This window comes from Orbicella franksi, chromosome 1 (assembly GCF_964199315.1).
Source record: "Orbicella franksi chromosome 1, jaOrbFran1.1, whole genome shotgun sequence".
NCBI classification, from domain to species: Eukaryota; Metazoa; Cnidaria; class Anthozoa; order Scleractinia; family Merulinidae; genus Orbicella; species Orbicella franksi.
In genome coordinates this window covers 31,322,934-31,465,993 of record NC_138145.1, presented here as the reverse complement: position 1 = coordinate 31,465,993, position 143,060 = coordinate 31,322,934, and the positions used below count along the sequence as shown (strand labels likewise).

Below are 143,060 nucleotides of genomic sequence, written 5' to 3'. Positions count from 1 at the left end.
TGAGACAGAGTATCATTGATGAGTCAACCCTACAAAAAAATATTTCAAAGAATATGTAACTTATTTCTGACAATCTCCTAAACAACAAACAAGAAATATAAAAAGTTATCGGCCTTATTGTAAACATTTTCTGAACCACAACAGGCACATCTTACCTTTCAGCAGCTGAAGCTGATAAATCTTTCAACTGATTCTAAAAGAGAATCAACAATGTCACGAGACAAATACTGCTTGAAGAGGTTCACAAGACTAAGGTCCTGCCAAAACTATTTTAAAGTTTTAAAACAGCTTGTTCACTCTGAAAACTCATCAAATGTTTTCTGTCCACACTTCGTTGGAAAAATTTAAAAACACAACAATATCTGACAGCACAAACGCTTGAGTACAAGGGTTAATCACATGATTGTTGTATCATCATCGTTTTAAAAAAGCTGTGTTCTCATAATGTTTTCTGTTCACACTAAAATGCAAAGCCAACGTTTCCAAATTCTTCCAGTTAGAAGAGTGTTTTCGAAAAGCTCTGTTTTCAGTGGACAATTTCTCCAGATTGGTGTAGACGGTGGGCCTAACCGTAGAAATAAAGCTGCATTTTCAAATTCTCCAGCATAGTGTGGTCAGGGCCTGAATGACAAATCAGCAAATATATAGCTGTACAAAAGCATTTCCCAACAGTATATCTCTCTTTAATGACAAACAAAATGGGTTCAAATTTGGTTTGGTTTCTGCTCATTGCAGGTAGCACGCACTTTTTCTTTGTTACAAGATGCACTTGCCATGAGATCTTCCTACAAATACTAGCAAGTAGTTACCTTAAGCAGCTCCATTTCTTCTTTTCGATGCTCCAGCTGTTTCTGAAGTTCCTCATTCTTTTTACTGCATAACAAATCAAAGTCACATAACTATCTGGATATACCATATACAGCAATGTTATATGTACTTAGTTGACTGGGAGTAATCAAGAATGAAATCTCTCTCAGCATCATGTCTTGATTCTGTCTTCAATCTAATTGGTAATAATCTTCTCTGTTTTGCAATTAATCAAATTCTTGTATATAATAGTCTTGTGTTACAATGATGCCAGCCAACAGCTATTACTTTATAACAGGCAGTCATTTTACACTTCTTTAATGTCTTTTTGGGACTACTTGTTGCCATGTTTCTCTGACTAATAACCTCAGACAATTTACATTGACATTTTTCGCCACAAGCAATGCACATAATTATACTCTTTCTTGGACTAAAACTTCAAGGAGTTTTCAAAGACATTCCAGGACACAATTCCAATTTTCCAAGTACTCCAAGCACTAAAAACAAATTAGAATGTGACTCTAGATGCTCAGGTTTAAGGGATAACTGCAGGATTAGCTCAAGTTGACATCTTTTGTAGTTCTTTCACCATGTGGAAACAGTCAAACAACTAGCTTCAAGGTTTTAAGGACTCAGCGTACTTTAAATCATGGACTTTCATGGCCTTGAATTTTGATTGTAAAATTCAAGGACTTTCAAGGTATGTGGGAAACCTGTACGTACATACTATATGTAGAGCAAAACATGAAATACCTGATCATGGTTAAACTGTGTTTCAAGGTTTCATTTTCTGTTTTTAGCTCTTTACACTTGGACACTTGCTAGAGAATGCCAAAAATCAAAGTTAGCTATATTTCTATCTGCAGCGGCAAAATCTAAAATAATCTTTGTTATGCTCATAAGAATCAAAAGATACTGTCTGGAATCTTAATAATATTTGCCATAGTCTCAATACGTTGTTTTCAACTGTCATCCATTATAAAACTTTATTCCTTCAAAGTACTTAGACATATTTCATTGTTGTTGACATGCAGAGCTAAAGACATCAAGGCAAAGATTGATGGACTGGTGACGACTGTCAGACAGACTGTTGGTTAACCTATGTAGAATGACAACCCAGATTTCTATCACGAAGTAAAACATGAAGAAACTGTGTTGTAAGATCAATATGTGCTGAAAGGCTCCAAGACCCAGTCTCTAACCAGTTTAGTTAAAGTCTCTTCTCGCATCCTCATCAACTGTAGTTGTTTCTCTTTTTCTTCTGTTTCCTTGTTCAATATTCTGTTGGTTTCTTGGAGAGATGCAACTTGGCTGCGAGTATTAATAAAAATTGAAAAAGATTCTCAAAAGTGCTAAAGTAGTGTTAAGGAAAAACTGAACTGAGAGTTAGTGGAATCTGAATCTCATTTACCTGTATGTACATTATGCCCCGTTATTTGCAATCATGTTATATGCAATGAACAAAAGAAAGACATTACAGACAACTGACCAACAATTGACCTGCTATTAATTTTTAAGGTTTCAAGTAGCTTACATGCAGTTTCCTTCTTTAGAGTCTCTTCAAATTGGCAACGTGACAGTTGTACCATCATCCTCAGCTTGTAATCTTGGCGTTATTTTTGATAAGTGTTTTAACTTTGAGGAACACATAAAATCAATTTGCAAGTCTTCTCATTATCACATAAGAAATATCACCAAAATCAGAAAGTACATTGACAAGGAGAATGCTAAAATTGTTGTTCATGCCTTTGTTACAGCGAAATTAGATAGCTGGAATTCACTGTTATATGGTCTTCCAAAACATCTACTTTCAAGATTACAATCTATTCAAAATACAGCAGCTCGAGTTGTTACATGTACTAGGAAATTTGATCATATCACCCCTGTCCTAAAACAGCTCCACTGGTTACCTGTTTGCTACTGTATAATTTTAAAATTCTCCTACTGGTCTACAAAGCTCTCAATGGAACAGCGCCTTACTACATCAGTGAATTACTCAAGTACAACACCTTTCAATGGAAATTAAGATCGTCCTCTCAACACCTTCTGGCGACCCCAAAAGCTAGACTGAAAACATATCGAGAAAGAGCATTTGCTGTGGCGGCACCGAGACTATGGAACTCGATCCCACTTGAACTAAGATCCAGTAGTTCGATTGACATTTTTAAATGGCGTTTAAAAACATATCTTTTTAAACAAGCTTTTTAACTCTTTTAATTTTTAGATGATTTTTTTTTTCCCCCTCCCCTTTTTTAGCTTTTTAAATATTTTTTTATTTAATGTAAAGCGCCATGGACAAATAGTGGATTGGCGCTATATAAATATTTTATTATTATATAAATATTTTATTATTATTATTATTATTATTATTATAATTAGTTCAGCAATACCCAGCAATAGAGGAACCTGGTTTGAATCCTACTGCAGTCTTGAATTTTTTTGGCTAAAAAGTAATTTCCCAGTAAATTGTTCACCACATGTGACGACCATTAATTTTCATTGTTTCATACTTACAACATTTCTACCGGTATTTAGTTTAATGTTAAAAATACCTTTTTAAGTTTTCACAATGGCTTTTAGCACTTTCAATCTTCAACAGAAGCCTTCCATTCTGACTTTTCTCATTTACCACCTACAAGGAAATTCAAAATTGTCAATCATTTCAGCTCCAGCCAGGGCTGAAAATAACGGCCGGCTATTTGCCAATGCTGGCCTGAATGAGGATGGACTGGTCAAACTTCCATGTCATCAGTCATGTGGACCAATCACATTTGTGGATGGAAAAAATGTCCCATGACTTAACTAAGATACATATGTAAAATCACATCATTCTATTTTAAATGTTTTATGACTTACATTCTGACAATAAAATATTTCAAACCACTAGGAAATTTGATTAACAATAAATCATTTTACAACCATTAACTTTTGATCCATACTTAATAATGATCTTAGTTTGGGACTGGAAAAGAAAGAGGAGGAGATGAAAACTAAATCTAGTAAACTAGTACACAGTAATGCCACCTCTTCAATGTTGCCTGTTGGGTTTTCATGTCTACACTGATCCAGTTCCAGGCTCATATCTTTTGATCTTTGCTCCACAGAATTAGTGAACTCTTCAAGCTTCTGAAATGCTTCCTTAACATTTGATGACTCTTCTCTAAGGAGATCGTTAACCTAGAAGGAATAAAATACATTTGTGTTACAGATGGACAGATTGACAAATGGATGAATGGACACAAACAGAAGACCTAATGACTGGTGGGTTGGCTGGTTTGAAGGGTAGATATACTCATAAAACAGCCTCTGCAAACTTTCTCAAGAAACAGGTGGTTATGGGAAAAAGGCAACTCTTTACAAGAGTACAGGATGACATAAGATGGCACTAATCTCACTCAGCTGGAATAGTCATAGCAGTTACTGTGTGTTAATGACTGAAGTTGGTTAGGACTTATTTGTGAGCACATAATTGTCAACTTTGACTGACCAAACATTACGAGTTGCAGGAGAAATGTATGGGGCCAAAATAATTACTGCTGGTGACATAGAGTTAAAATATAATACTATGCGGTCAATAACTTTGTTTTTGTTAGTGTGCTAGTTAGGGAGTCAAAGAAAGCTGTAAATGTCTCCTCTATACTGTATGCATCAACTTCATTCAATGATTTTTATTTGTCTTCTTGTATGTAAGGTGTGATTAATAAAATCGAGAAGGATAATTTTTAAATTAATTTTGGAACAGGTTCTGGCTCCAAAAACTTACCAATTTCTTCGAAGGCCAATTGTTTGAAAAGCTATTTTTATTCCTAAAATATAAATGGACCATTTCCGAGTTGCCTTTTGCCTCTGTGTCAAAACAAGTCTTCGTGCAAGTCCATTCAATATGAAAATGAGTTCCCCCTAAAGGTTCTTTTTCAAGCAAATCAAACTCAGTTTAATATGAAAGGTTTTGCATGAGGACTCGTTTTGAAACAGAGGCACAAGGTAACTCAGAAATGGCCTGTTAAACAAAACAGTAAATCTTAACCATTTTCAGGCAAAGTCTATCCTGAATTTCCCTTTGTAGCCTATGGTCCTGCTCTGCTTTTTCTTTCAGTAACCTTTCCTGTTCTTTTACAAGGTTGTTGTAGTTCCGCTGTCGATGAAGGATTTCCTCTTCCAGAACACTCACTTTCCCATACTGGATGTCTCGCTCCTGCAAAATTCATAAAAATTAGTATAATTATAGTTGATTGGGTCGAGCAGTCACTGTGAATGGACGTGCTTTGCTGAGCTCCGCGATACAGGAGGTTTTTTCAAGATGAAAATAACCCAGTATGGGTAAACCAACAAGGAGAAAGAAGAGAAAAGCCAGCAGTGGTTCAAATAGCAATACTTCGCCAAAGCAAGAGACGAAACACAACAATTCAGGCGAGGTCAGCTTCCTGACCAAGTCATTCATGGCGGCACAAATTGAACAAGACAAAACGAGTCTGTCTTCTTCTGACACGTGGAGGGTACTCATGCGAATAGAGGACAACACCAACAACCTGATTAATGATTTTAAGGCTTTGCAACGTAATTACAATGAACTTCGGGCGTCCCTTGAATTTTTGCAAGCCAAGATTGATGATCTTTCCACAAGCAATTCAGCTCTGCAAACTAAAATGGACGCAATGGAAAAGAATAACTTTGTACTGCAAGAAAAAATGAGTAACATGGAAACAAAACTTCAAGAAGGCCTAATGAAGAATGTACAACTGGAAGAAAAAAATCCACGAATTGAACACAAAACACGACGATCTTGAACAATACACCAGAAAATACAATCTGGAAATCGGTGGAATCCAAGTGGTGCATGGTGAGGATCTTGAGGACATTGTCATCAAATTGGCATGAAGCATTGATACAGACGTAGGACCTGAAGACATTGACATTGTCCACCGCTTTAAAAAAGGTAATCTTCAACTAAATCCAATAATCGTTCGCTTTAATAACTATTACAGTAAGGTCGTCAGAAATTATGCAAGTTAAATGTTGACACATTTCAGGTGCTGAAAGTCGAATTTACATAAATGAAAATCTAACTGCCCAAAGAGCTGCTTTATTCAAGAAAGTTCGCGACAAAAAACAGTTACGTCAAGGATGGAAAGTATGGACCACTGACGGAAATATTTTTGTTAAACCCGATTTATCTTTAGACTATATAATCAGGATCAACAATGTCGAAGATCTGGAAAAACCGTAGGTGTTTCCTCTCTTCTCTTCCCAATGGAACTACTTTAGCAAATCTCTTTTATTCAACAGAACTGTCCCATATAATTACAATTTACTATTGTAATTTACCTCTCATTATGCAGACCTCTTTGTTTGATTGCTGTTCCCAGGAGAGGCTTTTTTTTGAAAATAGCTTTTGTTTATTTGTTTATACTGTTCTTATAAATTATCTGTGTATGTGAATTATCTGTGTACGTGTTGTGTTGTTCTTTGTCTTTTTTTCTTTTTTACCTTTTTTTGCTGCTACAATTGTGTCGATACTAAGTTGAACAATCCGATAATACCCAACCTTTGTCACTTACTTGTTTTAGATTATGGCTAACCGTGTTAAGATAATATCTTTGAATGGAAGGGGGTTATGAAATCAAGTCAAGAGAAGATCAATCTTTTCATATGTTAAGAATCAAAAAGCAACTTTGTACTGTCTTCAGGAAACTTTTCCAGGGAAGACGACGAGAAGATACAGTCTGCTGAATGGGGAGGACAAATTATATTTCCATATGGCTCTGAACACTCTAGAGGTTTATGTATGCTTCTAAGCATAAACTCTGGATTTTCTCTTGGTACTGTGCACGCTGACCGAGATGGAAGATATATAATTGCAAAAGTCAACATAGGTGACAAACAGCTTTTTGTTACCATTATTTATTCTCCAAATAAAGGTACGGAACAAGAGCTATTTATCAGAAGTCTAGGTGCCAATCTGATCTTGAAAACTGATATTATGAAGATAATTATAACAGGCAATTGGAATGGTTCTCTGTTCCCAAATTTGGCAGCCTTTGGTGGAAAGAAACAAACTACAGAAACTCCATTATCGATCTTATGGGAGAATTAGACCTAGTTGACATATATCGTAAGCTTCATCCAAACACCAAAGCCTTTACTTACAAGTCGAAAAGTTTAAAGCTTAATTCTAGGATTGACTACTTTCTTGTCTCCAATACAATAGCCGTAAACGCAAAAAGAGCAGAGATCCAACCATCCATCGCACCTGACCTCAAAGCAATTTTCTTGTCTTTTGAAATCCAAGGGGAATTTAAAAGGGGCCCGGGATCGTGGAAATTCAATAATCAATTATTAGAAGACCAAGACTACATAAATCTTATCAACACACTTTACCCCAAAATTCTGGATAAATACAAAGATGTTAGAAGCGAAAAGCTTCTTTGGGAAATGATTAAAATGGAAATTCGCTCTAAAACCATTCAATACTCCAAAAATAAAAGATTAATTTTAAAAAGACAGGAAATTGAACTGCAGGAAGAAATCCAAAAGTTAGACCAGCAAATATGTGACAATCAATATTTCAATCAAAACTTATTGAATAACTACGAATTAGCTAAGAAAGAATTAAAAGATATGTACGATTCAAAAGGAAAAGAGGCTATGTTTAGATCCAAAGCACGATGGTTTGAGCAAGGAGAGAAGCCAGCAAAATATTTCTTCAACTTGGAGAAACAGAATTACGATAGAGAGATAGTTAAGGAGCTTAAGGATGAGAACAATTAAATACTTACCAATTTCAAGGAGGTAAACAAGAAAACTGAAGACCACTTCTCTAAAATACTAAGCTCTAAAATTGTCCAAAGTGGTAATGTTCAAAGAGTCACCTTTAACCAGTTTGCAAAAGACGTAGAGATTCCAAGGTTAACTAACGAAGAACAAATTGAGATGGAAAATGATCTTACAATGGAGGAAATTAAGAGACTTATAACACTCTTTCAGAGAAACAAAACACCGAGCGACAACGGTTTTTCAGTCGAATTTTATGAAGTCTTTTTAGACCTGCTTGGAGGAAATCTTCTGGATTGCTACAACGAAGCCTTCCATGAAAACCAACTCTCAATCTCGCAAAGAAGAGGAGTCATTTCCCTCTTACCAAAAAGTGAGGAAAACTTGAATGAAATAGCAAGCTGGCACCCAATAACCCTTCTTAATGTAGACTATAAAATTCTCGCTAGGATGATAGCGACGTGCATCGAACCCTCACTTCTGTCTTTAATTCATTCCGATCAAACTGGCTTTATAAAAGAAAGGTACATTGGACAGAACATCTGCCTCTTAGATGACCTAATAAATTTTACCGGTGCTAACAAAACCCCTGGAATTCTTCTTTTTATAGACTTTGAAAAAACCTTTGATACTGTTGGAAATCACCAGTTCACCCAACACTAGTCTCGTCTCAAATCTTTTATTCGTCACAAAGCTCACCAAAAATCTCAACCGTCACCGAACAGGTTGGTTTTCTACTCTGAATTACAGATCATTCCTTATTGTAAATGTATTCTATGTTCACGTGATCAACTTGTCACTCAAGCTTAGTTACATTAATGTTTGGTTGTTGATTACTGTCAAGGTCCTTGTCACGATATGAATTTCCATTTTTGTCATGCACCTATGAGTAGTGCAGCCTGATGAATCTTTAACAGATACTTAAGAATGGAGTTTTCTCCATCAAGCCTTAGAAATTCTCAAGATCAGAAAGTGGGTCTCGATTCTCTACAACAATATCGAAAGTGAAGTGATGAACGGCGGGTACATGACAAATTATTTTACAGTCCCTAGAGGTTTACGGCAAGGATGTCCGTTAAGTCCCTTTTTATTTGTACTTGCAGTGGAAATTCTGGCACTAAAACTCCGCCATGATCTGGACTGTAAGGGTATCATACTACCTAACTCACGTGAAGCAAGATTGATGCAATTTGCAGACGATACAACTCTGATTTGGAGAAACAAGGACATAACAATTAATCAAAAAACACTGTTTTGGAAAACTTGGTTCAAGAGTGGAATTTATTTTGTGCAAGACCTCTTAAATAAAGACAGAAAATTCTTATCTCTTGGTGAATTCAATGAAAAATTTGGTTTGAAAGTCAATTACCTGCAATACTTTCAAATTATTGCTGCTATACCAAGTTCACTGAAGCAAACTGCAAAGCAAACCCCAATCTCCAGTGAATGCCTTTTTTTAACTCCCGATCTGCTCTACTTATCCGAAGATAATACTCTACCCTTGTCTAAAATGCACTGTTAACACTATTACAAACTATTAATTTTTTTAATGAGGGTTCTGTGTCGGAACCTACTGGAATAAAAAAATGGAAAGAAAATTTTCCAAACAGTTTTCTTGACTGGAGAAGCAATTTTACCAAGATATATCACATTACTAAAGATAACAAGCTTAGGCAACTTTTATTTAAAATATTACACAGGATAATCATTACCAATATTGCAACCGATGACCACTGCAATTTCTGTTCTAGGAGAGATTCTAAAATGCATACATTTATAGAGTGTGATTTCTCTATTTCAGTATTTTCAAGTACCATAAAGTGGTTTAACGACATACACAAATTAAATGTGAGTCCTTCTGCTGAACAGATTTTATTCAACTTGACTGATGAAATAGCTTCGTTGACCTTCATCCAAAAGCGCAGTCTGGATCTTCTCTTGCTTCTCATGAAACACAATGTCTATTCCTGTAAAATGTTTTCTAAGAACCCCAATATTTCTGAACTTCAAACCAAACTCCAAATGCAGTGGAAAATCGAGCATTGCTCACTGACTTGATTTTGCAATTTTCCCCCTCAATATAGCTTGGCCTGTAAAATGCAATAATGGAAATATGCTTTTTGTCAAGGTGTAAAAGTTTTAAGTAGCATTAGTAATTGATTTTTATTCCAAGTGACGTTAGTAATCATAGTGTAAGTAATGTTAATTAGTATTGTTAAGCAACTTGAGTTATCGTATTGTACTGTAAGTAGTGTAAGCATTTGTATTTTTAGTAGCGTAAGTGATCGTATTGTATTTTAAGTAATGTATGTACTGCATTGTAAGTAATATAAGTAGTGTAAGCCTTTGTATTGTAAGTGACGGAATTAATCACATTGAATACAAAGTGTTATAAATAATGTAAGTATATCTATTAGTCTTGTAAGTAGTGTAGCTCTATAAGTATTGTAAGCAGTGCATGTAACAATGCATAATAAAAAATAATAGTTAAAGGCATAGTAGTTTAGGGTTTAGGGTTAAACACCTAAACAAGATCCTGCCTCCCAAGGTTGTCCATTCATGGAAGGTTTGAATGTTACCAAAACTAGTTACCTTGAGAAGTGATTATGTTCAGAAATAATTAACTTACCATTCTCAGTTGTATAATTTCTTGACCCATTTCATCCTGTTTCCTCTTTAACTCTTCAGTGGCTTTAACACCTTCTGACAACTGATGTTTAATAACTGCATTTTCTTGAAGAATTTTCTTATAGTCCTGAGGAAATCATTATTAACTCATTTAGAAACATTACACTGAACTTCATGTATCCTATGATATTTTGTTTCTAAAACAAGTTTTTATTCTACCGAATTGTACCTTTTTCATACACTTAGGCAGCATATCAGATTAGCTTGATTGACTGGTTTGTACTTTGATGAGCAGCCGCTGAACCAAAATTAGCATACATTAATGCATGGCAAGACCAAACAGACCTAAAATTACTCCAATTCAAAAGCTTACCAAAAAGGTACCATAAGGCTATAATAAGTCTTTTTAACAAGTGACTCAAACTGAGCCATACATCCCACAATATCAGGTTACAGACTTCATATCAACTTGAAGGGAAATCAGATTAAAGTTGACAGGGTTCTCATTGACTAATTGGGAATCTGGTTACAGTTTAAAAATGATATCAGTTCACCTTATTTAGTAACTCTGTCTTCGTATTGGACTTGCTATGTTGGTATACAATGTCCCTTAGAGAAGATAACTCTTTCTCAAGACCATTGTTAACCTGTAACAAAAGATACAAACTAGTCAGGCAATTTCAAAACAGCACCTACCACAACTGGAGACAGACAGACCTGACATAAATACTTGTACCTCCTGAAGTTTGTCATTGTCCTGTTTAAGAGTAGTCAGATAAAACGTTGTTTCCTCTAATGTAGCTCCCTTCTTTGATGCCTCAAGTTTCAAGGCATTGTGTGTTGCAGTTAGAACTTTTAACTCCTTATCCAAATCATCCACCCTGTTACAAAACAAAACAACAAACAAATGAACAAAATGCTATTTTTTTCAACCATTGCCCTTTGTTCAAGAAAAACCCAAAACCATTTCTGGTATTCACTTTTTTCCAGCAAGAAAACATTTGAACCATAACATATACATGAAGGTTTGTTAAAGTGCCACTAACCCCCAAATTTTTTTTCCTTTAATAAAATATACTAGTTTCCCTGATTATTCAGCGAAAAAATTTTCTTGATTGATAAAATCCCTGCGTTTCTACAGGTGTTTAAACATGTAATTTCTATGTTCACAACTGCGCAAAGTGGGATCTGGGTCGGGCTACTAGTGATGTCACTTCGGGAACCAGGCTAAAACACTCAAGAGACTTTTGACTGAGCTTCAAGGGCAGTCAAAACAGTTTTGGGTTATTTATGATTCCTATTTTATCAAAACTGGACAATATTTTTAAGTGAAAGAACTGTATCATCTACGATTTGGACAGCTGCAATGTATATATTTTTTTCCATTTCAAAGAGCGGGTCGACAGTCGAGATCACTGCTTTGTATAATTATTTTTAGGCCAGGTTCGACAATTTGCCGGTCCATTAGGGTTATAAACTAGGTACAAATAATGACTGAAGAGTTAGCTTACAGCTCTTAAGGAGTTATAAAGATGTCAATGAACATGAAGAGTTGGATATTTGACTTTACGCAACATGCAGATTTCGGAGTGTCAAAAATTTTTAGATCAAACATTAATTTCCCCCGAAATACAAGTTAAAATGTGATTCAGTCGTAGTCCACTCCTGCCTACTCCTCTACATCAATGATTGAAAAAATTTATAATTTTAACATAAGAGATAAGCAGAGATGTCGACAAACAATATTCGAAAGTGGGGTAATTCTTCGCTTTGTTATTGTCGACTGACTGTAGTGTTATGCATAGTCAATTGCTGTGTACGAACAAAAGCTACACAAATTTACATATTTCGTACTAGTAACTCATGGAAAATCCTTCGACAAGATCTTGAAGAGGTTCAGTATAGTATCAGTTAAATGAATACATTTCTACTTAACTTTTATTTGGAATGAAATGTCCATTTTACGTTCGCTAATAACCTGGGAGTTCTCGACTTATTAGTTTGTATTTTGGTTCACTGACAAGCGCATTCTTCATTCAGCACGACAATCTCTGTCGGTAGCTATAGAGTTGAATCTTTATCATTTGTTTCACTTTCCTCATACATTTATAAATGCTTGATCCATTCTAAGTTTGTAATTTAGACACTTTTGTTCCTCAAAGAGGAAGCTCAAAGAACAAAACAATTCTGTATTCAGAATGGCCATTGAGAAACATGGCTGGATTATGACCTCCGGCATTATGTGCGTGTGTTTTTATTACATGTAAAATCCACAAATACATAGCTAGTTCACCAGTTCGAAGCCTCAACAATCGTATTCGCCCCATTGTAGAACGTAGGTTTCGTTTACTATTCGTTTAGAAAAGTCTCTATTTCGCATACAAAAAAACGAGATGCATTTAATTTACCGTGTAATTTCCTCACCTATAGTTTCGTCTGGGACTCGGGGGATTGTTTGCACTCGAAAAAGTCAGATGGCTTCCAGCTTATCCGAAATTTGTGTCTTATGCAGTCCCTTGAAAATTTCAAGCCTTCCACAAGAGATAGTGAAGAATATACAGACCATGAAAATCTCTAGGTGTTTACAGTAGCGGCAAACCCGCAATCAAAGAAATCCTCGATGGCTCCTCGGCTTTAGCTTTGCACAGATCAGCCCACTTCTTTGGTCTTTTTCTCGTTTCTGGTCAAATTTCATCGAGAAAGAGGTGTCAAATGAAGAGGAATACTCTATTCTACGCATCCTGTATTGCTACAGCCTCTAACAACATTTCTTCCTTGCATTCTGCAACGATTTTGACCCACTACACTATCACATGTTCGCATATATTCTTCTCAGAAACAAAATACTGTTATTCCTGAAATGACGTCAGAAGCCAACTCGTCCCCTTCTCTGCTATTCCTTGGTTGTGAACATGGAAAAGGGCAAATTTACAAACTTTGAAAATTCATACAAAATTAACAAAAATAGCTACAACAATATTTTTTTCGCAGTGGTGATCAGCAGAAAAAGGAAATTTATATTAGTGGAAAAAAAAATTGGGGGGTTAGTGGCCTTTTTACCATGTTTAAAGAAAGCAAAAAAAAATCTGATCTGGAGAAGATAGTTTCGATGGGAAGGTTATAAAGATAGGAAACAATCAGTAACATCATTACTGCTCATACTTTAAGTCTGTTTATCTCGTTTCTTGGACAAACCTTATTAGGATTGCTTCACGATTCTTTAAATTTTCTGATTTAAAAACTTCAAGTCGCTTCTTTTCCACTGTCAAACTATCGAGCTCTTGCTGCAGTCCCTAGATTGAAAACAGGCAAGAGAATTATATGCATTAGACAAGTGATGTAAACATCTGTAAGTACTCACAGTAACTACACAATAATATTGATGCTAAACCTCTGTCAATGTGTTGTTCCAGAAAATAACCATACCTCTCCCATGAAAAAGCTTTTTAGTTTGAAATTCTGGCTAAGCTTTATATATATGGGTTATTGACTAAGTGTGAGGCCAAGATGGCTGGATATTGGCCAAGTTCTTTTTTTTGCTTGTTTATGGACCGAGAGGGAGTCAAAGTCCATTAACTCACAAAAAAAGAACTTGGCCAATATCAAGCCATCTTGACTGAACAAGCTTGGTTAATAAGGGATTTATTATATGGCTTTAGGAGAAATTTTTCTTGCGGGACACGATGGGTAGTCCTGAGTGGGCAAGATAGCTCCATCTTGCCTGCTTGGGTAGCCAATCACAGTGCAGGATTTGATTCATCTTGCCCTTTAAAAATTTAGGCTTTTGAACCCCTTCCCCCTCCCCCTTAGGATTACTTTCCTTCCGCCCTTGGGGTGGACCATATGGATATTTTTTGGAACTGCACAATGTCACAGAAGGCTGAAATACAGTTAAAGTTCTTCTTGCAATCCCTTCTATTAGCAACCCATACCCATTAGTGATCACAACCTAAGACAAGGTAACAGTCTGTTGAACACTATCTACTTTTTGCTCTACCTCCAGTTCTATACCCATGCTCTTCAGCTGTCCCCGCAAGAAGCAGATCTCACTCTCAGTTGCTGCCAGTTTTTCTGCTTGGTTCTGAATAATAACGTTACAAATAGTAAGCACATCATTAAGTGTTTACAGGTCATAAGTCACTTACACCTGCTTTCAGTGTTATGTGCATGGGCAACACCTTTTGGCCATCTTTTGACATGCTATGTAAATGGCTGAAAGACTGTTTAACTATGAGACTGGTAATTTTCCTGTTTACATGTATTAGCAGAAATGACAAAAAATTATACTTACTGACCTCAAATGGCTGAAGAAGATTGTGGACTTTGCGTATTTCCCGATTTACACCTGATAATTCAAATGATTTGAGTGTAGAGTCGTGTGGCTCTCAATAGCGACTTCTGGTAGAAATGGGCCGTTACCTCTTTCAATATTCGCAAGGTGTAAACATTCATCTGTCACAGAATGACCTCTTGATACTCCTAGCATTAGTTTGATGTAAAAAAAAATCTGTCTTTCATCACTAAAAGTCGAGTTTGACTGCAAAGAAGTCCGTTGTACTTACATTTTTAACATAGGCAGGTTACATCGCATGTCGAGAGAAGGCATATTGAAAGATGTCACCTATGCACGTAACACTGAAAGTGGATGGTGTAAAAACTGTAGTAAAACTACTTGGTGTTCTATAATTGCTACAAGAAATCAAAGCTATCTGGCCAACCTTACGTTTGCTCTAAAATAATAAAGTTTTCTTTAAAATTACCTTCTCTTCTTAATAATTTTGTTCCTTAATTTTCCCTGTAGATATTTAAAATGCTTTATTCCTTAGAATGTTAATGTTCACAACCTCCCTCTTCCCTTCTAAGTTTTTTTTTAAAGTACATGAACACTGTACCCTTAAAAAGCACCAGGCATCTTAAACCTTTATAACACTCACAGTTGAACCTCCCATAAGTCACTTACAGGAGGTGGTTGCTTACCAGGGCTTAGACCATATTGGGTGAAAAGTTTGCCTCACTAGCATATGGTAACTGCAGAGACATACCCCATGCATCAATAACGCAAATGGAACAAGTCTCATGATGATTACAATTTGAATCTTTAATGTCTAAACGTTAGGGGGAACTGACATGAACTAATAAAGATTGGATTGCTAGCCTTGAATTTGACAATACCTTATTATCCCATTTCTGCTATATTATCTGTCAAGGTCATTTACAGGGGGGTAAAAACAAAAGAAAATTTCAAAATTTTAGCTCTAAAAGTGGTTGTGGTCACTTATGAGAGGTGGTCACTTACAAGCGTTTCCAAATATAGTGATTTGACTTGGTTGCTTACGAGAGGTGGTCACAACCAGAGGTTCAACTGTATTACAGTTGTTATTGACAGAGTCTTGTAGTGACCTCTGATCTGTAGTTTGGACCCCCTGTAAGCAAACACCAGTTTGGCATAATAATAATTATTATATAAAATGTGAAAACTGCAAAAGTACAAGAACAATATTTAGAATAGATAAAAAACATATTGATAACAGCTTACCTGTATTGCCAGGTGAGCTTCTCTGAGTTTTTCCAACAGCAACATTCGTTTAGTTTCACTCTCATCAAGGGAACTTTTTAGACTCCTTTCATACATCTTTGAAGAATTCTGGTGATGTTCCTTGGAGTTTAACTCCATACTCACAGGGCTAGATTTTACATCAAAAGGACTTTCTAATCCCAAGGCAGCTGAATAATTGGCAGCATTACCATTTCTTGATGCTGTAACACTTTGCACTGCCTCATCACTTTGAGGATTCGTTTTTGATGAGTACCCACTATCAGTAAGGAACATCTGGCTTGTCCTGCTTGCATGCTCATTTGGCCAATGGTTTGATGTCAGACCACAAGTCTTTGGTAAGGTATCTACTGGTAAATTGAGAGTCTTCCTCAGAGTCCTCACTTCTAGGCCTATGCTACTATAGGATTGGCCAAATTCATCCTGCAAAAAAAGGCAGGGTAAACAGTAATGAATTATGCATTACCAACTTACTCAAATGCAGTGCTGCTTTGTATCTATGGCATCGGCAAAACTCACAACCTGACAGAGTGTCGGACAGTAACCTGCCATGGACTAACATCCCATCCAGGTGGGAATAACAAAACCCCTAGCCACTTATTACAGAAACCAGAATTAAGTGCAGAGAACTATGAGCTAGTTGGGCTCAAAAGGCTTTCAGTCTTCTCCTTTTCAGGCGATAACCGGTAAAATTTACCGCCTGTAGCACCACTCATTACTGCCTAAAATCCCTTGGAATTCTTAAAAATTTGACAGGTAAAAGAACAAAAATATAGTTGTTTCATCGACGTAATCGGTAGTTTATCCTTGTAAGAGAATAAATAATCAGATTTAATAGATAAACTGTGCAGGCTATGGTTTGTAAGTACTACAGTGTATCTGTGGCTTTCGAAATTCGAGGCAAGATCTGCAAATTTTTGGCAGGCTTTCCGCCACAATTCCATCATGGCAGACATCATTTCTTTGCACGTGCATCAGTAGTTGTTTATGTTCAGTTTCACAATGAAGCGACAACGAACATTGTTATCATTTCTCTCCGTCAGCAATGGCAAGAAGTCACAAATGGAAACAGTTACATGTAAAGTAATTTTAGATGTTACAAGTACTTTGTTTTGCAAGCAATGTGGGGAAATCAGTTCCATGAACTTCCCACCTAACTATCGGCTTTAGAAAACTGGTGTTGCTAAATTGACCAACATTAACGTGTGCAGATCGAAAACTTCATCTTTGTCACAAAATGCTCCACATTCTGGTCAAAAGTGTTTAAAATCTATTTTCAGACAACGTTTTGAGAGAATCCTTGACAATAAAATCCTTCCAGAATGTGAATGAAAACAATATGCAGCGATTTCGTTTGGCTTTGAGAGACGACTGCTGATTTTGTAGTGACACTTCATGTACATGTAAGCATTGCAAGGATATCCCGGAAGTGGCTTTTGCCTATTTTTCTGTGACTTAATACTCACACAAACTACGTAGCAATGAGGGTAAAACTTGTATCTGTAAAGGTTTAATTTAAGGTCGGCGCTGAAGTTGACAAGAATGTGGGGCAAATTTCAATTCCATGTAATGTACAGAGCAGACCTAGTAAACAAGGCTGCGATTCACCTGATTGCTTTACCGGTTTAAAATGCTCTTTTACCTGTACTGAAAACAAGGGAGAACCCTGGGCTTCACTTTTTTATGTGATTAATTAAGAATACACGTACACTTTAACTCTTCACTGGCACTTAAAATGCAGTGCTTTTGTATTCAGAGAACTATTTTCTGTCAGTTCCAGATTATTTACTTGTAGAATTCTGCTGGATTTAGAATTATTCATTTGCTACTTGCAAAGTAGCCTGTAAGAGCAGATAGGTTTTCCTGCAAATTCAACAGTTTATAAAATTAAACTGTATCTGGTGAGATATATCAGGCTAATCCTACATGCAGTAGTATACAGAATGCAGTATGCAGAATGGGTTTCAATAAGTTTTTTAGCAGGTGGGCATCAGGGCATGACAACCGGACAGAAAAAATGCCAAGCTAAGGGGGTGCAGGGGCATACCCCCCCTCTCCCCAACAAGAAAATTTGGAGCACAAAATCAGTACCATTTAATTGCCTACTGGAGATCATTGTCTAGTTAACTAAAATTTAGTCATATTTTGACACCATTGATCAACTGATAAATCAGTTTTCATAATGTCCTTCTGATCATATAAAAAGACGGTATCACAAAAAATTTATCTTCAGTATTCCATAAATACAGGCTTTGATAGGTTTCTAGCAAAATCAAACTCCCAAGATTTTTTTAATTCTCTTCTTTAGGAGAATGATGAAACCAAGTATGGTATTATTTTCAGTACGAACAGATTATATATTTTTGTTTGCTGTCTATAGCAAAATGAAACTTGAAACTCGAATCAGCGGGGATGAAATTGGTCATGTGCTAGGCAACCAGTAAAAAGCAAACTGATTGAGATCACTACAGATCTAAAATCTTGTCACTTTCCAGGGCCAGTTGGGCCAGGCTGAGAAATAGTTGTATTCTTCCTTCACACTTTATAGACGAAGAGCTGGAAACAGAAAAAAAAGAACATTCCCAAGTATACTGTGTTTTTGAAACTATTTTGCTATTTTCGCTGAACAATTATAGCAACAAACCTCTGCAGTAATTGGATTTCATGGTCAATTTCAGATCATTTACTCTTACGGGGAAATGCGGAAGTTCATATATACAAATGTAATATAATAAATTATGTGAAAAATGGAATCAATTTGTATGTGTTTGCAACTGGTGTGATGTAGAGTAGATGACTCATTCACTCACCACTATGACAGCTACATGTACAGTGTATGAGGCTTTTTGTTCTTTGAGAAGAAACAAACTTAAAATGTAGCCACCCCTTAGAGACTTTCGCACTTGCTATATAAAAAGAATGCAGCATTTTAAAATTTATCCATTATGACACTTTGCTGGCACTTGTCATGGTCTGCGGCTACCAGGAGTTTCATTAACATTTTCAGCAGGATGGCAACTAGTTTAACTTTTCACAGCCAGGCAAAACTTTTGAATTGAAATTCTTTTTAAGAGAAACTTTCCCTTAAATGGTCAAGTCTAAGCAGACAAAATCATCCTCATAGCCAGTTAATTTGCCTGGTGCCCAACCCTTAATGAAAACTCTGGGTTACTCAACGACCTACAAGTTAGGCTGGATCAATTCTAGAGGTCACTTTAAAATTTCTTGACGAAGGATTCAGTGTTAATTTCACCTTTCTTTGACGACCGCTTTGCACTTTTATTAAAATTTTAGCACATGACATGTCTCAAAAAGGTTCAAGAGGGCTTTCACTCAGATCCTTGATATTGTAGCATTTGATCAATTATGTTAGCGAAAAAAACATGAATTATTGATTTGCATAAGATTCCCATCACCGTATATCGTCTTACTCAAGCATTAGATAAACAAATCATCAACAGCTGCCCTTAGCAAACACTGGAAAAAAAAAAAGACGTACATGTAACTTAACCAAAATATCCAGGCGGTTTCTACAGTTTTAGTTAATTAAAGGGAAATTTAAGCTAAGCTTATCCCCGGGCTTATCGAGCGCTGATTAAAATTTAACGTCCAATCTCAAAACAATCAAGCAAAAGGTAGGCTTAGAAGCTTAAATTATAAATGAGCGACTGGTAAATATAAACTTAAGTTAATTGGATCGATTTCTATACACGAGAATACGATGGTCTGTTTTGAAATTATACTAAATAACTAGCATAAACATCAGAGGTTTCAAGGCTGTTTAAAAATAAAGTTGTTTGACACCTGCGGACAAGTGCTTACCTCTAAGTTTGTATCTGTTAGACTTAAAAGATCGACGCCGTTGTTGACAAATGGCGCCTTAGAAGAGGAATACAAGTGATGCACTTTGGTGGGTATTGACGCCGAGAACCTACTGTCCAGTGCATTATTCCTGCTTGATTTAAACAGCTGATCAGGGTTCATTATTGATTCGTACCATTTCCCTTCAGTGTCCTCGTACATCCAAGTTTAGATGATTGCTGTCGTTGCTAAGAGTACAAGCGTCCTCCACAGCGCTATCTGCATCCCGCCGCATTATGCTCCAAGTTCACTGTCCCATAGCGTTTGATTCCTGCACTGCCAAGCAAAGACATAGCGAGGTACAAAGTTGACCCATGTCGCCAGGAAATAAAATCTTCTCCTTGGCTATGCAACGTTTCCAGATCTAGACAAAAGTAAGAGACAAAGGGAAGGCACTTTTTGCGACACTGTTTCCCGGTTAAAGCCGGGAATGGAGCCCCAGATTCTTTTGGTCAGCAAGAATAATAGAATTTGTCTATCTAGTGTATGTAAGCTAACATGGAATGTCTAGAGGGTTGGGGAATAGCTGGATGTTGAATGCTCTTATTCAGAGGCGGATCCAGGGGAGGGGTTGATGGGGTTGCAACCCCCCCTTTGAGCAGCATTTTTTTTTTGGTTATTTTGTTTTATTCTTCCTACAAATAATAGAATAAAATTGTTTTTTACAAAGTTGTTTCACTTCCACCATTAGACTGCTTTTCAAGTTTTGAAAAGATACTAGGCTGATTTAGCAAGAGAACGGGAACGTCACTTGACGACGGCGCGCGTAGTATAAATACCCAAATATGGTTAAATTAGAACAGAATCTAGGTTATTCCGCGCGCCCTGCAGTCGTCATCTGACCATATTTGGTTATTTGTACTGCGCGCGCCGTCGTCAAGTGACGTTCCCGTTCTCTTGCTAAATCAGCCTAATGTACATTTCGCGACTGCTGTGGAGGATATTACTTGCAAGAAGGTCGTATCAGGATCACGTCATCAGACAGGATCAGATATAACAGGCGACATGAACAGGTGAAATTCATTCAAACGTAAACGAGTGGGATTGGGACCAAGCGAATGTTTGAGTATTGTTGAAGTGTGTTCAACGTTGGACGGAAAATGAAGAAAATAACAGATTTTTATACAAAGAAATCAGGTAAGTTCGTGGTTCAGAACAAAGAAATATTAGACCTTGCTGAGAAACTGGGAATCGTTGAAGCTATTCTCAGAAAGACAAGCATACAGAGGAATCGCTCAAACATTCCCAGTTCTAGTCCAATTGATCATTACAAAAAATCTGTGGCTATTCCCATTCTTGATTCCCTAATTAGTCAAATGCAAGACCGATTTTCTGACGAGGATCGCCACGCCCGTCACTTGCTTTATCTAGTACCCTCAATCCTCGTTAAAAACACCCTGGAGCTATCTGAGGCAACAGAAGGCATGCTGTTCTGGGAGAATGACCATCCATTTCCCAAATCCCTTGGGAATGAGCTGCGAAGATGGCAAACGATGTGGCAGTCAGCAGAGAAGGAACTTCCAAGCAATCTTCTATTAGCACTTGGCGCGTGTGACGAGGATGCTTTTCCAAACATCCATCGTCTTCTGCTCATTGCGTGAACCCTACCAATCAGTAGTGCGGAAGCTGAGCGGTCCTTTTCGCTCATGAAACAGATCAAAACCTGCACCAGATCAACGATGTCTGAAGAGCGCTTTTCAGATCTCGCTGTTATTGCTATGCATTACCCTGAGAGATTCGGGGTAGACGAGATATGCGAGGCCTTTGTAAAAGCTCATCCTAGAAGACTATTTCAGGCTACGTTGTTTGATTAATGAGGTATGTAGAGAAACGACAAATAACTATTGATGATACTGCTGTCCCTTTCAATCATGCATTATTATTTTTGGGTTCCTGGCTGAGAAATAAGATAAATTCCAGATTCTATATCATGCCTTCACAACTCTTTTGAAGTCTCGGGAATGCTGCAAAAGGCGTTTTAGAGGGAAAAATAGGAAACATGATTTTTTGGGGGGGAGGGGCATGGCTCCGGACCCCTTAAGAGCTCGTGCCAGAGGTACGGGGCCGTAACTCGCCTTCCACACCATTGGCGTTAAAGGTTACTACAATAGTGTACAACCGCCCCCTTTCAGAAATTCCTGGATCCGCCCCTGTTATCTGTTATCATCATGGCATTCATCTATGAAGTACATGTTAAATTTAAGTTTTCTATCACAGTTAAGTTTTGATTTTGATTCTATGATGTTCGTTTTCCTCTGGTCAGTTAACTTTTGAGAACTTTTTTAAGTTTATCCAAGTCAATAAATTATTACCTTGACTAGGGATAAATTGAGAAAAAGGTAACTAACTCGAAGACAAGAAATCACATATACTTAAAATAATAATAAACAAAATAACTGAGATCAAACTACAACATAATCTGATCCCTGGCCCTAACCTCGACCCCGTTTGACTCAGAAGGCCGCGGGGATCTGAGGACAAAATGCTCTCCCTACCATACACAGTGACTTTTTTGTTGCCTTTCCAAAGGTGCGAGGCTCATCTATTTCTTACTTCATCGTGAGCAGCTTTTGCGAGAGAATAGCTGTCCTTCATTTTACTTTCTGAGACAAGAAACAGCCTAAAATGGTAGACATGCATCGTTGTGTGATGGAAAACTAACGATTCTTTCCTTGGAAGGATTAAAATATCAAGCTGACTTCTCATCCAACGAATGTCATCTTTGACCAGACTGCTGAAATCACCAAGAGAACTAGTTCACTTTTTGGTAAAAACACAGCCATGAACTGTATACTTGTTTGAGTTGGTTCAGTCACTATGCCCACTTCTGTACGAATTGGCGAGGAGCAACTCAACCATTTGGCTTCACTAGCAAGACTTGACTACTCAATGAGCGGTCGTGTGTTTATGAAAAACCACGAAAACGCTGGAAAATGGCTGCAGCGCTGGGTTGCTCTGTACCAAAATTTTCTATTTTACTTTGAGAGTGAGGATTCAGCAAAACTTTCTGGAGTTATTTATTTGGAGCATTGCATCTGTGAGCGATTGTGTCTGACCAATCTGAAGGAGAGTGAAAACCAGGTAAGCTTTGTGAGCCCAAGGCATATTTCGAGATTTTGCATTTTCTGCTTCACTTCCTCGACACAAAAGATATTTCATTTTTACTGTTCCCCCATTTGTGAACGGTCTTTTTTCTTGTTCTCGATTTGTTTTTATTACAGAACCCTTTCATAATATTTTTGGCCTTAAAATAAAAATAAAAAAACTCATAAATTAAAATAAAACCTCTTGAAAGAGTGCCGAAGTGGTTTTCACCTTGCTTCAAAGTTAGCTTTTGCATGATCAGCTGACACCTTAATCACGAGTTGAGGAAAGACTTATTTCAGCAATTTTTGTACGCTATCTAAATATTTCCCTTCAAACCCGTTTTTAATATTACAGGAAATACAGAATTCAAGTATTGTGTGGGCGATGCATGTGATATGATGCGCACTTTTAGCTCCTGGCTAAATTTGTCAACATAATACAGATCAGCACACGAAATCAATTTAATAACAACTCTGCCATGAATATATTTATCTTTTGTGTCGTTCAGCTTGGTCGATCTTCATTTTACATTGAGTACCTAAGTTTTTCCCATTACTGCTTGTTTTATTTTATCCAAAGTCTTTTTCGAAACATTTTGCACACAAGAACGGTTTGACTAATTCTTTATTGACATTCGCAAATGGCTTCAAAACAAGAAGAGAGATAATTGCAATCGATTATTTATTATTCATACATAAAATGAACAAATATGCTTTTCGTCTCACTGTGAGGCCTTTGAGGTTGAATATATTTTGTTTTGGTTGCAGTGTGGTCTAAAAATTTGAATAAGAATCTAATGTGATGAACAGAGTCGATGTTTTTGGGAAGGAAATTTATTTGCAGAACCAATCGGCGAATTTCATAGGTTAATTATATAATCTCGCATTACTTTTTAGTTGTTTTTCAAGTCATGACTATAAGTTTCTTTTACCTGCCATGAAGCACATGTAGCACAATTGTGTAACTTTTTGCCAAATTGTTGATCTTCTTTTTACTGCTTAATAAGGCTGGCCAAAAAGTAGTTACCTGCAAGCAATTTAATTTGGTTGAGAACTGATAATGTCAAACCGTATGAGACGTTTTAGAATTTAACAACCATTGGTATTTACGTCTTGATCAGAACTTTGTATTTCAGTCTATATCATAGCTTGAGTGGGGTGTTTAGGCAAGCCTATATTCATTCATTCATTTATTCTGTTTATTTGCCTTTTTACTTAATATACAGTATTTATAAATGTTTTAATGTGAGGCAAGGTGACCTCTAGAAACCATCAGGTACTGGATTATCCAATTTCAATTATTGTCAGTTCAAATGATTATCAAGAGGATATTGTTACATAATTTAACAAAATTATCCCAGCTTGCACTTCACAAAATCTACAGACACCAGTATGGATGACTCGTGTAATGGCATAAGAGCATGAGCATTAATTCAAATTTAAGATCGTAGTTAAATTAATTTGACAATGACTTAAGAGCAGCTTCGCCTAAATATCAACTAGACTTGGAAATAGCGAAAATATCGAATTTCTTCCAACTCGCCCAGAATGAAGCCCTACGGGCACTAGTTACAAAAATATTGTTTTAAGGTTACAGTATACCTTCGGGTCGGGAATTTTCTTCAAATTTGGATTTTTGGGTCAAAGTAGTGGTCGAAGAACGATCTCATATTTCCGAAAAAAATTTTTGAAAAAGGCTAAATATTGGCGGAGAAATGGCGATTTTACGTTTACGTCGGAAGTAAAAGTTTACCTCTTGATTGACAGCCCTATGGCGCGTATGCAATCAACCGAGACGATTTTCGCGGGAATTACCTGTATGGATGTCACGAATTGACTACTCAGTCGATCAGCATTGTTGTTCTGACTACCCAGCATTTTTGGTATTAGGTGTAACTCTACTAAGTTATAAGTAAACATAGACCACGTTAAAAACATGGACCAGTTCGAAAAAGCGAAAACAGCAAAGAACGAATGAAAATACATCAATGAGTGAAGAAGCGAAAGTTCGCCACGCGAATGAAGCTATAGCTATCGTATAAGGCGGGCAAAATATTCATGGTAAGAGAAAAGAAAGGTTCTGTAAAAATTTCGGAACTTGACAGCAATAACAGGGATGTTGACAGAGACTCTTCTGATGAGTCCGATATCGACGAATCGTCAGACTCATTGAGACCATTTGAAATATCATCCATGAACAGTTGACCACACACAGTTGCTTCCCGCGCTTTCCTTTGTTTGTTTTCTTCGTTCAGCCACTCTGGCATTTGTATCCTTTTTAGTCTTCCCCATTTTGCCAGACCAACTTCAAGAAAAACCGAGCTACAGAAAATCTCTCTGCCTTTGGCGCCTTGAGTGCATTGCGAAACACAAGGGTTTTTTAGAGATTCGCACGTAAATTCCACTAGGAGGTTAACGGTAGTAAACTTTCCCTACACTGATTGGCTCCGTTTTCGGAGAACCAGTTGAAGGCGTTTGTGGGTGGAGTTTGTTTGCGAAGCAGAAGATTTTTCTTAGCGCTGTTTTCTGGAATAAATTTTCTCACTTGAAGCAGACACTTTAAAGAGTTATAACTCAAAGAGAATTTGTTCAATAGCCCTCAAATTTGGACAGTAGCTAGTTTAACAAATAAAGTACAAAAGTGTGTCTGGGAATTGTTAATTTCGAAATGCTTTTTCTTCGAGAGCGATTTTTGTACGATCACCCCATATTTTTTTAATCCTATTTCAAAAATGTTCTGTAACTTTTTACTATGCCAAAATGCAGAAGGATGTCAGATGTCAGAAGGATGTTATTTTCATTGTGAAACCAGTCTAGAACATCATGGACCAAAATAAAGACTTACTGGAATGGTGGCACTTGGCAATAAATGTGTGAAAACCTATCAAATCACTCTGGTTTATATTGCTTTCAAATGCTATGTATTGTTCGCACTTATCAATGTTTGCATTCCCTGGTATTCTTACTAATACAAAAGCACCGTGCAAAGAAAGTCCTTTCCAATGAGGCTAGTGAATTTTGCACTTGGGCTTGTGGATAATTGTGTCTTGTGCTTTCCTGACAGGCACCTGAAGATTTTTGGGAAATAATTTTTTTGGGAAATTAAAGGCACTATAGGAGATTAAATTATTGTATCAGTGTAATTAAATTAGTTAAACATACTAATGAGGAATTTGGGGGGCAAGTAAGAACTCTTTCAGGCTAGTTAAGAGCCCATTAACTGATTCATGCGTACGCTTGCAGGGAAAATGTCGCTTCCAGTTACTTGTGTCAGCCCAAGCACAGAAAATTTAAACAATTCAACAACTTACAAATTTGGTACATTTTAAATGTTTTTTCTTTTCTTTTCTAAGAGAAAAACAGAAAAACAAGCACAAAATAAAAATAAAAATAAAAATCCTCTCTGTGTGGCTTTTGTGTGCTTTGTTTGATCCTATCGGCCTGGTAGTGTAAACTCTACAGCTCTGATAGGGTAACTACCAATAGATATCGCAGGCACTTCCGGTTTCCTTAAATACTATTTATAAGGAAATGTGGTTTTTAGTTAAATCCATCTTTTTTCAACGAGTTACAGTTAAGCCAACATTGGAAACAAAGCTATGCATTCCTTTTGTAAAAACACACTTTTTTTTTTTAGAAAATTATGAATTTTTCAATATTTTGAAATTCTCTCAAAATCTTACCTTTTAGAAATGAAACAAAATCTATGCATAGCATAATAAAGATTAAAGCTTGGGAGCCTTTACATTTTTTCAGAATTATTAGTCACATGACCATGGTTGTTGCCTGATGATGTCATCACTGGTGTTACGGACCATGAAAAAGTTGAGACACATGAAATAACTCTGAACTAACTGAAAATGACAAGGTTATATGAGAATGAATTTTCCTTAGCAACGGCTTAGAAAGATCAGTTAATGGGCCCTAAGATCATAGTTACAGCTTGTCTGAAGGGCAAGCCCATAAATTGTTTTTCTTTGTAACCTGTATGGAAGTTTCTTTTGTCAAACAGTGTTAAATATGAAGGTGAATTAATCAACATGACATGAGCGTGGGACAAAGAAAAATTCTGAGTCCCCGACAGGAATCGAATCCATGACCTCCTGAACACTGGGCAGGCGCTCTATCCACTGAGCTACGAGAACTCAGGGAGAGCATTTCATATATGACAGGTGTCCTGCATACTACTAGGATCAACGCTATCGAAGTCATCATGAGTAGTGATAAGTTAATAAAGATGGTGAATTTTAAGCTCGGTAATGAAATGTGAAGGTGAATTAATCAACATGACACGAGCGATTTGATTCCTGTCAGGGACTTTGAATTTTTCTTTGTCCCACACTCGTGTCATGTTGATTAATTTACCTTCACATTTCATTACCGAACTTAAAATTCACCATCTTTATTAACCGATCACTACTCACGATAACTTTCATAGCGTTGATCCTAGCAGTATGCAGGACACCTGTCATATATGAACTCAGTTAAATGACCTTGCTCTCCCTGAGTTATCTTAGCTCAGTGGATAAAGTGCCCGCCCAGTGTTCGGGAGGTCATGGGTTTGATTCCTGTCGGGGACTCAGAATTTTTCTTTGTTCCACACTCGTGTCATGTTGATTAATTCACCTTCATATTTCATTACCGAGCTTAAAATTCAGCGTTAAATACCTTCTACAAAGCTGTACAAAGCAATTAACTGATCAGAAGATCAGCTTGTGTTTAGAATGAAAGTTATCTCACTGGTCCTTGATATACTGCATTCATATCATGTTATTTTATTCAAATTTTTGCAAAAATATGCAGCTTGATTTTGGGTCACAATAGCAGTGATAAAACTGACAATTATTTTTCTTTTTAATTCAAGAATTGTTTTAGTATCAGTGTACCAACTGGGGATGGACATCAACAGTTCATACTAAGAGCAAACAGTAATCAGGAGTGCACAGCATGGATTGAAGCTATCATGAAATCCAGGTAACTTAACTAATATGTGTTATCAATCTAAATTATATGTATTCATGGAGGTGGTCTAAACAATTGCCCTCGCATGCTTTAGCAAGAATTTTATGCCTGATAGTGCCATTCTCCACATACAAATATATAGCTGAGAACTGTCAGAAAATTATACTTAACAATATTTTTTCCCTTTTCCACTCTTCTTCTTCAAATATTTTTTATTGTGTTGATCTTTCATTATTGTGGAGCTGCGACGATCCATGTGAATTGAATCTGACCCAGTGTTTGCACAATGTATATAGATAGCCTTCTTTTAGAAAGTAATTTGAAAGCGTATGTCAGGTACCTAGCTGGAGACCGAAATCATACATATTCTAAGTGATTTCCTGAGGTGCTCGAGTATCTAGGGGGTCCAGAGGCAGGCCCTTCTTCCAGAAAAAATGATTGAAAGTTTTATGCTGGGGTAGAGTACTATTCTATGTTGTCATTACCAATGCCACCTGTTCAGGTAAATGAGTCCATACTTCTTTAGGCAACTTAGGTATGGTTGGATGTTCTTGCTTGGAAGAATGAAAACTGCTGTACACATTTACTTTGACACATAATCATATAATATAGGTCAGCACAGGCTTTTTGCCAGAATTTGAAACCTGCCCATCCAAAATGTGCTAAAGGGCCTGCTCAAATGGGTAATTTATAAGGCAACATATGAAAAATTATAAAACTGTCAATTTTCTTCAGAAAGTGGCCGTCAACAGGACACCTGGACAACCATCTGGCTAAAAGCCTAGGTCTGCATAGTTTACAAACAAGTGAAACTTCCAAGTCTGCAGAGTAATTATGTCATTTGATACTTGTCCAAGTTGTCCATGGTAACAAAAGAAGAACAATAAAAAATATATTAGTTTGGGACCACATGAAGTGTCAGTAGTTCCGTAATAGTGGGAGTCCTTAATAGATGAGGGAGTTGTTCCCACACATGACTTTGTAGTTTCAGCCAGGGATGTACTGCTTCTGTCCATTATAGTGAGGTGTCCATTATAGTGAGGTGTCCATTATAGTGAGGTGTCCATTATAGTGAGGTGTCCATTATAGCAAAGTGTCTGCAAGGTGAGAGTTGACTGTACACTGAAGAGTGTAAAGGGGTACTCTGACACAACTGGGGAAGTATCTCTGAGATGCCATCAACACACACCCAATGCCCTGTTGCAGCTCAATGTAAAAGAAATTTTACTCAATGTATCATTTTACATATTAAGACAATATTTTACGGTAGCATTATTTTGTGGTTTTGGTATAGTTTTGCTGAGTTACAATCAGAGAAGGAAGAGCTGGAAAAGAAGTACATCCATGTGCTGCAGATTCTGGAGAGCGAGAAGACTGCTAAATGGCAGTTGCTTCAACAGTGTGAGGAGCAGGCAGCATTAGTGTCAAGCCTAAAAACTGAGGTACACCATTTGAACTTAATGTTTCTATAAACTGACCCATGTCAGGTAAGGGATGGTGACTCAAATACAGCTGCTTGTTGAAGAACTGGTGTGAAGCTAAGAAATCAACAGTGATAAGCTGTAGTACTAACAAAAGCCATCAGTGAAAAAAATAAGATTGTAACAATAACATTGCAGTGTACTGAATGGCCAAATGAATATCAATTATTTTGTTTGTGAATCACATGCTGAAACTTTTGTCCTTAAGTTCTTGTGAGCTTATGCACATGTCTTGTAAAGACATGTGCAGTCTGTTCTGTAGTGAACGATGGTGGTAAGCAGATAGATTATGGGGACACAGAACTTGGTGTTGTTTCGTAATTTGCAAATAATATTATTGTCACCACATTTGAAACACTACACTTTTCTATATCCAGTTGGCAGCATGTCAAGTACATGGTGATTCATCATCAGATTTTTTTATTGCATTGTGATGCTCAGTTTTAACCAGAACTGGCTGGAACTTGTTTAAGGTTACTTCCCACCTTCACGGGTGTCCTTTGGGAAAAAATTCATACGCCCGCCAGTTTCAATGAAACCCCCAACAAACTATATATCAGAAGAAAGCTTAGTACTTAAATGTACTTTACTATAAAAATAAAATTTAAGTGAGTTTTTCTTTTTAAAAGTGTCAGGAGCCAGTAAGGCGTGAAAGGACCTAAAGGTTCTTTCTAAGGAATTTATTGGGTATCGGATGCTGCCACACGAGCAAAATGGCTGCACAGTCTTATTTACAAGGCATCAGTCAACAAAAGTGTTTTGGACTTTTTTGATATTCTGATTGGTTGTCTAGATATTGGCATCTAAAGTTGGAGTAGCTAAAAATGTGCAAGACGTGTTGCATAAATGGACTCCACAGGATAAATATGTTTAATAAACATCCAAATTTCTCGACACCCTTTCATTTGTCATTATCCCTGGAATGTTCTGGCAAAATTTCATGGAAATCTGTCAAATCTGCATACCCTATAAATTCGCTCAAAGTGGATGTATTCCTCCAGAAATAGCATGCAAGATTTTAGCTCATAAAGGTTTGTGAACAACTCGTGCCATGCCAGGAGATTATCTCGCCTTATGAAACTGCAAACCAACGGAACGACAGGACCTCCTAGCATCAATGACAATGGATCAGGATTTCCTGGGAAAAGCATCACACTGCAACACGTTTTCTATCTCACTGTCACATTGAAGAGAAAGAGACTAAAACAGGCAAAGTAGCCAAAGACAAAAGAACAAATGCGTGATATAAACAATATCAAATAACATGATATACGAGCTCCAAGATAAGCGTTTGCTGCCAAAATTCCCCCCGGCAGAACCATCCGTTCAAGTGATTATGACACCTTTCTGGTTTATTAACATTATTTGAAAATATGTTTTTTTCTAATTAATGTAACTGTTCCTTTCAAAATAATCTAATCGTGACTTGTTGTTTGGTTATCACGCGAATTACTAATTAAAACAAACAATGCCCCAAGTTGGCGTTAATGGGGGAGCACTGCCTTGCGTTAGGTAAGCCTGTGCGACTTCCGGAGATTGCGTGAAACAAGAACCTCACTTATCTCCCCAGCACTACGAGCTGACTGCAAGACAGCACGTGCTGGATCGGACAAGAGTATTGGTAGCGGGCGATATTCATAGGCAACGTAGCCAAGACGCTTGGGGGAAGTCGCTGCGCAGACTTAACCGCCACCAATGCATGCGAGGCAATGCATCCCCCCAAGCAAATACGAAAAAACAAAACAAAAGAGTTAGATCGGTGAGAAATCCCCCGAAACATTAGCCATCCTGGGGGCGACCGACTCTAATGTAGATTGAGGAGTTCTAATATAAAGCTGGTAGCAATCCGAGGACCAGCGACCTAGAACTTTAATAAGCCAGTCCGGCAAGCCAGCGGCGGCTGCGACTGACGCCGCACCTATGCGAAAGCTATGGCCTTTAAGACACTGATAAGGGAGGCCGGCAACTCTAGAACTGTCCTTAAGGAGGTTCGACACCACACCCCGGGTAAGATAGCGACCTGACTGGAAGTAAAACAATGGCCCCTGTTTTGGCCTAGCTAGAAGAAAGTACTTTTGCATGGCCGCAACCGCGCAAAGGGGTGACGAGGTACCGGCTATGGTGAGGAACTGCCCTTGCCTAGATATGTCAGTTTTTGACGACTTGAGATGTACCGTCATACGCTGCGGGCTTGCCAGGTTGGGATGAAATGCTATGCAATCAGTACAAAGATCAAAGTGTTGGTTAAATTGACGAACCCCTGCGTATGTAAACTCGCTGCAACGGAGAAAGGCGAAAAACGCCAAATTAAAAGCGGCCCATATCATAGAAAAATCTCGCGGACTAAGCCATGACCGCAAGACTGGACAAATAGCTAAAAGCACCCGAGGAGTTACTGGTTGGCGACGGATGCGCTGGTCTCCCTGGTAGCGAAGAATGCCACGCAGGACTTTCTGGAGAAGGAGCTTACCCTTAAGGGGGTCGTTAAACCCTGCCGTAATGTGAAGATTACGAACGGCCGCTAGGTAGAGTTTAATAGTGCTATGACGCACTGTTCTAGCTAGATAGGATGCAAAATAAACCAGTGTCCCTTCGGAGGCAGGTAATACGTCCCCGTCTGGGCCTAGGAGGCGATTCATCAGGCAAAATTCTAGGAAGCGCTTTTCCCCACAGCTGTAAGCTCGATTTGTGTTCTTGGCAAGACCCCAGGTGGCATACGTTAGGACTTCCTCCCTCAAAGGGTCATTAGTGAAGGCGGGATGATACAAGGACTCTGGTCGGCGTCGGGAGCGAGGGCCCGGAAGCGCTGCATCTGAAAGCGGGAGAGTGCATCAGCGATCTCATTTGAAACCCCAGGGACATGGCGAGCCCGGACTACAAAGTTGTGCTGCATAGAAAGGAGCACGAGCCGCCTGACCAAGTCCATGATGCGTGGTACTTTGGAATGCCCAGAATTTATAATAGACACGACCGATATATTGTCACACCAGAATTGAAGGCGTTTCCCGGCAAGAGAGGGGTGCCACATGGCGCAAGCGACAACGATGGGAAAGAGTTCTTGCCATTCGATACTTATTCCCCGTTTTTGGTTCAAAAGCATGTGGGGAGGCCAGCGACCCTGAAACCACCTTCCCTGGAAATAGCCACCGAAGCCTATAGAGCCCGCGGCATCGGTGTAGAGCTCTAGATTCTGAACTGGGGTATGGGAAGACTCTAGAAAAAAGGAACGCCCGTTCCAGTTTAAGAGAAAAACTTTCCACATTTCCAGATCCTTAAAGAACTCCTTATTAAGCCGTATGTGGTGAAAGCGGCTTGGGACCCCCCTGGTCAAATTAATTGCCCGCTGAAGGAAGGTTCTCCCGGGCACCACCACCTTGCATGCAAACTGAAGAGTCCCAATGAGGGATTGTAACTCGACCAGGCGTACTGAGCGACGTATTTTGAAAGAATTCAACAGTTCATTAATCCTGGAGAGTTTATCCTGTGGTAAGCGGGCCTCCATGCGGATGCTGTCTAAAACAATTCCCATGAACTCAATCTCCTGAGAGGGGCCTATTGTCTTGGACGCTACGACAGGGGCCTTGAGGGACATGAACACCCGTAGCAGAGTGCTAAGGCTAGATAAACATGCCAATTTAGACCGTTCGGCAATGAAGAAGTCGTCCAGGATGTGAATAACATGCTGGAGGCCATAGTTACTTTTAAGGATCCATTCAAGCCCGTCCGACAGCTGATTGAAAAGGAACGGGGCGCTTCGAAGCCCAAAGGGTAAGTACATGTCTACATAGTATTGGGATTGCCAGTGGATACCCAGCAAGCTCCAGTCCTCCGGATGAATTGGTATCAGGCGGAAGGCTGATTTAAGATCAGTCTTGGCCATGAAGGCTCCCCTTCCCAGGGACTGGAGAATATGGATGGCATCGTCGACCCGGACATAACTAAGGGAATAGGGGTCCTTTGGAATGTAATCGTTAATGCTATCGCCCTGGGGGTAGGAGAGGTGGTAGATAGTGCGCCAGTCAGTTGAATGTTTTTTGGGAACCACGCCCACCGGGTGACACTGAAACTTGGGCAGGGGCGGGGAGTGGTAGGGACCCGCTACCCTCCCAAGAGCTACTTCCTTTTGCAGATTCAAGGAAACTACATCCGGGTGCTGTACTGCCGAAATAAGGTTAGGGGAGACCCGGTCTGAACGCGGCCCGGAGTAACCAATGCGAGCGCCCTCCTTAAGCGTACTTAGCAAATTAAAAACAAAATTACGATCAGGATGATTAGTTAACTCTAATTCTAAGCGAGAAATGACAATAGGGGAGGATACTAGTGGCTTCTGCTGGCTCCGTTGCTGCTCTACTTTACTTCTTGCTACGCTCGCTGGGCTTCGTGGTCTTGCTAGTGGGGCTGGACTGTTGCCTGGTGCAGTCTGGGGCGATGTGGTCACTGGAGTAGCAGCGGCGACACACGTGCGGGTAGCTGCAGTTGCGGCGCCGGCAACCGGAGGACTTGTTGAAGTCGAAGCACACGGTTTGGGAACGACGCGGTTTTCTGTTGAGTTCAGCAGAAGGACAGACATCCTCAGCGTGATAAGGGCTGGAGCAAACGTTGCAGTGGGGCTTAGCCAGGCCCGCGAAAGTCACCGTCCAGAGTTCGAGGTCGACCTTATCCCAGCTTAGGGATAAGTCGTACGCCGCACGGCGACGGAATTGCTGGTCGTACGATAGCCAGGCCAAGCCCTTAAATTTGGCAACCGCTCTGCTAATAATTTGCTGATATTTAATCAGCTCGAGTGCCCTACGCGGGTAGGCGGTGACGAGGACGATCATATACACCATGAACGCGTCGAGCCACTTTTGAAACGTATCGACAACTGGTTTTTTCCTTCTAACCATGGTGACAGGGGAACCCATAGGGCCTGGGGACGGGTCGTCCAAGCGGAGCTGGATTTCAGGGGTCTGGGATTGATATTGATTGTCTGGCAAAAGCAAGGCAAAGTCAATGTACTCACCCCTGAGTATCTTGTCCTCCAAGCTTTTATCTACTGGCCTCGAGAGACCCAGAGGAGAAGCCATGCCAGGAGTGAATGGGCTTGGAGTTGTTGCAGGGGGTGTACGGAACGCGGAGAATGCAGAGTGTACCGATTGTGTCACGATCGCTTCGATCGCTGAACGCTGGACGGGACTGAAGCCGGTGTCCTGTTGGGAACTTGGTACAATTGGGATGTCCGGCTCGGGATCGGACTCCAACATCTCCTCGATCGAGGACAAGGAGGCTCTGTCCGACAGGGCGCTGTCTTCCTGCTCGTGCTCGAGGCTTGATGGCACATTTCGCCTGCGTAGAAGGTTTACAGCTTCGTCAGATGGTTGCGACTCGATGGCGGTCCTTTTCGCTGAGCGCCCACGCCGAGCTTTGGGCTGAGACAGACGTTTTTGTGGCTTTCGCCGTGGTGCAGCCGCGTTACCCTGCGTAGCCCGCTTGAGACGGCTAAGTAGGTGTCCTTTAGAGCCCGTGATTGGAAGATTGAGGGCTTGTAAACGGAGTTTGAGGACTTCGCTGGAAAGCTTTGAGAGATCCTCTCCCGGGTTTGTGTTCAAAGCACGGCGTGAGCGGTGAGCCATGAAAAACAAATTTTTAACAATAGTATAGCAAGTGCTAACTGCGCTGTACAACAGAACACCAAAGTGAACTCTGAACAGTTTGTTTGAGCTTTTATAGCTAGACGCTTGTCTGCTGGGAAGGCCAGTAGAAAGAGCTGTACTACCGGACAGCTTAGCATTACACGTGTATACTCTTAGCCATGAATAGTGCTTTAATATTTTTGGCCAATGCTATCGATCGTTATAATATGCTAGAGGTAACAAAGCCATAATGTTTGAGCTAGAATACAATGTATCTCAGAGTCTGCTTGGCCTTGGGAGCTTGCCTACACAATAGCTTAATTGAAAACAACACCGCCATGAAAGGCTTACTGATTACGAGCGTCACGTTCCATTAACTATATTTTACTGACGTGACAGTAAAATTGCATATAATTTGGCCCCTTTTGAGATTTTCAATATTTTTGTTTTGTAAAGTTAAGATAAAATGACTGACTTAAATTTTGTCAAATAAAAGAAAAACAATTTTTCTGTGCCGTTGAAGGTGGGAAGTAACTTTCAACTTGCAACTGAAGATACATGTACTTTCACTCACTCTCAGTCTTTCTCTGACTCCATGTTGACATATTTGTGAAAACTAAACTGGTCAGTAAATTAGTAATTCACTGAACACTTCAAATTACATTGTAGATGTTTTCCCACTTTTCTTGCTCTCATTGGCCAATGGTACTTCACTTGAACCAGTTGAAACAGAAATAATAAATAGCTATCAAAACGTTTACAGAGATCAGAGCAAGCTTGCTTTCACTTGCCTCATTCAGCTCATGCCACTCACCCAGCCATTCTTGCTTCATTGTCCACTGTCTTCTTGTGGCATAACTTTTGTGTATAACCCAAACATGAACTTGTTTGCAGGCTATGTTGCACATTACAATAAAATATTGGCTTATGCTTTGCATATATGTTACTAACAAGGCACATGCAAATTACTTCAAATGTTATTTATATATACTAGTGGGTTTTCTTGTTTGTGATAATGTACTATTTATAGCAATAATGTCAGTGTGGGGGTCATTGTTTTATTTTCTTGCTTTGAATCTGACTTGTAGTGGACGAAGTGTCATTGTGCAAATACTTAATTGAAAACCTTTATCTGTACAGGTTGCAAGTCTTCGAAAGCAGAAGACAGTTGAGGCACAAGAGGAAGAAAGTGAGGAAATAAAACATATTAAAAAGGTAATCAATCTACTTACATGTACTCTATATGTGGTTTTAAATGCACTGTCCCTTAAACAAGTATAATTTTATGAACCTATAACATTTCAGCCCAGTAGCAAAAAGATTAGTTCTTAAATCCTAATCCAAGATTCAAGGGTGAAACATTCCATGTATCATTGCATGTAACACAATTACTGCTCCTGATTCGACATTGTACTTAGGACATCATGCTTCATGTACCTTGCAATAATTATTGTTACATGCAGCATTTTCAGGGTGGTTATAGAGCAACGTAGAAATTTGGTACAAATTCCATGCAATGATACACTCAACTGTATGTCCAGATCTTTTAACTCTACAGAATTTATTCATAAAACCTTTCTTTGCAACTATAAATTAAAACCTTTTTCAAGTTTGTTTGTGTTTGTTTTGTGGTACATTATAACTACAGGTGTTAAAGCTACTAAGTGAAGTCAAATCAAATTTTGGACTAGAATGAAATCACAAATTTGATAAAATCTAAATAAATATGAATAATCATAGTACCAACATTGTAGCAGCTATTTCTGCCGAGGCTAACAAAGTAACAAAGATCAACTTATTTGCCAGTAAAAAATAAAGCATGATAACTTGATAAACAATAATAGAAGTCACTTGTTAACAGGTTCAAAGTCTCATTCGAGGCTGGCTTTGTCGTCGCCGCTGGCACAGTATAGTGCAAAATTACATCCGGTCACCTCATGCAGAGAGCATGCGTCAGAGGAACTCAATTTGCTTTCAACTGGTGGAAACAGAGAATGAATATGTGCAAAACCTCTCTACACTTGTGTCATGTTTCTACAGGCCTTTTAAAATGGCTGCTAGCTCGAAGAGGCCTCCGTTAAGCCATGAAGAAGTCAATTGTATCTTTCTAAATAGGTATTGTACTAAACCTGAAATTAAATTTTTTCTCAATTTAACTAAATGTCAAACAAGACCAGCCTGAGGTCATAAGAATGTCAAGAAAATACTCTCACATAACTTTATAAATTATAACCCTGTTGAGTCAATACCTTAGATACCAACTGTTAGCTAGAATAACCATCTAAATCTCCTGTACACAAACTAATGGTGGCTGTTACAGCTTTTCCATAAATTAAAGTACAGGTACAATTCGTTAGTCAATAAACTTTTCTGCTGACATATTGTATTATATGCAAAAATTCTGCATTCAAGATCCTCCTTGAAATTAATGCCGTTAAAAGCATTTAGTGTTTAACCCAACACTCCACATTGAAATTCATTTGTGAACCACCTCTATCTTATTATTTAATGAACATAAAATTAATCTTTTGTCTTTGTGATAGTTTTAACAAAATACTGAAATTCTGATGAAATGAAATTCTGGAGATCAATGTTTAACAGTAAATTTATGTAAAAACTTTAAATGGATCCAGCACATATCTTAGTCACTAATTCTAAATCTAATCCTTAACTCCTTTAAAAGATAGCGTAAAATAAAAGCAATAATGTTTTACTAGACAAATTAGTGCTTGCATATGATCAAGTTTATATCTTTATGTATTTTGATTGCAGTGAAACAATTCTTTTCTTGCATCAAATCTTTCTCCAAGGACTTCAAAACCGAATGGAAAGTTGGCCAACCTTGATTTTAGGTGAGCAGTGATTAAATTGAATGAATGGTGCTAAATGTAGCAAGAGGTGTTGACCGTAAACCAAGACTTTTTTCAATGTTGCTGATTCTGATTTTTCTTTCAATCATGTTAGTTGTAGGATCTAAATGATGAGTTTTGTTTATTCTCATCACCTGAAAACGTTTGTTGATATGTTAAGGACGTTCACGCTTATATTGTTTCTGTGCATCCTTACTGCGCACGCAAATTCACACGCCACGTCATGCATGAGCGCGCGCGCTAAGTGATAAAATGAACAATGATAGGGCAGATGGCCATTGCTATAGCTTTTCCTGGATTTAACGATCTTGAACCTTCGGTGACCCCTATTTTTCTTTTGATGGATCCTTCTCTCTACCGATTTTCTACGTTTAGCGAAAAAATGAAGAAAATCTATCGACTAGAAGTTTCAATTTTTTGCAAAATGCGCCATCAAATTCCGTTATTTTTAGCTCTTCGTTTATCTGTGCGAGGGTATCAAATGCCTCTTGAAGGGTTAAGTTTTGTGAAAACGTTGGTAACGTTTGGAATTACTTACACAACAGACCCACTTCTACAAAAAATGACTAAGATCGTTTGTCTCCCCGGGTTGACTCACCTTCGATATTTCGTATACTAGAAACCCCTGTACACCATGCTGAATTACGTGCGCCAATTTTTCAAAATCAGGGTAGTTTTCCACACGCTTTATCTCTGAAACGAAGTCGGTGACCCCCAATTTTTTTTTTTTTCATTTCTGACGCAAGTAACTCATTATCTGACTGTAGTGAAAATTTAAAAAAATCTATCGACTGGAAAATTTTCGCGCGAACGTCCTTAAGGAGAAATTAGACTAGATCTGTGGTCTTAATTAAGAGAAGTGAAGTTTTTTCAACAGTACTTCATGAATGATTTGGCTACTCTACTCAATCCAAGTCGATTTAACAAATACATCTTGTGGAACCACTGAGCCATACGAAAACAGGTTTTGGAACCCATACCAACGAATCTGTCGCTACAACGAACTATTTTTTTGTGCTCCCAGTCACAAATTACTGTGTTGTAAGTTAACACGATACAGCGGAAATTGAATTGAGCCCTACCTGTTTGCAGACTCCCTAGTGGGGTATAGGGCGAAAAAAAGCGACCAACAGAACCAGCTGAGTGCGGTCTGGTGTCTGAAAAAAAAAACAAAAAAACAGTATGGCAACCAAGGCGACTCAAAAGCTGGCATATCATTGTTTTTATCACTCAAGGAGAGAATTAAATACCGGAGAAAAGTTAGGAATATCAAGGATAATAACCCAATGGAGCGAACTGGATACTCTTTTCAACCAGTTAAAGCGGGGTTTTTAAATGCGTCTAACCCAACTTATATGATTATTAATTTTCGTCAGATAGCTGTGGTTCCGCAGGCCCCACAGTGTTATGGCGAAAATTAAATATTAGGACAGATACAAGAAAAGCTTATTTAAAGAGTTTTTTTCACTGCCAAGTTGAGATGGACATTTGATACATAGCCTTGGTGAAGGGCCCTTCAGCAGTTTTTTGATGTCCTCGGCTAGGCTTGATAATACACACTCGCCAATGAGCGTGCCAAAAATTGGACATTTATCATAAAGTAAATGATGAGCGACTTGGCAAACGCATATTGGTTACAATTAGACAGAAGATACGGCGTGTGATGTGGCAATTATTTCCCCTTTGAACAGGTGACTTGTTTGATATGCTGCTGCCAATGTTGAACATTTACCAAGAGTACGTAAGGAATCATCACTATTCCCTACAGGTAAAGAATACAGTTTATTGCTATCTGTACTTATATTAACCGCCTTGGTGCCATCGTGCAGATGGACCATCGCAGAATATCCGCCACAGATGCTTGGCCATCATCTGTGTTATGATTTAATTTGATATTCCTTGGCTATTCTAATTTGTTGGCACTGCCAAACCACCGTTTTAATTTGCCCTCGTTTACTTCCATTACTACGCGAAAGAGAGGAAGAGTTCAAGAAAAGAAAATCCGAGTTCGTCGCTTTAAAGATTCGTTTTGCGTAATATTTTCCGTTCTTAGCTGCTTTGTTACTGTCTTCCGTCAGTCATTTGCATTAATTTCAATTTTCTCGCTGTATAGTCTTCTCTTCAAGGCAAAAAATCACTTTGTTTTTCGTTTCTTTTGTTGAATCACATTTGCACGTTGTGTTTTATCTTTGGATATCGCCTTCATTTTAAATTGATAAACTCTATTTAAAATCAGTTTCAGAGACTAGACAATGCAGCTGATTTACTCCGTCTGCTTTTGTAGTTTTATTATCGGTTAATAACGAGTTTCAAAAAGACATCATGACATGTCTTTTTACAAATAAATATAAAATGATAACAAGGAGCTCGGTAGTCTGCTCCAGGCTCCTGGAACTGACTTCAGCGTTCCACCGCTGATTCGATTTTTACGCCTGGCTGACGTTCACTGAATTGCGTGGAATAGCAGCAATTCTAGCAAACTGGCTCGACTAACTATAACGACGGCTGTAAGGCTTGTTTTTTTCACGGACGAGTTCACCTGAATCACGATCCTCAGAATTAACTGGTCACTCATCAAAATCAATAAATTATGGACAAGGGCCTGGTTTAAGTTGCTTTCAAGAGTCGTGGATTATGTTCCATGCATAGCCCTTTTATCGTATTGCTACCCCTCCTCGATGGGTTGTTATTCTATCGCAAATTGCCCCTCCAGATTTAGACCGATTTAGTTACTACGAGACTCGTATGAGGTTAAAGTGTCTTGCCCAAGACACTAGCTGGCTAGCTTCGAACCCCTCCAGTCCAACGCGATACTGTAACTATTAAGGTCGGTACACGCTAGGGAACATGTTGCGGGACATGAAGCAGCGTTAGTTTTCCTCGTGTGACATTTTCTCGTTGTCGCATCTTTCTACCTCTTCTTTTCTTTATTTTTCCTACAACCGATTTAAAGCGTAATAATTCTTGTAACTACTCGGCTCGTTTAGTTTTTACTATTTTGAGTAGTTTTTTTGCTTATTTAAGTTTAATGTATTCTTTTGCTGTATGATATTCTCTGTATTATGCAAAATAAAATGGTTGTTGTTGTTGTGTACTGCTCTTGCAAACATCCGCTTCGTGTCCACCAGCTTGCGTTCTGTCCCTGCAACATGTGGCAGCGTCCTATGTGTACACAAGAAGGGGCATAGTCACCAGTGTGTACCAACCTTCAACTGTGTCGCCGTCTTTCCCTACTGTGTTAGGACTGAAATACTGTTTTACAAGTGGTGGTTTTAAGTTTTTAATTTTCATTTTGCAGACTTTGGCGGAGTGCAAACAACGGCCAGCATTTAGCCGACTTCTTAAGTTGTATGAAGAAAAAGCAGTGTGTTGTGGACGGACAATAGAGAACTACCTGACGGCTCCAATGCATCGGGTTAGTAGCCAGCAAACCGTACAACACTTTCCAACACTATCGAACGCGTCCAATCCACTAATACCCGCTGCTAGGAACATACAGCATTCTTTGTAACAGAAATTCTTAACTTTATTGAGTTATTTTTTTGTAAAAAAACTACTTCTTAGTCGGCGCGTCGGGCATATTATGGACGGGTCAGTGGATGAGTGAGTGAGTGAGAGATGTATGTATGTCACACCAATCAGATTGGATCTACTATAAACAGCCAATCAAATTTCTTGTTGTAAAGGTAAATGGTATGCGAGAAGATTTTTTGATCCCGATAAAGTTCAGAACGGCCATATTTATTCTTCTATAGAAGAGGAGGAAGTATTCATATATTGGGTTTACTTCGACATTTTCTTTGGGTTAGGGTGAAGATTTTAGTTAAATGAACGAGATGAGCCTTGAGGTTTGAAACAGTTCGTGAGCTAGTAGTATGCAAATGCAACGAGATATTTTTATTTTTAGTTACAAAGGTAACTTGATACTTTTGTTTTTCACAAGGAGTAAATTCAATTGGAGGTCACGAATCGTCGCTTCTAGTTCCTAGGACATGTTTTAGAGGGGACGAGACTTTCGATTTGAAACAGTTCTAACGTTTACTGTAGTAAGTGCGGGTAACAATTGTTTTGTTCTTGTTGCATGCAAATATAACGAGATATTTTTGTTTTCAGTTACAAAGTGTAATTTGACACTCTTGTTTTTCACAAGGGAGTAAATTCAATTAGAGCGGACGAATCGTCACCACTCTTTCCCACGAGATGTTTGCTATCTTTAGTAACAAATGGTAATTTAACACTTTTGTTTTTTATATGGGAGTAAATTCAATTAGAGCTGACAAGTTATCGACTATTGTTTCCAGGATATTAAACAAAAAAGAAGCTTTCATTTCTGGACGGTTTTTACGTCTCTGCGGTAGCACTTTAATAGTTTTATTTAATGACATTCATTTCAGTCCGATATTTTTAAAGGTAAAAAGTATGAAAACTGTTCAAATGTTCTTTGAAGACTGCGCGGCACCAAGTTAAAGTGCAATTTAATTAAATCAGACTTTCAACGTGTCAGAGGTTTTTTTCTCTCTCTTACTATTTTCGGTGAAGTTGTGTTGTGTTGTGTTGTGTTGTGCAAAAAGGTAAACTTACGACTCGTATAAAATGCGAAAAAGTATCTAAATTAACTTGAGTATTTTTGAGGAAGAATTCCTCTTGGTAGTTGAAATGGTTATGTGATCGGTGAGTGAGGGAGTTAGGCACGTGCGCGTGTCACACCAATCACAGTGCGGGTTGTATCAAAGAACGAATCAAATTGCCTGTTAGAAAATAAGATGGTATCTACATTAATCTGGAGACGTGTCAGATTACTGTAGTTTGTTCAGTCAAACATTTTATGGCTTACTGTTTAGCTATCATACCATGACCGATGTAACATCGCAACCAAAAAAGCTTGTCAAATTAACCAAATCATTACTGTACCATGAATGCTCCTATCTCCGACACTTCACGCAAAAAAATAACTCTTGCACGCCTTGCGTGCCTATGTTTTTTATAAGTTATTTTATTGTGCCGTTTTTTATCATGACTTTATTTTCATGTTTACCTGTCGCAGACTGTATTTCGGACAGTCGAACGCTCGTGTTTTAAAACATTGTTCGCTAGAGAGCGTTTCTTTAAAGTTTTCACCATGCATGATTCATCCTGGATGCGATATCTTCAAGGAGACGTATGCTGTTTGGAACTTTTCCTGTTTGGTTTAATTTGCTGCTAAACCGGCTGTACTTTTTATTTTTAATTCGAAGCGCTGCAATCCTAAAACATATCTATCATGTTGTCTACACGTAATTCCTTTGGACATCTTGCCCCTAGAATTCTGCTAATGGCTGATAGTGTATGATAGCTCAGCAAGTAAGATTGCAGCATTTACATTAGTATACTAGTAGAACATTTGAGACGAGCTCTCTATAAAGGCTAACATTTTTTCGTTCCATTTTCTCTTATCAACCCCCCCCTCCCCCCCCCTCCCCCCCCACTCTCAAGGCAGAAAAACGGGACTCCCTCCAACCTTCCCCGATTGGCCGTTGTATCAACATCTGCAGGAATCAATTACTTGAAAACATTAGAAAATCAGAATCAGTTTTGAAGTGTAGTGAAGTTGGGCGTGATCGTATGCTAGCCTTGAGAATGTTACGGCTGCCACTTAACTTGCCAAGGTCTCCCTTCTTCCCGCTCCGCAGGAAGGAGACAAAGCCTGGGAACAAGGAAGAGAGACACAGTTTCACCTTATCAATGAACTGTCACTGAGAAATCGTTTTAATACCATCCACTTACATCCATGTTTTATCAGAAATACTGAATCCGCCGGATCTGAAGATGAATTAATTTTTTACCTCACTGGAATACATACAAGATTTATAACTAAGACAACTCTTCTTGTCAGCTCTAACTGTAGCCATAAGAGACTCTTTTATAGTCGTGCTTTATGGTGCGATTTTTTTCTAGTTTATTCTTAAACTATATTTTATTAGTTACAGTTAGCGTAGTGGCTAGCAATAAGGATCCAGTCCCTTATTTTGATAATGTTAATTAAATGTCCAGTGCAGAATGAATCCGCTAGATAATTAACTCTGATCATCTCAGGGAGCTCTGAAATACTATCCATTTTTTTAAATAAAAGCAAAGTGTGTCTTAGCCCAGTATTGCAAAAGACGTCAGGATGTGAATGCATTGCCTTCCTAACAGATGACGAGATTTACTTTCTTTTAGATGTAAGCTACAGTTGTAGAACCTGCGTTTCGGCTTTCACATTTGTTACATAACTTTTCACTCGTCCTGGTATTGTAAACATTCTGAACATTGTAACACCAAATTGAACGTTTGCGAGATCTGTGGAAAACGTTGACAATTTATACAGCAGTAGAATATTTATTTCAGTTTTACACTTCACCCTGTACTGATATGACTAGCTAACAAGTTCGCAACACGCCTGCGTTTTTCACATTGCTGTCGAAGCGCAATTTATTATGAATTCAGGCAAAGAATATTTTGTTTATTTTAAGTGTTCAAGTGGTGTCAATAGGAAAAGACAACTTGAATAATAAGTTGAACTCAAGCGCTGTCTGTTTTATTGCGCGGCGTGTCCCAAGTTCACGATTTTAGTCAACATTGCTGGTAATCTTTTCGAATTTTTGAATTTATGTGATAATTGCCCAATGGAAATTTCCAAGTCATTTAGAATTTATTAGTGTAAACTTTGCTTACTCTGGGTTTCAAGATGCGCCAGGCTATGAAATACAGGTGATAACAAGAATTTTAATAAAACAACAACAGTTTTGTGTACTCCAAATTTACCTTGCTACGCTTTTGTTCGGTCTTTAATGTTTTTCTCTCGCTGTGTTTAAGGATGTCTGGAACAACTCCGCTGGGAGCCCTATTTTAATATAAAAAGCTATTGGCAAAGGCTTTACAAACATAAAATTGATTTGTTATTCGACGGCGTTGATTCTTTGCACGAGTGTGAACAGTGTTGAGTGAGAGCAAGAGATTCTGAGGTAGGTTATTTCGTCTCTACGATATTGCATGTTATCTGCTAGGTATTAATTCCCACTTGCTATTCGTCTGTTATTGAAAAAGCTCTTGTAACTATCGTGGCCTGCTCAATTTCCCTAGAAACAACAGATGCTGTCTTTGTTAGCAACTCATTAATATTTTATTTCCCTGCTGTATTTAAAATATAACCAGGACAGGCTTAGCTGTCGTATAAAACTTGTACAAATGAAAATGGATATTTAATTTTCACTTTACCGCAGGTTGCAGATTTGGATTATTTGATGCAGTTTTTGTAGCTTGTCTGCTTGTTTATACGCCCCCGTAGTTTTCGTGCACTGGAGCATTCCTTCTTACTATTCAGCATCTAAACAAAGTACACTTTTATGCTCAGTCCATTTTCGCACGGCCATTAGTAATTCTTGTTTTCAGCTTTCTCGCCATTCTCTTTTTAAAAGCATGGTTTTAAAGGAATAAATTCTATTATAACGTCGGTGTGATTAACGAGCGAATTGACTTACTCCCAGATTTAGAGTTGATATTGAAGATCTTGTTGGCCTTTTCGCTTTTTTTCATTTGTGCATTGTTAATATCACGCTCTCCGAGGGTAAATATATTCAAATGTCCAAACCGGCGCTAAACCTGCACGGAAATTGAATTCTTGTCGATGAAATCTTAATTTAACCATTTATTATCACACCGAAATCTTTTTTTAATGGCCAGATTATACGCTTCAAGAAAATGTTGCGTGGTTGCCACGAAATTCAGTCTTCTCTCTCGTTTGGAAGCCGATCGTTGTTGTGTTATTCGATGTTAATTTGGAGCGTTTCGCCGGGTATTTCATTTCAAATTGGCTTCTGAAAACAAGGCGCGAACCCTAAGTGTTCAATTGCGACAATTAAGCATTTGAAGCTTGAGAGGTGTCAGCGGCAGCTTTTATTTTTGCGTTTCCGTGCGATCTTCACACGATAATCCGATGAGGCTTGTATGTACAAGACATCTTGGCTCCCACAGGCAGCGTTATTGCGTTTCTCATCTAGCCTAGCTCCTGTGTAAGTACAAGGGTGTACCAGCATTTTATAACTCAAACTGATTCTGTGTTTCTTAGTCAGCGTAGCATGTACGCCTCATTTGTACATTACATTTCCATTTCTATTCTAAAAATATAGCAAAATTTCATTTTAATTTTTAAAAGTTCACGATATTTACTTAACTTATACTGTTACTGTTGACATCTCAGGCACTTGTAATATTATTGTTTGATCTTGTTTTCGTAGATATTAACATAGTCCTATCGTCATTGCCAGCTACCTCTTGACCTTTTCCTTCGTCAAATATATACAAACGTATATTTACTTCGGTTACGACAGCTCTAAAACATCAATATTCCAACAGGGAGGTTGCATATTTATGAAAATTTGACTTGGTTTCTCTATTAGCGTTTGTGTGTTAGTGTAGGCGGTCACTGGACGGGAAGCAGTTACTGTTCTACTTTTCTATCTCCATTGCCTGCGGCTAAAATGCTTGTTCTGTGTCTTATCAGTAGTGGACAGTAACAAAGTTCGTGTTCCGCTCAACTTTGCTTGCGTGGTGTCCGTATAGTAATCTAATTCAACTAACAGTATGGCGACTTTCACTCGAGTATTTCCGCGAAATTTCCAACTATTCCTTACTATATGTTCTGGGCTAGTAAGTTTATAGTTCTGCTTCAAATATCAGTGTCAAATCATGTGAGGGTGGGTTAAGTTACTTATATGAGACTGTGAAAACTAAGTTATATCAAGAGTTGAACCTACACCCCCCCCCCCTCCCCCCGGGAAGATGCTCTTAAAAGCTCCCCTGAGTGTTAGGATCATCATCATAATTATCATCTGTCTTTTTCGCGCCCTGCCACGCATAAGGCCTCGGGTGTTAGAATGCACAGTAGTACTTCAGAGGAAAGATCTTTCAGGATGTAATTAAGTTTTCACGACATATTTATTGTTTGTATTTTTCACCGGCTCTTAGTCTATTAGGTTAAAATTCTTTTGGTACAAGTATGCTTCTCTGTCAGGATAAGTACACTTCATTTAAGTCGTTTTAGCGTTTGCGTAGTAGAGATTGTAGTAAACAGCCCTGTAAATCTACTGTTGTATTTTGCAAACAAAAATACAATCTTTGTGGTGTGATATTGTCTTTACTACATTCTGTACAATCACTTTATAGTAGCTTGTAGAGCAACAATAAAGTGGTTGTATAAAGTGGTTGTATTCCGCAGCATAGTCATCGATACGTAACGTAGGAAACGAAGAAAAATGCAGACGCTGCAACTATAGAATCGGACCACTCTAATTGAAAGATCTTTATGGACTGTAACTACTCACGTGAAATATTTCCTAACATGCGTTTGAGAGCGTTCAAACTAGATACCCAAGTTATTTTAAATTGAACAAAACCAAATATAAACATCTGTGTTTCGCCGTCAAAGTGGGACAACCTCTGATTCTAAAGAACACGGCAGAGCTAAGAATCGCTGCTGGTAAGAAGACAACCAGTTGTTTATTTTAAGTACATGGAGTAGAGAAATATTGCCTCGGCCATACCATTGTCTTCTATGTTTGGATTCGTCAGAATTGCAGGTAAATTATTTCAGGCTCTTTGTGGGGTAACTGGCACAAATTACATGCAAACAGTATAATGAGAATGCAAGAGGCTGGAAGGGTCGACACCCACACACGCGTTGACCGGATGGTTTTCATATCATTAAATCTGTAGGGTTATATCGTCATGTCTAATGCTCATGGAAATTACTGGCGCCAACTTCACCAATTGTCAAACGACTCCGCTCTCATTTCAATCGTCAGTCGAAGAAAAACTAGTACGTACTGCGTGAACATGATAGGTGTGAGTCACAGCACCCAGTCTTTAGACCCCTTTGATACTCTCGCATGTTTTTTTGGCATGCTTTCAATTAATTGGATTTGTTCAGTACCTAGTTATATTGGCCCATCCTCTAACTGAATTCGCGGTGTTTAACATTGTTGTATTTGGTTCCAGGTCCCAGCCTACATTATAACCTTGCATGACCTTCTGGCTCTCACTCCTCATGATCACGTGGAGAGAAATACGTTGGAGTATGCGCAGAGCGTTCTGGAAGATCTTTCCACGGTAAGCTTGATTGGTTAACACTTACTGAGTTAACGCCGAACGCTTCGACCCAGGGGCAGGTTCAGGTCGGTTCAGGAGGGTCAGAAGTTTGTAAAAGAATTCTTTAGAGTTGTAAATGTAGTTTATATATTTTAATTAAGGGGGCAGCTTTGTATGAGGATTGCGTTCTTCCCTCTTGGCACCCTACTTGCATGTAGATATTTATATATTTTTGATGCAAATAAAGTTGTTGTAAATAAATAAGTCCAGTGAACAAAATCGATTCTAACGTCTTGTAAACTCTTCCTTGCACCACTTTCGCCCGTTTGACTTATTCAGAACTGTCGATCTTCGTTTTCAGGCTAGTATTTGTTTTTGCTTCTGGATGCCAAATTTATCGGCATTCAGAAGAATTGTTTAGAACATAAAGTTTCCGAGGGCAGATATCAGCCAAAAGACCCACGACAGAAACGCCCTTTTGTTTATTAAGAAACGCGAGTGGAAGTTTCGGAGGAGAGGAAATAGCTATGGTGGCTGTTCTTTTAGGGATTTGACCAAGTGACAGTTTCTTGTACGTAATATGTCTTATGCTGAAGCCCGTTGCAGCTCATCACCATTGGTGTACAGTCTTTCCAGGATATACTATTCAAAGACAGTATCATCGTTTCCACATCACACATTTCAGAAAAAATAGCATTCTATTTTCTACTCGGGCTTCAGCTGGAAAGCCCGAGTCATAAAATGCAAGCCGTTCGTCGTCGTCGTCGTATTTGGTCACCAAATGGGGGGTCATGGTCCCAGGCGTTCCTAGCGTGGTGCGTGGAAACTGGGGATAAGAATGCGGAGGCGACAGCTCTCGCTCTTCATGAACAGCAATGTGATATACAAAATGCTGTGTTTTGTGAAGAAAGTTTGGGAAATACTCGAAGAAGATGTCGATCGTTTTCGGAACGGGATGGCCCACGAATTATATTAATTGAAAACCTGCCGGATAAGCAAATTTCATGTTCGTTCTCACGAGATCACAAATGAGCCATTTACGAGTTCAAACTACGAAAACACGGACAAAAAACAAATTATGATGCTGAGACGAACAACACGGATGTTGAGAAATCAAAGAATCATCGTAAGCAGAACTTGGTAGATGAGGCAAACAACATGCAATTGGATAAAGGGGATACTCAGCGAAGCAACTTGAATAGTAATTATCTAAGCGTAACTCTTTGTCTTAAAAAGTATCCTGATTCGTTTAGTTGGTTTTATCCGGCATCCGGGAAGTGTTTTCAAAAAGCTAGATACCTGGCAATCTGAAATTATCATAGAATTTCCACGGAATAATTCATTCCGAATTCTTCGAATAGTATATCCGCCATCACTCAGTAGGTCTTGGTATTAACAATGTCATGCAAACTGTAGCGGATTTTCGTCCAGTTATGGTCTGTTATGTGCTTTCATGCCGAGGCAATGTGAATTCAGTGCAGTTCGGAAATCCATTGGTATTTCTACACAGAGATCGAACATGCTCAGCAGGTTCGAATGGACATTTCGGTGGAAAAACGGAAAGACTGATTTCTGACTGCTGGGTATATATAGTGTTTTTTTGAAAAACCGTGCCCCTGAGGCCCCATTTATATGGTCTCGGGTACCCGAGGCAACTCTACCCCCGAGGCAACTTTAGCGAGCGTTTATAAGTGAAACGTAGTCCCTGTACGCCGAGTCAAAGTTGACCCTGCATGATTATTCATAACCGTTATTGAATAATCAAATGTGCAAATATCCCTCTTTCTTTGAGTTTCCCTCGGTCATTCGATCACAGTGAGTTTTGCTGAGTTAATTTTCACTTCTTTGATACGAATCTCTGCTTTAAATCCTAAATCTAGGCATTACGTGACACTCGCCAGGCCGAGAGGTGTCCCGGTTGGGCGAGGCAAAGCGTTTATATGAAGAAATGTTGTCCCGCTTGCCAGGGCTACCCTACCAGCCGAGGCGAGACGACTCGCCCACCTGAGTTGCCTCGCCCTCCGAGACGGGTTCGCGATCCTAATGTAAACGGTTGGTTGAATTTTGCAAAGAAATAAGCTAAAAGTTACCTCGGCCAGGCAGCTCGGTCGAAACTCGGGGGAGGGTTGTCTCGGGTACCCGACACCACTTAAATGAGGCCTGAGTCACACAAAGTTCGTCGGACAACTTGCAAACTCAAATCATTGAATAAAATCGCTTGGTGTTTATAGCCAAAGATCGAAATACTCAAATACTCTCAGGGGGTTTCAAATAATATCAATAATGTTTGTGGAAATTGATTATCAGATTATCTTTGAATTTTTCACCGCCGGGTCGCCAGTTTTTTTTTGAACAACCTAGCCCGTGAGTCAAGATTTTTGTATTATGGCTGGGAGAATTCGTCCATTACAAAACCAAAACATTATTTAGAGTCGCTTGGCATTTCTGAACAAATTATATTTTGTGGACTAAATGTGAAAACATCGAGATTTTATAGTATGTCCAAGCTCGAAAATTTTTCTCAACTACAAGGGCAAAATAATACTTGAAATCGCTTGACATTGCTAAACAAAGATCTACTATTCTAAGTAAAGAGTAATTTCGTGGAAATTCTATAATAATTTCAGACATGCCGGGTATGTAGTTTTCTGAAAACAATTCCCGGCTGCTGGGTATCTAGACACAATGTAAAGTTTTTGTTGTGTTCAATAAGCTTACTTGCGGTACGAAGCCCGAGTAAACGCTCTTAGAGCGTCTAGCTTTGACAGGGACTTACAAACTCCTGCAAATGGTGAATATTTTTTCTGTGAGCTAAGCACGTTTCACCCCGGGATGTCACCTGCCTTGAGACTGTTATTGTTTGCATGTAGGCTGCCAAAGCAAAGTCCCGTTATTTTAACTGAATTTTACGTAACAATACCTTTTCGTGGTTGTGTTGGGATCGACTGATAAATGACCTGTTTGTGATCACAGAGTTCCACCAAGTTTCGTCCAGCTGCTTGTTTAACAAGAAATACATCCCCTGAGGTGAAGACGAATAGATCAGTAATTCTCGCAGCTTTTTGTAACCTGTCATTTAGCCTGGAAGCAAACTCTCCACACGGAAAGTAAACAATTGTTCTTTAGAGGACAGCTTTCCCACAGAGTATAACCGTCAAAAACAATCAACGTGCGCATACAACGCGACGTGACAAACAGAAAAGTACTAGAACTAGGAAGTCTTTAAGTATTTTTCCGTTGCTTCTTTCTCGGTCAGTAGAATATCAGGGGGATTGTGACGAGATTCCCTCCGCATAGGTCACCGTGTGCTGATAACTCTTGTCATGTAACGTCCCTTGGTGTGTGACCGTTCAAGAGAAAGTTACCGAGCAGTACTTTCACGTCCCAGTGTCGTGAGATAAAATCTTTAGCATAACCCACCGACCGACTATCGGGTGAACGCCGAGCAATCTGACTGGCTGCACAGGAGCCGTCTAACCATCGTTATATGTCAGTCTTTGTGAATGGTTTCAAGTTCGCGTTTTCGTGCCTTCCTGAAATAGTTGTTTTTAAATATCTTTCAGTAGGTAAGCTAACACACTGAATTAAACGTTCTCGGTTTCTATCGACTTTTTCACCCCTCTCCAACTCATCGGACAAAAATCTGGACCTCGCTGTGTAGCTGTTACTTAGCCATTATACGATTTATATCTGGGGTTAGGCTGCAAATATAATCTCGTTTGTTTGCTGAGTTTAGGTAATGCATGACGAAGTCAGTGAGACAGAGAACATTCGTAAAAACCTGTCTATTGAGCGTCAGATAGTGGAGGGCTGCGAGATGCTGTTGGATGTCAATCAGATCTTTATAAGACAAGGTAACTAACTTTCTATTTATTCAGTATTGATTCGTTTGTTTGTTTGATATTTATCAGTTGTGATGTGGAATCAAGTAAACCTAGCGCGAGACTTTGAAACACTTTGATCAGTCAGTTATGTTTGTTTTGGTGATGTTTCTTCCAAGCTTTCTTTTTTGGTGCAATCTGGGATTAACATGAGAAGAATATAATTGTGTTCGTTTGTATTATTTCAGGGAATTTAATTCAGATCACAGAGAGTCGTAAAGGTAAAACGTTTGGTGGTTTGTCTCTGAAGTCATGTGAAGTAAGGAAAGAATCTGTTCGTCAATGCTTCCTGTTCTCCGGCTTCCTTCTTCTTACCACAAGATCATCCAGTGGCCGCCTTCACCTTACCAAGGTACGGCTGGACTCCACAAACAAATAGTTAATTAGTATTGGACGAGGATGAGCAAAATATCGTGGTTTATAAGTGGCGAGCGGAACAATGATTTGCTGAAGTAGAAGGCTGAGGCACATATTAATCTGCGAGACATGACCAAATCACGATAACTTGCGGCAACCGAGTTCAAAGATTGTTTTACGAGTCGATGACTGAGTCAAATGGAAATGTGCATGAGCAGACCACTACATAGTTATATAGCCTGCGTAGCTGGCGAGATTCCACTACTCCCCATTCCCCTCGCGTCTGTACCGCTCTCGTCATTTTCTCTGTTGGTGAAAACCAGGGCGGAAAAAACGTCGGCCCCGCTGAAACAAAGCCCTTGCGCTCGAAATGTCGCCAGCTACGCACGCTGGCTGTTACGAGAAAAGTTCCAAGAAACGTTACTTAATGTAACACTACCCGATAACACCTTAACAAATGTTTTGGCGTTACTGCAATCGCGGCGAAAATTTGAAAATTTAATTTGGTGGCAATTGTTGTGGTAATCGTAATGAGCAATTTCCTTAAGGAAACCATCGCGAAATTGTTCGAACACAACTTGCTACCGCAATTTCTAAGGCTAAACATAGCCAGTGTGGATGATAGCATTTTTGCAGATATGGAATCCAAAAGGTGACAGTGACCGTACTGAATCAACTCCTTCGTTACCTTCGGAGCGTGAACTTGCCGTTTGTCTAAGTATGTAGTTTGTAGTCTCATGGTCTTCTACCGAGTCACGGACATTTTACGTTTGTTTTCGGTTGGATCTTTAACTTATGTTGTGTTTCAGTCTGTATTTCTTGACTTATCCTAGAATGGTTCCAACATATCTCTTGCCGATGCAACGTTAGTAGAGGATTGCTTTCAAGACGGTAAGTTTGCAGAGTCAGCAATATAGCACGCAGCATGAATTTGAAGCCTTAAGCTAACTAGCCGTCCATCTAGCTAGTGCCGAGCCATAACAGTGAGAAAATCGACGCTTGCTGTGATCATCAAATGAAGATCCTCTTTAGCGATCACTTCATCGACAACTCGTGCTGGTTCTGTGCTTCAATAGAAACTCAGCTTGAATCAAATAGGCTTATTCTAAAACTCTTTATAAGCACGGAAAGTGTTTGATGTTTCTTTGATAAATTAACCCAGCTTTCAAGTTAAAGATTATACAATATTGCTTCACCTTATAACTTCCCTTGATGCAATGAACTGAGTGCCTGTGTACTGTATTTGTGTCGTAGTGGATGCTGAAAGTGTTTTATATGGCGTCCGAGGAAACCAGGAGATCGACTTAGACGAGTTGACCTTCAAGCTGGTCGTGCGATCACGTGATAAGCCTGACCCAGGACCTCCTTACACTGTGACTTTAATGGCGCCGTCAGCACAGGAGAAAGCCGCCTGGACTTCAGACATAAGCCAGGTAAGTTGCCTTTGTCAGTTATTTACCAGCTATCAAAGTGAGCTGCGTCCTCGTCCCCAGAGCCTCTTGTTCCTCTTAGCCGGCGAGATCTTGACGTGAGGAAAAGATAGCTCTGGATACACATGACTTGATTGGCTCCATTCTTAGTTTTTCACTCGCTCGACGCCGCGTTCGTTCCCGAAAACACAGTAGGGTGATCTCCGCCTAAAACCTGGCAGTTGTAGTACCTCCTAATCGTAACGGATCTTAACGAAGCGAATTCAAACGGAAGTAAAAAGTCTGGCCAGAAGTGGCTTTTACATGTTTTGTTATGGAGGACTTCTCTCAATGTAAATTCTCACGTAAGCCAGTTTTTCAGTAAATCTCCCGGCTCCAGGTCAAACCAGTTATAAACTTTCTGATCGTATGTAGTTGCTGTGATGGAAATCGAATTTAGTTAGAAATCAGTTCGTGAATATTCACGGAAATGAAACCAGAGGAGTAGTGAAAATCTTCAATTGTCCAAGAATTAAGCCAGTTAAATCATGTGTATCCAGATCAGAGGTAACTTTTCCTTGTGCAAAGACCCCGCTGGCTAAGGAGGTGACTCTGTGGCGACGATGGCCGAATAGCTGGTGTTTTCGGTGAAAAAACTGCTTTTGTGCGATTTTTGTCCGTCTCGTATTTACCTAGACGCACATAGTGTTATAGTTGCTACACGTATTGGGAAGTAAAGGCCGTCGTGGTAGAGGTTACTTGGCGCGGGGGCGAGGGGGCAAGGGGTGGGAGTTGGGTTCTGTTTTAGAGGGGGGTGAATAGGGGTATACAAATCCGCCGATCCGTGCTCTTTTTTCGCCGAACCCGTCGATCCGCCAATATTTTTGTTCAAATCCAACACCACAACCACATCCGGAAACAGAAGTGCAAAAGCTCAAAGATAAACTGGTAAATGTGAATGCCATTAGTTCGTATAGTGTGATCGTCCGGGTGAGTGTAGTTCTGAAAAGAACTGTGGTTGGTGACTGACGTTTCGACAACCTGAGCGGAAGTCATCTTCAGAGTCAAGTGAATAGTGTTTGTCAGTCGATGATCTTATAAGTCTGGTCCGTTGAACGTGATTGGTCAGTATAGCCATGATGGTATTGGCTGAAAGACTCGTGTAAGGTTTGTCATCAGTCATTGGTGGGTTTCGATCCGTCTATTGTTAGTCAAGTAGGTCGGTTTTGGTCCGTGTATTGTTAAGTCGGTCTGTTAGAAGTCCGTTTGTCGGTTTCGTTTCTGTCGTGGATAAGTCGTTTGTAAGGCGCCGGTAGTTGTTGACATCTGTTAAGAGGCGTTTGTTCTAGGTTAGTGTACCAGCTTTCCAGAGTCAGTCGTTGAAAATAGTTTGTACCGTAGGTTAAGCACTGAGCAGAGTCCCAGTCAATGTTGTGGTTTGTCAGTTGATGATGTACAGCAATGTGATTGTTGGCATCACCATTTCTCGTGGCTCGTTTGTGTTCAGTCAGTCTCGTGTTAAGGTTTCTGCCAGTCTCACCAATGTAGGAAGCCTGGCAGTCGGAGCATTTGATCTTGTAAACTGCTCCCTGTCTGTCGTTAGGTTCGTCTCTGTCTTTCACGTTGGTCAGTAAGTGTCGTAACGTAGTTGTAGGTTTGTGGGCTACACGAATGTTGTAGGGCTGTAGGATCCGTGAGATGGTCTCAGAAGTGCCCTTAATGTAAGGTATAGTCACTGTAGTAACAGGCGTAGGGTTCTTGTTCGTAGCGTCAGCTTCAGTAGGTCGGTAAATGTTTCGTCTAATAAAGTCAGCGTTGTAGTTGTTTTTGTGAAAAACACGTTCAAGGTATCTGTTTTCGTCACGTAAGCTGTCCGGTGTGTCACAAACTAGTTGCGCTCGTCTCGTCAAAGTCTTTATAGTCGTGGCTTTGTGTGAAGTCGGGTTGTAGGATGATTCGTCAAGTAATCTGTCGGTATGCGTCGGTTTTCTGTACACTGTCGTTCGTAGTTCGTTGTTGTCGCGGCTTACCAAACAGTCTAGAAAAGGAAGTTTTCCATTTTCTTCGATCTCTTTAGTAAACTGGATGTCGGCGCTCTGTTCGTTTAGGTGGTCGTGAAAATCGTCAATTTCGTCTTTGAAAAGACGAAAGAAATTGACGAAATGAAGATGACTTCCGCTCAGGTTGTCGAAACGTCAGTCACCAACAACAGTTCTTTTCAGAACTACACTCACCCGGACGATCACACTATACGAACTACTGATACTCCTGGGTTCAAACCATTTACTGTGAATGCTATTGTTAATTTCGCACAAATAGCAAGGAAGGCAACATGCTTGATGACTATAACACAGTACAATTCCAATAACAGTCTCACACCTGAGTTTAAATGAGCTTCGTTCGAAAAAAGAAATAATTTGGATGAACTCATTAACATACCGACCAAGGCTGAAGAAAGATCTATGATCCAAATTTCGCACAATCCGGAATCCGCGCCAAAATTCACAGCGCATCCACGATCCACTGTGTTTTCAAAATCCGCGAATTCACTCGATTTATCGCAAAAATCCACAATCCGAGCGCTTTTTAAAGCCAAATCCGTCAATCCGAAAACCTATTCACCCAGCTCGTTTTACCTTTCGTTCCCGTTGTCAAGGATGGCTGTTGTGTAGATGTTGTGTTAGCAAGCTGGACGAAGAGACCTGACTGTTAATAGAAACGACATGTAACAACAACAGCAACGAACCGTCTCGTGATCCATAACATATACCAGTGGCTTAACTGGCAATGGCAGGCGCGTCTGGAGTCCTTTAATCAATCGATTAACGGAATCTCAGTGAACGAAATTAAAAGAACTCGTTAGGGATGATCTAAAACAAAGTTCTGTAACATTCTAACCTTTCTTCAACCTGTCTCGGATGAGTTTTATACATGATGATCTTAATTAAATGTTCATTGATGACAACATTTTTAATAAAAAGCGCAATCATTGATCATTGATGACAACATTTTTAAGAAAAAGTGAGCGCAATCAGCTTTATGGCCTTCGGAAGCTGTCCTAGCTTTAAGCAAAGTTAATGGTTTGTTGACGAAGTGAAATCTAGTGAATCCCTGAAAAAACCATCATTTTAGATTTGTGTGCTGTTTAAACACCATAACATTTAGGGAGACCGTAGTACGTTTAGAGAGACCGTAATGTATTTAGGGAGACCGTAATGCAATCGTGTTAGCTGTTAATAATTTACAGAATTTTTCTTATTTTCTTGTAATTGGCCAATATTTTCTATTAAGTACTGGGGTAATTATTTTTCATTTAAAATAATAATTCCGCTCTCATACCATGAAGGGGAAGATGTTAGATTTGACAGTGCGTCGGTTGAAGTTTGCATATTTAGGAAAAACTTGCGAAATGTTTGCTAAGCCATCTCTCTGACTCCGCGCGTCAGATCGTTTGACAGGGGATGGGGATAGTCAGTGAAGACAAATTTAAACGAGGTGATAGATTTTTTTGTCTCAGATTTTATTCTATCGCTATTGAAGGTAAGACTGTATTTAGAAAAACCTTTAACAAATAGATCTCATTTTGCCGTGACGATCGCCACTTAAGTGTTAGTCGCCGGGGTGATGTCAAATCGTAAGCAAGAAACAAGAAAAGTGGCTCATGAGATCATCTGTTAGTGGGTTCACTAATGTTTCACATGATATTCGCACTGTGCACGATCTGTGGGCAGACAGCCAGAAGATGGTGTCTACTTGTTAGCAGAAAATATCGCAGCTCAAGTCCGTGAAAACACAGGTATTTCGAGTGATATTAGCGAAGCTAGTGAGATTTACATTAGAATATGTTAAATGTCATTTTTCTTTTTTATCATAGTTTGTATTTATATCTCTGACTAGACATCTGTGTGGTCGACGTTATTTTAATCCAGGATTTAATGAGTCATTTAGAAGACGATTCGGAGCCATGTGTAATAATCTAGCGTATAGAGTTGAATATTTAAGCTTGTATTTGCGGATTTTAACCTTTTTAATCTATTCATTTCTTTGAAAGACTTGAAATTTGCATAGCGACAATTCGATTTACTTGCGGGATGAACATGTAAAACGAGGAATACTTGATTGCAGCGTTCTGTTCGCTTACCTGAAACAATCAGATAAACTGAGAACAAGAAATTTCTTTCACATGGTGCAGTTATTTATTCAACCCGGTCGGAGAAAGTCGGCCAATTTTCAAGACCGCCCACTCACTAAAACGTGGCCATCACTTCCTCTGTTGTCTCTGTTAGGATGTGGGATGTATTAACATAGAAAAACTCGGTCCGAAACCAACACAAGTTACTAACATTTTTCCTATTTTTAGTATTTTGTTTTGTGATCTATTTGACGAATAAAATGATTCGCCTTTCTTTCGATGTTTAGCGAAGCGGTTGTTGTTAGGGAATTTACATTCACGCACCGCTCTGTGACTATTTTTTTGGTTTCTCTTTTTTTTTGCAAATTAACAAAGTTCAAATTTTTTTCGTCGTGTCCAACTTGTTTGGAGTGGCTTAGGCAATCTAAAGTGATTTGGTGGTTGGTTGAACGGCACAATAAGCAGCGAACGGTGATTATTTCCTCTTTGTTACTAAGAGCTCGAATAAAAGGTTGCGTTACCAAGAACATCTTCCGGTGTAACAGGTGAAGGCAGCTGGATTTTAATATGTCAACAGATTTTAAACGTGTACCAGCTTCCGTGAATAAATTTTATTTTCTGAACTATCATTGGCTAAGCGTTGTTTCAACAGGAAGTTGACGGGTATGTCATTTTACTGCTCTGTTCAGTCAAATCTCTTTTTGTAGTAGGTTTCTCCCGTTTCGCGCTAAAACTATGGAGGTAGGGAAAAACTGTGAGAACTTAACTTTCACTTTTGCTGTTGTTTATATATTATGTGTATATAATAATTTTGTTTTTCTTTCTGACGTTTTCGATTTCAGGTAGGTAATGTTGATGTAGTATAACTTAATGGCAGGGTCCCTTTGATAAATCATAAATTCGACCCTGAGGTAGAAATAAGGGAAGTCATCTGTCACCAGGTAGAACCCTCATAATGCTGGACATTGTGAAAAACCGCTTTTAAGGAATTGCATAACTGCAAGCACACGCGTGTGTTTAAACTTCGCTAGCATTTGTTTCATTTGCATTTGTGATGTTTTTGTTTCAGTGTATTGAGAATCTTGCAGTGATGGCAGAAGAAGACAATATCTCTGTTGCCTCCAGACAAAGTTTATGTAGTGTCAGGTAAATTGCATACAACTTTATAAGGTTAAGGGTGCTCTAACTTTGGCGGAAGTCAAAACACGTTAACAATGCGTGAGTCGTTATTCTTTTTGTTATTCTTAAAACTCCAAGCGCGTGCCAGCCAGTTTTTTACCGATAAGTTATCAGCAGTAATTTAATGTTATTTTGATTCCAAAGGCGTAAAGATAGGATAGACAGCCGATGTTTATATTTTAAATAAACGACAATTTGGAGTGGCTTGTTATTGTGGAGCATGGATAATCCCTGCGTCCCCTGTGGATTTGATTTTTCACTCTGTCCTCTCCAACCGGAAACTTTATGAAAGAACTATTCTTGTCACTTCACCTCTTCTCACTGAAACAGATAGCACTTTAAAAATATTAAGAAACATGCAGGATATTTATGGTCATTAGTCACTTATGTTCAGTCATTTGTTGGCTTAATTCATTCCAGGACAATAAATACGATGTGATGCCAACAAACTCCCACGCAGGTGCATCCAGCCACATTTTCTGTTCGTCAGTAATAATCTTTGCCATGGGTTTCTGTTTATATTCAATGTTGGCGTGTTATTCACCTTGCGCACTCGTGAAATTGCGCAAAAGCCGTAAAAATATGTGAGGGTTGTTGCCGTGGAACGACGCTGCTCGATATATTTTGCATAATTGGAAACAAGAGGGGGAAATATCACGCACGTCACGGTCAATAACCTACTTATTTGTTGCATGCATGGATGTCAAACTGAAATATTACTGTCGGTTGCTATCAGAGGTTATTCACAATTTTGATCCGCTCAGTATTCAAACCACGTAGTTATTTCTGCTTCATCTTGAAAGTAAACAAAATGGTTTTAAGGTACTGTTGTTTATACTTTGAAAGTGGACCAAATTTATCCCAGCTCTTCGCTTACTAATTATAGGCATAGCTAACAAGTGTTATTAAAAACTGGATCAGTGGATAATGGAATACAAGATATGTGAGCCATTATACCCCTGGTATACCATGCTCTACAAATATTGTAAGCGTACGCGTAATTTTTTTGGGCGTTGTTATTTTATTTTATTTTACTTGTAGTTTAGTTTAGTTTAGTTGTCGATCTTTGGGGGAGGTGGGGGGGGCGTTAAAAAAAAAAAAATTATTATTATTCCACTCGTGCTTGTTGGATATAAGATGATTATAGCCAACTCATATCCAACACGCGAATAATTGTTAGATGTATCTTGCGAATATAGCCCGTCTCATTGCTCCCAGCTGCTTCGTTGTTCTCTCGCAAACACAATAGCGGATGTGTTGTTGTTCAATATTTTGTAGACGCGATCGTGGTTAACGTCATGCCAAGGCGTGATCTGCAAAGGACTATAGCAACCCGTCCATTGAGTGTGATAGCACTAAGTAACACTGACGTTTGCATCTTACCTTCAAAAATAACTCGCTAATCAAAAGTCTGCCCCTGATGCTTGATGGGACTTGGCGGTAAGATCAAAGTCAATTCATCAAGCATCACGTACTGTTCTCTTTGCTTTGCAAGAAAATCATCATCGTTTGGGTAAATTGTTTGTGTTTTCCTGTCATTGGACACATCCATGTGTTTCTTATTTAAAGAAGAGACTTTTCCTTGTGGATTTAGCGTTCGTGTCGACGTTTAAAGGTGTTGAAGGTGATTTCTGCTTTGTTTTCAGATCGGACCCGAAGCTGTTTACTGATGATACTGATATAAAATACTGCAAAGCACTTAATTGCTGCAAGCTACCGAAGGTAAGTACTAAAATTAATTTTGTACCATGCACGCAACAAATTAGCTTGTTGATCGCGTTTTTGATACACGATTGAAATATCTGACCCGTGGACAATTCAAGATTCGCCTCAAATTCGTGTGGAGGACCACTCGTATTTGTTTTCAGAGGTTTTCTACGTCCACTGGCGAAAAAGATTGACTGTTTTTCTCAAGGACCAAAATTTAATCTTTGCCAGCTCCTTAAAATGCAATCCTGCTGCATCACTGTTCAGTTAAAAAAATCCAATAAGATTAAACTGAGCAAACATTTTTTTAGAAATAAACATGCTTCGCCAACGAATTCTGGAAATGAAAGAACATCCTAGATGTTCGGAATGTACGTGTTTCATTGCGACTGCCGATTGTCGTTTTTTCACGTTTGGTAAATAAAAATGATGGTAAATTAGTGAAAATTTATTACACGCCTTCATTATACACTTAATTGCTGCAAAATATTGTAATGTATATAACGTTATAAGACTAATCTTATGTGGAGGAGTTTCGTTATATCAACACTTAGGTAACGTAAAGGCAATGTAACCGCACTTTGGTAGGTAGCTAACCTAATCTGCAAAAATAATTACATCAACACCACTAGTCTGTGGAAAGCGGAGCCAGCCAGCGAAACAGGGTTTGTGAATGAGATATACAGGGAGTTTTCGGTCATGTTCCTTCACTAAGGAAAAACAAGAAGGTTGTTGTGATAGTGCGTTGATGCTTTGGGCTTGTATACTTGCATGCGTAAAACTACTCATACGGCGAGAAATGGCGAAAGTCTGTTTTCTGTTGGGAAGCGCTATGGCGATATGTTTAGTGCATTAAAGTCCCGATTTCGAACGGGCACGGTTCAACCTTGGCCGTTCTTAGGCAAGGTACTTAATCTCACATTGGCTCTCTTCACCTAAGAGTAGAACTTGGTACCTGCAAATTGTAAGGGTAAGGTGACAGACTACACCGAGTTGACCTGCGATGGACTAGCATGTCATCCAGGGGGAGTTGTTTCACCTAGGAGAATAGCTGATAACTCATGCTACAGAGTTAACCGCTGACCTTGCTCAGACCTTCTCAAACTCATTAATAATTCATCAAGTTAAAAATGAAAATCACAACCGTGAGGGAGGTTTGGATACCCGGTCTTAATTGGTATAGATTTTTTGACGATTGTGCATCTCCGTTTACTTAGTTTTTGTTTCGATTGAGAAGATATGTCAAACACTCGAGACAGTGTTTCATCGGCTATCAAAACTCCTCGAATTTCGTCAAAACTACGCCGCTGTGCGTCGTATTTTCAACTACATACATACATACATACATACATCACTTTATTTACCCTCGGATTTCAGAGTAGCTTATGCAGCTAATATCTCCGAGCATTTAACCATCAGATGAGAGATAGACCACCACACCGGGAACTACATCCCCTACTCTTTTCGATTAGTGTGTGGGTTTTTTTACGTCCCACAGAATTAATTTTGAAGAGTTGTGAGACGGGGCCTACGGTTTATCGTCCTTATCCGAGAAGACTAGAAAGTCTAACCATTTGCAGATGTCATTACAAAGGCAGCACTTTCTCCTCAATTATTTAAAGACCCTGAGTGTTGGTCCGGCCGGGGTTTGAACCTGCGACCTCCCGCACGCTAGTCCGATGCTCTACCACTGAGCTAACCGGTCGGCGGTTATGAACTTAGGACTTAGGACTTTATTGTCACCATTGTCACCATTGTCATCAAAGGACTTTATGGTCACCATTCGCGCGCGATACGCAATTCTATTAATATTTCCCCCTCGTATAATTATTCTTGCAGATACGTCACGCCAGCTTGGAGCGTCTGTTGGAGCGCCTTCTAGACATTCGTTTCCTAAGTGCTGACTTCTTAAACACGTTTCTCATTACTTATCGCGTATACACATCAGCGTCAGCGCTTCTAGATACACTGCTGCAGTTTTACTACTCACATAATGCTAAGGACTACCCGCTGTATTTAGCAACAGACGTGTTCTCTCCAGTCAGCCGTAAGGTCCGCTCTGTATCGCTGCCGACTGAGGCGCTCAGTCCTCGACAAGACAAGAAGAAAGGTAATGCTATGTTGCTATCTGTGAAGTTCTGTTTTGCGCCCAAATCGGTTGTGGATTAAGCCTCTCATTGTTGTGTGCTAGATTCCGCTGCTAGATAACAGCTATCTCGCTTAAAAAAAAGCCGATAGCAGCATTGGAAGCGGTAGAATATGCGTTATATATTAGGTTCCAGCACATGTCACTGGTGATTTGAAATCTGAAGTTTATATTTCTTTCCTTTTGAAGGTCGCAGCAAGTTCTTTGGTGAAAAGACTCAACCCTCTCCTTCGCAGTCTATCTCCATCACTGTGTCTGACGTAAAAATGCCGTCCGATAACGAGCAGGCAGAGAACATGTCTAAATCTACTGCAGCCACTCGGACACCTGACCGACTGTGTCCCACCAACTACCATTCCTACAGGCGTCACTCCTCACCTTCTGCCTTAGGCGAGTCCGCTGCCTTCGAGTTTCCAGAGTCCTCTTGTGATCCTCCTCACTCACCAGAAGAAGATTCACCGACGCCAATCCGACATGGAGGGGCTAGGAACTACAGCTCTCCATTCTTATCACGAGGGAATATTCGCACTCGGGCCCAGAGCAGCTCGTCTGATTTCATGTCGGGAGAGATTGGTAAAAGCAACTCATTGCTATCGTCGTGCCATGAAGACGACATTTTTAGCGAGTTGAAATTTGAACTGCAGGCGCCGCCCAAGGCTCGCGGTAGGAGATCTCGTGCTTGTTCGTCTGGTGCAGCTGTTCTGACAAGAGATCCTGTCTTTAACTCATCTTCATCACAAAGCCAATCTATAACTCATTCAGATCACATCAGTGTGGAGAAAACAAGGAGAAGAATTCCCAATGCGGTTGAAAACGGTGATGTAGCTAGGCATGGTGACGACTTATTTCAAACACCCAAAGCCACGGATAGTCGGCGACGGTCATCTCCCAGTGCGCAACGCGAACGCAACACGGATCCTACTGTTGGCTGTCTGGGAATTACCGGTGACCAGAGCCCTGAATTGACGCAAAATAAACTGTCTACACGAAGGCCAAGCTCACCGTGTCGTCTTTACAAGATCGTCAAGGAAGCGGAGGAAAGGGTGTTGAATTTAAAAACACAGCGTCGTCCCAGCTCGCCAAAGCTTTCCTCTCACCCGCCGCCTAAGTCGCCCGTTTCTCCCATAAGCTCTCCACGTTCTCCTCTTTCACCTTCAGCAAGCAGCGTTAGTGCTGGAGTTGTTGTGACATCATCAAGGCCATCCCGGCGCAGGTCAAGTATATCATCTGCGGCCTCAGCCTTCGCCGCTGCCACCGCGGGCGCGTCTCCGTCATATGCAGCCACCTCACCTACTGCAACTAAATTCCGTTTTGGTGAGTAGACAATAAACTGTAGTCTCTTGAATTTTAAAAAAAATTGAACTGTCTTCCATAAACACCTGCTTGTTTGTTTATGTCTCTGTCTGTCCAGGCCACACAATCCGCGAATTGCTTTCCTCGAACACTCACTTGGCAACCATGAGAGTGCTGACTGTGCTACGTCACTGGGTTACAAAACATCCTGAAGTAAGTGTTGCTCGTGCCGTGAAACTCTTTTCTTTTGGATTTTTATATTCCTGTTTCTTTGCTTGACGTAACTGTTCTTTGAACCTGTGTTCGTCTGTAGGATTTTGAAGCTGATCCAGCTTTGAAAGATCAGCTAATCTCATCAATGAATCACATTCTAAGCAATGATGGATCAACGAATCTAGAGCAGAAATTTGCAACGGCTATTATAAGGTAAACCGTCTTCGGTTAATGGTAGATTATCAGTTATTGCCCAGAAATGCCTTCTTTTCCCTTTACAACTAGGTCATCTGTGGCTTCCTTGACCGCACGTGACAGTATTGCCGAGCTAAAAGTGTAAAATAGTTAAAACTCTACGGCTTAAAATTATCTTGAGCTTGATCAGAGAAACCGAGTAGAAAACAAGTACAGGGTAAATACAGGATTTGCATATAGTGAAGAGCAATAATTAGACCTGTAAGAACGATGAGGAAAAGTCACGGCATTACTTATTTCAATTTTGTACAGGACACTAGAGCGAAAACACAAAGAATTACAAGCAACTCTTTCATTTGAAGCAACATTTTTGTCCATGGTAAGTTAGCGGCACTTAAAACAAAGCCATACAAATGCACTTTGACACGCAAACGTTTGTTAGTGTTTATAGTTTGTGTGAGCCGGCTGGTATAAGCGTCGATGCGAGCTGATCTTCTTGGTTTCAGTCACACATGAACACTGCATGCAAAATCTCCAGCATAGGAACACCACGGGTGACACCTAGTCATCTTCCCTGTCATTATCTTTTTTCTATCTCTGACGGCCTTTCTGTCTGTCTGTCTGCCGGTCGGTCGGTAAGTCTACCTGCCTGTCTGTCTGTCTGTCTGCCTGCCTGCTTGTCTGTCTGTCTGCCTGTGCGCCTGTCTGTCTTCCTGCCTGCGTGCCTGTCTGTCTGTCTGCCTGTCTGTCTTGTCTGTCTGCCTGCCTGCTTGTCTGTCTGCCTGCCTGCTTGTCTGTTTGTCTGCCTGCGCGCCTGTCTGTCTACCTGCCTGCTTGTCTGTCTGTCTGCCTGCGTGCCTGTCTGTCTTCCTGCCTGCCTGTCTGTCTGTCTGTCGGTCTGTCTCTTGGTCTCTCGGTTTCTACCTTCTGTATTAAGTGTGTGTGATGCTTTTCTTAATAACGGCCTATCTGCTCTTTTGTTTGTTTATGCAATATATTTACTAATTGTCCGTTTCTTGTCTGGGCACTACGTAGACAACGAAGCAAGAGGACTTGGCAACATTTGATAAAATCTCCGCTACTCAACTGGCCGAGCAACTCACATTCGTGGAACACCTTATTTTTTCCAATGTTCCTTCACAGTAAGTAAGATATTGACCTTAAAGCGATGATAACTCTCCGTTGTTCGTTCTGTTCAGAACAGGCTAATCAAACCATTGTACTATTGTTTCAGTGAATTTCTCAACCTTTCTTGGATGAAGTCGGATAAAAACGTTCGAGCCCCGAACATTCTTCGCGTGACAAAACGATTTAATGAGGTAAGTTGGATACATGTCATCATTGGCAGCTCCCGAATCAAGTGTATATCTACTTACTATTGCAGAGCTCCGATAGGTTTTGAAATCACTCTTTGAATCTTGAAAAAGTGAACTAGGATGATTCAATTTTCTTTGTATGGCATCTTTTCAAAGCCGTAATACCGTCTTGAAATCGCATTTAAATTCCGGGTGCGGTTTGAAAATATTTGAAGAAAGAAGATCATGTTTTGTTGTCAGTAAAGAGTGAACATGGTAAAGATGTCACAGACGAAGCAATAACGTGCGAGTGGATTATATTGTGTGTGTTTGCATGGGGAAGAGTCATTTCCTCGATATATATATTTGTAACCTTGCCCTTCGTTGTCATGTTACGTTACGTTGTGTTTGTTTTCCAGACAAGTTCCCTGGTAGCGTCAGAAATAGTAAAGCACCAGTCTCCCTCAGCACGCGCCACGGCGATAGAGAAGTGGGCAGCAGTAGCGGAGGTCTGCCGCAATCTCCATAACTTTAACTCCGTGCTAGAAATTACTTCCGCCTTCATGAGTAGTTCAATCTACAGACTGAAGAAGACTTGGGAGAAGGTATCTAAACAGGTAAGCGATCAACTGTATTAAACGAGTTCGCCAATCATCTTAACGTCATTCTTTTAACGTTTCAAAGGCCCGGCAAAAACGGAATAAGAGTTGTGGTGCGTTATTTTGTATGGCACAAAAAAGTAGTCAGCTTTTAACGTGTGGACGCGCGGTAATTAAGGGGTTGAACTTGAGCTTACAAAGTTGAGTGTTCAAATCGGAGAAGCCTCTACCAGGCTTTCAGTTAGTTTAGGCGCCGCACGGAAAATGGCGATCGAAAAAAGGGAAAAGGGGCTTGATGAGAAGCAAACGAACTCTTGCCTTCCGCGCTGCGCTTCTCCCTGACCCTCCCCTATTTTTTGTGCGCTATTTTTCGCGCTGCGCCCCAATTAACTGAACGCCTGGAAGAGGCTTGAACCGGAGGAGCTATACTGCTCAGTTGTGTAGGCTTTCCCATCCGGGGTAATAGAGGACTACTAGTTGCTTCATGATCAGCCTTGGAACAGCTGCTCTGACTACAAGTTATTTTAAAGTAGTAGTAAGGGCACAGCTTATTAGCGGTCTTGTAAGGGTTGCCCATGGCAACTTTCTGTTAGTATATCATGGTAGGCACAATCAGAGAAATAGAGCAGGGCAAAACGTAGGTAGACGGACCTTCCTTTACCCTTTACCTTAATTCCTTGTTTGTCCCTTCATAGACTCGGACACTAATCGATCGTCTGCAAAAATTGGTCAGTTCTGATGGTCGGTTTAAGAACATGCGAGATGCTCTTCGATGGTAAGTTTGTAAATATACTGTGGTGTGAATTCTGCAGCATACCGATACGTCATAAGTATTTGGTCTGCTAATCAGACCTTAAAATTATTTCGCTTTATTTCGTTAAAAATGTTGGAAGGTGACAATAGAGTCAGTACACTACACGTGTTGTCAGCTAAATGACTCTTATTCCTTTGGCTTACCCTGTCAGAGGGTTAACACTGGAAACAATGCCATCCAAATTTTCCACGTCGACTTATATTCTCATCTTTTGTTCAGGCTCCTTGGCAACTGTGGAAGCGTATACAAAAGCCTTCAAATTTACGTTTTTGCGACTTAGCAGAAATGTATAAAGAAGTGTCATGAAAAGCTAATAGGACGTGTTGTGTTAATAACTTGGTTTGTGGTTGTGTTGATTACAGTGCGGACCCTCCGTGCATTCCATATCTTGGGTTCTACTTAACGGACTTGGCGTTCATTGAGGATGGCACACCCAACAGTAACGAGAATGGACTCATTAATTTCTCCAAAATGAGAATGGTGAGGAGCTGCTTCTTTGAACACCTAGCGTATCTGATTTTAACAGCGGAAAGATGGGTGTAACTTCAAATCGTTTCCTTTGAGTCCTTAAAGCTGTCGTATATGTTCTTTGCTTTCTTCTGTGGAAATCTTAGCGCAGGTTACAATCTTGTGCTAATTCCATTTTAAGATTGTTTGTCGCTTTTCAGATCGCTCAAGTTATTGAAGAAATTCATCATTATCAACAGAACAAGTACACGCTGGAGCCCGATAAAAACGTAAGAGAGTATTTAACCAAGTGAAAGATGCTTCGCAAAAAGTCTTATTTTGTTTTGTACTTGGTGTTATTTAGAAAACTGAAGTACTGTTTCACTCCTGCTTTCACTTTGTACTCTGTGCAGCATTGTTTCAAAGGATGTTAAATAATTTAATGTTTTTAATGTCAATTACTGTTTACAGATTATTCAGTATCTGATATCCAAAGACAACCTTATGGATGAGGACATGCTGTACCAAACATCTCTAGCACTGGAACCAAGAAAACGAGCTTCCTCTAAACTCAAACAGCCAATAGAGACTGAAATCTGATCCAGTTGAGGCGCAATATTCCAGCGAACGGAACAACTGTTGGTCTGGGTGAAAAAAGGCCTATAAAAATTGTCCTTTAAAAGCAGAAACATTTTGTTGCGGACGCCTGTTCTAACAGGCTATCCTTACACTGAAACTGAGTTTCTATTTCTTATACACTCACGATACTTGCGCCCCGTCACGCAATGTTTGTCACGTCGTCCCGTCGTCGCATGATAAAACGTACTAAACCTTAGTTTAATTTATTTGTAAGGTACGTATTTCATGACAAAGATCTAGTTATGTAAAAATTCAGAGTACTAAATAAATCACTTGTGGAAAGTTTTTAAAAATGAAAAAGCTTTAAGGAATTTTTTCCATTTATAGATGCTGCTAACAACAGATATTGATAACAGATGTATTGTTGTGTGACGATTTTTCGTCAAGATAATAATAAAAAAAACTTCCCTGAATAATAAATCGAATTTGATGTATTTATTGTTTGTATCCCACAGTTTACATTGCTTAATGAAAGTTTGATTAGCGGGCATAGCTCTAGTGTGGCATCGTAAGATGCTTACTGGAGCAACGAGAACATGAGAATTTTCATTGGAAGAAAACTCTTAACCTTTTCGTTCGTGTAATAAGAGGAAAGAGAGGTGACCCTTACTGGCGGTACGACCGTAATTTGACTTTTTCGAGACCTTGTTTTGCCATGAAAATTATTTTACAAATTGAAAAGGGGGCGATTAGAAACGTCCTATTTATTGATGTATGAATTGTACACTTCCGGTCTAACAGAACATCCGAAGTTATGTGATGTCTTCTTCAGTTGTAGGGTCTTGATAAAATTTGAGAGGCTAAACCTTGTTTCCGAAATGTTTTTAACTAGATGCCCAGAGTCTCTTTGTAAATACTGTTTTTTTTTCCTGCATTACACTTTTCAGTTGAAGCCCCCTGTAGCTGATTTGTGTTTCCCTCCTTGCCGTTTCTTTGAGCCAGGTAATGGTGGTATCAAAAGACGCTGCTTTTCACAATGTTCATATACTAGTGCAGTATCGCATTGGACAGTACGGTGTAGCTTTCAACTCGTACACAAAAAAACCGCCGCAGTTTTTCACTCGGATGTTCCAGGGCCACGGGCACTCGACAGTGATGTTAAAAACATTCGCGCACACTTCACAAGTGATAATACCTTGATCTGATGACGGATGCTGCTTATTCAACCACACTGAAGAATATGTTCCGCACCTGTTGGTTAATAGATTCACAGTCAGTTGGGCTGTAACTTCACATGAACCTAATTTGGCTCCAGCTCAGGTTTAAAGAATAAAGATGGTTGTAACTGTCATCTGTATGTGTAAACAAGTCTCGTCAAGCTTCTTTTAATCAACCTCTTGTCTTTATGAACTACTCCAAACTTAAAAAAGGTTCTGAAGAAATTCATTTACTAAACTAACAGCAAAATATCATTTCCGGGCCATTTCTTCATCCAAAAGGCCCTAAAATTAATGCTATCGGTGATTCAATTGGCATCAATAGCTTTGTGCATTCTTACTTCCAAGTAAATCATAATTTAGATGTCTTGTTTGTGTAAGACTCATTTGCATCAAGCAAATATATTTATTTTTATTTATTTATTTATTTATTTATTTATATACTTATTTATTTATTTATTTATTGCAGATTCACTCCACTAAATTACATACAGATAATAAATTAAATTAAAATTAATCGCTACTGTAAAAAAAAAACGTTGTGGAGAAGGAGACAACCAAAAGTGCTGATGCTGGTGAAATTTCTTAAAATAGCATCATGTGGGCGTCCGATCACAGGCATCCAATTAAAACTTTTGTACCTTCTGTAGATACTTTTAATTGGATGCCTATGCCTTTTGTACGTCACTAACGCCCGCTTTACACACGTGGTTTTTTCGCTCAAACGAAGTGCTCAAAAGGCTCGAAATTTCAAATCGGCCTCGCACTACTCGGTCGTCCGATTTTAAAATTACTCGCACGATTACTCCCTGTATCGCACTCCACTCGGTCCAGTTACTATAGCCTGTTGAACAGGCGGATTAGCCGGCGGAGCAGACCGCGAAGCGTGATACACGAGCACGAAGCGCTATTACAAACATGTCAGTTAACTGCACCTGTTTACCGATATCCACTGTGTTGCCATCTTCATGGGTAGTCCGTCGCTGCTGACAAAATGATACCAGCCCTTTTCGAGCTCACCGTCGCATTTGTAGTCAGACTCTTGAGCTAATGTCACGCTTCTCTCATCACCCGCGATAACCTGGCTCGAGAAACAAGGATTGAACTCGCCCCAGGTTCCTGAAAAATAGGTTACAGTTGTGTTTTGTTTTGATTTTTCACATAACAGGCAAATACCAGGTTCGGAAAATACACTCGTCAGTTGAATGAGTTAGCAATCAAACGCCTGCCTTTATGCTAGTAATAATTCATGTATTGATGATCATAAGAACAATTTCGATTTTTACCATGGGAACTTAAATATCTGGAAATGCTGATAATGTTTCAGGCATGGTTTTAATCAGTAGAGAGTTTGAATGAAATTTGGTATAGGTATACTTTTAGCTGAATCATGAAATAAGTTGACACTTTTTAAAAGTGTCTTTCAACGTGTCAACGTACTCGAAGAAAAATTCTTACGCGAAGAATAAATGCAAATAGAAAGATTTCTACTTACCAGGTGTAAAAATAACGCAAAAAACAATATATATTCTTTCAATAATCGTCAGGAATTCCACTTTCATTTTCTCTCTATCCCGTCAAAACGTTCGATTACAGACTCTTTGCCCACAGATCACAACTGAGATCCAATATACAATAAAATGATACGTCATATGCCGAGTTTTTTCACGATAAACTGAAGGGCTGTATTTCCTTGTTGTTCCAACGAGATTTTTAATAAAGTCTGGTGTTGCATTCTCATGTGAAAAAGTTGGTTGATTTGATTTCATTATAGATCTCCATTTCCTATCCAAACAACGTCTACTCTAAACAATTACACTGACATTGTACATGTACTTACTTCAACCTACACATGCACCACAATACTACAAGATTATTTTAGCAACTTCTTACAATTTAGGGTGTCAGCAGTTTCATAAAGCATCACGTGAGAGAAACTTTCCTGGAGACCACAGCAAATCATGATGATCATGACAAATCATAACATGACTGATTGCAAAAATCACTACCTATAGACTTTACTCGTAGATATCCTACAGTGGGTCAGGAAAGGTGAGGAATTCTTTTTATATATGTTCTTATTTTCTCCATAAGCTGTAACGTACTCTCTCGCAGTGCCATAAGATGCCTAAAGCGAGTCCGACGAGTATACGCGCGGGAACTATTTCAAAACGAAGCAAGCTTTTATCAAATTTATCGGTGTAATAACCGCTTTTAAAGTTTTGCTCGAACGAGTATATCTTTTAAGGATCTGCCCTTTTTACGATAGGGGGATCTTTGAATATTTCGCCCGGCTGTTTGATTAGAACTGTTTCAAGTACGGTATGCTGATTCTTATTCTTCAGAGACGCCGTAGCTTTACTTCGAGAAAGCTATACGTTTGCCTGGAGACGTTCTTATGTTTCTTGCATCTATCTTTTCGAGCTTATGTCTCTCGAGCTCAAAGCATTAAAGCTAGTCGTTCTGGCACATGAGTCAAATGTAGCTGTTTAAGCGCAAATCTGTTAAATGTTTGTTCGGTTAGTTCAGTCCAAGAGAAAATGAGGGGACTAGCGATTAGCGACAGAAATCAATTTGAATACTATACCACAACAAAGCAATTCCCAACCAAGCTCAGTCACGATATTTTGAGTTATTTTGGCCACCTACAAAATTAATTTTAAATGGTAGAAAACCTGAAAATAACAGCTTAATTAATAAGATAGAAAAACACCATAAAGAAACAAGGATGGCTAAGGATGGAGAAGATTAACACGGGTCGGATTACAAACGACGAATTTGAAAAATTGAGGCTAAACTTTTCAATATGCGCAAACCGAGACTGAGCCCCTTTAACAGCGCAGATAAAACAACTCGGAGTGTAGCGATCAGCCTAGAAAATAACTCAACAAAACAACAGCTCCGAGCGAAGTGATCAGCGACAGTAATAATGTTGAATAGCGGTACAGTGACAACGAAATAGCTCGCAGCAGTTTCATTTTTTATTATTGCACACTGCTTACAGAAAACGACTTAACATAAGATGGTTTACAATAATACAGAAAAAAATACAAATAGAAATGAACTAGAAAAAGCAATATTTAGTTGTGTACAGTGACCAAAGTAGCCAATGAGCTTTAGAGTTGGTCACTGTCATGAAGATATAAGTTGGCGTTGGCCGCATGTTAAGTAAGGCAGCGAAGCGACCTGCGACAAAAATAACTTGGAATCCAGCAACAAAACAGCTCAAAGTGGGAAGACCAGTGACAGAAATAATTTTGAATACAATAACAAATACCTTGGAGAGTAGCGCTCAGCGAGAGAAATTATCTTGAATGCCGGCATAGCGACTAAACAACTACAATCATGGACGAAAGTGTTGAAACATTTGAGCAAAACAAACGCTTTCTATCGCCGTCCTTCCGTAATTTCAAAAAGCATCTTTTTGTCGATAGCCAAACCCCCCTCTCCCCCTTTTCAATGTTGAAATACGCTCCGTGGACACTATCACGTGGTTACAACATTGAAAAGGGGAGAGGGTCGAAATGTGAAAATTGGAGATATGTTCCCAAGATTTCGGATCCGTATAAAAGCATGGGTTAAAATAGAGTATCAAATAGTTTATTACACATATTGATAGGAAGTTTATTGAAATCAAGATAACGTTTGGATGCGAAAATAGATATTCTAGCCTTCTCAACTAAAGCCTTTTTAGAATTTGAGAAGCTTCCATTAGTGCTAAAAGTAACGCCAAGGTAGGTGTACTGTGAAGCCTTGGCGATTGGAGTTCCATTTAGAAAGAAGGAAAATTTGTCACGTGTTGATTTACGATTTTGTTTTTGGAAAATTAGGGTTTGCGTCTTTTTTAGATTAATTTTTAATAACCATTTCTCGCTATAATTTTGGAGGGTATTAAGTTCGTTTTGAAGACCAGCAGCACTGCTTGATATTAATATGAGATCATCTGCATAAAATAAACAATTGAGAGGAGACCCATTTGGTAAAATAATTGGATCTGTACCATTTGAGGATTCTAGAAGGCGTGGAAATTCATCTAGATATAATTAAATAGCAATGGTGAAAGAATACATCCTTGTCGCACTCCTCTGTTCTAATTTGATTCCTTTAATAACACAGAGAAAACAATATTGCTAACACCTTTATTTGTAAAAAACTAGGTACTTTACATATGAAGCACTACAAATAAGAAAACTTTGTAACCCTAGAACTTAAAATGAAGAATCTTGTACCAGTAACTATGTTTATTTTTCTTTCTGGTTGCTGTTGTAATTTGTTTCGTTTTTGAATTTTTATTTAGCGATTCGGTATTTAGGTAACACGATCTATATGGGAATACCAATAAATTGTTGTTGAGTCCTCTTTTATCCCGCTCTGTTCCTGTTGCGAATCCCGCATCCCAACCCCATAAAAACACGAAATCCCGCTCCCGCTCGTAATTGTAATTCCAGCTTCCCGCCCCTGTTTTCTGTTCAAATCCCAAATATCACCGCGAAAAAAAGCCAAATCCCGCATCCCGCCAAACCTATTGGGGACCCTCTATGATTGCAGACGCATGGCCGGATCATGGGAATGTAGCAACAGAAACTAGTTGTGAATACTGGAACAGCGAGAGAACAACTCCTGTAGCTCGGTCCGAAGCGACCAGCGATAGAAACCCGGGCAGAAATAAAAGCCACAGTGCATAGTCCATAACAGCAGCCACGACCTTTATCACATGCCCCGCCGGAACGTTTTGTTGTTTTTGTTGACCACTCAGAACTGCATTTCCGCCCGTCTGCACGTTCCATTTTATTCCCAAGGGGTTGTGAATCTCCTACTTTGATTTATCCATCCAGAAATACTAACTCTGTACCCGTAAAAGGAGCTTCTATCGACAAAGCGTATTTCCCCGTGGACCGCCGTTTCTCAGTTGCCTGATCACCTGAAGAATGGTGTCATGCGGACGTAAAAGGAAATGCACTCCCGCTGTTTTGCGGAACCCTAAAATAACTTTAGCGGAATTGACATATCCCAATGCCTGGACTGGGATCCTCCCTCTCTGTCTCCTCATTTTCTCTTGTTCAGGCAAGACCATGGTTTCGATCTTCCACGTGGATCTCATCAGTTGCCGGTGTTTTCAAAATACTCTGAGTGAGAATGTGAGTCATTCTGCGGCTTGGCACGAGCTTCTGGTGCAGTGTACCCTTGTGACCATGGATAGTAAAGACTGTTTACTATCCATGTTGTGACGGAACGGAAATATCTGGAACAAACCTAAATATCAAACGCAAGGGGCAAACAAGCTCGATAAAATTGATGCAAGAACCAATTAAAGCTACAACTCTCTCTGGCGAAGCAGGACAAAGATAGATATGACACCCGTGATAAGAAGCTGTATAACTTGCAACAGTTCAAACAGCCGGTCCCGACGTAACAACACAAAATGCAAGTAACCAACATGTTCACGGAATATTTCAAACTTTGTCCCTCCAGAGCTAATATTAAGAGAGCTTAGAACATATCTCGCAATATAAATGAGCCGATAAAAATTAGCACGTGGCAAAATACAGATTAAAATTACAAATTACATGCAGGTAACAGCTGAAACCACATACCCCTATATGACCTCGATCTAACGGCTCTACTCTGGCAAAATGTTCTCGTAATAACACCATAAAGTACCCCTCAGAAGCGAGTGTGAACCATTAAAGGTCGCGAGACCGAAATCTACAAAAAGAACGGCAAATACACAAGTGTCACGAAGCGTAGGAGTCCGACCATGTGGGGCCTGTCATCCTCATTTAACACTAGCATAAATCCCCCTATCGTAAAAGGGGTAGATCCTTAAAAGATTTACTTGTTCGAGCAAAAATTTATAAGCGGCTATTACACGGGAATAGGAATTGTGTAGGACTGTCACCCCCAATGTTATCACTGAAGAGTTCGTCGGAATCTTCGAAAGGCTACACGAACTCGCGTGCTCCAACTCGAAAGTACTTCTGAGCTTTGCCAGAAACCTCTGCGCTAAGGCGCTGGACAACTATGGTTTCAGGGTCTTTGGTTGACTTGCCAGTATCCTTCTTCCCTTTTCTTCCTTGGCGCAGTTCTTTCATTTTGTCGTTAAATTTGTTCCAATTTTGACCTGCGGAAGCCATGCTTGCCATTGACCTCGGTACATACACCGAAATGCCTTCTGGTCTCTGGCAACGATGGGCCACGGGTGTTTTTTTCGCTATGGCAGCGATAAGCCATAACCAATTATTTTGTTTTCTTTTATTATGGGATGGTAGGATATAGGATGATAGTTGTGCTATTCTAAACAGAATATGTAGTCTTCATTAAATTAAAGGCTGCCGCACACTAGCCGATTTTTTGTCGTAGAACCGCAGATTTTTTGTCAGGCTCAAATCGGGTTAAAATTTGTCAGGCGATCAGCTTGCCGCACACTAGCCGATTTTTTGTTGCAACTAACCGCGTTGAGGCTTAAGGCCGAGTCATCCAAAATCAAGATGGCGCCTATTCCACTGACGTGGCCCTCATGACATTTCCTAATTGGTTGAGACGCGCGCAAGCCCCGACAAATTGTCTTGGTCCACCGCACACTAGTCGACAAGGCCCGACAAAACGTTTTGAGAAATAGCACTGTCAGATATCGCCCGAGAAGCCCCGATCTTGTCGCAGACTTGTCTGAATTCACTGCACACTAGCCGACAAGTGATGATTTTTTTTGTCGGCCGACAAACAATCGGCTAGTGTGCGGCGGCCTTAAAACCAGAATTCTCAAGTTAACTATATGAGGCCAAAGCAACTTTAGCATTCACTTTTTTAACCCGGAGATTGCGTGAGCAATCTGTAGGTTTTAGTGGTGATGTCCTTCCATCAACTGTCTAGCTGTCTAGCTGCGATTGTTGCACTAAAAATGGAAACTTGTTTTGTTTGCTTTCTGGGTCTCGTTAATTTAACATTTCTATTACAATTCTAATCTTAAATTAACAGTTAAGTCTAAATAAGACCAAAGGTTGGCTTTTGTAATACGCATTGGGAACGTTTTAGATGACAGAGGTGAAGCTGCTGGAAGCTGCTACTGTGAAGTTCCTTTCCGAAGTTTGAACTTTAGTAAAGATTGACAAGAGGCAATCCTCTCTACATATCAATGGTACTACTACTGGAGGATTGAGCTCCTTAAATTAAATTTCGGAAATCAAAGCGAACTGTTTTGCTTAGCCTACGGTAGCATTTGTCGAAAAAGCTTCTAATAAAGAACACCGCGGACTTGCGAGCATCTAAAAGGCTCATGATTACGTCAGATTATAAGTTTCAACCGCGGGCGTGGAATCCACCGCGAGAAAATTCTGCTCAATCTTGAGGAAAAAACTCACATAAGACGCATCGGAGGATGAATCCGCCATAGCGGGAGCGAGGAGAACTAGATAGAACTTGACAAACTGAAATGCATTCCGAGCATTAAAACTTTGTCCACAGACAGACATTTTTGGGCTTGTTCAAGCTGATGCACTTTGAAACTTGAATAGGGTATTAGGATATTATTGTATCAGGTTATTGTATCACTTTATTAGCGTATTAGGGTGTACGGGTTATTGGGGTGTTAGGGTGTTAAGGTATTAGGGTCTCGGGGTCTTAAAATATTAGGGTGTTAAGGTGTTAAGGTATTAGGCTGTTAGGGTATTAGGTTTTTAGGGTATTAAGGTATTACGGTATTGGAATATTGGGGTATTAAGGTATTAGGGTATAATTGTATTAGGGTATTAGGGTGTTACATTGTTAGGGTATTAGGGTAACAGGGTATTTGGGTATTAGGTTATTAGGGTATTTGGATATTCAAGTCGGGTATTAGGGTATTAGGGTATTAGGGTATTAAGGTATTAGAGTGTTGCGTTGTTAGGGTATTAGGGTATTTAGGTGTTAGGGTGTTATGGTTTTAAGGTATTGGAGTATTACAGTATTGGAGTATTGGGGTATTAGGGTATCAGGGTATAAATGTTTTAGGATATTAGGGTATTAGGGTATTAAGGTATTAGAGTGTTGCGTTGTTAGGGTATTAGGGTATTTAGGTGTTAGGGTGTTATGGTTTTAAGGTATTGGAGTATTACAGTATTGGAGTATTGGGGTATTAGGGTATCAGGGTATAAATGTTTTAGGATATTAGGGTATAAGGGTATTAAGGTGTGACAGTGTAAGGGTGTTACGGTATTTAGGTGTTAGGGCCTTAGGGTATTAGGGTATTAGGGCATTAGGGTATTAGGGTATTAGGGTATTAGGGCATTAGGGTATTAGGGTATTAGGGCCTTAGGGTATTAGGGTATTAGGGCATTAGGGTATTAGGGTATTAGGGCATTAGGGTATTAGGGTATTAGGGCATTAGGGTATTAGGGTATTAGGGCATTAGGGCATTAGGGTATTAGGGTATTAGGGTATTAGGGTATTAGGGTATTAGGGTATTAGGGCATTAGGGTATTAGGGTATTAGGGCCTTAGGGTATTAGGGTATTAGGGTATTAGGGCATTAGGGTATTAGGGCATTAGGGCATTAGGGTATTAGGGCATTAGGGTATTAGGGTATTAGGGCATTAGGGTATTAGGGTATTAGGGCCTTAGGGTATTAGGGCATTAGGGTATTAGGGTATTAGGGCGTTAGGGTATTAGGGTATTAGGGTATTAGGGCATTAGGGTATTAGGGTATTAGGGCCTTAGGGTATTAGGGTATTAGGGTATTAGGGTATTAGGGCATTAGGGTATTAGGGCATTAGGGCATTAGGGTATTAGGGCATTAGGGTATTAGGGTATTAGGGCATTAGGGTATTAGGGTATTAGGGCCTTAGGGTATTAGGGTATTAGGGCATTAGGGTATTAGGGCATTAGGGTATTAGGGTATTAGGGCGTTAGGGTATTAGGGTATTAGGGCATTAGGGTATTAGGGTATTAGGGCGTTAGGGTATTAGGGTATTAGGGCCTTAGGGTATTAGGGTATTAGGGCATTAGGATAATAGACTATTAGGGTTTTAGGGTATTGGGGTATTGATGTATTGGAATACTAGGGTAAAAGGGTAATTCTCCAATACCCCGAAATGCCCTAATACCCTAACAACGTAACACTCTAATACCCTAATACCCTAATACACTAATACCATAATATCCTAATACTCTAATAACCTAATACCCAAATACCCTAATACCCTAACAACTCTGCTGAACCCTAGCTAACCGGAAATCAACTTTGGATACAGATAAACTTAGCGGAGGGTTACTCTTGAAAATTTTATCGGGTTACGAAGAAAGCAGTATTATTCTTGAACATTCATAATCAGTTTTGATAAACAGCTTGTATGTCACTTATGGCTAGTGTGGTTGACTTTCTTGTGAAACCATGATGCTAACTATAGTTTGATAAGGCAAAAGGCGCGAATACGAGGAGACTCGCGCGAAGCGAGAAATACTGTATTTCCCCACGCGAGTATTTCCCGGCCGCGTCAAGCGCGCGCCCTGTACTGAACGTATAAGTTCTATAATAATTTCAGACTGCCGGCTATCAACAATCCTGGTCAATTTGTACTTTTGCCCTAATATGGTCTTCCTGCCCACCTCTCCTTCCCCACCCTCAACACAATTTTGCTAGTCCAACATCACTTTCGGGGAGGAGGGATTCGGTAAAATGAATAAAGATTTCCCACTACAAAATAATGCGTCACCAGTTGGAATTTTGTCAAGTGTCCCAAGGACTTTACACCAGGATTGTAGTTTTTTGAGAACACACTTCCCGGCTGCCGGGTATCAAGACAGGTCAATGTGTTTGCTTAGCTTGAAGTTTGCGTGCAAAGTTTCTGTAGCGAAACGAAACTTCTTTAGGTGAAGGGAGGTTGTATCGAATTGATTTCAGTTTGTATCGAATCGACTTTACATCTGTATCGATTCTACCTCAATTTGTCTCGAACGACTTTGTATCGAAACGAGCGGACACCCAGTAAGCACGAGCTGCCAGAAGCATCTAACCCCGAAGCTTATAAAGTGTTTTTTCCTGAGGTAGCACCTGCTTTTACCATGCTTAATATATTAACTCGAATAAGCGGCCAATCTGGTAATAAATGCTGTACTCAATTCATAAGCGTCAACACGGAAAAAGCGATGCAAATAACAGCAAAAATACCTTACAATAAGCTGCACCCTGAACAGCAACGTGGCACTTGTTCAAAGAGATGAACTTTCTAAATTGAGTTTTGGATATTCCTATTGTTTTTGGATAAAAATTAGAGTAATTTTCATTCCATAAAAGGTCTTCTTATGTTAACGGCAAAAAGAATTATCTAAGCAGCAGCGCCTTCTCGAACCAAAAGTCTTAAACCAAAGCAACGATGAGTAAGACTATATCACACATATCCCACCCCTCCACATTTTTGTCAGTTTTTCCAACAAATCACGACTCTCTAAGCACGTCTGTTATTACACTGGCAAAAGGAGAGGAAACGCGCCCAGTTACCCAAGACCATTAATATGAAGATGTTCTACTGACTAGCACCGTACAACGAGACGCGCCAACCAACTTAGCGACCATGAACAAAGGACATTGTGGTAAGGAGCCATGTCTACAGTGATCAAAGGGCCTGGACGCGTGCTCTTGAACTCTCTACAGGCTCACACAAGGTGTTGGGGGGTAAAAAACCAGTGTTAATTTAGTGGACCAGTGTTAATGGACAGAATTTTTGAATAAATTTCAGAACGAAACAAATACACGAGAAAGCACTTCGTCTAATTTTAAATTCGTGAATACCGCTTACTAAATTGAATTCCAGGTTTTTTCCTCAAGTTTAGCGCTATAATTTCAGAAAAAGTGGATCGTAAAAGGCGTTTGAAAGTTCCCTTCATACTCTTGAGCTAACAGCTTGATCCTTTTCAGCAGGGTGGAACTGTACAGGATTCAATCTGTAAACTGTTTCCCGAACACTTCGGGTGTATCCTGTTGATGACGTTACCGCACGTGCGTTGTCGGAACCTCTTGCTTCCCTCGCCGCAGCTGCTGCTGCAATCGCTCCATTTGGTCCACAGAGACCACGTCGACAATTCAGCGTACCCTGAGCCTCCCTCACTAGAGTCGCTTCTGATTCCAAGTCCATTTTCATGTTTTGCACCGCCTCCATTACCCCCTGAAGTCAAATTGTACACGTAGAAAATTAGTAAGTCATTGCATAAAAACAAAGTTTTTAACCAAACAGTCAGGTGCAGTGGTTTGGAATTAATCATTCACTAGATAGTCTGTGACTTAAATAAAGTTGAAAAAAGCTTTGATTTTATTACAGGATACAATCAGCATGTAATCGTGACAAACGAAAATATACAGTTCACAGAGCACCCAGTGTCCGTAAAGCCAGATTAACTTTGTGTGAGAGTGCACCAGTAAGATCACATAAAAAGTGCCCGTTGTTCGCATTAACCTGTGTCGTAATAAGCAGGCTAATGAAACTGAGAGAAAACGTGAGGCTATGGTTGGAAAAAACAAGGTTGTCCGTAATAAGTGATTGACCATACTAAGTGGGCGTCCATAGAGCAGGAATGTCACTATACCTAGCTACTAGTATACACAGAAATTAGTAAGACCTTTAGTGAACATATTAAAAGAGTTTAATAATATCAGTGACAGTTTTGCTGTTTGGAGACTGCGCTGGACGGTAGCTTTTAGGTGATTCCTTTTAGGTTCCAAAAATAGACATCTGTTCTTTTGTCAACAAACTGGAATTCTTAGGAAACTTTCACAACTTCGTGAGTTTTTAATCATATATCAGAAACAGGCATCGTTGACTATAGTGCATGCTCTCCCATTTGGTAATTAACGTTAATTCTGAATAAAACAGCAGATGTTCAGAATAAATTTATAAATTTAAGTACACTAATTGAAGTAGTGGACTTACAAAACCTCTCAGTTTGTGTTAGTTTCCAAATACCTCCGTAGCAAGGATCACACTCCATCACTTAGAAACTTAGCGAGGTGCTGTAATGTAACATGTCTACTCAAGAGATGTAGCTCCTTCGTTGCCTCTATTCACTAATTGTTTTTATACATGACGGCCTCTCTAACTGTTTTTGACTAATTCTCAATTGTAAGAATCGTTTCGTTAAGGAACCTAAAAAGCAAACAACTCTTGCAATGGCTACAAAATGCATTCAACATACCAATTACAGCGCAAAGACAAAGAACAAACACGAACATTGTCTTGGCCGGAAAAAATCAAGCTCTTCTCCCAATTTGCAGGACACTTCTTGAGTAGAGAGTGATTTCGAAATCAAACAGCTAGAACGGTGTTGCAAATTTTCCAACTGGAGCGAAAGAACTCACCAGCGAGAGAATTCTAATTAAGTTCTTCTTCAACGCGTCTTAGCTGAGTATTATTTACTTAGTGTTAAAGCTCCTGTCGTCAAGGTCAAAAGCAACTTTTAATTTTGCAGAGAAAAATTCTTTTTAAGCTGTACTGAAACATAAGCACGCTTATCTTATCTAATAAACTGCAAAAACTGTTAAAATGTACTTGATTAGTAAGACTAGCAAGTGGAATTGAAATTTAAGATTAAGATGCGAAGCGTTTTGGCAGCTTAGTCTGTCAGTTAGTTAGTTGTTTATTTGCCAAGCCCTTGTCATTATTTTACTGACAGGCAATTTTAAAATATAACAAGCGTCAAACAAACGTCCAGTTAAAACTCAAATACTAATAGGCAAGTCTACAATTTTTTTTTTGGTTGCGTCTGTTTAGTTGGTTTTTGTTGAATTTGTCGCTTGCTTAACGGATAGAGTTGTCACGCCAATCAGATACCACCCTATCGTGTTTTGAAATCTTTTTCGTTTCAAAGTTCTTACACCTACCCACGCACTCATCAAAAGTACAATTGACTGTTTGTAATGGAGGACCAATGCAGTTTCTGCCATTATTAGATGGAGGAGGCCTGGTGCAAGATCTTGTTCTTGTCTTTAAACAGTCTTTGTTACACTCGCCCCAGTTTCCCCAGACAGTCCAGCCACCTGCAACTAGAAAAAAATTACCTGTTACTGCTGATCCTTTTGGAGCAAAGCGCTTTTAACTTTACCCTAGGCTGGAAACAAGGACTGTTTATTAATTCACTTTCCAAGAACGATCTGTACAGTTCGTTCTTGTTCGGTGAAGCTTGCTCCGCTTGTAGGGAAATGCACGAAAATGCTCTGCCAAATCATTATACTTCCAAACACAAACCTGTTAAAAATGTCCTTAACTTAAATAGAAGTTCAGCAAGGACAGTACTTTGCTGAAGGCTTTTTCCAAGATACTCAGGTGATAGTTTGTAAGATCGCAGTTAAAGTTTTTAAGAACAATGCCTATCTCATTTTTTTTGATGAATATGAAGCGTCATTTCCACACATTTCAAAATTTATATTCATGTTTTCATGTTTCAAAGTCGCAAACTTCTGATCCTTGAGAAAACTTTCTGCCATGATTCATTCGAGCCGATATCCGTATTCGATCACTGCCCTGCGAACAGAACGTTGAATAAAATTTACCGGTCAAAATGAACTTAGAAAAGTTGCCCACGTACCCGGGCAGGGCACATCTTTGTTGCAGTCCTGTGTCATTTCCTTCAGACCCACGCAAGTATTGCCACCATGGGCCGCGGGTGGGTTGGTGCATGAACGAGAACGCGTTTGAGTTCCTCCACCACAAGTGACAGTACATATGCTCCAGTTTCCCCACGACGTCCAACCACCATTCACTGAAAAACAAAACCCCAACATGTGTTGATTGGGGATTTGTCTAAAAAAGAAAACCTATAGCTTATCTTCATACCTGGACAGAACACGTCTTTGTTGCAGTCCTGTGTCATTTCCTTCGGACCCATGCAAGATTTGCCACCATGGGTCGCGGGTGGCTTGGTGCATGAACGAGAACGTGTTTGACTTCCTCCACCACAAGTCACACTACATTGGCTCCAGTTTCCCCACGTCGTCCAGCCACCGTTCACTGGAGAGGAAAAAACGGTTTGTAGTGATAATGTGCACAGCAGAGAAGCTGTGAATAGCTGTTATTACAGTTATCAGCGGTTTGACATACAAACAAGGCGAATGGGTCAATTTTGCTTTGTATTGACCCGTTCGCCTCGTTTGTATGCCTTTTTAAACAAAGGAATATTAGACCGCAGGCTCAACTGTAATAACAGCTATTGTCCTCCTACCTGGACACATCACGTCTTTGTTGCAGTCCTGTGTCATTTCTTTTAAACCAAGGCAGGTTTTACCACCATGGGCCATGGGTGGGTTGGTGCATGAACGAGAACGTGTTTGAGTTCCTCCGCCACAAGTTAGAGTACATGTGCTCCAGTTTCCCCAAGTAGTCCAGCCTCCATCGACTGAAAGAAAAAAACCCAACAACATGTGTTGATAGGGATTTTGTCTAAAAAAGAAAACCTATAACGTATTTTCTTACCTGGACAGAACACGTCTTTGTTGCAGTGCTGAGTCATTTCCTTCAGACCCAAACAAGGTTTACCACCATGGGCCGCGGATGGGTTGGTGCATGAGCGAAAACGTGTTTTTGTTCCTCCGCCACAAGTTACGCTACATTTGTCCCAGTTTCCCCACGTCGTCCAGCCTCCATTCACTGGAAAAAAAATAACAATGTTTGTATAGATTTTGTGTAAAAATGAAAACCTGTAACTTGTCTTCCTACCTGGACAGAACACATCTTTGTTGCAGTCCTGTGTCATTTCCTTCAGACCCACACAAGTTTTGCCACCATGGGCCGCGGGTGGGTTGGTGCATGAACGAGAACGTGTTTTTGTTCCTCCGCCACAAGTTACGCTACATTTGCCCCAGTCTCCCCACGTCGTCCAGCCACCATTTACTGGAAAGAAAATAATAATGTTAACAACGATTTTGCGTAAAGATGAAAAGCTGTAATTGTCTTCTTACCTGGACAGAACACATCTTTGTTGCAATCCTGTGTAATTTCTTTGAGACCCACACAAGGTTTACCGCCATGGGCCGCGGGTGGGTTGGTGCATGAACGAGAACGTGTTCGAGTTCCTCCGCCACAGGTTACACTACACTTGTTCCAGTTTCGCCAAGTTGTCCAGCCTCCATTAACTGGATAAGAAACGACTACTATTTAGCAACAGGCCGAGTTTGTGTTGTTTTTGCAGCTGTACTCTCCTTAAGATCTAGTGACCTCTGAGTAGGTTATCATAACAAACCACTTCTGAAAATATCTTTTTGTCATTTTTTGGAAGGCTTGGTTATATTTATCACCCAGAATGCTGGAGGGCTTTCATATTACTCCTGAAAAGAGTATGCTTGATATTCAAGTCGAAGGATAGTTAGCAGATCGAACTTAGTTTGCCTAACCTCCATTTCCTGCGATTTAAGGATTTACTACCCCCCTCAGGTTGAAAAAGCTACAACGGACATGAATTGTATATTTGACCACTTGGAAATCTAAGGCCCTTAGTTAGATTGACCAGTGGTAGCAAAAATGATGCGAATGATGTGGGCCTTGATTAAATAGCAACACAAATTTACGGTTATTTATGGAATGTCATAACAACCATCGCATGCAGAAAAGCCATCAAGGCCAGGCCGCTGGAGAACGAAGACCTCGTGGAGGAAGATATAGAACGAGCCCGGTGAGAGCTTGACCGAAGACGCGAAAGAATGAGTGATACTTGACAACAGCGAGTTGTCTGCCTACCTGGACAGAACACGTCTTTGTTGCAATCTTGCGTCATTTCCTTCAGACCCACACAAGTTTTCCCGCCATGGGCCGCGGGTGGGTTGGTACATGAACGAGAACGCGTTTTTGTTCCTCCACCACAAGTCACACTACATTTGTCCCAGCGTCCCCAGATTGTCCAACCTCCGTTCACTGTATAAAGTTATTGTGCAGAGCAATGAGTCAGAGTAGCTGATCTTAAATATCTAGTAATGATAATCTAAGATGTTTTATCTTTCATCTTGTATGCAAAGCTTTATGAATCGGAACGTTGTGGTGCTTTCACTTTGCTACTAGCAGGGTCAAGTCTAGTTGAGGTTCCCTACCCTCCATTTGTGACTGGGTGCAGGGCCAAGCTCTCCATTCAAGTTAAACTCAAAATCCTTCTTCCTACCTGGACAGAACACATCTTTGTTGCAGTCCTGTGTAATTTCTTTGAGACCCACACAAGTTTTGCCACCATGGGCCGCGGGTGGGTTGGTGCATGAACGAGAACGCGTTTGAGTTCCTCCGCCACAAGTTACGTTACATTTGCTCCAGTTTTCCCAAGTTGTCCACCCTCCGTTCACTGAAAAAAATTAGTAATTTAGAACGTTATCATATTGACCAGAGAGTAGCTGATCTTGATACCAAGAAGGCAAACTGATAGGAAAATCACTAAGCAATAGGTAATTTAGGCCGGGATATTTTTCATATGTTTGCTAGAGATCATTCGATCGCAAAACGAGGATAAGAAATTTTTCACACAGCTAGCAATTTCAAGAAATCATTTTTACACTGAATTTAATTGGTTTAAATTACGGATCTGTTCTGAATTTCTACCTGAATGAATCAAATGAATAACTTGTTAAATTCCATCTACCATGGTAGATGACGTGAGGTCACAAGGCAACTTACGCGTCTTGCAGTTCACTGTGAAGGCCATATTGTTGTTCACTTAATCAAGAGTACTGGTATAGATTACCTGGACACATCACGTGCATGTTACAATCTTGTATCATTGTACTTTGTCCGGTGCAAGGCTTTCCGCCATGGGCCATTGGGGGATTGGTGCAGAAACGAGAGCGCCTTTGAGTTCCTCCGCCACACGTGACACTGCAGTCGCCCCAGGATCCCCAGGCCGACCAGTTTCCATCAACTGAAATAACAAATTGAATGGACCATTTCCGAATTGCCTTTTGCCTCTGTGTCAAGACGAGTCGAAACCATTCATTTGGAATGTGTTCTGCATACAGGTTCATTTTCATACAAATCAAACTCATTTTCATAAGAAAGGTCTTGCACGAAAACTCGTTTTGAAACAGACGGAGGCACTGGGTAACTCGGAAATGGTCTATTCAGAGGAACTTTAAACATGTATGAACGGCAAGATTAGAATTTGTATAAAGCAATTGAAACACATTGTCACTGAACGGTGATTAGAGACTGCTCAATAATTATCACGAGGGGTTCTAAAAGGGGGAAACAGAGTGCAAGGCAACACACACAGTGGGAGAATGTCTAAGGTATTCAGGGAAATACGGGAGGGGGTGATATCTAACTTTCGAAAGGAAATTTACGACGTGTTCATTTTTCTTGTTGTGCAAAATATGCGAAAAATACAACAGAGGGCATTGTAGCTAATTATTTCACGTTTTAATTAATATCATGTTCATTTTCATCAGTTCCGCTTCGTTTCTGCCTTCTTGTCAGGACTGTTTGTGTAAAAGCTCTTGAACCGCCAATTCTCAATTTGGCGGACACCATATAAGAGTAGTATCAATTATCTATTGTCATTCCTCCCACTGACAAAAACACGCGGCCATCCGAAGAAATCTCTAAATTGATATCCCATAAGACTTTAAAAGCTTACGAGCAACAAAAGCACCTAAAAAATCTATTGAATAGTTTACAAATTATATCGAAAAAAGCAATAATTAAGACCGAACAATTTTTTAAATTCATTTTTTAAAAGAATAATCATTTAATTTGCCTCAACTGATGCAAAATAATATTACTGATTCTCACGTTTCATTTCATCACAAAAATCGTCAGAACACCCAGACAATCATAATATTCAATTAAATCTGGAACACGGCAGTTTACCAAGTGTCCACGGCTTTCTTGAAATTGTTTGTTCAAGTAAAGGTATTGATTATTTATTTTATTTTGTATTTCCTACTGTTTTGACAGATGGTCTTCTTGTCCGCTAGAAACTTAAAAGGAAAACAAACTGAAGGGATTCGTTTCGAATATAATCTCCAGTTGAACGGTTAGTTTTTTTGACCAACGCTTATATCAAAGATCTGCCGGCTTTACTCCAATTACGAAGCTGTCAGGCAGCTAATTAATTAGCTAGTTGACTTCAACGAGAGCTGTCTCTAGATTAAATGTTAAGATAGAATTTACTAGAAGAAGTGGAGCTCTTTGCACTCCTCGCTTTCATTGTCTTCGGCAAAGTGTTTATTTTACAAACCTTGAACTTCATATGTAAACAGCTTTTGCAATTTCCAAATAGTACAAAAGGCATTGTGCAATTCATTTCAAAGAAGTTGAGTTAGCTGTTTGCGAGCGCAGCTTCCTGCTTCAACTTAGTTTACCTTGCGGGACAAATCAGTTTCATACAAATCGCTCGACTGCTTCTCGACTTTCTTAACTAGACACAGTTTACCAAGCCGGATTTGAAATGGTCGCCCAACTCTGTGATTATAAGCTACAGGAAGAAGTCAACCTTATTCTTTTCCATCAAGCTTTCATGACGTCCCTTTGTTTGATGAATATCGTGTCTTCCTTCGTAACAATAGTTGGAAATCTACTCGTCATTCCCGCTCTCTGGAAATCTTCATCCCTTACGCTGAGCATGAAAGTTCTGTTTCTGAATCTTGCTGTGTCCGATCTCGCCGTAGGACTGTGCGCACAACCAATGTTTATTATCATTACATGTTTGATGTTGAGTACAGAGCAGAACGGCGGCCATAATTTCGACTTCTTATGTCCAATTACGATGACATTGTTTTGGTTTCTGCTCGTTGTATTCGCATCATCATCGTTTTTCTCAGTGACTGCCATTGCTCTGGATAGGTTTCTTGCCGTTTCCTTACATTTACGATATTCAGAACTTATAACACCAAGACGCCTTATAATCACTGTAATACTACTATGGATAACGAGCACGATCTCCGCCGCGATTTTCATTTTATTGCCTAAATACAATGACATGGTGGCTGTTTCTCTTGAAGCAAGTGGCCTGTTTTTGACAACAGTTGCATATTACCAGATTTTTCGAATTGCTCGACGCCATCGGAATCAGATTCAAAGCCACCTGCAAACTCACAGCAATAATCAAGCAACGAATATGGCTCGGCTTAAAAGATCAACCTTCAACACTTTTTACGTCTTTATTGTCTTTGTGTTTTGTTGGCTGCCAAGTCTGACTTCTTTTACTGTGAAAGAAGCATGGAGATCCCACAGTGTTGAAGTCTCAGCTGCAAATTATCTCGCCGGTTTCATCGTTTTCCTGCATTCCTCTATAAACCCTTTTATCTTCTGCTGGCGTTATCAGGAAATTCGGCGGAAAGCGATCGCTTTCTTAAAGAATATATTTACAAAAGAACCTCAATAAGGGAAATTTGAAGATCAACATGTCCGAGCACTATCAAGATGGAGGCTGACTTCATGAGGGAAATTAAATAGATGAGCGAACGAACAAACGAAAAAAAAAAGATCGAGAGAATAGAAGAACGCAAATACGAAAGACAGAATAAAAACAGTAGTAGTGGCCGATCGAACGAATGAATGATTGACTGAATGACTTTTTATGGCTATCGTGGTTTTTGTTCTTTTATGATTACTAGGCTGAATGAAATTTATGCTGGTCAGGAAACCATGTAAACAAAGGTTCAAGCTGGTGATAATGAAATGCTAATTATATTTGCCTGGACACGGTGTGACATTACACTCCCTGCTCCTAACTCTCGTCCCAGGGCACGGCCTTCCACCATTGGCCGGGAGGGGATTATTACAAGTCCTCCAACGTCTCTGTATGCCGCCACCACAGGTTTTACTGCAGTCTTCCCATACTCCCCAGCAACTCCATCCTCCGTGAACTAAAGATGAAAGTAGTGCAAGGAATTGGATTTCAATACAGTGATTATTCACTAAACGCCATTGGTTTTGGTTTTGGTTTTTATACAGTTACAACTACAAACTGTTGAGGAAGAGGTATTTTACTTGACGAGGTTAATATTAAGCTTCAATAAAACCACTGTATCTTACTGAGCTTTACAATCTAAGAGGGCTGCTGATTGTTCCATTAGTCTGTTTTCATGGCGTCAAACTCGTTCTACCTGGAATGGTTTATGTATCCACTAAGGCAGGCAAACTTAGATCAATGACAAAAAATAGGTCCATTTAAAAAGGTCACTTTAATAATGATTCTCATTATTTTAGGATTTATCTTTGGTTTTAGGAATTATCTATTCATGTATTTATGATGATTTATTTATGTATTTATTTAGTTAGTTATTTTCTCGAATTAATAGCAGCACATGCTTGAGGCTTAGCAAGCCTCATGAAAAACCGAGGTTAAATAAAGGTCAAATAAAGGTTATTGACACATTTTTAACACACTCTAAAAGATAAAAGGTTAAACCACAAACCTTTTTCGCAGCATTGCCCGCCATACCGAGGCAAACATTTACACCTTGTTTGCCCTAGAGTGCCCCCATTTTGACAGTATTGGTTACAGCCGCGAACCTGCTTCAGTTCAAATGGACAAAGACCACCACAAACTTCACGTTTAACTACCTGATGATAACAAATAAATAAATGAATGAGTCAAAAATAAATTGAGAGTTAAATACTTAAGTTAGTACGTAAAAAGGATAACGATTCCTTTTTAAGGATAGTGTAATATGCAGTTTTTTTCCCGCACAAAAGATTACCCAGGTAACTCTTTAATTAATTAGTAGCGGAGCTCCGGCGGCCCGAAGGGCCGCCAAGCGGAGCCCCACACTTATATAGGAAGGCTATAGGAAAGAAAAGGAAACCCGTGAGTTGATTTTCTCTTGGCTATCATGACTAGCGGTATTGCTCGTGGGCGCGTACGCACGACGGCGACGACGACGGAGTCGCGCAACATGGCGGCCACACTCCAAATAATAGGTTGATAGAGGTATGCACCCTTGCTTTACCGTGAACTTCTGACATTGGACATCCATGTTATGATTAATTGACATCTGTCAAAACAAGGTACCCGCTGACCAGTATCATGTGACCATGTTGCAGGCTCAAGTTTACAGCTCATCAAGGTCATGCTTTTTTTGAAGTTGACCGCTGATCAAGTGCTGGTTTTCGATTGGATTGCGGGCTCATGTCAGGTTAAGTTGTTGAAAACAGAGCAGGATTGTTCGGAAGGCGGTTAACGCTAACCCAGGGTTAAAAGTTAACCGAATTATAACTTTTTCTTCTATAGAAATGGTTTTGTGTATATGGTGATTATTAAAACTCAAAACAGAAGGCCAAACAATATACAGAAAACCTCACCGCAAAGTTGAAAACTTAGATCAAAATTCTACCTTTCCCTGGGTTAGCCCGGGAGCTACGCTTTTAGGCTGGCGTAAATCTATATATTATTTTTATGCTGTTTCAGGTGTCACCTGATACAAGCTGTTGTTTCTAAGATTTAGAAATCAACAATACTGATCACAAGTATTTACATAAGATTTCAACTAAAGAAATGTTAAATTCAAGACCAGTATGAACTGAAGCTGCATTTTGATTGGCAAATTGTTTAAAAAAAAAATGAATGAGTTAAAGGCAAAGGTAAATTTATTTTGAGTCGTAAACGTGGGGAGTGGCTACCCAATCTCCCGAGCCAGGGGCTCATGACAAAAATGCACGACTATCTACAATAACGTTACTAGTTAAAATTACTATATTCGCTAAGATAAATTCAGAATTAAAATATAAAATAATCCTAAGAACACGACTATTTACAATAATACATTACTACTTACAATTACTATATTCGCTAAGATAAAATCAGAACTATTTATGTATTATTTATTTACCTTCTCTGTATTCATCTTGGAGTCTGTGTTTACTTTCATTTCTTTGACCATCCAATGTTTATGAGCTTTTAAAGCCTTTGTTCTCAAAACTATCTTACTAATACTGTCCCAAACCCTTGTAAACGTTCCTGATTCATCCAACTTCCCACACAAATTGAACTGTGCTCTTATCATTGTTAATCAACCTCAATTGATCCATCTTGTTCTTAATCCTTGTGATTTCAGTCTTCTAATTTACCAAACACTTCACTCCATACTTCAAGATACTGTTTAACTCATGGAAAAACAGCTTGTTACAATTCAGTTTCGCCAATAATATCTTATTGAAATATATGCTGAAGTAGTTAGTTAGAATTTTACTGCAAAACTGTCGTTCAAACACAACCACGGCCTCCTTATGCATGGGTCAATAACTACAGCCTTTTCTTAACCAGTCCCTCACCTTACACAAATTGGCCGATTTTATAACCCGTACTGCCATGGTCGGCTGATATGCTGTTCTTAGTATTCGTGGCATTCGCGTTGCTTACCGATCTCGTTCGCCTTTTTAGTGGTCATGACCAATGTTCATACACGCAGTTTAAATTCCTCACAATTAGCCAGAGAAAGCCTGTAACGTAACTTACCTTTCTAGTACGTGCTTGTGTTCCGTTTGTTCCACAAGCCACTGAACAGTTACTCCATACACTCCACTGATCAGTCACGCAGTGTGTCAATCTTCGACAAGGTTTCGGTTTTGGCTTTGGTTTTGGTTTTGACGGTTTTGGGTGGTGTGTCGGTTTCCGTTTTTTGTCAGAACGTCTGCGATGTTTTGAATGCACATTAGAAGTGCACAGTATGGTAAGTGCAATGATTACAAGTAACAGAGATGATGTTCGCATTTCTGTGACTGACTTGTTTAAAAGGTCTCGTTGTTCAGACTGTAGAGGTTCACTGATGTTTGTATTACAAAAGGGCCAAGAATGCACGACACAAATTGTTGTGTATCCAAAATGCACGATTTGTCCCAATTCTCAAAAAACAGAGAACAGATTGCTGTGAACTACAATGCGACTGAAATAACTGATGAATTAAGATGGATAATAATTATTTGTCTGGGATTTAAACGCCAGGTGGACTGACAAGAGGGACTTTGGTGGACAAAGTAACTCGAGTATTTAACAAAATAGAAGATTGCACCTTCTTAGCAAATAAGCGACATCTGATTTGCATCAGAAAGGGATACATCGTTCTCTGTGTCTTTTATTCTCTGTTTATCTTCCTAAACAAATATGGAGGAATTCATTGACATTTAGTGACTATATATTGATCTCTGTTTTGGATTTTTTTTATTAAAAGTTTTCTATTGCTTCGAGACTCTCCATAGCGCTGTTGTTAGCGTACGAGGCACCCCACTCAAGACGTGCATAAGAAGTGTACTTGTCTCGATATTTGATAGTTTGATGGAGCGAATAGCGACAAAAACGGTTATTAGTTAAAAATGAATCGTTGCCACCTTAGCCTTATTTGTTGATGTGCAAAAACGAGCGCACTGTTTGTTAAAGTGCTGAACAGGAAACATTTTAGTTTTTCGTTAATCTTTTCCGCACAATGTCAGTGAAGTGACGACAGCTTTTCCCCAGGCTCTCAGTCAAAGATGAAATTCAGGTCCACTGTTTTTGATTGAAAAGTACCTTGGGCGAATTCATTTCCATGCATGCAATGTAACACTGTATCGATAGGTTCAATTGGTATTCATTTCTGCTGAATTTAGATACATGTTTTAAGGTCACTCGTGGTGCCTCTTAAATGCAGAGGCTAAACTTAAAATTGTGAACACATTTATTGGTTCTGAAAGAAAATTATGAACATTCAATTTAATTTCGAGGAAATAACTTTCTAATCAGAGGTATCAAAACAGCCGGCTCGAATCATTGGTTCCAAATAATAAATATTTACTTCAATCAATAAAAGGTTTACTGAGTCGAAAGCTGATGTACGGGCTGATGTAGAGGGAGCCAGTGCAAACCTTAAATTCAATTATCCCGCAACAAAATTAAAGATGACACCGAAATAGCTCATGATCTCGAGATTTTTATGAGGCCATAGTTGAAGTGATAGCAAAGGTCGAATCATCTACCATCTAGCAAAAATCAATAGCTAATAAATTGGGTTTTTTTGTAAGCCTTTTTTAAGGAAACAACCTGCAACAGGTAGTGAAAACAACATGACAATCGGGTGAGTACCCTCACTTTGACACAGTGTGCCCCCTCCTCCTTTGAAAAATCCTGGCTACGCCCCTGCTTATGTAGCATAATAAACAATCAGTAGCGTACACTTTCTTTTTTCTGTTCTTGAATGCGTAACGTCTTGCTTTCACAAACTCACGGATTTCGACAATGTGCATCACGGGTAAAACCCCGGGAAACTCGTTACAGAAGGCAAACCTGTTTTGGACAGTTTCTCATCAATGATAGTGTATAATGGCTCATACAGGGAGGCTCTGCGCGAAAGGAGTACCTGTTTCAGGCTTCGGGTATATAAAAGGGTAGGGATTTCAGAAGTCGAGGTGTATGAAAAGGTAGGGAAATCGGTCATTTAGTTATTTGAAAGGGCTTTTCACTGAAATCTTTCAAACAGACGCACCTTGTGGCTGTATCATTGCATTTACTAGGCACTACACGAAAATGATAAGTGTTCCTTTTTTGGCGAGTTATTCATAATACAGGCCAGCTATGAAAGTATGTGATATGGGTACCTTTTTTTCAATTAAAGGAATACGAAAGGCTACCTCGGCTGTCAAATTGGTATACAAAAGCGTAAGGGGTTGGACTTCGGGGTGGAGCCTTCCCGTATAGAACTTTGTAAATTACTCTCTCGGGGGGAAGTTCACGTCTGAATCTGCAAAACTATGTCATCCTCTTTTAGATTAAATATGCTATATCAAGGTAAGACATAATGCCTGATGTTAGCCATGACTGCCTGCTTGCACAGTTTGCTCTAATGTGTGGAACAAAACTTTTCGTGCCAACGGGCCAATTTCAGCATGCCGTGCAATGCAAAAGAATTACCTTTAAATAACAATGCAGCACATATATGATGGCACAGCTATATTTTTATTACTTCGTCTAACGTAATGTATATAGAAAGTATGAATAACGTACGATGTGATAACGGAGTCTGTAAAGTAACGTAAGAAAAATACTAGTACAACACTAATTGGGTTCAAACTCTGCTAAGATTATACCAACACTTTCCCGATTCTGACGTCACGATACGTCACGTTAGCCGTGAGTTACAGATCAATGAAGCACTTTTAATTTCCCTGGGTGATTCAATTAAATGTACTTAAATCATGTTTTGACAAAACGAAAGTGTAACTACACAACGAAAATATGTAAGAGACAACAAGGATGAAAATATTGTGAAACTAAAACAAAATGCTCCCTGAGAAACTAACAATTTAAAGTATTAAAGTAGCATATCTAGATGAAGGGTATTTGCGTGGAATCAAGACCCTGTATATACAATGACTAATAATGTTATAGAAGCAAAATATTATAGAGACATTAAGGCTTCATTGCACAGTTGCTCATCACATATCATTAACGTGCATCAGGCACAATGCAGGTGCTACAAATATGCCTCTTTACTTAGTGTACAAAATCCTAAGAAACTTTCCCAAAGTTAAAAATACCTTAAACTTCCTAAAACAAGCCTGATCACTGCAATCAGACCTTTAACAAGGTATTCATTTTATGCAGCTGTATAAATACATGGGCTGATATCAGGAAGGGCTCCTACATGTAAACAAAATTGAAATGTGGGATGGCTAGTCACCAGATGTTTACAGTACATCTGCTCTCCAATGGCTGCTATTTTGCTAAGTTGCTGGTAAACACCCTTCTTATCAAGCAATACCTTTGATAGCAAATTTTCACATTAAGTTATGATTTTAAACAAAAAGCAGGAAATAACATGGAACTATTATTATTAACATGAATTTTAAAATGATAATGTGAAATATATATTACTGAGTTCTTCAATGAGGATTCACCTAGGATGATTAAGAAAGAAACAACTACAAGAAATAGTAAACAAAATGTATCAGTATATACACACTCAGTGACCTTGGTTTTTTCAAGCAATCTGACTGGTTCGCTATCTCTGGCTAATAAGCATTATTCACTCCCTACCAGATGAATAAAGTGCGATCCAAACAAAAACAAAGTGGTTGAAAATCCTAAGCATACAAGAAGATGCTGTACTTAGCTCTTATTAACTGAGCAGGAGGTCTGTATGGGAGAATCTTGACTGAGGTCGTGAGTACAGACTGAACGCAGTGAGGTCTGTACTCATGACCAAGGTCAAGATTCTCCCATACAGACCGACTTAGCTTGGTTAATAAGATGTTTATTATATGGCAAAGAAAACTTTAATTCGTTTAATGTAACTGGTTTGCTAACATTTTGCTTGCAAACAGCGATGAGCTTAACTTAAACCTGCCAAAATTTTCTCGTCCTCTTTACTTTTTTTTGTCATCAGGCTTTTTGGCACTTCCATAAATGATTGAGAAGAAAATAAAAGAAAATGGTGAACAGTTTTGTATTTTAGTTTGCTACTTTTTCAACACAAAATGAAACCGGTCTAGATGCCAGTCTAGATGGGAAAATCTAGACCGTGGTCAATATCGATTTCAGCCAATCAAATTCATGAATTCAGTAGTTCCCAGTCCTTGTGAGACACAGCCATACGATAGCAGAAAATACAAAGAAGGCTATGAAATTTGGCCTGAAAGTTTTCAAATAGTAGAAAAAATTATGGATATCCGACTTTCGAGCAGTTTCAGGACATGTTCTTGGCAATCAGAGATTCAATCAATCTAAGTAAACCTGACCGCTAAGTCACTCTTCACCCAGCATTGGCAGAAATAAATACTTCAGGGTTCATTGGCAGAAACTTAAAGTGCTATTCAACAAAGCACCTCCACAAGTATTTAGGAGAATGTCTTTGTGCAAAAAAATACATTGTACAGTTTTCACCACAGTCTGGCACAAAATGTATAATTTCAGGTTGATCCTTCACCAACTGCTCTTTCAATTTTCATTTCGAGTTAAATTGAAAACTTTGAGTGAGCAGTGAATTAAGTGTTTTCTAAACAGACTTTCAATTTAGATTGCTGGTTTGAACGGTGTTAAAAGACCATTTTGCTAGATTGCTATGAGGATTTTATTGAAGGTTAACTAGATTTGTCATGTTTGAAGATAATTTTGCAAATAGTTTTGTGTATGCTTTGTGCCATTTGCACATTTTCCATACATGAATTGAGAGATCAATTAAATCATAATGGTTTCCTTCTGGTCTGTTTTTCAGATCACTTTGTATGTATATGCTAAAACAATTATTAAAACAATCTCAGTGAATAGCGGCAGAATACTCACCTCGCTACTTCGTGGCTCAGTAAATATTCTGCCACTACTCACCTCGATTTCAAAGAATAATTGTTAAATATTTCGAAGTACATCAATTAAGTCATTGTGCTTTTTCATTTCAGTCATTTTACTTATACTATGTTATAATATTGCCATGACTTTATTGATCAATCATTGTTTTAGATATTGATGGTAGAGATGTAACTCTATTTTGAACTAAAGTTTGAAACATGATACCCAATGTTTTCACATACCTTGCCATTTCTGAACTGAAGTTGTAATTCTTTCAAATGTGTCTTTAAAAAGTCTTTAAAAAGAAGCCCCATAAAGAAAACATGCAGACTGTTCCATTCATTTAATTATGCAGTAATTAAAGGTAAAACTATAAGTAAAGCTCATTTCAACTCTGTTTAAATTAACATTTTTTAAAGTTTTAACTTGACCTAGCTTTTTGGGTGTCAATGGGGTTTATGCAGGAAAACAAACATCAATTGTATGAGAAATAAAGTATCTGAGTGATGTACACAGCACATGCACATGAAGCCTTAGAACTACATGTTTACTAATGGATTGTTTCTAAACAGATTCAGTTAGCTTGGTTATTAAGAATAAAAGTCAACTCTTCAACTTGACTAATGGGACACTTTTAGTCGCAATACAATTGTCGCAAACCCACTCTGCATTCTCCTCAGCAGTGAGTAAGTCATAAGCTAGTTCAGTGAGGCCTGTACACACACGATGATACCACTGGGCACATCCTGTTTCACAGAATATAGCGTCATCGTTATCATTCACTTCTCTCTTGCAGATGCCACATGGATACACTGGATCAATTTCAAGGCTAGATCTGTTCATTTCTACAGTGCCCTGAGGAAACAAAATCATATCAAAATGCTATCTAGGATAAGCAGAAGTGCCAGCTAGGATTAAATATAACATACAATGCAATGCTTGATTTATGCTCAAAAGTTATGCATGGTAATCTACTAAATCCCTGGCTCAAGTAGCATATTGTGTTGAGAGATAAATCAAAGTGGCTGTGAGCCACTGAACTTGGAAAATAAATTATGAAAAGGTGTTATGAGGCATTGCTCATTAAGGAACTACCTGTCATGTGAGGGCAGTCTAGCTTTCGAACAAGCCCATAAAGCCTTTTTCCATTCAGGGGTGTGTTGTTACTGACGACACACCCCTGAATGGAAAAAGGCTTTACAGTGTGATATTTGAAAAATGAAAAAAGTTCAAAGTTAAGAAACTGTTTGTTACTCAGGCCTGCCTACACGTTTTACATTACATGCATCTGTACATGTCTTCCTTGTGTTGTAGTCAAAAACGGCAAGATCATTTTGTTTGGTCAAAAGTGATGTATAGACTGAGTGAAACACTTGAGGCTCCAGTACGTACTACATAAAAAATTAACATTTCAGCATTACGGTAACTGATGTACAGTTAGCGCAGTGTGATAAGCGCTGGCTTGCCATGCGAGACATTGGGAGTTCGAATCCTAGTGGTGACTGCTGATTATTTTTCCTTTTCTTCTTCCTTGTTTTTTTCTTTTTCTGTCAAGAAACCATTTACTGAAAGGTAGCGCTTGTCTTTCCGTTTCTTGTGTTAAAAACATTGTCTGGAGCCATTAATCGTTCGTTTACATGTATATCAATTGCTTTTGAACTCACAATATCACGTAGGCTTGTGAAGGAAAAACCACAAAGACTGTCCCTGAATCGAATCGCTAAGGAAGAACCATAAGTATTTTCCTCACAATGAAAAACTTGTTATACCTTCTACCTCTTGAAAATAACTAACTTGACACACTGCAAGCTACTGTAAAACGACCTTAGACAGCTGATGTTTGAAACCTGGGGGAGGGGGGGGGGGGGCTCCTGTATGAAAAGGTCAGGGATGCTCGTTTTCTTGGGTACAAATCAAGGATTCTGGTCTCACTTAGAGTGTTGATGACGAAACGTCGCCATTTTTAGCTGTCAAAGTATCCTTTAGGGTGCACTCTAGGAAATAAGAATAAATTTAATTTCTGTTTTCAGGCTTGATTTCTGCTGATCTCTCAAGTTCCTGAGTCGGGTCTACAAGTGCACACGGGATCCTTTCTTGAACAGTGGCTAGTGATCAAACCTCTTCTGTTTTAAGTGATATCTTTTAGGGGTCTAATGAAGCTCAAACAAGGTCCACATTAGTCTCCCTTAGGAGTTAAATTCATATTTTCCAACGAGCATCCCTTGCATTTTCATATGGGAGTCTCCCCCCGGGGGTTTCCAAATGTCTAAAGGGAAGTGAAGGAGTGAAAGAGTGAAGGAGTGAAGGAGTGAAGGAGTGAAGGAGTGAAGGAGTGAAGGAGTGAAGGAGTGAAGGAGTGAAGGAGTGAAGGAGTGAAGGAGTGGAGTGAAGGAGTGAAGGAGTGAAGGAGTGAAGGAGTGATGGAGTGAAATTGTTCCACCACTGGATGAAGAATGAAGAAAATCTTCAATGTAAAGGACCACATTTAAAAAAAGGGAGAAAAAGTGGCACTACTATACACAGACCATGAAAGTTGGTAGTCTCTCCAAAAAAAATGATTATCATACATTTGTTAGAATATTGCACATGACATAGTTGCAATAATCTCTTGTGGATACCCACAGGTTTTGTTCATTCAATTCAGGAGTCAGACTGAAAGTACTATATAACATCATCTAGGCAAGCAATGCATGCAGACAGCTAGAGAAGATAAACCATAAGTACATATACCTTGCATGAATTATTTACTCCTAAATGAATGAAAGTATATCCGTATACCTCAGCAACAGGATGTGAATGTGAATGTGTATTGGATTCTGTAGTAAAGGCAGGAGGCACTCCAAAGTGTTGAGCTGAAGTTACAGGGCTGGCAAGATCGGATGAGCCAGAACTCTCCTTCCTCTGTTTTTTCTGTGGACTCTCAGGGTTTGAGCCACTGCTTTCTCCTTCAGCTTCTATCTCATCAGGATTAGCACCATCTACAGAGTGTTAACATCAATTATAGAACAATGAAATGCCAATGAACTGCTTTGAATAAAGTTAACAAAGAGCTAATAGGGAAAAACCTTAATAAAACAAAAGACAAATTAAAAATAATGATAAATTTCCATGCTCCAGCCAATCAAAATAAACCAATTTTCTCAGTCATGTAATAAATAATAAAACGTTAAAATACTTGAGCTTTTAATATAAGATGTATCATTCCCAAATTAATTAAACTAAGCCGAAGTCACACGGGGTAACATTGTCTGAATTGCGAGGGAACTTTCATACTAAATTTCACGAAGCTTAATTTTCTCGCTTAACAGTGTCAGACATGGTTTTTGAGTTGTACTCAGTTGAAAGATTTATACTGCACTTTTCAAAGCTCTGTAAAGCTAACAATAATCGACCAAACAAAGCTTTCGATTTTGTTTAACCTCGCAATAAGGAGAGACAAACATGAAGTTTCTAAAGTATTTTCCAACATGTATTTTTAAAAACTACGATGATGATGTAGCGCAAATATTTATCTTACCTCTAAATCTTGCTGGAACTTTTCTTTGCCTGGGCATTCCTTTGTACCAAACGACGCCAACAAAACAAATATGGCGGATTTTTTGTTGTCGAGATTCTGTGTTGTGCGATATGACAGACGATACTGACTGGTGAAATACCACTGACCTAATAGCGCAGGTTCGAGTTCTTTTTCAAGATGGCGGACGAGCAGCGAAAACGGTTGTCATTTGCCAATTCCTTTCTCCAGTCACAGGTACTGATATTTTTGCCAACAAAATTGGTTGGCTTATACAAAACTTAAGTGTTTTATCTTTTAATAATATTTTATGTCACATTTATGGTTGCTTTGCATGCACAGTAGTACGTTATAGCTTACACCGGGTCTCTCTTTCTTCGAAAACCCACCTTACTGTCCGTGTAAAACGAAGCCAGCGGACTGCAGACTGTAGACCGGGGATAAAATGCAGCGTGAGGATAAAACGCAGAATGCAGACTGCAGACTACTATTATTTCCATTATCGAGTGCTGGCTATAAACAAGATTATTCACAGTGAAAGTCTTCACTCCGGTTTAATAGCCTGAGTAGCCTGAACGTCATTCAGGGTAGCCTAAATAATGCTCCAGTTAGCCTGTTTACAGCTAGCTCTCAATAATAAGTAATAATAATGGAAATCGTAACACGATTCAGTTAAAAAGTCTACAGTCTGCAGTGTGCATTTTACCTGTGATCAGCAGTCTGCATTTTACTCTCAATCCACATTTTACCCCCGTTCCATAGTCTGCAGTCTGTGCACAGTCCACAGTCTTCTTTTTACAGTGATTGGTTTTTTAATGCCTTGCAAGCCGGGTTTTGTTTTTTTTTGGGGGGGGGGTGGAGAGGGGGTGTTAGAGGGAGGGGAAGGTCCATAAGAAAGGAAGGTGAAGAAAGTGAGGTGAATTAATAGAGAAATTACTGCCCTGTAAGGAAATTTTACAGCTTTACAGCAAGTGGGACGTTAGCAATAGTCTTCACGGGGTGCACTGACATTTCTTTGGAGAGACCTTGAAAGACGCTCAGTTTTTCTCAGGGAAGGGCTCTTGGGTTGACTTTTTTCCTTTAATTAGGTCTTTAATTATTAATTTCTAAAACAGGCAGCATGGAAGCTTTATGATGGTATCTTGGGTAAGATGGTACCAGGATCTGTCTTAAATGAGAAGTCTGTAGAGGTACGTACATGTACATGCTTACACACATACACCACAAGAGAAGAGGTAAGGAAAAAGAACCAAGTTCAAGGACAAATTTCTATAATTATGTTTTGCTAAGCCCTGGACTATTCTACATGTCTACATGGGTGACTTTGGCATATTCCTTGTTGGTTAACTGACATTCAGTGGGTAATGCATCCATAAGCTACAGTAAGGCAGTCTAGACACAATGAGTATATACCTAAAACTTCAGTCTGTAGTCTGCATTTGTCTGGTCATGTCAGCCCTAAGCATGCAATACCTGGCACTCAGAGGATGGACAATGATGATTTTGTCAAGCTTATCTATACAGTAACACTGAGTACTTTATACCATTTATACTTTGTATGAGCCATAAGCCAGAAGTGTTCAAAATGGCATCATTACATAACTGTTTTTTATCAGATTCCTGAATTAAAGGTATTGTGGGAGATGATTGAAGATTCATCAGAATCGGCAGCCAGATTGTGTAGCCAGTGCCTGGTACAACTTGTTTTTGATGGCCATGCTGACCTTGATTACATTCTGAAAGGATTATTGAATGCTGTTCCTTCAGTCAGGTAGGTCTGTTACTTGTCTAGCCGGGGTGGAAGTTTACAGATGGAGGGAAAGGTACATCTAGGCTTTGAGAACTGACTTATATGAGGGTACCACATAGATGTACTTGAACCTTCAGTGATAATCACATTATGCTTGCCTATTGACCTGAGGGCAGATTAAGGTGATGTTACAATATTTACTGATGGGACATGTATCTGGCTCAATTCCGGCATAAAAATTGATAAGGGAGGGGTAAAAACATACCAAAAACACAGCAGCTTAAAAACAGGAAATAATTATAGAGTAGGGCTTAAATCAGCTAGACATGTATAGTGGAACCCTGTTAATCTGGCCACAAAAATGTGGTGGTATTAACAGGGTGGCACTATTAGAGGGGTTCTTTAAATAGGAAAATGACTGAATAGGCTTTTATTCAGGTCAGAATAAAGAGGCCGTAATAATGAGATGGCCATATTAACAGGGTAGCTGTCAGACAGGATTCTACTGTAGTTGAACTGATCAAGAAAAGTGGTTGTAGCTGAAGTGAGCCTCAATTTATTAAATGCCCGTTGTTTAATTTAAATCACACAGGAATTTAAGTGGCATAATCAAAGCCTTGAGTTCTTTGCTGGCCTTTCAAATTTACCAATGTGTCAAAAATGGCATAGAGTACAAATGCCCTTTTTCCTTGAGGTAAGTCAGATTATTTGATTTTCAGAAGTTAAAAAGGTTATAACAAGTTCAATTAAGTTTTTCTTAAGTTTAATTCATGGTTATATAAACTTAGTGTGCAATCCCAGATTATACAAGGGACTGTAGGTCCTGAAGATATATAAGATAGATTATACGAGAAACATGAGACGGAATGTAACAATGCAATGCCAACTTTATTTCACTCCAATAACAGCGATTTACAGAGTTTAACCAGAAAAAACAAGAAAAACAAGTTCAACGGCCTCGTGGTCCCATAAGTCCTTGTGGTCACACACCACTGCGCCTTTTTGTTGAGCAAGCCAACCTGGAAAGGAACAGAAGAAACAAGAAAAGAGACAAACTAAAACAAAGAAACGTTACACATCAGGGCTATAGATGTGGGTGGGATTGCATTGTTACATTCCGTCTCATGCTTATTGTATAATCTATCTTATACTTCAGGACCTACGGTCCCTTGTATAATCCCAGTTCAAATAGAGTTAGTCAGGCATGGAAGGTTGAACACTACACCCTCAGGGTAAAAACGTCTGAAACGGAGGTCATGGGCCGCCAGTTCAGAGCTTCTTTCCGCAGAAGTCACAGCCAAAAGCATTACAAGCTTTTGAGTCAACAACTTCAAAGATAAGGATGTATTCAACCCGAGACCTCTGATATACTCAACAACCACGGACACATCCCAGGTGAAGGAGTATCTGGGCTGGGGAGGTCTTGAATTAAAGATTCCTTTCAACAACTGGCAAACCATGGGGTGCTCTCCTACCCATACAGAGTCAATTATAGGGTGGGTCATTAAAATAACAGATCTGTAAACATCAAGTGTTCGGTACTGTTTCCCCTGCAAAAACTCGCTTGCAAGAAAATTAATAATGTCATTTAGAGATGCTGAAACGGGATTAATTTTCCTCGGAGAGCACCAGCCGGTCCACTTTCTCCATGCAGAAGCATACTGGTCGGAGGTGTTTTTCCTCCAAGCCGCTGAGAGGAGCTCTCTAGCTTGGCATGAAAAGCCTCCCTCCTCATACTGTTGCCTGAGATAAGCCATCCTCCCAGCTGGAGGTGGGTCAGAGGGTGGGACACTCCCTCCCAGGTTAATAGATTGGGAGACTGGGGAATAAGGACTGGAAAGTCCACCAGACAATCCAGCAAGAGGGAATACCAAGGTTGAGATTTCCATACTGGTGCTACCAGTACAAGGCATGGGACTTGCTGTCTCAGCACTTGACTGAGGCACCTGCCCAGGAGACAGAAGGGGGGAAAGGCATAACCCTTGACTATGTTCCACTGACGGGAGAAGGCGTCCACTGCTTCAGCCTGGGGGTCTGGTTTCCAGCTCACAAAGCGAGGTAGCTGGTTTGTCAACGGGGACGCAAACAGGTCAAGTTCCAGACGGGCCCTAAAGGTTCTGAAGGGTCTGGAACACTACTGGGCAAAGCTTCCAATTGGAGGAGTCCAGGTGATGCCTGGATTCCCTGTCTGCGTTCATATTCAGGATCCCTGGGATGTGGGTGGCAGACACTCTTATCTGTCTCTGAAGACACCACTGCCAGAGACCGCGAGACAGAGAGGCCAGGGCACGGGATTTGGTTCCCCCCAGTCTGTTGATGAATGTAAGTGCAGTCACATTGTCCATCAGGAGCTGAATGTGAATGTTTGTTTTGTCCTTTGTGAAGCATTTGATCACAAAGCCTGCTAGAAGTTCCAGACACTTTATGTGGAGAAACTGTTCGGATTGACTCCATAGGCCACCTGTACTCACCCCATTGCAATGGGCACCTCAGCCCTCCATTGAGGTGTCACTCTCTATTATCATGCTGGGGTCTCGGTGGGCAAGGGCCCTCCCATTCCAAGCCATAAGGTTCTCTGTCCACCATTGCAATTCCTCTATCGCCTCCTGGTTCAGAAAGACCTGAAACTCGTAATGGCCTCCTGAGCGGAGTGCTTGGATCTTTGCCTGCTGCAAGTAGCGGTAATAGAGTGGGGCAGGGAACACTGCTTGAATGGAGGAGCTCAACCGACCCAAGAGATAGGCTAATTGCCGCACTGTTGCAACTGGATTGGCAATCAGGCCTTCGCACTCCCTGCAAATACTCCTGACTTTGTCTCGAGGGAGGGCAAGACACAGGGTTACTGAGTCCACAGACAGACCCAGGAATTCTATTCTCTGCACAAGTTTCCTGATTTTGGTGAATGTCTGGGGTGCACTGGCCAGCCCAAATGGAAGGCATGCAAATTCCCATAGAGTTTCCTTCCAGATGAACCTTAAGAATTTTTGATGCCCTTTCCAGACCAGGACAGTAAAGTAAGCGTCTTTTAAGTCCAGTTTGACCCCCACTTTGCCCCACTTTCTTAGCTTCATTTATTGCTTTTGCTGTTTCTGTACCTTCCTTAAGGTGTGACTCGAAACCCTTGCCAAATAGATCCTTGCCAGCATCTGGGAAATCCTCCTTACCAAGGGATGCATAAGCCTTGTTTACTTTAGTTAGGACTGCCACTCTATGTTTTTGTGAGATTGTGGCTGAAGCATGACCAGCCAACTGAATTGACCTTTGGATTATTGCCATGAGGCCAGTCCCTTCCTCTCTTGAGAACTGGATAGTAGAAGATGGAGGATCAAGCTTGTCTAGTAAGTGTTCATGGGCAGTGCCAAGAGGGCCCATAATGTCGAGCACCTTATCCTGAATCTTTCTCAACTCGGCGTCAGGGCCGGTTAAACCGCCCATGGGACCGGGCAGGTAAGAATCCAAGCGTGGAGTGAACGCTGCATCCACGTTGGGCCTAGGGTTATCTTTAACAATCTGACGTCTGTCAAATTTCGATAATGGCTTCCTAGTTGCGCCCAGAAAGGTCGAGAACTCTTCTGAAGCCTGCCATCTGGCTGCACTGGCTTCCATACTGTCAGAATATTCTCCCTGAAATGCTGACTCTTCGGTAGTGTCATCAATGTTTATAGGCACGATTTCCCAGTGAAAGGGAAAATCATGTCTAAAATGTTTAGCCATCTGGCTAACACTGGTGGAGTCAACAGACTTTCCCACCAAATCTCTAGGGCCATCAAGCTCACCGGTGGAACGTTTAGTCCCAGGTAGTTCAGGACAGGTTGTGGAGCCATGAGGCTTTCCTGCGCCCCCTGACAAACCAGAAATGATTGCTGAGGAAATCGCTTGGATAAAACCTCGGTCAGCTAAAAGCGCCTGGCCGAACCGCTTACCTTCATCCCCGAGGTCCATACAAGGCTGTGAAGATCCCTGGGGCAGTAAATCGCTGGTATTTTCACCCGTTTTCTCTGAATTATTAGTCATCATCGAGAAACATGTTCTTCCAAAATGGCGGAGTGAAACAAAAAGGCGCTGTGGTGTGTGACCGCAAGGACTTATGGGACCACGAGGCCATTGAACTTGTTTTTCGTGTTTTTTCTGGTTAAACTCTGTAAATCGCTGTTATTGGAGCGAAATAAAGTTGGCATTGCATTGTTACATGGAGTCGAATGTTTTGAAGTATAATTGTAATGATGCAACCATAATTCAGAAAGCTGCCTTCTCAAGTTATCACAAGGTGAGAATCATTTCCTGGGTAGGGTTTATTCCACTGAATTAGGCATGTGGTTCATAAAGGAACAGTGCAAAATCTATTGGTCCAGAAACAATATTAAATATTAATAAAAGTAATTATCTAGAAATTAGCTTACATTTCTCTATACACTGTAAGTATAAGGTAGTTATATTGTCAGCAACTGAAGATGAATGAACAGATCTGTATGGTTGCAATTTAAAAGGGCGAATGACGAATTTTGATAACAGCTTTGCTCTTCATCACGTTTTAGCTATACTGTATGACCAAATTTTGTTCTTGAATTTTCTTTTCCCAGGTCTCCTCCACACCCATTCATTACAGTGTTAACAAGCTCTCCTGAACAAGCAACAATTCTTATTCAACAAATGAAACTACTGCTTTTGAACAGTATCAACATCAAGAGGTACAAAGCACCACATCATGTATCAAGGTTGTGTGTTTAGGAAGAAATACAAGCAAGTCAAAGGCTTGGTACTGGTTGCATTAACTTTGCCTGCAGTTTACTCCCTAACTTGATTCAACTGAATTGCATTGGTTAATTCCTTGCTACATATAATTTCTCGCATCCATTAGTGTGCACATGAGCATATAGATGTACACACCATTAAGATATTTCCTTCAAGTTAAACTTGTCAGAGAAATGTGATTGTTTTCTAAAAATTGAGCATGGTGAAAAAAACCTTATCTGGAGGCCTCCATTCTACTTATTAAATTTTTGGCTGAAAGCAAGAGAGCAGATTTTCGTTACATGACCAAAGCTATTAGAAACAGTATGGTTGTCAAAATACTTTACCTAACTCCCAGACAAGTATCATGGCCCCCTTTTTGGCATTTCTGACATGCGTTGGTCATTCTATTATTACAGCAAAAGTTTCAAGAAGATCTCTACATGAGAAGATTTGGACGCAAGTGTCCATAAACAATATACTGTATCTGTGTTCAGGATGTAGTCAATATATCACGGAATTCAAAGCACAAAGACCTGTGTTCAATCCCAAACAACAAAGGAATGAAAATGTAAATAGATGCACACAGTGTACATGCAGCTCTTGACTAATGGCTACTTAGGAGATTTAAAGAAATTGTGAAGACATCTGACTGAGAAAATTCAAGCTGAATTTATTTGGCTTCTTTTGATTATTTACAAACACTTGCCTGATTCTCAACTCAGACTCTGATCTATACCTATAGTTTGGCATACCTGTAAGTTTTTTTTCACAGTTCTCTCAAGCCTCAAGCTATTATACAGATGTTAGAACCATTTTTCAAGTTTGTACTTCAGGATCCAAAAGTCACAGTTAATCAACTTGTCAGACAGCAACTGCTTACCAGTCTTCTACAGACAGCAAGCAGTCTATTGAAATGTCCAGGTATGCCTCTGTTATTCACACTGTAAGAGAAACCTGACTGTCATTATGATTAATAAATTGATATATAATTAATTAGAACTGTCTGTCTGACAGGCCTAGATTTAATCCCACTCCCATAGCCTGCAAATCGAAACATCCAGCCAGGAGTCCCATTCTAGGTACATGTACCTATAATACTGACTAGAATATCGACAAATGTGTAGGGTATGGGGGTGGGGAAGGAGGAGAAGGAACTCAAAACAGCTGGACAAATCTACTTTTGAGAGTGGTTTAAAATGGCAGGGTAGCTTGAAACTACAACCTTGGTCACAAGGGCTGGAAAACATTTTGCCCCTCCCCACCCCTGAGCAATGTTGACAAAACACTGTCATCTAACACAAGTTTGCATTATACCATTTTCCAACATTGAATGGGGGAGTGGGATTGTTGACGCTCATTCTGTAGGTATTACGATTATGATTTCATGATTTTGGCATTTTCCAACACAATTTGTCCATGATTGTCTGAGTTTTCATATGCTTTAAATGTCCATAACTTACACTGAAATTTACAAATTCGAACCAAATGTGGCACACGTACTATCTGTCACTTGCTCAATAAAATGACTGCTAATATCTGGTTATGGCTTAATTCCCTAACTTGATTTGCTGATTTCGTTTTTCCTCAAAATTGAGGTTTTTAGCGTTTCTACCTCATGAAACAAACAATAAAATATATCTCTGCTCAAAATATCTCATGAAAGGCCCATTTTCTCCTCTAAAACAATGTTGGTAGGTAAAAAGTACTTTAAGATCGTTCAAAGGGTGTTTCTATGGCCTGTTTTCATTCCAGACACACCTTTTAGGACCAGAAGGCACGGTTTACATCGGTTTTCGAACAGTTTACAAATGAGTTACAAGCAGTTATGACGTAATTGTGACGTCACAGATATCGTTAGAAAAAAATTGTTTAGGGAGTTAAAATCAGTATACAAAGCTGAATAAGAATACACCTTTTGCTGTACATATAACTTGTTTGTCATGAATTTCGAATGATTTACAAATGGTAAACCTCTGGATATAAAAGAAATCTTCTGTTACCTTTTCTCTATAAAGCAGTTGTAAACCATTGTAAACCGTGCAATTTATGTTACAATCAGTGAAAGTCTATGTACTATTATGTTATTTTGTGTGCTTAGTTGAATTCTGTCATCAAAATGATTCACAGACCAAGCTGTGACTTCATTGTGACGTCCTTTTCAATGGTAATCCGTTAAAAAACCGTCACGCAACGTTGTAACATGATGGTAAAACAGTGCAAATTTGTGCCGCTCATTGGTTTTTGAAAAGGGAACAAAGAACAACATGTACTTGTTGTGTTCTGGTGAGAATTGCGTTAAAAAAGATGGTGATTAATTTCAAAAAGCCCGCATATCTTATGTGTCTCACCAGAACTGCTCCATGGAATTGACTGATGTCATTGTGACGTGACCCGTTGATCACATGATCTCCATTTAACCCCTATTTCATATTTAGCTTCAGGTTGTTACAGAAGCCAAATATCACTATGATTGGTCAAACGAAAAAGCGTTGACATAGTTCCCACCCTCAGACAACCTTGGTCACAAGGGTTTGAAAAAAATCACTCTATACACATTTTGCCCCTCCCCACCCCTGAGCAATGTTGACAAAGCACTGTCATCTAACACAAGTTTGCATTTTACCATTTTCCAACATTGAATGGGGGAGTGGGGTTGTTGACGTTCATTCTGTAGGTATTATGATTGTGATTTCATGATTTTGGCATTTTCCAACACAAATTGTCCATGATTGTAGATTGTTAGAGATTGTTTAAAAAGCATGGGTCTGATGCCATTGATGTTATAAAGTGACAAATCACTGACCATGAGAAGCTAACGTCTATTTCATGGACACAGTAAAACTAATCTTAACCATAACAAACAGCTGCAACTAATTAAAGCAGTCAAATGGTTATTTTAAGGCCAGTTGTAAGATTGAAAAAGTGTTGTACCAAATTAATAATTTTGTAAGTACTATAAATTAAAACGATAATTTATACCAGAGGCAAAATTAAACTACAGTCATTATTTTTTATTTGTATCAAGGAAAAGATGACAACCAAAAAACAAAAGCTGACAGAAAGTTGCTGGCTGATGATATTGTAGATTTTTTGATGTCTGTTGTGCCTTGCCTCCAGGTCAGTAATATTCAGTCAGGGTCTTTATAACTCTGAAACTTTGCATTTGACTTTACTAAACATGTTGCTACCTAGAACCTACCTGTTGTTCTTTTGTCTCTCTAGAATAAGCTGTAAGTTGTTCCTTGTCATACCTGCTCACCTACCACAATAACCACTGTGCAATCCTTGATTCAATCACAACAGTAATTTGTTAGAGCTAAGCATACTACACCTGTACATGTATGACTTAAATTCATTTGATCATTTTGATAGAATCAGTCTTGAGATGGAGGAAAATTAATTTCATTATTACATGTATATTGCAAGAAACTTTCTTTATGAAAAGTTATGAGCATTTAATGATATTTTTCTGCAATTTTCTTGTCCTTTAGATAACTGTAGTACAATGTGCAAGTAACTGTAACCCATTAATTATTGAGTTATTTTGTTGTTCTTAGGTTGATAGGAAATCATTGAGTCAAACCACCTTCTTTGTACATACTATTGCTCAATGGCTACTGGAACGCAAAGATGACTACAATAATGGTATGGCTAGCTAGGTTACAGCTGTAGCTCTGTGCAAACTTATTAAATACTGTACTTATTAAGTACCTTAAGTAAATAATATCAATATTAATTTGTAAAGTTTTAATATTAGCAATTACCAGAACATTGACAAGTTGACTTTCACGGCCAAAAATGAGTACAAGTGTAGCTGAATCCTAGTATTTCAAACCACCTACTGTACGAAAATGGAAATTGTTTTTAAAAATAAGGGATTCCAAAAGTCAAGGGCAACTTCTCGGTAACATCATTTTGCTAAGAGAGCAAAAATTTGCGGAAAGTAATCAGAAATTTCCAAAAATCACATGTGGTCATTTTTTGTCAGCAGGAACAAAAAAATTAGGGAATTCACTGTAGGTACTATCAAGAATAACTCTTATTATATGGCTAGCTCCATGAGCGGGCAAGATGAACCAAATCCTGCTCTGTGATTGGCTACCCAAGTGGGAAGTGCTATCTTGCCTGCTCGGGACTACCCACTGAATCCCGTAAGAAAAATTTCCCCGAAAGCCAAGCAATAAATCCTTTATTGACCAAGCTTGTTCAGTCAAGATGGCTTGATATTGGCCTTGTTCTTTTTTGGGAGTTTGTGGTCCTCGATCTGCCTTGGTCCATAAAAATGCAAAAAAAAAAGAACTTGGCCAATATCCAGCCATCTTGACCTCATGCTTGGTCAATAACCCATGTATATTATTCCAGTGATAAGTGCTCTAGAATGCAGACTGCAGGTTAGCTTTCACATGCCCATGAATCTTTGTTTTATCTGGTAGGTGTAAAACATTTGGAGCTGATGGTGAATCATTTATTATCTCTGTGCTGTGAGAGTCTGCCCCATGGTTGTGACATGACAACATCCATTATGTTATTACAAACAATTCAAAATCATAGCCCACAGGTATATACTGAATATTATGTTACATGACCTTATTTAAAATCTGGGTCTGAATTTTCTACCGTAAGAAAAGGAAACATACGATAATTACATGTGAGTTGATGAAGATTGCAATTAAAAGAAAATTCATCTATTTAACTAGTTTTGTGTCATGCAAATGTACTGAAAGACCACTGCCTGCATCTCTTGCCCAACTTTTTTTGATTAATGAGTCAAACTTAGAGTTGTTGTTGTTGGCCAGGCCATCTTTCCTGTTAACAACAATATTATTTTGTTTCTGCTTTGATGTAAAGCGTTACACATCAATAACTAAAATCAAGACAGTTGGCTGAAACATGACTCTAGAAAATCCTAGGGTGGGGTTTTAGAAATTGCATGACTACACAGTTATAAGAAGAGTACATGTAATGACAGATAGCAGCAATAGCAACTCCTGCTTTGTACTTAATTACATACATACATAATTATATATGGCAATTAACTTCTTAGAGACTCAGGCACAGGGAATTTAATCAATTTAACTAGGCAGTGTGCATGTTTTGTAAAGTGAATGAAATCAACCAATGTAATAAAATGCTAGATCTGTGCATTTGTACAATTCTAATTAAAACTAATCTACATTTGATTTGGCTTTGATTAAGGTGTTTTCCCAGTTATGTGTCATTCCGACCTTAAGCAGACTTCTCCTGAAATCACCAGAGGACTACCATCTGCATATTTTACAGCTCTGTAAGTACTGATGAAATGTTCTACACTATAACTAAGAGGCTAATAATGTTAATCATTATTACAGGCACCTGCCAACCTGAGTTTGTTTGTTGTTTTTTTTCATCTTTCTAGGTTTGTCTGTAATACAGTCTCAATTACCAGAATGTTCTGCTGACTGTCTTCCTCTCCTTGTCAATCACCTGTTCCTTGTACTACCAATACTCCAGATCATTACTTCCCCACCCAGACAGCAGCAGACATTTAGTCCTTGGATATCCAGTAGTGAGTCTGTAGGTGGTGTAGCTCTGCAGATCTTGAGACATGTGGAGGTCCATGTCCTTCCTGTTGTAAAACAACAAGAAAGTGTGGTTAGTATTGATAGGATCAGAGGTTGTCTATCAAGTGACAACCCTGCAATGTAAGAATGAATTAGAGGGGCTGAAATGCTGTCTAGGTATTTAAGATTCTGAGCCATGATATATTAGCAATGGTTTTTCACAGAATGTTACATTTGTATTGTATATAAGCTGCCAGGCAATATGGTTTCCAGAGGCTGTGATCATTTTGTTTGGCACCAGGAGTCAAGACTTCTGGCGAAATCAGGAACATGATCAACCCCAAGGCTGCTGCCTAACGGGCGCCCGGTCGCCTGAGGCGCCTAAGTTACGAGTGCGGACGACTAAAGTTTTGTTCAAGGAGCCCGAGTGGGCGCCTAAACATGGAGTTTTCATTCCCACCTAATCTGTTCAGTGACTTCAATCTTCTAATGAAATCGGCCAAAAAACCATTCACACAATAAATTAAACAGAAAACAACAGCTACTCTGGTCCTGTTTTGCTTTTAACACGAGAAGTATGGACCAAAGCACGGCAACAAAGTCTCTCTCCGCTCACAAAACAACCGAAAACAGCCATATTTGAAAATCGCCCTACAATGCATTGCAAGCTCAGTATTGAATAAATGCCTGTCATGTATGCCAATGGTTTGTGTCTCTGTTGATGCCCAACTGATTCCAGTTGCAAAATAACTACTTTGATAACAAATATTTTTGGAATCGGAGTGATGCTGCTGCAGACATTATATTAACAATTGAATAAGGATTAATTCTTGGGCTCTTTATTTTTGGCTGATACTTTGGAAAACTTCACTTACCGTAGCTGTACTGAATGAATTTCTGTAGTTTCTGAAAGGATATTTATGACTTAAAAGTTGAAATATGCAAGTAGCTACAAGCCAGCAAAAAGAAAACATCATTGCAATTCTTTTTGCATACCAGGGTTTTATATTTTAAATCATCAAACGAATTGTTGTGGCTCCGCCCAATATTCGAGAATATATTTTCTCCAAAGAAGCAGCCAATATAATGTGGTAATGCTGCCTAAAACAGGCACCTTTTGTTTATACTTATGTCCCTGAAGCCCAGGGAAGGAAAGTACATTTCAGTGAGGCCAAATTCAAACACCCCAAATGCCTATTTCATCTTCATTTGTTTTCATTTGCAGCTTGCATTTCATGATTTGTTTAGAATTGCTAAACTCAAAAACGAAAGAGGCAATATAAATTTTTGTAAAAAAAGCTGCAGCACTTGCATGGATACACCGATTATTGAATTTGTTTGACCACAAAAAGTATTCTTTCTCAGTCATGACCTGACCACTTTGCTGAACACCTTATTTCAAAAATCTGATTGATAAAATAAACCATATTAGTGTCTCATGGAAAATCTCTGCCTCTGGACCCCTCCCCTAAATTTCCAAATTCACTCCCCCCCCTGTCTTCCCCAGTCTCGCCAACCCCCCGGACTGACCACGGCAAATTTATTCTGGGCTCCTAAAAAAGTGGCTTGGGCTCCTAACTTTTAAAGTTAGGAGCCCAAAGGGCTCCTTAAAAATTTCCTTAGGCAACAGCCTTGAACCCATTTGTCAATTATTGTACAGTGGTTCCTGGCTCTCTGTATGTATGGCCAGAAGCTATTACTCTACTTGGACAGGTTTTGTTTTACAGTGATGCTGAGCATCTGTTCATAACTGATGGGACACATTTGGGGTCTGGTTTGAGGATAATATTGCATGGGAAGGGCTGTAAATAATAAGCAATTATTATTGGATGAGGTTTTTGTGATATCTGGAATAATCAAGGTTGAGGTAAGTGTTATCAGCCGAAGGCTGAGGCTGATAACACTAACCAAGACCTTGATTATTTTGGATATCACAAAAACCGAATCTCATAATTGTTTTATTATACATTGTTTTAAAGAAAATAACGACAAACGCATTATCACACCGAACACAGTTTATTTTCGTCAAGCCATGTTCTTACATGAACTTGACATTGCTCTTGGAAATCATGCATTGCACATGCAACCTTTGGATTATTCACTAATCTGGTAGCAGATTAGTGAATAATCTGTAGGTTGCACTGTTTGCCAGAATTAACTGTAGGCTTATAGCCAATGAGAAGACAGATGGTGACTACAATGTGTAATAATCACTGCAATGATAGCTAGAAAACCCCAGCAGGTTGGTTAATTATCTGTGTTCAAACTGATATCCTTTGGAAAAGAATAAAATCCTGGCTGTCACAACTGTTTCAGCCTTGTTATGCTCACAGCAAATGATTATGACTAGAACCACAATGTAAATCCCATGTACCGAGCATTCATTAGTTTTTAGCAAATTTGTTGCTGTGCATTGCAGCATTGTTAGTAGGAAGTAACTTCACTTGTTTACTAGACAACAATGCACACAAGTATTCTTTGTTTCCTTTTGCTGTTGTCTGTCAGTTTTTAGTCAAGGTATTTAATTTTATTATTTGACTTAAATATATCTGATCTGTACGAACACATATTTAAGTCAAATAATCAATGTCCAGAGATCGCAGCAATCAAAGTATATTTGATTTTGTTTATTACTTTTCAGAGTGCTGGGATGGTTGACTATTCCTCCTCAGTTCTCAGTCAATCTATCAGACAAATGACTGCCTGCTCTCAGGAAATGATGTTATTAATTAGGTAATTAGGTTGTAAATGCATGGTATCAGTCCTAGATATTTCTTTGAGTCAGTCATATTGCATTTGGCAGTGCCTGATAAAACCTTACATAGTTTTGTCACATCCCTAGAAACAATGAAACAGCTAAGAACTGGCTTAACAGTTTGCAAAGCTCACTTCCTTCACAACGTCAAGTGCTGAGTCATGTAACACTACTGTTGTCAGCTTTATTGGTGACTGCAGAAGGATTCATTGTCATGGAAACCTTGAAGGTTTTTCCAGTTCTTGCCAAGACTGATCCGTCACAGGTACTGAGTTTGAGTCAGTTAGTGGAGTCATTTACAGTTTTATATGTGTGTTTATATTTTTTACTAATTAATCGATGTTGACCTCTAGAAATCACATTAAAAGGTGCCGGTTACATTTCACTGTGACATTGAGTAACATGAATGAAAATGTGCTTGCCAAGTGGATCAATTCTCTTACATTAGATTATTACGTTAAAAAAATCATCAAAGTGTGCACTGAGCAGTATCAAAAACACTGATCTAGAAACCGTACCATTGTAAGATGACTAGCGGTGAGACATAGGGCTTATGGTATTTATTTAGTTAATACAGTCTATATAAGAATTTATTTATCGTTTCAGGCTCTTTATTTCCTGCCCTTGTTGCTGTACAAACTTGGCAAAGAAGATCTTCCTGAAGTGAAGCAGCAGGTTCTTTATACCATACCACAACTCGCCACACACAAGGTACAATACAGGTGGATAGTTATAATACCTTTTTTTGAACTTTAGCTACACTCACGTGATGTCTCTAATGGATAATCATGAATTATTCAATATTACTTTTTCTGTACAGCTATTATGTTTGTTGCACGATATAGCATTAGTCTGCTTAATACTGGTCTTCATTACGCAATGTATGACTGTGTGCCGTTATGATTCCGTATAGCGCCACTCATCCAGTAACTGGCCTCTTCCAATCAGTGCCCCTATGGTAAACGACATTGAGATAGAATAGACTACGTGGACGAACGAGACTATGCCACTATTTCCATCTCACTATATTGCTTCTTCTTGTTTGTAGTTTTGTATAGGCCCTGTGTTACGCACGATTCAGACTATAGGACAGTCTCCTTCTCTAAAGCCCGTGTCTCTGAGATTGATGTGCAAGTTGTGGCAGGTACAAAATCGTGTCTTTCCACATCTTCAGCGAGCACTTAACTCAGTTGACACTAATGTGGAAGTGGAATTAAACTTGGACATACAGATGGCCAAAGCAGCCTGTTTATTAGAGATCTGCAAACTAAGGTACAGCATCAGTCCTGTTCATGCCTCCCTAACTGTAATTAATTTCCAAACACAAATTATAGTTTAATAACCTAATCAAGCTGGGCCACTTGGAACAAAGTTAACCAATCAAACCGTTAATTGAGAACAGAGCCTCAAGGATGTCAACTAATAACGTTAAGGATACAAACAGTACTTCTACAACAAAATGGTTCAGTTCAAATAGTCGCACTGTAAAGAAAGCACACCTGAGCTTTATGATGAAAAAATCTTAAAAGTAGAAGCGTTTCTATGTTGTCAATGTGTTCCAAATCATTCCTGGCTTTTACAATATAAGCTCGTTACAGCCTGGGATGTCCGTGGTATGTTCTTTGAATGGTTCTGTGCTAGCTTTGGCAGGTGTAAGAAAGCAGATATGTCTTGTCTCTGTGCGCACTCTTACACTGTATGACGAAATGGTAGGAATTTGGAGACAAGCATACCCTCCTTGCTGAGTAACTGCTTGTATTGCCGTTTTGCGAGGCGTTTTCTTAACAGCTTTCAACTGTGTTCCTTACAAACCACAGACCCTCTCAGCATGGTGCAGATCTGTTGAGCCTGCTGTCCAAACTGCTGGATGAAAACACAAAACCTGGGGAGACTGAAAACCATTCGTCTGTAGTAGCAGTATCATTGGCATTGCAAGCTTTGGAGGAACTTTGTAAAGCTGAGGTATGTGTGGTCAACGTTGAAGAACACGAACACATGCCAACCCTTGCGATTAGCTTGGATTAAGACAAACTTACACACCATGTAAAGTCTTAACATCCGTGCACTTTCTATCAAACACCAAAGACAACGCCGACTTGTTGAGAGTCTACATGCATATCCTCAAAAAGGTTTTCCTTTTCTTTTGGGATTGTTTTGAGATTAATCGGTCCGTTCAATATTGTGAAGTGATGTTTTGCTTTACCACCGCACTTTGAGGCAAATCATGACAATTACGTGAATTTCGAATGTCGTGATAAAAATCGCGCGGGAAAATAGAATAAGCGGCACCTACTCTAGTCTTGGTAGATATTTACTTGGTTTTCCATCATCTTTGTTACCAGAAACTAACTGAGCTTTTCCCTGTTGATATCATAAACGGTCTTTTATTAGGTTGTGGACCTGTGCACAGCATGGAAAGTTCTTTCAGTGAAACTTAGTCTGGACAAGCGGCCTCAGGTTCTGAGCAGTTTATGTCAGTTGTTCAGTGTTGTACCCAACCTGGCTGCTAACTCTTCAGACTATCGGGTACGTATGGTTATTCCACTTGTTTCTCAAAAAAGACAAAAAAGAAAAACAACAGCAACAAAAAACAGGCTTACTACATGAATTATGGACTGTTACAGTATATAGTCGCATTTTAGACTCGAGTTACACTGCGCGTTAATCTGATATCACAATTATTGGCATTAGGATTTCAAGAATCAAGCACTTTCCTTCCTGTGGTCCTTGACCCAACACCAGGTATGTCAATAATAAATTGTGATATTTGTACTCTCTGTTTCTTGTTTATTAAAGCAGCAAATTGACTGCTTAGAGAATTAGTGAGAACACCACTGGTCTGGTAACTCAATCTAAGTAACAATTAGATTATGAGTTTAAGATTTAAGATTTAAGATTTTTCTAAGGTGATAGTTGATGAGGGCGAAGACCCAATCAACAAACAAATAAAAACCAATTTTTATGACTGTCCCACTATTTAACAGTGTAGTCAGTATGTGCCCATTTATGATACATATATTTTCCCCATGTTTCATTCTCTTACCTTCAGGAGTCGCTTGTGGCTTGTGCTGCCTTCACAGCGTTGTCGATGTTTGATCCATCTGATTTCAAGCTTATTCATCTACCGGAAAAGGTACAATAGTGTATAGCCGGTGATTATGTATTCAAGTCTCCGGTGTGTTTCTCTTTAAAACGTTCATGCTGGAAATCAAATCTATTCAACGTAATTGTTGGCGGGATACACTTTTAGTGTCAGTGGTAATCACTTAACAACAGTTTTAAACATTCTAAAGAAGGCAACCTTCGCTTTATGTCAGTTTGGTGTGGACAGTAATACCTGATAATCGTCACTACTTTTTTGCTGACATCTGTAGTCAAACGAGCACTTAAAAAGCATACGTATATGCATTCTACACACAGATCTATCATCCATTGAAAGAAAAGCTGCTGGCCTCCAAGAAACGGAGTGATGACAGTGATGAGACTGAAGATGAAGCTGCTGTACTGGAATCTATTGATAACTCAACACCACCAGGGACGACTTATGTTGAACTCTTGCAGATGCTTAACCAAGATGTACTTCCAGGTCTAGCTTTTCAGTCTTCATTCATTTTCATACAGTTCAACCTCCGAGACCATTCCAAGGGCACTTGCTCCGTGCTTTCAGGCTTTGTCCATTCCACATAAAACGGTCATGACTGTTACGAGACGAAATGTATTTTCGTAGCAATTGTTCCTTGGGTCCTAAAATTGTTAAGACTTACAGCTGAGCTAAGCTGAGGGTGTTTAACATGTCATAAAAACTATGAGTGTATCGTCATGTGTTAACTCTTGATATGCTTCTGATGAAATGCCCTCGGGGGAATAGTCACATCGCTGATCCATAAACTATTCAACTTCCCCTGTTTGAATACCTTCTTGAGATCAGCCGAGGAATTGTCATTTGTACCATTGTAAGCACGCATTCATGAATTAAGGTTTTGTTTTACTTGTTAGATACATGGCTCCATTCTGGGATGTTTCGAGGGCACCAACACAAGCCTTGCAAACTGAACACGTTTGGTATTTTTTTCTTGGCCTTACATAGTGTATTACAGTGATTGACTTTCTGGGACATACAGCTGCTGTAGAAAGTATTTTGTCGTCATATTTATAGTTTTCTATGATTGTTCAAATGCAGGTTTTCAGAAGCTCTTGACTAACATGATTAGAATGGAAGCTGCATCTCTGCCAAGAGGCCTGGCTCACACCGTATCACATGGTACATCATCCCATGACAGGAACATGCTATCCATCCCAGAATTCCTAACAAGTCAGTATGACAAGTCCAAGTCACCAGGACTAAATCAAGGACTTGCAGGTAAAAACGGTATTAAGATAAAAACAAGCGCTGAAAACATCTCTGACAAGATACGTGTAGGACAATTTCCACGTTTCCTGCACAACAAAAACAACGAATTGAAAAAGTGACATGAAATTGTGGTCAGCGGATGCCACTCCTTACCATCTTGTGAAGGGGCATGGGGTAGGAGTCTTAGTAGAGAGGAGAGGCTTGTTTAAAAAAGCGTTACGTTCAAGAGATGAGCTGGACCCATGTGGGTATTATTGCTAGGAACGATAAAAAAAGATGTGTTTGTGTTTTGTTGGTTTGGTTGGTTGTTTTGCGGGTCTTTATTGATAAAACGTTTCTGTTTTTAATCAGCCGGACTCTTGTTTTGTTTTGAGCCTCCTTTTGAACAAGTCGAAGGGAAACGTGCCCGAAGATATTTAGTGAATTGCGCCCGAAGATACAGACAGATGCTAGATTCACTGCTGCACGAGGTAACAGTGATCACATACTGTGGTGGCTATTGCAGAATGTTTAATATATATTACACATATTTTATTTCTGGCCCGCAGTAATTGGCTACTTAGCTGTTGCGATGTCCCTGCCAAACCTCTACATATTGATTGATATATATATTTTTTCTGTATCATAAAGGCAAAGCTAATAAAATAAAATAAAATAAAATAAAAAATGTGCATAGGAAAGCAAAATATAATTAGCATTCAATTTAAAAGCTTGGCTAGTTTGTTTTCAGCTATTAACAGCTAATCTGAAACGTATCATAAGTCTTAGAAGGTCTCTTTAACTCGAAATTTACTTAAGGGATGAACGTTGATCTTTCCTGTTATTTCTGTTTAGAGGTACTACTTATTTAATATAGAAAATCCCGTCACAGATAGTTTACCCGCGAGTGTTAATTAGAGTTTGTTGCACAGTACAGGGCGATTAAAATTCTGACAAGATCCACAGATAATGACAGCAAGTCTGTAGACACGGATAGATATTGCCTGTTGTTTTTGGTCAGTTCCTGTGTTCACAGGCTATGGATACCGTTATGCTCATTGATTGCTTTATGCCTTCCCAGGTGCCTGTTCAACCTTCTGAATGGCACAGAACTTTGCTTCTGCCTCAGGCCTGGTTATCGTTTATGAACCGAGCTTACAATGCGTGTGTAGAGGTACGTTCACTCCGAACAACTCAAGGAAAAGCTAAAACATTGCCATATACTTAGATTGCAGTTGTTGAACTCTATTAGAAAAAAAATGTCAAGTGAGGAACGTTATTGCAGTTTGTCACTGACTTTTAGGTTGTATTCCTCACCACGCAAATTTGACTTTTAGTATTTGAAAATTAGTTCCTCGTCACCAGCAGTGTAAATTCTTAATTGCACAGGCATTCACACGACTAACTATACTAATTTAGACCCAAGGGTTTTAATATTAACGGGTCGTGACTTACATACAGTTGAAGATTGCCGTGTACATAGCAGCTTTACAATGTTGGTATTTCTTTAAAATTGTAAGCTTTAAGGGTTGTCACCTTGTAGGGACGTAAAGCAGAGTTAGAGATGCAGCACAGTCATGGACATATTCAGGATGTTGAAGAGCTGAAAACAAGACAAATGAATTCTTGGTTGTGGTGAGTAATATCGAAGATGCTTTGTCGCGGTGTCGGTTCACATTGCTGGTCATGCAGTTTCCTTGAGATTTCTCACAGCCAAACAGACTGTTGATAACCTGTTAAAACTCAATCCGCCGACGCTTCATTTTAAGGAGCACTTCACTATGAGTAACCTGTCACCCAATATTAATTAAAATGTGTATGAATCAAGGCAAACGAGATTTGGACTTATTTCTTCCAAGATTGACTTGACTGGAGATACTAGGAGAATGACGAGATCGTAGCAATAAAAGAAATGGGAAAAAACAAAACCACTGCCAGCGTTACTCAGGACTCTCCGTTAGTGGTGTTTCTATAATTCACCATTTTTCCATTCTTCCTTAAACCGACGAACCAAAGGTTCCTCAATTCCTTACTACACTAACGCAGGGGGCTTATCTCAGCTCTTTAAATTACTTCGGAGTTGATTCTCTAATTTTCTTGACTAAATACACGATGGCAATAGACCGACCCAAGTGTAACAGTGAATTTACATGTGTTAATTTTCAGGGTAAGAGATCAGATCACTGAACAGCTCAAAGCCGCGTCAAGGTATGAAATCATGCTATATGTCTTTTACCCCTGTAAAATGCTGGCCACCGACCCCAGCAGCTCAAAAACGTTTCTTCTCATGTTTTCTGTTAAACGAACCTGTATTAAGAGGATATCTCTGTTAAGCGAACACGAGCTACAGTCACCAGGGTGTCTGCTTTGAAAAATTCAGGTTTCACTTTGTTGGATTTCCGCTGGCTCATTTTGTCATGTCGACTTCCTCTCACCCCACACCTCCCCTACAGATACTCAGCACGCAGGCACGCTTATGCATACACAAGCCACCTTTCAATGTAAAGCCTTGGAACATGTTTGATCCGTTTACCATGGACACGTCAGGAGCATGCACTAAACCGGATGGCCAACTTTTCGGTCGGTCAGCATGGACAATGAGTTTACACACAGATGCTCGGTAAATGATGACCTGGGGAAGATGGTAGCCTTCCTACTCCATATAAACCTAGTAACGACAGATTACCTGTTACCACAAAAATATAGGAAGGAATAAGCGTGTGTTGTTGGTAACCCTGACTGTTTTTTTTTATAATTTATTTACTCTGTATATTATATTACATCACAATTACAGAATACTTACGTTACAAAACTTATAATTTAAAACACAATACTAAAATCGACTTATACTTTGCTAAATTCTGAGTTTACAATTGTCACTTACAAAATGTTTTTTTACTTTGCCTACTTACAGTACTCTACTTACTACATACGACATTACCTACTTACAAAACCTTGCATAAAATTATTGAATTGCTTACAATATGCTATATTACTTACGTATGCCACTTACAATACATTACATTACCTCACTTACAATACATTATGTTACATTAATTTCTTACAATACGTTATATTTCTTACTTACACGAATCACTTGCACTAGAAAAAGTGTGATAACTAATTTAAACCTTGCAAATTAAATGTGTGATTGGGTACTCCATGCATTAATTTATGAAACCGGACCACTTCGGACCAGAAGTGGCCTGACTGGTTTTATTAACAGTGTAGTATCGTACTCGTTTTGGTTTCCTTCCTGTTTAGGGGCAACCCGTCCGTACAGGGTAATTCAGTGCTTGCTCTAGCAGGCCTGGCACGAGCCGTGTCGATATTTGTACAACAGCAGAGCTCTTCAGGGACGACAGAATCATATCAGCGGAACACGGAGTGGCTGAACGTGGTAGCTGACACGCTGATGGTGGTATTGGATGGAAATTACAAAGCTAAAGGTCCTACTTTGGTTTGGTGTCAACAGGTGAATAACTGTAAGTTATTGCATGAGCTGTCGTGAAACACGAGTGCTTTGTTGATCATGGCCAGCTTATATCAGTCAAGCCGTAAAGAGCGTTTGACAAAATATGAAGCGTTAAAGGTTTTAACTTTTCTCCGGGTTTATGTAAAGTATAGGGTTTATTAAATCTTGACAGTAAAAACAAGTATCAGTCAAAATAGTGAATCAGGTAAATCATTTGTATCGATATTCTATGTTTCAAAGATAGGCTACTGGGTTATGCTAAAACTGTTAGACAACTCACTCTCGGATTTTATAGACTTTGATAATCAGCTCAGGTCTTTACCCTTTGCCAACTGTCAACCGAAAGAAACCTCAGACTCTAGGCTGCAGTTTAACAGAAGAGAGGCGCGGGTGGCCTGATGGTTAGTGTGCTCGTCTCCGGGTCGAGCGGTCTGGGTTCGAGCCCTGGCCAGGGTCATTGTGTTGTGTTCTTGGGCAAGACACTTTACTCTCACAGTGCCTCTCCCTACCCAGGTGTATCAATTGGCGCGGCGAATTTAATGTGGGCGGTAATCCTGCGATGGACCAACACCCCCTCCAGGGAGGAATAGAAATACTCCTAGTCACTTCATGCTACGGAAACCGGGATAAGCTCCAGCCTGATGGACCACTTGACTTGTATTCAGACTTTACCTTACCGTAGTTTAGCAGAGAGGCTCGTTAAAAGTATGACTGTATATATTTTGTTCTATTTTCTGTCAGGTATCTTCTGCTACCTCCACTGCCAGCTCGTTGCTAGCTCGTTCATGCTGTGCATTATCTTTGTCACTGTTGGTTCCTTGTCTTGTCACGCTTGACACCGACAGAATTCACAACATGGCTGAACTACTGAAACAAAGAATACCAGGACAGACCAAGTGAGTACTGATACCACTGGCGTAGGAAGAAAGCTGTAAAGAAATTTTATCGATTTTGTTCTTTTAAAATTTTGTACGGGATACAGTGGAAACAATTGTCGTCGGGAATTTCCAATCTTCGAAATTTTTCGGCAGCTTACGGAAGCTCTCGTTAACTCAGGTTAGAAGTAAATGAAACCTTAATTGTTATGATATTTAAGGTACAACAATCCCCCTAGGTTGCATTTTCTTTCCTTTTTAACGAGAAACTGTTATTGTGCAAGCTAGTTTTCGTTGGGGTTAGGGTCTTCTGTGAAAACAGTCAGTTTGCTGAAGTCTTGTTCTATCAATATGTATAACGTAAAACAGTTAAAAGGCAGTTCAGATAAATTGTTGTATCCGTTTTCGAGAAGTATCAAATGCAATGTTTTTATCTAGTGAGGAAGATATAATGCGATCTGCTTTTTTTCTCTCCTGTTTTTTAGAGCAGGCAGCTCAGCAGTGGTACAGACGTCTTGTTCTTTAGGACTGGGTTTGTTTTTAAGCAAACTCTACGAGGAACACTTCAGGCATGTTTTACTGTGATATACTTCTGACTGATTCAACATAAGGATGTCACGCTCGAATTTCATGTCTTGAAACCCATTATTTTACTTCAGTTATCACTGAATCACCATAACAGGAAAGTAAATTAAAGATTGTTTTTAGCCAACTTCCCTTCACATATAAATGACCCAGTTTTGTGAAAAAATAGGTTTTCGGCGTTGTAGCGATTTACATCAAAAGTGTTTTCGCAGGTATAACAGTGACACTCGCTGTCTTCACCGTTTACTGTCCTAGCCTTGTAGAATGCAAAGATTTCAGTGATAAATCATAACTCAAAACGTTTCACCAATTTTAGTTTTTTCTTTTGTGTAAGAGACAGTTCTTACTATAAGTCCCTGTTACTTGGGCAATATATAACAGCAATTATTTTCTCTTTTCTTTTAGTGATGTGTGTGGCAAGGAGGTAAGTCAATGTTGTTTCCATGTGAATGTACATCGTTAACAGGTTCAATTCCGTTTAAAAACTCCTTATGCAGCCAGTGCGATAGGAGAATCCTGCTGTCCGTGTAGTGACACTAGAAATAAAACTGCCTCTCACAAACCTGTGAACAAACGACACATCACGACTTAACGTTCGAAAGTATCGTCACCTTATAGCCAGTCCGCCGATGTAAGGGTCTAGTTTAAGACTTGAGCTACCGGCCGTTCGTTTAGCGTGATACATCCTTGCGCTAAAAGCATGGCTTGGTAGATTAAGCCCCGTAACAGACCCTAAAGCGGCTGACTATAACATGGTGATTTAGAGAGTACAGTCGTCGTGTTAAAGCGTATGATAATTGTTTCCATAGGGCTATTTGCTGATGACTACGGCTTTAGATGCCTTGGAGAATGCTGCAATGGCATCAGAGTTAGAAAACACGTAAGAAACAAACTAGGAAATTTTACTTGGCTAGGTGTTCGGCAATCTATCGTTAAGTTACGCGAAAAGGTTCTTTTTCATTTCCTCTGATGTAAAAGTAGTGCAATCCCTCTAAGAACTAAACACTTCTGCTTGGCAGAATAAGAATAGGTCAGAATGCTTATCATTGTCACCAATGAAACAGCTACTCTATTCACTCTTGTTCTTTCAACAATTTTATATTTAAAGTGCGAGCTCAGTCAGTGAAGGGAGATCGAATTATGAGTGTTTATAAAAGTGCATTTTCACTCTCACTGCTAGTGTCCTTGCTATGCAGTTTCAGATTACTTGATATTTTTAACATTTCCAGTTTTCAAACATGAAGCAATTTGAGTATGTTGTAAAATGTAGTGAAATTGTATTAAGCGGACACTCTGCGTTATTCGGTCAACCACCACAGTGAGTCCTTTTCTTTTTACATTTTCTATAAAAGAAGTCGTATTAAGCGGACGCTAGCATGAGTCCCGCGGTGGTCTGCTTATTGTGGGTTTCACTTTATTAACATCAGGACGTATTTTTTTCCGCAGAGAAGGCGCTTGTCTTGGTCTGGGACTAGCTGTGTCGTCTCTGTGTAAAGAGAGTCTCGTAGACTCCAGAGTTCACGTGACAAACCTTCACAACAAACTGATGGACATGTTAGATGAGCAAGATGATCCTGATCAAAAGCTTCAAGTAAGTTCTCTGATGAGAACACTATTAACACTAAAGCTTAAAAGATGTCAGTAACGATCCAACAACAAGTCAACTTATTTCATTTTATTTTGAGATATATATTTTTATTTTTATGAAGCTCATGTCCAACGGATATTTTTCCGGCAGAGCCTGTTTTTTAGCGTGGGGGTGTGTTTATGTCTAATGTTATGTGGATTATTTTTCCGGCAGAGCCTGTGTTTTAGCGTGGGTTGTGTGTATTTCTAATGTTATGTGGGTATTTTTCCGGCAGAGCCTGTGTTTCGGCGTGGCTTGTGTTTGTGTTAATGCGTTTCATACCGGTCTTCTGTCAGCTGATCAAGCTGTGGAGTGCATTCACAAAATCCAAAACATGACGGCGAAACACCTTGAGGTTAGTTGTACTAACAAAAGCAACAGTGTTTTTCTTTAGCATCATTTGTTTACACGCCCAAACAAAACGGAGTTTGACAAAAGACCACTAAGATTTCTGAGGATTTCTTGACTGCCGGGGCTGTGGTTGGTGCTCTCTTGCAGGTAGCAAATAGGATGCCAGTTTTTCCAATTGTAAATTGTCAATGAAAATGAGAGGATTTTCTTTTTTTTTTCTATAAGGCTTGTGGTATTTCCCTTTCTCTTGGCCTGCTTCTTCATGGACTTGTGTCGTGTGGTCATGGAGGAGTTATTCAGATGGCGCGACAACATGGCCATGATTGGCGAAATGTTCTTGACAATAAGGTGAAGCAAGATTTTAAGCTGTATTGTGTATCGTGTATATGTTTGAATCTCACTGAATCAATGCGGGCGTTTTTGACATTGGTCATACCATTGTGAAGTCTTTTACCAATAAAGGATAATAAGACTGTGAAATGTTTGACAAATAAATTTTTTACGATAACTGCAGAAATTCTCGCGCGCTCATTGGCTAATTTTTATTGTCAATAAGCGGACAGACACATGAATTTATAATTTATGGGATGCGTCAACGAGCGAGAGCGGACATTCTACTTTGACAATGGTATGGCAATGGTATGACGAAATTCATGATCAATAATAGGACAGACGCATGAAAAACTGACGTCAATTTGTTAAATTGAAGTCGCAAAACTAAGGCACGTGTTTCACTTCAGGCAACTAGCTGTTTTTCGATAACCAGTATTGTTGATGTGTGGTATAACTCAGTGGAGAGATAGTATGTTAAGTTACATCATATCTTTTGCACAAAGGACGCTTCCGAACTTCAAAAACTGTCAGCCCTGAACGGAATCATGGGACTGATGGGATCAGAGCAAGGCTTGTTTATAGTAAGTTTCTCCACGACACCAAAAAGAAAAGGTTTTAAACAGGCCTTACAACTAACACGCAGACACCTATCTCAGAGTGGTTTTCAATTATGTCGAAAGTTATCAGGCAATTACTTTGGTTTTGGTTTTGGTTTTACTACAGTTTGAGATTGGCTGAGTAGTTTAATTGGTAAGTAATTGATTTGGTTTTGGTTTTACGAGACTCAATTGAAAACCACTCTATACACTGAGCTGTTTTGAGAAACGTCCTACAAAAGCGTATAAGCCTACGCGACAATGTCCAAAGGCACTGATTGAGGGTAATGGTGGTTCACAGTTGCTTGATTGGAGCTAAAGGTGTTGAGGAAGAAACAGCATAAACACATTTATTCATGCTTTCTTCTTCCTTCTTGCTGAAACACTGTGAACCTCAACCAAGCAACGATAAACTATCATTACCCATAATACCAATCGGCATTGTTGTTTTGTGGGACAGCCTTTGTGGGCACAGCTGTGTCAGTTTTCATGTTAGAAAACGTTTTCTTCATTTTGAGGGATGGATGTTTGTTTCATGATTAACGAATCCGTGGTTACTAGCAGCATCTTCGAGCCTGTCATCTGTCAGCTTACTAAATACGAGTCAACTGTTAAGCCAAGTTTAAAGCTCGAATGAGTCTTAACTAAACAATAATTAAACCATTTGACTTAGAAAGTACCCCTCGACATTCACCGATTGGTCTAATCATAAGACCAAACATCAAAGAACTTCATTATACGGAAATAAGAGGAACAAAAAGCTTAAAGACTTAATGCGCCACGGAGCCTAAATTCTCCTTAGAAACTATCGTAGGAACCACAATCATGTCTTCTATGAAGCGCTTCATAACTATATTTTGTTGATAGTGTTTTTAATGGTTTTATCATGCAATTTTTCGTAATACCAGTTGTGTTGTGTTACTTTATAGGTTGATTCTTCCTCTTCTGTAAACGTTTTCTCGTCGACCGGAGGAAGCATCATCAAATATCTCCAGCAGGTAGGAGGTATTAGGTTTTAAGGTCGTTTTATTTTGTCACTAAATACTTATCACAACGTGAAACTTAATTTACTTCTTCGTTAATAACACCATAGCTTATAGTAAGCCTGTTAGTGTTTGTACTATGGCGCTGATTTCCTAGAAAAGAACGACTTATAAGCTGACTGGGAGGGCCGGAGGAGAAAATAGCTGGCTCGAGGTCATGACGTACGGACTGAGCGCAGCGAGGTCCGTGCGTCCTGTCAGTTTTCTCGACCCTACGTGTATCACTTCGACGCGTACAGCCCAAATACGGGACCATTTTTCTTGTGGTTTTCCAAGGAAGTAGCGCGCGGGGCCGCACAGCTCATATGATAAAGTTTCTTTTGAAATCATCGGCAAGGAAATAAGTGGCGACAGACAAGACCTCGTCATCCTGTGTGCATTGGGAAGTTTGCAAAACAATTGAAAAGCTAATCAGTCACATTCTAGTTAACAATTTCACCTCTATTTATATTTAGATCCATTTAGTGTCTCTATTGGTGTTAGAACTATCCTCAGCTCAGCATGAAAAGACAGCGCTCAGTTCCAAATAGAACTTTTGATAACTCACATATCTCATGGTTCACGTTCTCCATAAAATGCAGAATTTGGTGGTTTTACGTTGGTTTATAACGCTCGTGCATTGCCATTTTTACGTGCATTGCCATTTTTTTCTTTGTTAACGTTCTCGTCGCTGTGGTTGTCGTGGCTTCACTTTTTTGTTAACTAAATACCACAAAGTAAAAGTTTATTTCTTTATTTGAAAGATCGTGTCAGCTCCTGAACATGTGGGTTTAAGTTCCAAAAGTGCCTGGCTGCTCGGTCATCTTTACACGGCTTCCACGTCCAGTGCGGTAACTAAGACAAGTGGTGAGTATGAAAAATTGCTGGAGAAAAACAAGTGGCTATTTTGTGCAAAGCTTTGTGTTGTTGCCCTCTATGCCGCTTTCCATGAAACGTGTTCTGTACTATCATTCAGTCATGTATCAGAGCCTTTTTCGTAAAAGACTGTACGAGTAAGGAAAGAAGCTACTTGCTCGCTGTACGCTATTCTTATTAACACTGTAAATTATTATTTTGTTCTTCCCTCAGTTCCCTCAAACTATAGCTACTTGTCGGAAGGTAGCATTTTAAGACTGCTGTTTGATTTCCTTGATAAGGCTGGAAAGACAGGTTTGTTGACTTCAGGGTCATAACTTTTAGTTATTGTCTCTTGTTGTGAAATTGTATTTTTATTTGGTATCGTCAACGCTAGAAACTCAACTTTGTTTGCGTGCATGACAAACGTATCTAAGGTGACTCATCTACCGGCTTGTGGGCACACAAGAGGTAAAAAGCGATTCGCTTCACTTATTCCTTCTCGAGTTTGTTAGCTAACGAGACGGTAAAAAGCAGTAGCTTCAGTATTGTTTAGATAGTGTTATAACCTGCTCGTTTCTCATTCTTAGGTCCTCATTTGAGCTTCTCAGGAAAGATAGTGCCTGTAGTACTGGAGTCGCTTGTCAGTGGACCTCAAGTAGCGCTACCGCCAGTGAACTGGGTATCAGTTCTTGGACCAATCATGAGAGCTAATTTCAGTTAGTGAACCAAAATGTTTATTGTATCTTTTTCCTCACCAGAAGAAATCGTGTTTCTTCTGTTTAAAATAAGGAAAGAAATACAAGAAGCTAGTTCTACAGTGTTTTTCTCCCTCCTCCTTTGTTTCATTTGCATTACTCTCCCTTACATAACGCATTTTTATAACTGTTTTCAATGTCATTTTTATGATTTCGCACTCACGTTTTTTTCCAAATGTTTTATGTCTCATAATTTCCATCTGATTTTACAACTGAATTAAGAATCTTAATTGTTCCAGTTTGTATGGAAGCACCCTTGAACATTGAGGTTACTGGGGCCGCTACAAACAAATATTTTATTATTCTTTTGCTATTATTACCACCCAGTGCAGTTATCTAAACACTGTTTTTTGCCCTGACTAGGGGAGGAGGCAGGTCAGTTATGCATCAGACTTGCATTGAATCAAGCCCAGTCCTCTTCCAGTCTGTCCTCGTACCTCTCCTCCCTGTTAAGTCGGGCAGTATTCATAGGCCTGGGGGTGAGTGTAGAATTTTTTCTAACTGACATTATTGGTTTGTTGAATTGAGGTGAATAGTTCTAAATATATATGATGTATATCCCAAACTAACAAGGAATGGAAACTGTCAGTCTGGTGTTTACCATATCAATGTAGGTTACCAGAATTCAGTAGAAGAACTTATTGAATTTACTGACCGGTTGTGAATAGATATGATCAGAGACGAAGTAACGCGGTTATGTTTATGCCTACAAGCTTGTGGGCCGTGTATCTGAAACAAATATGAAACAAACTTAGCGTACTTCTGAACTAGCAGGGGCTGATTAGTTGGCTATTTACAAAGTGTGTGGGAGTTGCTTTGGATAAAAGTACTGTTTTGTAATGCAAGAACTTATTAGTTTACTGGTAGTTAGCTTAACTTAGTTGTTGTTGGAGACCACCCAACACAAATAACTCAGCGCATGCAGGAAGGAGACCAACAACAAACTCTTTATTTACAGAGGGTCGAACTAGATAATGCCTGGAGCTTGCGTTGCCTATTGCTTAGTTTCATTGTGATATATTAACGTCCTTAATGGATTAATTGACGTGATTTAGGATTTGTGCAAAAGAGAATTGCTGGAGAATTTGTCAAGACTGGTATATGTCATTTCCTCCCCCAAGTTGAGAGAGTTTTACGAAGGAACGCTATCAGAGCCATGGACAAATGGCAAGGTCAGTTTCACATGATACAACAGGCACGCATGCATCTTTACATACCCTCTTTGAAATTCATCGCTTTCTGCAGCGTCCCCGAGAGGAGAGGGGATGAATATTGGGCCCTTGACTTCTCTTCCCTATGGCTTTGTTTTGGAGGGGAGGGGGGCAGGAGTTATTAAAATATTACAAACAGTGAGCCTAAGAACAAAAAATCAAACACTTGCTCTTTTCGCGGAACAGTGATTCGTTAAACTTAGTTCCTGTTAGGTATACTATGTTATTAATTTACTGAGATCAACTTGATGACCCAGTTAAATTCTGGTCGTCTCATCACCAATAATTTCGTAACAAATACCCTGAAAATATGTCTTTTTCTACCGTTCCCCTTCAGCTGGAGAGTTATTGAAAAGTCACTAAAAGCTTGGTTTTCAAATTTATTTCACGTGGGTTCTTCATATTACATATTCCTAAAACCAGTTTGGTATCTGTTTAAGAATTGATTTTAAGACCATTCATTGGTTTGTTTAACTAGGACCGTTCCCTGTGGAGGGCCATACTTGAAGCTCATATCTCAGTCCTAAATTTAAAAGATCCTCCCGCCTCAGTAATCGGATGGACCATAACAGCACTTGAGCAAATGTATAATGCTTGCAATGAGAACACTGAGGTACAGATTCATATATGTCCTTTTGCTACAGTGATGCTGCAATGATGTATTAAATGGTTTTGTATTTTTTTATTCGTCCATCAGGATAATTGTTTGAGATTGCTTGCTCGCTGTTTAGCACTGATCCCTGTTGAAAAACTAGAAAGTATTTTGCGGGACACACAAGTGAGTTTCAGCCAGCATTGTTAAGAATTTCTTAAACAATGTTATTTAGTACCTGTAATAGCCTCTTAAGGTGGCCAGACACGAGGGGTCGTGTTGTAGGGACATGTTGCAGCGACAAAAAACTTGTGTAGCGCACACTGAGGGAACATGTAGCAGGGACATGTAGCGGGGACATGTAGCAGAGACAAAATCACGACACTTGCACACACATGAAAATGTTGCGGGTACGTGTCCTAGGGATGTGTTGCAGCGACATGTCCCCTCGTGTAAACTGATACTTTTTTACTTGAGCAACACTAATTTGGGAGATATTTTGTCCCCGCGACGTGTCGCAAAAAGTTCAACTCGTTGAACTTCATGGGACACGTCGCGGGGACAAAACGTTACAAGGATACCATGAAACTTGTGTACGGTTATGCAACATGTCCCTAGTGGGAGGCGCGGTGGCCTCATGGTTAGTGCGCTCGTCTCCGGATCGAGCGGTCCGGGTTCGAGCCCTGGCTGGGGACATTGTGTTGTGTTCTTGGGCAAGACTCTTTACTCTCACAGTGCCTCTCTCCACCCAGGTGTGTAAATGGGTACCGGCGAACTTAATGCTGGGGGTAACCCTGTGATGGACTAGCATCCCATCCAGGGGGGAGTAGAAATTCTCCGAGTCGCTTCATGCCACAGAAACCGGGATAAGCTCCGGCCTGGTGGGCCACTTGGCTCGCATGCAGACTTTACCTACCTATGCAACATGTCCCTGCTACAGAATCAAAAGTTGAGCCAATCAGAGACAACGACCAGAATTCTTTGTGCTCGTGCATAGGGAAAAACAAGATGGCAGCCATCAGTAGCGGTGCTCGCGCTGCTTTTGACTGGAATGATTCTTTTTGCTTTTTCATGTATCTCAATACCGAACTCCTTAAGCTGTGCCACCTCGATTTGATCGCCGCTAGGTTTCTTAGTGGGTGTGCATTCTCAAATCGTGCTAACAAAGGTGCCATTGCCTCTTTAGTTTTCTGTCTGTTAGCATTGTCTTTTATTTGCTTGTCCCATACAAATGGATTATCCTTGAAACGAGCAATCAGCATACGTGTCTGGCTATTATTCCAAGAAATATGACCGCTGTCTTCAGGATTTTTAGCTGGAGAATCATCCTCAACCGATTCTACTTCGATGGCCGCCATTTTACTTCAACGATGCAGTGCCTCAAAGCATGCTGGGCATTACCAAAACAGGCACCATGCGGTCAGTCAGTTCACACAAGGGGACATGTCGCTGCAACACATCCCTGGGACATGTTCCCGCAACATTTTCACGTGTGTGCAAATGTTGTGATTTTGTCCCTGCTACATGTCCCCACCACGCGTCCCTGTTACATGTCCCATCAGTGTGTACTACACACGTTTTTGTCGCTGCGACATGTCCCTGCAACATGACCCCTCGTGTCTGGCCACCTTTAGGCAGACTCCTGCAATGAAATGACCATGGAAGCCAGTTAAAATACGCGTAACCTAGTAGTTTCCAGGGGTTCTGAGAATGACAAAGTGACTACAGAGATATTTATTGATAATATCATGACTGATAGTAAGCCTTTTAGTATGGTTGGACTATGGTGCTGTTACCTTAACCCGTTTATATCCCAGAAATAAACAACTTATAGCCTCTTTTCAAAACTTTGTTGAGGAAATTTGCGACGATAGTTAGTAAGTCATCAACCAACACACGTGGGCGTGATTCAACAGGAGGAGAGGAAGTAATTGATCTTCTAGAATCCTCAGTCCGTTTGGTTGAGATCTCATTGTCGTGCCACTATCTTGCAGAGTGTTTCCACGAAATCTTTAGTTGTGCGTTGCCAGGTAGTTGGTGATGGCAAAGCGCCGGTGAAGTGGCTTGCTCCTTGTATTGATGACATGTTAAAAACTGATATCAGTGGTAAGAAAACTTTGCTTTACTTAAGTTGTCCTGGAGTCATACGCAGTAACGAATGATTTTGTGATGTTACAATATTCACTGTTACATTCATTGTTTTATAGTGACACAATCTGTCACAAATGCTAACTGAGTCGGTAGATTGTTGGAGGGGGTGAGGTGGGAGGTGGGAGGTGGGAGGTGGGGGCTTAGAATCTCTGTCTTCCCGTACCCTGCTCTTTCGTCCCTCGCACCTTTGTCTCCTGACTCTCGCCCTTTTCCGCATTGCTAAGACGACTTCAAAACCATGCCGCCTGACATCTCATGACTGATGAGTTAAACATCGTGCAGGGATGTACAGTTTCACCGGGAGTAAGTCTGTTTTTAGTTCGAACGGTAATTTTCGTTTGCTAGGGGCTAAATTATGTCTGAAGCCTCGGAGGACACCACCTACAAGTCAAATAACATTGTTAGATTCATGTTTTCGATAGTATTTGAATGCATTAATTAATTGATGAAGAAAGTTACCGTTTGCACTTATCTTTCGCTTTTCCATTGCATTGTGCTGACAAATCGAACGCGAAAACATTACTGAAAAGTTAACAATTACATTGTGTTACAGAAACAAAGTACAATGAATTGTTGTGCTGCGTAGTTCGAGCCATGATTGATTCGGGCGCCAAGATTAAATGTGCTGAGAAACAACACTGGTTCTTGGAACTCATTGGTCAGTTTAAGGAAGCTCTTCAGCATTCAAGCTCTCAACACAAGGTACTTGCTAAATTTAGAAACTTTTCTTATTACACTGTTATTATTCATCCTTTGGAGCTGAGAATAAATAAATTGTTAATGTATTTCAGATCTTAGTGAATTGTTTGACGTTGCTGTCAATGGTATGTGCTGCTTGGTGTGACGTGCCCATACTTCAAGGAATTGGACAGTTATCCACGACTGAGCCCTCGTTTCAACTCACAGCCGAACAATGTGGATCGCTTGAGAGTTTTCTATGGCTACTACCGCTGACATTGTCCACTTTGGTTAAGCAGGAGCCCTGGACTCAAATCACGGGAAAGGTACAGCGAAATTTGTCTTTCTGATCTGGAGGTGTTGTACTGAACACACTTTTGTAAATTTGCTTTTCATGAAAGTAACCCGCTCCTTTCGAAACGCCGTTAATGTAATGATTCTTTCCTTACTGTGAATTCCTCTATACCTCGTAGGTTCTAGACTGGCTGTTGTCATTAAGAGAGGAGCACAAGATTAACACTAACCGTGTACAACAAGCGCTTATACAAGGTGATGTGATGTGATGAGCTTACAAGTCCTATTAATTATATGTGGGTTTTCCAATTCATTCGTACGTACGTACGTTCGTTCGTTCGTTCGTTCGTTTGTACGTACATACGTGCATACGTTCGTTCGTTCGTTCGTTCGTACGTACGTACGTACATACTGTCATTCGTTCGTTCGTTCGTACCTACGTACGTACGTACATACGTTCATTCGTTCGTTTGTTCGAGTGAATTATAAATTGAATGTGTTCCGAACTTCTACTTTTCAGATACAATTATTTCTTTGAGGGAAACAGACACATTCAAGAAGACAGCCGTATGGACTGACGTAATTGCCCGTTTCCATTCGAAATAGACAAAGAAGAAAGAAAACAACCATACATCTTATTTGCGACTTCAATGAACTAATTAAATAATGACTTATTTGAGAAAGATAGGTAGATTTTTTAATTTAAAGACATTTCTGATTTCCATGAATTTTCACCATGACAAGAGTAAACGAAATATTGTAACGGCAAGAATGTATACTGTCTTGATAAGTGTAATCTGAGGTGAGACGTCTTGTTGCAAACAGCTGTATCTATAAAAACTTATCTGAATCTTCTGTCTTGTTTACCACAAAACTATCGTTACTTTGTAGCTAGGTTCTCTGTTGTTCGTTGAACTTCAAGTAATATCGAATCAGTTTTCTGACAAGTTTGCCTCTCTTTGTATCGATTCTGTTCCTCGACGTTCTTCTGTAATTGTTGCAAGCTCTCGATGTTACTCTTTGTTAGCCGTAGATATCTACAGTCTCTTAGCTTTTGAAATTCTTCAGTGGTGAATTTGCCCGTGGGAGGACTGGGCCAGGGATATCTGTGTGCCTCATTGTCCATTTGATGATAGACGTTCAGTAGCTGCTTTAGTTTCACAAGCATCGCGTGTATACCACTGTCCTGATCGTGGTCTCGATCGAAGGCAGCAGCAATATGAGAAGTCGAAGCGGGTGTCACGTAGAACTGCAGATTCATTGAGATAAATATTCTTAACACACTGTTAATTTTGTGAGTTTTAGCGAAAGCGTCGGGGAATGAATAGCTAGAGTGTATAGTTCCTGTTGAGTGTTGAGAGCAGAGCCTCAGGCTCCACTCAAACTTTCTTTAGTAAGTAAAAATAGAAAATAAAAAATGGAAATATTTTGAAGTGTCTCATGATTATGAAATTAAGAATAAGAACAAATTAGTTATTAGAATCGACTAAAAGCGCATTTTTTATAAAGGGGCAGATATCTTTAATAATTTTATTTGAATCTAGATCTAGTCTTTTTCTCTCTCTTTTTATGTCTATTTTTAGATTTTATATAGCTTTTTGGATTTTTGCATATTTCATATTTTATTTTATTAATTATGTATTTATTTACTTTACGCAGGACCCATGTTGACAGCAGTTTTTATAACTGAAATGGTCATCCTACATAAATATGCTTATTTATTAGTAGTAGTATAGGTAATCATACGGTTTCGAGTTCAATTTGGAATTAATTTGCACGAGTGAGTTTTTCAAAAGCTGAAATTGCACGAGCCGCTTCGGCGAGTGCAATTTCATCCTTTTAAAAAACTCACAAGTGCAAATCAATTCCAAATTGAATGAGAAAAACCGTATGATAACTTATTAATAATATAAACATGAAAGAATTCGTTTGGAGGAAGTGCCGGAAGATCTTTCTTGAAGCCATTTTTTCTCATTCGAGAAAACTTTTTTCAAAGTTTTCGCACGAAATTTTCGTCATCATTTTTGGTGATATCATTGGCTTAGAAAAGTTCCTATTGTCTTTCAGCCAACCATAATCCAGAATTACGATGTGTAATTTGCACTGGTGTTACACTTTTTGTACTGGTGTTATGCTTTTTGCACTGGTGTTACACTTCAACTGCACTGCTTTCAGCCAATCAGAATCGAGTAATTGTTTCATGTATATTATTATTCTTATAAGTAGTTTTTTTGAAACACGTTTTAGAATAAAAACTAGCCATAAAAAACGACGTTTCGATCTCCCTGAGATCATTTTTAGGTTGTAGAAAAAGCGAATGAAATATATAAGTACAAATTAGGGCGTGAGAATGCCCAACGATAAAATATGTAAATACAAGCGCTACAATGTAAGTGTTAAAATAATAAAATGCTACAAAACAACTATATAAATAACTTTGCACGGATTGAATCTGACTGTTTGTTCAAAGTTGGCTGAAGCTCCTTTATAAGGTGCATTTCGTAGATCAGACAGTCGAATTTACTTTCTACAACTTGAAAATGGTCTCAGGGAGATCGAAACGTCGTTTTTAATCGCTAGTTTTTAATCTGAAATAAACTTTATTGAGCACTTTTCCATACAAACTTGAATCTTACATGTATCTGGTAAAAAATTCAGAAATTCTGTTGTTCCTTAAGTTTTCGGTAATTATAATAGTAATGATAATATCAATAATAATAATAATAATTTATTATCATCATCGTCATATATATTATTATTATTATTACTATTATTATTATCTTTATCACTATCGCTATCACTATCACTGTCACTGTCACTGTCACTGTCACTGTCACTGTCACTGTCACTGTTATTGTTATTGTTATTATTATGTGAGAGAGAAGATATCGAAACCTGACGTCATAGAACAAGTGTCATGAAAGTTTTCTCCTTTGGCCAACGGGGTCTTTGTTTTCTATATTGTTTGAGAACACCATCATGGTCGAAAAGATTCCCTTTCATGTGTACACTGACGAGATGACGATCACCAGATTAAGACAATTTTCATGGCGATCGAACCAGACTCGTGTTAATGGTGCGTCGTGTGACAAACTTGTTTAATTACTGATAACAACTATTGTACGCGGAAATTTACTTGTGCCGTGTTTGAGGCTTCTCACTGAAAATAACGGGTTATCAACTTACTTCCTGTCGGTGTCCATGGTGATCAACTCCAAAGACGTGAAAGCCAGCAGGATGCACAGGAGCATGGAGACTAGTACTGCGGGACTTCTCCTGTTTGTTAGCTTCATGAGGCAGAAAGTGATGATGGTTGATGATGTTGTCAGGATGTAGCAGGCCACTGAAAGCGGGTGCTTGGTCTTCAGCTTTCTCAGCAGAGGTTGCGTCTCTGTGCGATTTGGACAGAGGTAGGTGGGTGGAATGGGGATGGTCACCAGGATAACGGTTGTACCTGTGATAAGGATCACCTTCGTTGCTGTGGTATTGCCGTTTGTCGTGCACAGGAAAGATTCTTTGTAATCTGTTATAGAGATCGTAAAGCTCTTCCTCCTGTCTAGTTTTGTTGGGTCGTGATCCATGACCCCTGGGTGGCCGCATGTAATGGGGCTCGCCTTGGTCCTCAAATCTGCTCTCTCTACTTCGGTCCTCAGTATAACTTCTCCAGCGGCTTGGACCTTCATCAAGATTGCTCTTTCTACTTTTAGACTCCCCAAGGCTATTTTCTCTGCTGCGCTTTCTATGGTCATACCCATGACCAGTTGGTACTATATTGTTGTCTGTTAAGTTCCGCTTATGAGGACCAATACCTGGTACATAAGATGTGTAGTCGTCTAAGCCCCTTGGTGCATGACTGTTCTTGTTGTCATCCTCAAAGCTGGAAGTTCTACTCCTTCCGTGGTGTATTTGATTCCCCACAAACTTTGGCAACCTTTGTTTTAGCGCAAGCCGAGCGGGAACATTGTCATCCTCCCAGCTTCGCCTCCTCTCTCTTTGAGCACCAAACTTTTGCAGATCCTCTTCGTCTGTATTACTTTTCATTCGTTTCTTTGAACCGTTCTTGAGGTCATGACTGTGGTGAGCTTTCTTAGAAGGATTGGCTTGACATGTACATTTACTTTCCCGTCCATGAGCGTATGGCGGTAAGTTACAAACAACACAGTACGTGAACGCTTCTGTCCTATGAAGGTCTGTTCCAGCTTCTCTTTTTGACACTGGGGGAAGAGTACTTGAAGACATTTGCTTTGCAGCGGTGTTTGAATCTGCTATTGGTGAATGCGATATAATTACACTCACATCGGAGACATTCGTACTTACATTTACTTTCGTTGAAGATCTGTGATCGTCACCAATTTCTGATTTAATTTTCAAGTGAATTTTTCTGTGTTGAGGCTCAGCTGGTCTTCGTAAAGGCTGTTGATCATCACTTGCTGAGTGTTGTTTAGCGTGGAAACTTGGGCCCCTGTCATGATGGGAAGCCAAGCGTTCTGGATGTTCATAATCTTCGTGATGGTCAAAATGATCGTGTTTTGTGAGCTGCAGTCTTTTCAGTGTCCCTAACAACTCTTTTTCTTCCTTTCGGTAAACGTGTGTCTGAACATCTCTACAGGCTTCAAGGGTGCGGATCTCTTTTGCCAAAGTCAGCTTTCGAGCCTTGTTGGTGACCCGCAGGCCGTAGAAGTTTCCTTCAGAAATATGACGAACTTGTCTAAGCATTTTGACTCATCCCATTTTCACGCTTTTCCGTTGTCTGTGTTAACCCTACTCATTGTGACGTCATGTTGACGTTCTAATTATCAGCTTGGGCGAGCTCAAAGCTTCTGTCGGCTGTTGAATAGCTATCAAAGTCAATAGAAACTTAGAGCGGAGTCTCATTGATTATCATAACCCAGCGGGTAATACATTGACCTTAGAATATCGATAAAAGTGACTTGTCAACGGCTTTCTTTAATACCTACCGGCAACCATGGCTGTAAAACCAAGCGCGCGCTCTTAAGACTACTCCATCGATAGACCACTCTTACGTAGTCAATCAGATCGCGAGCTTCTTATGGATAGTCAGCCACTGGGTAATGATACAGTTGAATCCCGCTAATTTGAACTCGGTTGTTTTGAATTAACCGTTATTTCGAACTCAAGACCACGTTCTTTTGGATCGAACTCCAGCCATTCGAAATAGCGGGTTTCAACTGTAGTTTTAAGCAATTAGACCATAAGCCCGAGTTTTCTATCAGTGATTATTAATTAAAACCTGGATCATTGAATAATGTAATTCAAGAGTTTTCATTGGCTTAGTCATCATGGTATATGAGGCGTCATACCATGCTCTACAAATATGATAAGCGTACGCGTACGTTTTGGAGGCGTTTTTATTTTTTATTTTAGTTTCAATATGTCGGGGACGTGTTTATTAAAGTAATTATTCCCCTCGCGCTTGTTGGATATGAGATGGTTATAACCAAATCGACGCTACGCGCCTCGTTGACTATCTGCCAGCTCATATCCAACAAGCGCGAGTGGAATAATGAGCTAAATAGAGAACAAGGCACAGCCGAGTAAACTATAACACTCTTAGATCAAAGGCTCCTTCGAGCTACCTCATGGTATGTGGTAATAATTCTATCAAGTACTGTCCTTTGCCTCTTTTGGAACGAAGACTTGTTCCATTTGTAAGGTGTTTAGTTGAAAAGTGCATCATGTTAATAAGCAGCTATTAGTTGAGCATGTTTATAGAAATAAGGTCTTCATCTAATATATATAACATTTTGACAGGAAACATAATCTAATCCTTTAGTGTCTTTTTCTCTGTCTGGATTACGAACATCAGCAGTGCAAATACTGTTTTGACAATTTGTCATAATTTCATTAGTTTGCACATCAGCACTGGATGTGTTAGGGTTTTGAACAAACTCACCCCACTCTTCATGGGTTGCGAAGTTATGCCATTTACCCATACATTTTGCTCTTTTATGCCTTCAGTTTTAAATAATTCACTAGTGTCTACAAGATATTTGGCTGCGTCTAATACTTTCTTAGGTCTGACATTCTGAAACTGATAGTGATGCTTGCAACCAAGTCGCCTTTTAAGTTTTATTGGAATGGTCTGTGATCCGCTTCTTGGCCTTGGGAGACAATGAACAGTTGAATTTACATCACTTGGCACATTGACAATGTTTCCATAAATAGACAATTGTCCACCCCTAGGTAGTTCACGGATTTGCATAAAAGGTATATGAGGTAATATTAGTCGCTCTTCTAGTGATGTGATATTCAATTCATTAGGGTTATAAGGAAAACCCATCTAACTGGCTTTAGCACAGCTGGGTAACCTGCCTTGTTTTAGACCTTTTTTATTGCAAGTTAGACAATTGCTTTTTTAGACTTTTTTTAGACTTTTTTTTTTATTGCAAGTCATGCAGATCCATTCCGTGTCATTGTCAGACAGGACTCAACAATGTCTAGTGAACATATCCTATATTTGTTTGGATCATATTTCACTACAGAGCACTTGAACCACAATTGGTCACAACAAGTGCATACATATTCTGGGCCAAATGCAATGTTTTTGTAAAAACATTTATCATAGAAACTGCATCGTACTCGTTTTCTTGTGGCTGCAACTCATGACTGCTACATGTTAGTTGCGATACACTTGCCAGAGTCTCAGCCTTTTGTCTTTTTCCTACCGACTGTTTGGTTATTTGCCTTATGTGCTGCGGGTTCTCTGCTTTTCGTTTTCTGAAGTAGCGCTGCTCAATTTCTCTGACATGTTCTGGGTTCAATTTTGTTCTTTTAGCAGCCTGGTGTTTCTTGTTCCTAGATGTTTTGCTATTAATGTTGCTGCCATGTACTCGTTTTTGATTCTCATTTATTCTTAAGTTATCATCAGCTCTTCTGTCTTTCATGTATTCTCTCATGTATTTTCTTCTGTAAGCTTTACGTTTTTCACTGTTATCAACTGGTTTGTTTTCATCTGCATTTTTTGCTTGTTTGTTGTTGTCTCTTATCTCCATTGTTCTGTTTTCTACTATGGAAACATAATGAAACTCATCTAGGTATCCAATGTAAATGTTTAGGGTATTTGTAACATTCACTGGTTCAACAACAGTAACTGGAGAAAAAGTTGGATTTGATTCAGCAATATGAATTGATAAATTAAGACAATTGGCAACAGCTTGAATTATGATAGCATCAGCCCATGTTCCTTGACATGACATCCTTTCCAAATAACCTTGCCAAGAATGCCTAGTTTTACTCTCTATAAATTGTTCAGGGTGATTCACTAAATACTGAATGCCAACACTGCGCACATAGAAATGGCTATTAGGATTTCCACAAAGTTGATGTGATACAGCCCTAAAAAAGCAATCACCACCTCCTCCAACATCAAGTGCAGTTCTGCCTAACTGAGACAATCTGAGTTCTAATAAACAACATAATTTGTGGGTGATATAAAAGGTACTGATTTGCAATACTCATTTGCAGGACCAGGATTTGACTCCACATCTCCACTCAATGATATGATTCTGCTCAAAAAATGATACATTTTCATTTGGAGCCGCCTTAATTTTCAGAAAATATTACCTTCAGCTATCATACGAAACAAAGGCAAGTTTTTATGCTTTGGAGTCCTTGTTCGAAAAATACACGAGCTTAATCTTTGTCTAATGAAATACTTCGTTGAGGAAATCATGAATTTTGAACTTCTATATCGCTCTAAGAAATGCAGCGATGGTATCCACACAACATAGCCTTCAGCTTGGACGATTTCGGGACATTAATTTCTTTATGTGAATTTCTTTTTTTTGCCATTAGAGTCTGGCAACCATTTTTAAAGAAATTCTGGAGGGTTCTCTTTCACGTGTCATTCTAAACTGAGGATGGGGGACAATGGTACTGTAGCTCTAGAATTCCGTACATTCGCATTTTTATCTGCATTTCTGTACTGACAATTACTTGACAACTGAGCTGGTATTTTATTTTGATTTTCAAACTGCTCGGGTATTGTGGGATTACCTTCGATAATCATTTGCTCCTGGTGTATTTCAGGTGGCACTCAGGTAACAGATCATCTGTTTGGCATTTGTTTGTTGTTTGATATTTCGTATTTGTTATGGTATTTGTTATTTGGCGTATAATTTATTGTATTTAGCATTTGTTTGGCAGCCGTGTTCAATCTCTATAGATTATCACAGTTATGGCATTTAAGTCCCAGCGAGAAGGGAACTTGACGAAAGCCTCATCGATGTGCTTTGTAGTGTGACGTTTTCCGAACAGCTTCCTAGCGGCGTCGACAAAATCTGGATCGGATCGGACCGGATAACGGATCGGATCACGGATCGGATCACGGATCGGATCACGGATCGGATCACGGATCGGATCACGGATCGGATCAAGGAAAAAAATTCAAAATTCAAAATTCAAGATTCAAGATCAAAATTTTGTTGAGCAAATTACACTAGAGTGAATACTGTGAGCAGAACGTTTTATTTAATTCAGGTGTGAGATTCCTTTATTTTTTTATAATATCAAGCCAACTGGGAGCTGGTCACAGATGAATTTTTTTTAGGCTGTTGGGTTTTGATTGCGATGATCAATCATGTCTTCATATCTTTCTCCGCAGTTCAGATAAATGATATTTCGTATATTC

General features: G+C 39.5%; 8 protein-coding genes across 15 annotated transcripts in view; 3 read left to right on the top strand and 5 right to left on the bottom strand.

Moving 5' to 3' along the window:
- The window catches only part of LOC145503093 (uncharacterized), a 37,473-nt gene extending 17,165 nt beyond the window's left edge, over positions 1-20,308 (bottom strand). For 4 of the 5 annotated variants that reach the window (XR_014051420.1, XR_014051424.1, XM_081482540.1 and 1 more), the window contains exons 1-14: positions 19,583-20,307; positions 15,743-16,183; positions 14,204-14,287; positions 13,402-13,499; positions 10,943-11,087; positions 10,761-10,853; positions 10,208-10,333; positions 4,835-5,002; positions 3,832-3,984; positions 3,360-3,439; positions 2,010-2,118; positions 1,561-1,628; positions 810-873; positions 156-193 (exon numbers count right to left, since the gene is read on the bottom strand). Coding sequence is in view for 3 of the 5 variants with exons in the window: in XM_081482540.1 (XP_081338666.1) it covers positions 156-193; positions 810-873; positions 1,561-1,628; positions 2,010-2,118; positions 3,360-3,439; positions 3,832-3,984; positions 4,835-5,002; positions 10,208-10,333; positions 10,761-10,853; positions 10,943-11,087; positions 13,402-13,499; positions 14,204-14,287; positions 15,743-16,183; positions 19,583-19,783 (1,868 nt within the window). In the remaining 2 variants the exon portion in view is untranslated. Of the gene's footprint in view, positions 1-155; positions 194-809; positions 874-1,560; positions 1,629-2,009; positions 2,119-3,359; positions 3,440-3,831; positions 3,985-4,834; positions 5,003-10,207; positions 10,334-10,760; positions 10,854-10,942; positions 11,088-13,401; positions 13,500-14,203; positions 14,288-15,742; positions 16,184-19,582 lie in introns of all 5 variants that reach the window. The other variant, XM_081482555.1, reaches the window with a different exon arrangement.
- A 2,128-nt stretch (positions 20,309-22,436) lies between these two features.
- LOC145503079 (ras-specific guanine nucleotide-releasing factor 1-like) lies at positions 22,437-68,462 on the top strand. Of its 3 annotated transcripts, XM_081482509.1 has the most exons (27): positions 22,437-22,702; positions 27,572-27,681; positions 28,964-29,111; positions 35,903-35,977; positions 36,624-36,877; positions 37,535-37,614; positions 39,324-39,400; positions 40,931-41,047; positions 47,647-47,757; positions 51,473-51,590; positions 51,806-51,969; positions 52,808-52,865; positions 53,229-53,407; positions 58,585-58,661; positions 60,341-60,416; positions 62,241-62,511; positions 62,737-63,861; positions 63,959-64,053; positions 64,154-64,266; positions 64,561-64,627; positions 65,284-65,390; positions 65,483-65,567; positions 65,963-66,160; positions 66,838-66,917; positions 67,319-67,436; positions 67,625-67,693; positions 67,875-68,462. In XM_081482509.1, the coding sequence occupies exons 1-27, from the start codon at positions 22,439-22,441 to the stop codon at positions 68,001-68,003; spliced, it is 4,365 nt and encodes a 1,454-aa protein (XP_081338635.1). In that variant the 5' UTR covers positions 22,437-22,438; the 3' UTR covers positions 68,004-68,462. The 3 variants fall into 3 exon arrangements, with proteins under 3 accessions (XP_081338635.1, XP_081338653.1, XP_081338645.1); XM_081482527.1 differs by lacking the exons at positions 22,437-22,702; positions 27,572-27,681 and adding an exon at positions 27,690-28,694 and having other exon boundaries at positions 28,746-29,111; XM_081482519.1 differs by lacking the exons at positions 22,437-22,702; positions 27,572-27,681 and adding an exon at positions 27,690-28,711 and having other exon boundaries at positions 28,746-29,111.
- Positions 30,531-32,753, bottom strand: LOC145503177 (uncharacterized). Its single transcript, XM_081482641.1, has 2 exons — positions 32,105-32,753; positions 30,531-31,967 (listed from the first exon to the last, which is right to left on the bottom strand). The coding sequence occupies exons 1-2, from the start codon at positions 32,740-32,742 to the stop codon at positions 30,902-30,904; spliced, it is 1,704 nt and encodes a 567-aa protein (XP_081338767.1). The 5' UTR covers positions 32,743-32,753; the 3' UTR covers positions 30,531-30,901.
- Positions 68,463-78,477: 10,015 nt separating the features above from the next.
- Positions 78,478-91,983, bottom strand: LOC145503054 (SCO-spondin-like). The gene is made up of 14 exons (XM_081482481.1): positions 91,584-91,983; positions 89,549-89,692; positions 88,826-88,996; positions 85,876-86,049; positions 85,306-85,479; positions 84,891-85,064; positions 84,116-84,289; positions 83,874-84,047; positions 83,631-83,804; positions 83,380-83,553; positions 82,995-83,168; positions 82,747-82,920; positions 82,043-82,204; positions 78,478-80,333 (listed from the first exon to the last, which is right to left on the bottom strand). The coding sequence occupies exons 1-14, from the start codon at positions 91,840-91,842 to the stop codon at positions 80,083-80,085; spliced, it is 2,553 nt and encodes an 850-aa protein (XP_081338607.1). The 5' UTR covers positions 91,843-91,983; the 3' UTR covers positions 78,478-80,082.
- Positions 87,360-88,810, top strand: LOC145503044 (melanocortin receptor 4-like). Its single transcript, XM_081482471.1, has one exon. It carries the CDS (start codon positions 87,577-87,579, stop codon positions 88,510-88,512), a length of 936 nt encoding a protein of 311 aa, XP_081338597.1. The 5' UTR covers positions 87,360-87,576; the 3' UTR covers positions 88,513-88,810.
- Positions 91,984-94,035: 2,052 nt separating the features above from the next.
- LOC145503155 (pygopus homolog 1-like) lies at positions 94,036-99,981 on the bottom strand. Its single transcript, XM_081482622.1, has 3 exons — positions 99,902-99,981; positions 99,163-99,362; positions 94,036-97,239 (listed from the first exon to the last, which is right to left on the bottom strand). The coding sequence occupies exons 1-3, from the start codon at positions 99,936-99,938 to the stop codon at positions 96,988-96,990; spliced, it is 489 nt and encodes a 162-aa protein (XP_081338748.1). The 5' UTR covers positions 99,939-99,981; the 3' UTR covers positions 94,036-96,987.
- On the top strand, positions 99,982-135,898 carry LOC145503064 (focadhesin-like). 2 transcript variants are annotated; one of them, XM_081482490.1, is made up of 47 exons: positions 99,982-100,135; positions 101,014-101,133; positions 101,515-101,669; positions 102,241-102,342; positions 106,229-106,336; positions 107,155-107,303; positions 109,408-109,499; positions 109,940-110,027; positions 110,816-110,940; positions 111,579-111,666; positions 111,778-112,013; positions 114,564-114,655; positions 114,765-114,942; positions 115,284-115,388; positions 115,726-115,949; positions 116,495-116,639; positions 117,069-117,203; positions 117,369-117,419; positions 117,727-117,810; positions 118,098-118,263; positions 118,858-119,037; positions 119,380-119,498; positions 120,089-120,181; positions 120,551-120,642; positions 121,174-121,215; positions 122,272-122,482; positions 123,224-123,378; positions 123,843-123,926; positions 124,348-124,366; positions 124,752-124,822; positions 125,389-125,533; positions 125,805-125,924; positions 126,146-126,268; positions 126,757-126,834; positions 127,779-127,847; positions 128,636-128,738; positions 128,961-129,041; positions 129,317-129,445; positions 129,848-129,963; positions 130,540-130,656; positions 131,174-131,308; positions 131,393-131,473; positions 133,282-133,393; positions 133,992-134,140; positions 134,230-134,442; positions 134,590-134,665; positions 134,931-135,898. In XM_081482490.1, exons 1-47 carry the CDS (start codon positions 100,079-100,081, stop codon positions 135,014-135,016), a joined length of 5,499 nt encoding a protein of 1,832 aa, XP_081338616.1. In that variant the 5' UTR covers positions 99,982-100,078; the 3' UTR covers positions 135,017-135,898. The 2 variants fall into 2 exon arrangements, with proteins under 2 accessions (XP_081338616.1, XP_081338623.1); XM_081482497.1 differs by having other exon boundaries at positions 99,983-100,135; positions 101,014-101,088.
- Positions 135,291-139,560, bottom strand: LOC145493136 (uncharacterized). The gene is made up of 2 exons (XM_081472571.1): positions 137,597-139,560; positions 135,291-135,659 (listed from the first exon to the last, which is right to left on the bottom strand). Exons 1-2 carry the CDS (start codon positions 139,124-139,126, stop codon positions 135,291-135,293), a joined length of 1,899 nt encoding a protein of 632 aa, XP_081328697.1. The 5' UTR covers positions 139,127-139,560.
- Between the last annotated feature and the right edge of the window lie 3,500 nt (positions 139,561-143,060).

Excerpts from the sequence above, each read along its gene's own strand:
- LOC145503155 (XM_081482622.1), bottom strand. The coding sequence starts at position 99,938 with ATGCCCAGGCAAAGAAAAGTTCCAGCAAGATTTAGAG. Across the intron at positions 99,363-99,901 it reads AGTTCCAGCAAGATTTAGAG|ATGGTGCTAATCCTGATGAG; the intron begins GTAAGATAAATA and ends AACACTCTGTAG. Across the intron at positions 97,240-99,162 it reads ATTCACATCCTGTTGCTGAG|GGCACTGTAGAAATGAACAG; the intron begins GTATACGGATAT and ends TTGTTTCCTCAG.
- LOC145503044 (XM_081482471.1), top strand. The coding sequence starts at position 87,577 with ATGGTCGCCCAACTCTGTGATTATAAGCTACAGGAAGAAGTCAACCTT.
- LOC145493136 (XM_081472571.1), bottom strand. The coding sequence starts at position 139,126 with ATGCTTAGACAAGTTCGTCATATTTCTGAAGGAAACTTCTACGGCCTG. Across the intron at positions 135,660-137,596 it reads ACCATGGACACCGACAGGAA|TTCTACGTGACACCCGCTTC; the intron begins GTAAGTTGATAA and ends ATGAATCTGCAG.
- LOC145503054 (XM_081482481.1), bottom strand. The coding sequence starts at position 91,842 with ATGCGAACATCATCTCTGTTACTTGTAATCATTGCACTTACCATACTG. Across the intron at positions 85,480-85,875 it reads CATGCACGTGATGTGTCCAG|TGAACGGAGGGTGGACAACT; the intron begins GTAATCTATACC and ends AATTTTTTTCAG. Across the intron at positions 83,169-83,379 it reads CAAAGACGTGATGTGTCCAG|TGAACGGTGGCTGGACGACG; the intron begins GTAGGAGGACAA and ends TTTCCTCTCCAG.
- LOC145503064 (XM_081482490.1), top strand. The coding sequence starts at position 100,079 with ATGGCGGACGAGCAGCGAAAACGGTTGTCATTTGCCAATTCCTTTCTC. Across the intron at positions 101,134-101,514 it reads CATACACCACAAGAGAAGAG|ATTCCTGAATTAAAGGTATT; the intron begins GTAAGGAAAAAG and ends GTTTTTTATCAG. Across the intron at positions 114,943-115,283 it reads CCAAGACTGATCCGTCACAG|GCTCTTTATTTCCTGCCCTT; the intron begins GTACTGAGTTTG and ends TTATCGTTTCAG.
- LOC145503177 (XM_081482641.1), bottom strand. The coding sequence starts at position 32,742 with ATGTCCCTCAAGGCCCCTGTCGTAGCGTCCAAGACAATAGGCCCCTCT. Across the intron at positions 31,968-32,104 it reads TCGGTCGTGTCTATTATAAA|TTCAGATGCAGCGCTTCCGG; the intron begins TTCTGGGCATTC and ends CACTCTCCCGCT.
- LOC145503079 (XM_081482509.1), top strand. The coding sequence starts at position 22,439 with ATGCCCACTTCTGTACGAATTGGCGAGGAGCAACTCAACCATTTGGCT. Across the intron at positions 60,417-62,240 it reads ATTGCTGCAAGCTACCGAAG|ATACGTCACGCCAGCTTGGA; the intron begins GTAAGTACTAAA and ends TTATTCTTGCAG. Across the intron at positions 67,694-67,874 it reads CGCTGGAGCCCGATAAAAAC|ATTATTCAGTATCTGATATC; the intron begins GTAAGAGAGTAT and ends TACTGTTTACAG.